The following is a 144,179-nucleotide window of genomic DNA, read 5'->3' on the forward strand; positions in this document are numbered from 1 at the left end:
TGCCATGGGGAAGTGGTCAGCTATGTGCTGAGGCGGCAGGACAGGAAGTCCAGTCTAGGCAGAATTTAAGGCTCGAGCAAGACAGTCGATCGCACTGAGCTCCATGTCCTCACCTGCAAAATGGGGTGAATCTCATTTTCCCACTCTTCAGGGTGGATCCGTGAAAATGGTAAGCGTGGGCATGGCTTGGAAGCCCTCTACAAATGGAAGGGCTGATCACAAGTCCTTCGTGGACAGAAGGGATGTGGAGAGATGCTCAGGAACCAGCCTGGGAATCAGGACCCTTGGTGTCCAGTCTGGGCCCTGCCTCTTGCCTTGAGGTGTGACCTTGAGGCCCTGACCATGGAGCGGGGTGGGGGTCGGCACTGGAGGATCTCTGAGCTCTTGCTGCTCTCCCAGGCTGGATTCCCACACCGTAAAGCTCACAAATCCCTCTTCTAGCAGGAGTGGAGAGCTCTGAGACATGACCTCTCACATGTCTGGGGGTGGGAGGTGGGGATCCGTCATTGGGCTAAAAGAAAGACAAAGCGGGGTGGGGGGGATTTTCCCTCCCTATCAGCAAATACACAGAACTCAGGGAGCCCCTTGGTATGCTGCACCTGTGGGACTCCTCCACCCCTGCACTACGATGGGAGCCACTTCTTTATTCTCTCTTCATCACGTTCTTACACTTCAAGGTTGGCTCCCCCTCTGCTTCCTCCTTTCCCCCAGGCTTCTAGCACTATATCTTCTTTCTTACACACCCCTTAGTGTTCTCCTCCTCCTCCTCTTTGTCTTCCTCTTCATCCTCCCTCATCATTATTAGCAAATGCCAGAGCTGATGGTGAAACTGGCACCCAGAGAGGGCAGGAGACTTGTCCAAGGGCACACAGCAGCAACTTTTATTGAGCTCCTATTGTGTGCCAAGCATCCTGCTCCTTGGAAATGTCACACCACCTCTTGCTGGGACATTGCCTGTTTCCACCCCAAACATCCTGCAGACAGAATTGTGTGGATGCGGGATGAAGGGAGATTTCTGAAGGCCACCAGGGATGTGGGGAGCATATCCTCCTAGAGAATTTCCAATTGCTACCTTCTAAACTAGAGACGTTAAGGCCTTAGCGATAAGAAGATGAAGGACAAGGGGGAAGATGGTTGATGTGAAAAAAAGTCATGAGACGTATGGCTGGATTGGGTGGGCATGAATTTGTCCACCAGCAGAACCTGAAAAGGAAAGGAGAGAAAATAAAAGGCTCTTTTTCATGATGGAGAATAAAATTGTGGAGCCCATTATGCTGTATGGTCAACCAGGCTCAAACACTGAATGCTCACAGAAAGTGAGTATTGGCTGTCTGTGAAAAGAAAGGAGGAATGGCACCTTTCGCTTGAGGTCCTCAAGTTGTTTTGACAATCATCCCTTGGTATCATTCCAGAAAAAGGTCCAGGCCAGGCTTGCAGTTTTAATCTGTAGCCTGGGTCCCATGGAATTGTAGTGCAGCCCCAGACCTGAAAAAGGGTACCTGGCAAAGAATATGTGAATGGCAGGAGGGTGGGGAGGGCTGGTCGATGACGTCCATGGCTCCTCTGGCTCATGCAACGATCACAGCAGCGTGCTAACTCTCCCCGAATCTCAGTCACACAGAACTCCACGTGAGGAACAGACCCCAGCATCACTCGCTTCTCTGAGGGTGTAGGGGGTTTGTTCTGAAAAGCGCATGGTCTCCCTCTGATGTGAATGTTCCACAGGGTTAACCATTCCAACTGAAGTGTTGTGCAAAAGTATGTGGTTGATCACCAAAGCAGCTAATCAAGCTCTAGATCATTCTTAGCTTGAAATAAGAAATCTGTGTAGAAAACAGGCTTCCTCTGGCCTGACAGCTGTTGTGCTGGGTGAGTGAGCTCAGGACACATGCGGCTTCTCTTTGAGCAGAACTTTTATTAGCACAGCTGGGAGGCTTATTAAGTAGAAGAACACGGATGCTGTTTGAATCACGAAGCTCTTCCTCATTAGATGTGTGGCCCTGGGTCAAAGTCCAGCCTGATCTGCCAACCTGCCCAAGAACTCTGGCACAAGATGAGGGGTAGGGAATTCAAAATTTATGAATTTGCATAAACCTCCTAGGCTGGGAACTCTTGGGAAGGAGTCTTTGAAGCAAAAATTAAACCCTCCAATGCCAGGATGAAGGACCCCTCCCACCCCCAACAAAGTCAGCCCTTTAACTTGTGGAGAAGGAGTACTCCAGAGAAGACAGGATCTCATCACGAGGGTCTGAGGGGGGAGGGGAAGACTTATGCCTCACCCTGTTCAAGGTAGTAATTCCCAACTATCAAGGAAGAACTGGGTAAATTCTCACGTAGCAAGAGACTTGATCTTGAGTAGAAGAATATTGAAACCATCCAGGCAGATGGTTGGCTTGGCTCCATACCGAAATGGTGTGACTTTTTGTGGGGTTGTGGAGGCTCTGTGGAGACCAGATGATTATTTGCTGGAGAGAAAACCTTCCCCTTGGAGCAGAAGGAGCTGGCAATGTCAAGGCCAAAGTCAGAAAGGAGGAGCCTGGCAGCTGACCATCTCCTGAAGGAGGAAACTGCAGGGCCTTGACTTGACCTTAGGGTCAGCACCCTGGTCCCAAGGGACTGGCAGCGTTGAAGTTCTCAAAGCAGATGCTGCGGATGGGATCTGAGTCCTTCAGTAGCCCATGTCTGGGTTGTGATTCCACGTCAGTAATGAAACAGCCTCTTGGCCCAAAGAAGGAGACCCCGTTTTCATCAGCCAACTCCTCTACTGACCACCAGCTCCTGTCTGTGACTATTCAGGGAAGCCCACAAAGCGGGACTCCCACCACCTCCCAAAGACACAAAGCCGTCAGCTGGGTGTGCTTGAGGAGACACCTTCTCATGTGCTCCAACTCTGCCCCCACTACCTTCCCCACTGCCACCCCCTGCCCCACTCTGCGCCCTGCTTGCCGATGCCCCTCCCCATATCTGCACACGAGGCTCAAACTCACCTGCTGTCCTCCTAGGAGCACCCCCCCACCCCAGCTCCTTTCTTATGGCTTGTAGCACTCGAAGCAATTTGTATGTTTCCTCTCCCCTGATGGACTGCAATGCCTTTTTGAAAAGGACTCTTGGCCTGCACCTTATCCCCTGCAGAGCTGGGTACCATGCTCTGCCTACAAGAGGAGTTTGTTGAATGAGAGATCTGAAAACAGACTCGGAATAAGAGCACTTGCTAGTGGGGCTTGTCCCTTAGCAGGTGCTGACTCTCCCTTGGCCTATGGATACGACCACCGAGCATAAATAGTGTCCCCCCGTGTCCATCAAACCTTTCACCTGGTCCTCACAACAACCCTTCTCATCTAAATGTGAACCAAACGCAGGGGTTCAAGGGGCCCCTGCCGGAGAGCTGACGTGATGGGAGAACGTGTGGGGCCCAGGGGCTGCACATGGGTGGGAGAGACCACACGGCCAGGCCTGTAAGCAAAGAGGCAGACAAAGCCGCCTCTTCTCCAGGGCTCTCCGCTTCCCCACGGGGAGCTCCTAAATGCTCAGCTTCAAACTTTCGAGGCCTCGCAGACCCACATCTGGAGGCCATGTCACATCCAGCTCACCTGTGCCGTCCAAGCAGCCCATGTTTGACTGCGCCCCCCCATCCTCCCCGGGCTGCTCTGGCCCACACTCTCTGCTCCTTGGGGTCCCAGTGAGAAATGGGCCTAGGGGCTTCGCGAACTCCTGTGCTCTCCCACCTGCTCCCTCCCAAGCCATGAAGCCAGCCGTTTCCACAGCAAACAGTCGTAAACAGGCGGAAGGGGACCAGGACTTCAGGTGCCAGGGGAGGTGTGGGCTCTGCCAGGGCCCATTTTCATACAGATGTTTTTAGCCATAAACTAGGGGGGGAATGCAAAGCAAGAAGCAGGCCAGGTTACTAAGGACGAGGCCTGCAGAGCGCATTAGGCCACAGCTCAGAGGGTGACTCAGAGCTTCCTCAGGTGCTGCTTTCCATGCACAACCCGCTGGGCTGGGGCTGAGGGCCGGAGCCCAGGGAAGCGGGTGGCCAGCCCAGGAAGCTATCTGAGGATGCAGACCTGGTTTGACACACGGAATCACCCCCAGTTCCACAATGCACATGGGGTGGGTCCACTTCCTTCAATTCTAATTAGCACACAGTTCCTGAAATATCTCTGGAGTGCCTACTATGTGCAGGTTCTGTGAATCAGACAGTCTCTGCACCTAAGGGTCTCCGATCATGCAAGGACGGTGGAGGTTCACACAAGTGGTGACACAGGTCAGAATGTGTCTTGTACCAGGACAGAGGGACTACGTCGTAGGTGGGTGGGATTTGGAGGGGTGTCGAAAGGAAAGCACAGGGCCATGTGGGACCAGTGTCTGTGTGTGACAGGTGAGGCGTGTCCTGGGAATGGCAAATAGCCGAGTCTCAGAGCGTGGTACAGCTTTGGCCACAAGCAGGGTGAACAGCTGCTGTGGGAGAAGGTGCTGGATGCATAGGTAGGATCCAGGCCAAGGAAGATCTGCAATGCAGGAATGAGGAAATTGTTCAGTGTTTCAAATGTGGGTTAGTTACCAAATTTTTCATTCATTAGTTTATTTTTGGCTGTGTTGGGTCTTCATTGCTGTGTGTGGGCTTTCTCTAGTTGAGGTGCGCGGGTTTCTCATTGCGGTGGCTTCTCTTGTTGCGGAGCACGGGCTCTAGGCACATGGGCTCAGTAGTTGTGGCTCACAGGCTCTAGAGCGCAGGCTCAGTAGTTGTGGCGCACGGGCTTAGTTGCTCCACGGCATGTGCAATCCTCCCGGACCAGGTCTAGAACCCGTGTCCCCTGCATTGGCAGGCGGATTCTTAACCACTGCGCCACCAGGGGAGCCCCAACTTTTATAAATTAAAGAGGTTTCATAAGCAAATCAGGGTTCTCATGAAAGCCTGGAAGGTCTTGCATTTTGGCGCCTTAGGCTACACTTAGCTGTGGCTGGGTGGTGGCCACCCCTGAGCAGGACAAGCATTCTCCAATCTGCCTTCGACCTCAGCCCTCCATTTTGTGGCCTGCTTCCCTCTTTTCTGTCACCTGCTTGCCCTCCACGGGCCTATGAGTGGCCTTTGCTGTAGACCCTGAGGACATGCCATTGGAGGGTGGGGAATTGCTACCCAGATGTGTTTAGGAATATATGTTGAGGGTGGTGATGAGAAGTCTGCAGCCCAGAGACAGCGAGGCCGGTGAGGGGTGTCCCGAAAGGGTTCTTGTGGAGGAAAGGGCACAAAAGGAGGAAGAAGCAGGAGGATGGGAGGAAGGGGGCAGACCGGGCTGGGTTAGGTGCTGGGAGTGATGGGAAAGGAGGAGCTGAAGTGAACTCCAGGATTTCAAGACCAGGATTCAGGGCGAAGGTGGAGTCATTCAAGGAGGCAGATGTGCGAGGCAGAGGTGGGCTTCGGGAGGTGACGGGGAGCTCTGCCTGGGTGCTTGGGGCAGGGCAGCCCTGTGCAAATGCGTGGATACGCCAGCCTGGGCTTGGCACGCCACAGGATGAGAGACCCCAATTTGGGACTCCCTGCAGAAAGGCGTGCTCAGGCAGTGGCCCACAGAGGTAGGAGGTGGAATTGGGCCATGCTTCCTCACTTCTCCCTGGAAAGCTCAGCTTCTGTGCTGGGAAATTAATCATGACTTGTGCTCTGAGGACCCCTGCCAGGAGGGGACCGTCCCTCCGTCAGCACATGCCTGAAAAGATGTGTCACTCAGAGGCCAGAGCCTTGCCCACCTCTATTTTTCAGGCAGGAAGGGAGCAGTGGGCGTGAACAGGCCAGGCTGTGTCTCTCTCTGCCTGAGTCACATGGAATAATTTTGTCTCCCGTCCCTCTGAAGCACTCCTGGGGGACAGGCAAGGGCGGGAGTCATGAGTCATGTGAGCCCCGGGCAGCAGATGGTGGAGGGCAGTGAGTCACAGCTCTGGGTCTTCATCGGAAGCATATTAGTGACTCAAAGAGAATGTACCCATGGCTAGGGATAGGGTGCCAGCTTGCTGGTGACTGTCCCTCAAACCTTGACAGAGGGGCTGTCACCTGCGGGACTTCTCAGTTCATTCACACCTATTTCCTCCCTGAATCTGTTTCTAAAAATACTTCATTTGTGTGGTTTTTTGGTGACTGTCTGCACCCACCACTGGACTCTGAGAGCAGGGACTGGGTCCTTAGCCTTGAGCCCATTTAAAATGAACTACTGAATGAACAAATGAATGAGTGGCTCTGACTGCTGTTAAAATTTAGTATAGGGCTTCCCTGGTGGCGCAGTGGTTGAGAGTCCGCCTGCCGATGCGGGGGACGCAGGTTCGTGCCGCGGTCCGGGAGGATCCCACGTGCCGCGGAGCAGCTGGGCCCGTGAGCCATGGCCGCTGAGCCTGCGTGTCCGGAGCCTGTGCTCTGCAACGGGAGAGGCCACAACAGTAAGAGGCCCGCGTACCGCAAACAAACAAACAAACAAACAAAACACCAAAATTTAGTATAATATTCAAGTGTGTCTGCATAGCCTGTTATATATATATGCTACTTTTCGTATAGAATATCTTTGGAAGAATACGAACTCACAAGACAGTAATAATAGAGCTTGCTTCCTGGACACAGAGGCTGGGCATAGGAGTCTGAGGTGATAGGAAATTTTATTTTCTTTTATATTTTTATTTCCTCTCTCTCTCCATTCTGCTCTTATAGTGAGCCCCCCAAAAAAAGTTTACAAAGGGGCTCATACTAATCACATTGCTCCACACCTCTCTCTTCCACTGTGTGACAGGTGGAGGACATCTTTCGTGTGTGTCTGCATGGATTTTGCACCCCTGTGGGGCTGCCATCCCACATCCTGGCCCTCTTGGTGGACTCCATACTTGGGTTTGGGGATGCTGGTGTGACCCCTTGCCTCTTGGGTGTTGTGTCAGGTTCTTGAGGAGACAAAGGCCTGCATGTGGCTGGCTGGGATCTAGCCCTTGGATGTGGAAGCATGGGGGAAGTAGTGGAAGAAGAATGGGGGAAGTAGTGGAAGCATGGGGGAAGTAGCAGAAGCCAGTGTTATGCCTTACTGAGGACCCCAGACAGAAGGAGGATGCAGTCAGGGCTGAGTGACAGGGGAGGTTTCATGCCTATTGACACCAGGGTAAGGTCTTCTGCCTTCTCCCAATCTTTCTTGAAAGCACTTGGTGGAGGGTCACGGTAAAGAGCATGTGAGTCCTTCAAGACTTAGCACCAGAACTATCCAAAATTAAATAGGTGAGAATAAAGATGCTACTTTTCAACAGTGCTGGAACGACTAAATATCCATATGCAGAAAACAAACAGACAAACAAACAAAATTCAATCCATACCTTGCACCATATCCACAAATTAACTCAAAACACATCACAGACCTAAATGTAAAACCTAAAACTATAAAATTTCCAGAAGAAAACTGAGGAGAAAATCTTCGTAAATTTGGGTTAGGCAAAGATTGCTAAACATACAAGACTGAACGCACAACCCATGAAAAGAGAATTGATAAACTCGACTTTATCAAAATTAAAAACCTCTGCTCTTCAAAAGATTCTGTGAAGAGACTAGAGACAAACCACGGACTGGAAGAAAATCTTTGCAAAACATAGATCTGATAAAAGACTTGTATACAGATTATACAAAGAGGTCTGAAAGCCAATAAGAAGAAATCAAAAGACCTAATTTAAAAATAGGCCAAAGTCTTGAACAGACACTTCACCAAGGAAGATACATGGATGGCAAATAAGCACATGAAAAGGCGTTCAGCATCATAAATCATTAGGTAAATGCAAATTGAAACAACTACACTGAGATACCACAATACATCTAATAGAATGGCTAAAATTAAAAAGACTGACAGTGTCAAGTTTTGGTGAAAATATGGAAAACATACATTACTAATGGGAATATAAAATAGCACAACCACTTTGGAAAACAGTTTGACAATTCCTTAAAATGTTAAACATACATCCACTATGTGATTCAACCGTTTCACTCCTAGGTGTTTACCAAGAGACGTGAAAATATACATCCATAATGAAGACTTGCACACAAATGTGCATAGCATCTTTATTTGTAACAAATATCCATCAAGAGGTAAATGGATAAACAAATGAAAGTATATCCATGCAATGGAATACTACTCAGCAACAAAAAATAAACATGGATGAATCCCAAAATAATTATGTTGAATGAAGGAAACCAAACAAGGTAGAGTATATAATTTGTGATTATATTTACATAAAATTATAGAAAATGCAAACAAATCTATTGTATAGAAAACAGAGAAGTGAGGATTAGGGAGGGTAAGAAGGAGTAATTGCCAAGTGAAATGAGGAAACTTTGAGGGGCAGTGATGGATATATTCACTCTCTTGATTGTGGTGGTGGCCTCATGGGTGTATACATATGTAAAACTTATCCACTGCACTCTTATGCCTTAAATCTGTGCAGTTAATTGTATGTCAATTATATATCAATAAAACTTTAAAAAACAAAATTAAGTGAAATTAAAAAGCAATATATATATGTATTTCTGATGGAAATTAATCTGAATTTATCAATCATGTCACTAAATTGAAATGGATTAAACTTGCTGGTTTAAATAGAAATTGTTGGATTGACTGAAAGAAACAAACAATATTCTGTTACATCCTGTTGACAAGAAGTAGGTAAAAACATGAGGGCTCCAAAGAAACATATTAAGAAAAAATAAGTACTCCAAAGGATAAACGTGAGAGGATGGAAAAGTATATACCAGTGAAACACTAGTAAAGAGAAATCTTACATTGCTATAGTACTACCAGAAAAACTAGACTTAGCTGAAGAGCATGTAAAAGGGGAGTTGACAAATCTGTAGTCATAGTGAGTTATTTTAGCACATTTCTCTCATAACTGTTAGATCATAAAGATAAACAACCAATAAGGATATAGAGGATTTGAATAGCACCAGTAATAAAACTGATTTAAATGGATATATGTAGAATTCTGCACTAAACAAGTAGAGAATACATATTCTTCTCAGATACACTCAGAACAAATTACTGTCCTCAATTTATTCCTTCCTTCCATCTACCCACTCATTCATCCATCTATCTACATAGAACATTTCCAAAAATTGATTATGTGTGAGCCAATCAAGTCTCAACTACTTTCAAAGGATCAGTATCATACTCACCATACTACCTGACCACAACATAGTTTAGAAATCAGGGATGAAAAGATAACATAAAAATTCTCATGTTCCTGGAAATTAAAATACACACACACACACACACTTCACAATAAGTCATGGGTAAATGAATCATAATGAAAATTAGAAAACTCTATGACTGAACTATAGTAAAAATACATCCAAAATTTGTGGAATGCAGCTAAGGTAGAAATTAGAGGGGAACCTAATATATATATACATATTAGAAAATTAGGAAGACTGAAAATTAATGAGCTAATATCCAGCTTAAGAAAAAGAACAATAGAATAGGTCCTCCCATAGAGAGGAGAGGGAAAGAAACAATAGAATTAAGAGCAGAAATTAATACAATAGAGCACAAAAGTGCAGTAGAGAGAAGTAATCAAGCCCACGTCTGATTCCTTGAAGAGATGAATAAAAAATCTCTAAGCAAGATTTATCAAGGGAAGAAAAAGAGGCAGGCACAAATAAACAAAATTTAAGAACACAAAAATACGAGTAAAAAACAATCAGTATTATGAATAATTTTATGTGAATTTAAATTTTTGTACAAAATAGAGGGGACTTCCCTGGTGGTCCAGCGGTTAAGACTCTGCGCTCCGAATGCAGGGGGCCTGGGTTCGATCCCTGGTCAGGGAACTAGATCCCACACGCATGCTGCAACCAAGAGCCTGCATGCTGCAACTAAAAGATCCCGCATGCCTCAATAGAGATCCCGCGTGCCGCAACTAAGACCCGGCACAGCCAAGTAAACATTAACAACAACAACAACAAAATAATCTCCTAGTGAAAATGTAAATTAACTGTTGTTTAATGAGAAATACAAAACCTGAGTGTACATTCAAATAAATTAAATTGGTGACTAAGTAATGATCTATAGAAAAGAAGAAACCCTCATCAGACGACTTAAAGGCAAGTCCTTCCCGACCTCACACACAGACAAAATCCCATGACTAGAATACCACTCTTTATTTATTTATTTATTGGCTGTGCTGTGTCTTCCTTGCTGTGCGCGGGTTTTCTCTAGTTGCAGCGAGCTGCGGCTACTCTTCGTTGCGGTGCGCAGGCTTCTCACTGCAGTGGCTTCTCTTTGTTGTGGAGCACGGGCCCTAGTTCGTGGGCTGCAGTAGTTGTGGCACGCGGGCTCAGTAGTTGTGGCTCACGGGCTTAGCTGCTCCGCAGCATGTGGGATCTTCCTGGACCAAGGCTCGAGCCCGTGTCCCCTGCATTGGCAGGCGGATTCTTAACCACTACGCCACCAGGGAAGTTCCAATATACATCTCTTTAAAATACAAACTACACTAGAGTTGAGATGAGTTCCTTCACTCTTTAATGAAGCTGGTAAAACTTGCCATCAAGGCAAGGAAAGAGGAAAAGAGAATGGAAGATTATAGTTCAACATCACTTATGAATGAGTGCAAAAATCTTGAAAAAATTAGAGAAATTTATGAACGTATAAAAGAAATTATACTTCATGGCCAAGTTTAGCCTAGAATTTAAAACATGAGTCAATATTAGATAACCAATGTAATTCACTACAGGAACATATGAAAGAGGGAAAGTATTTTATTATCTAAATAGATGCAGAAAATGTACTTGCTGTGATTCAACACCCCTTCATAGTAAAAATTATTGGCTACCTTGGAGCAAAGGAAATTTCCTTAACTCAACAAACAGTATCTATACCTAACCTTAAGCCAACTTCACACTTAATGGAGAAACCTAAGAATGATTCTTGTTAGAATCACAGGTGAGATAAAAGTGCCAGGTCCTGCCCAGGGAAGTGAGATGAGAAAAAGAAATAAAAGTATAAAGAGTGGACAGGGAGAAACAAAGATGTCATTTTTACAGATAACATGACTCTGTACTGTATATAGAACATGACTCTGTACTGTATATAGAATTGGAGAACAGAAATTATTAGAAACTTCAGCATGGTTTCTTAATATGAAACCAACATATAAATGGAGCACAATATTATCTATGTTTACATTCATCAGCAACAGTGAGGAGAAAAGATTATCTTAAAAAAGAGCTAAACCTTACCCAAATAGAGTATTACTGAGGGTAAAGCCAACTCCTCTAATGAACTTCTAATTGTCAGTGACATAACACAATAGAAGTTTCTGTCTTGTTCATGTATTAGTTCAAAGCAGTGGTTGGTGATTCAGAGACTTAAGCTCCTCTCCTTCTGCCTTGTGGGTCCACCCTCCCATAGCATCTCGAAGTCCCCTGCATCCAGCTGGCAGCCAGGGGAGGGGACAGTGGGAGGACACATTCACTTTTCTCATCACATCCCACCAGGAACACCAGTCTCATGGCCACACTTGGATACCAGGAGGGCTGAGATTTTGAGCCTCCGGCTGTGCAGCTGCCTCCAGCAAAAACTCCACATGAAGGAAGGGGGTTACAGACTTGTGCAGGACAACTATCCATTGTCTGTCACAGATTAAAAAATAAGGTACCTAGAAATAAACCTAACCAAAGTTGTGCAAGACTTTTATTTTTTAAAAATGATATTGAAAGGCACCAAAGAGGATACAAGTGGAGAGAAACACCATGCTCACAGGTGCAAGAAGCCAATAGCCTAACAGTGTTAATTATCTCCGAATTAATCTATGTTTTCAATACAATCATAATAAAAATCCACCCCCAATGTTTTTTGTGGAACCTGATAACGAATTGTAGACTCTAACTGAATGAACAAAAGACCCAACATCGCAAAGGTACTTGAAAGAGGAAGGAGTGAATTCTTCTGGCCAGATAGCAAGACATAAAGTTACAGTAATTACAGCAACGTGGTATTAGCACATGGGTGGATCCACAGCCAGTGGGAACCTAAGATACTGCAGAAGTGTCATCACAGATACATGGCGAAAGGATGAAAACATTTGGTTATCTGGATGGAAAAAAATAATATGTTCTGCTACACCAAATATTTCTGCCACACCAAAAGATAATTTCCAGATGGATTAAAGAACTGAATGTGAAAAGCAGAAATTAAAAAGAGGGTTGGAAATTTATATCAAATTAAACAAGACACAGCACAAACTTTAGAGGAAAGTTGAGAATCTTGACTACATTAAAATCAAACATTTCTGTTGCTCAAAAAACACCAAAACCGAAGCAAATAGGTCACATATCGGAAGAGGATAACTACCACCCATAAAACTAAGAAAGAATTAATGTCCAGAATATATAAAGAACGTCCACAAAGCAATAAGAAAAACATAACACCCCCCTCAGTCAGCAAAAGAGGAAACCCAAACTGCCATAAGCATATAAAAAATACACAGCCTCTATGTGCTTAGACAAAGGCAAATTAGAACCAGGAGACATTCTTTTGCATCATCAGATTAGCAAAATTTTAAAATTCTGCCAATACCGAGCACGGGAGAGGCTGTGAAGGAAAGACAACTCAAAAACACCAATGGTGGACGTGTAAAACGATACAAACTTTTTAGAGAGCAATTTGGCACTATTTTATAAAATTGAAGCAGCAAATATGTCCTGACCCAGCAACTCTGTTTCTGAGAGTAGATCCCAAAGAAACTTTGCATGTGGACACAGGAGACATGAGCAAGAACATTCCCAGCAGCAGTATAGCAAAAACCTAGAAGCAACCTAAATGCTCATTACCAAGAGAATGGATAAACTAACCATGATGGTTAGTTTACAGCAGTGAAAATGAACCACTATGCCACTCTCTAACATGGATGAGTCTTAAAACCACAATGTTGAGTGAAAGAAGCAAATGACAGAGGATTAATATAGAATTTAAAATAGGAAAGTTGTACTTTTTTAATAGCTGTACCCCTCCCCAATTAGGTTACAAATAGGGTCAGCAAACTTTTTCTGCAAAAGGCAGATAGAAATTTTTTTTTTTTTTTTTTGCAGTACGCGGGCCTCTCACTGTTGTGGCCTCTCCCGTTGCGGAGCACAGGCCCCGGACGTGCAGGCTCCGCAGCCATGGCTCACGGGCCCAGCCGCTCCGCGGTATATGGGATCCTCCCGGACCGGGGCACGAACCCGTGTCCCCTGCATCGGCAGGTGGACTCTCAACCACTGCGCCACCAGGGAAGCCCAGATAGAAATATTTTAAGTGGTGCAGACCACATACAGTCTCTCTTCTTCCCCTCTCCCCTTCTCCCCCCAACCCTTTGTGGAAAGGTGGGGGGAGGAATAAATTGGGAGATTGGGATTGGCATATACACAATACTATATACAAAATAGATAACTAATAAGGACCTGCTGTACAACGCAGGGAACTCTACTCAATACTCTGTAATGACCTATATGGGAAAAGAATCTTAAAAAGAGTGGATATATGTATAACTGATTCACTTTGCTGTACACCTGAAACTAACACAACATTGTAAATCAACTATACCCCAATAAAAATTTTTTTAAAAAAGCAAATCAAAAGAAAAATCAGAACCATCCTTAACCTGAGGGCTGTAGTTTGCCGACCCCTGGGCTACATCAACCCCCCTTTCCCGTTGGGTAGCTGGTGTCTCTCAGTGATAACTTGGCCAGATGTCATTTCTTTCTGGCATCTTTGATGACCGAGCAGTCTCATTTCAGTATTTTAGACTCAAATGGATTTATTTTAAAACTCCAAATCAGGCTTAACTCAGAACTCAACTCCCCACCGCTGTGCAGGGGGACGGTGTCTGCAGCCTAGCTGGCTGGAAAAATAGGGAAGGGTCTGCTCGTCACACACTCTGCCTTTTGTTCTCTCTTTGAACTCCCTCTCCGCATCCCCTTCGGGCTCTAAACCCCCCAAGACATACTCTCTGGCTCTCCTGGATAGAGCTCCCTGGGAGGGCAAGGAGATTCTGGATACATAACTGGCCCATCCTCCTAGGTTGGGAGGGGTTGTCCATGGCTTCATTTGGGTTCTGGGTGCTTCTGGCCAATGCTGGTGGTGATGAAGAGGTGATGGTCTCTGCAGAGATGATGCTCAAGGCTTTCTGGGGCTCCCGGTCGGCACCCACCGTGCCTTCTATAGCTAGGTCCCAAAACCCTCCTGAGGGCAGTGGTGTCTACCTCCAGCCCTGCCAACAATGCACACCCACAAACCCGGCTCTGGCCGGGCATCCATCACTCCCAGTTGCCTCCACTGCTCCTACTCTCTGCTAACCCCAGTGCTCTGGAGTCTGTATAGATCCTGGGGACCTCCAGCTTGCCCTTCTGGACTCTGGGGGCAAGAGAATCAGTGTGGGGTAGGCCACCCCACCTTCCTCTCAGACACCCTCAGCCTCTGTCGCCTGGAGCCCTCCTGGCAAGGCCTCTGCCTTTGGAAACTTCTAGAGCAGAGGTAGGCACTGTTCTCGGGGGTCAGAGGAACCTGGCAGGCACCCTCTTCTTCCCATGGTCGGGGAGGACCTGCATCAGACATTTGTTCCCAGGCTGCCCCCGAGCTGGCTTCGGGTCTGCAGCTCAGTGAATATCTGTCCAGCCTGGGACCAGGCCACCAGCCTCCCTTTGTTGCAGACACTCCAGTAGTCCGGAGTCCCGGACGCTCCCCTCCTCAGGATGCAGGGGAGGAGCCTTTCGGCATGAGCTCCGACCTCCGTGCACCCTGTCCTGCCTTCCCTCCCCGAGGTCTCTGGCACCTTCTGGCACCGCCGGTGGGTAGGATGGGCAGAACTCCAGGTGTCTGGTGGAAGGCAGTCTCTTCTTGAGTCCACAGGGAGGGACTGGCCCCCCGGCAGGTGGATTTCTGAACCCAGAATATGGGATCCTCAGAACCCCGTAGCCCCAGCTTTGGTGCCTTGGCTGCAACTGAGGAAAAATCGTACTTGGCCTCTTGTTTCCATCTGCTGGTGCGTGCTCACTCCAGTGTGCCTGACCCGGCTTCTTGAGCTGTTCTCCCCATGGGTGGTGGGGGGGTGTGGTCAGCATATGCAGAGGATAGGGCACCCCAGGCCCCCAAGCCTGGCTCTGCCACGTATTAACTGACGGATAATAATACCCCCTCAGAGATCCGATTTGAGGATGAAATGAATTAATACTTGTGAAGAGTTTAAAACGCTGCCCGGCCCAAAGTGAGTGAATTCTAAAAGTTTGCTGGTAATCTCGTCACATTGAATAAGCCACCTCCCCTCTCTGAGCCTCAGCTCCTGGCCTGTAGAAAGAGGCTCTAACACGCCACGCTGGGATTCTAGGATTAGCTGAGAGCCAGCGCCCGAGCCCAGTAAACGCTAGTTCCCTTCTACCTGCCTCGGCTTCTGCTATTGTCAGTTTAGCAAGCCAGGCCTCAGAGCAATAGGGTTTGTTTGGATGAGTGGGAACTGCTGTCCCTGGAAGGCACTGTGCCAGGCAGGCCAAAGCAACATATGCAGCAAAAGGACCAAGATCCATCTTTGCTTGACTGGAAGCCACAGGAGAAAAGCATTAGGGCGCCTTAGTGCCTTCCGTCCACTGGGATGAATCCCGGGCGGGGAGGCACAAGGCTTGGGTTCCGTGAACTGTTGTACAATTTTTGGCAGGAGCCTGAGGCCTCTCTTGGCCACTCTGTGTATTGAGAGAGGCAGGTGATGTGCACCTCCATCTGATTCTAGCCAGTCACTCCCCCTCGACCCCATCCAGTGCCCATTCGGGGGTTTTTTGGGGTTTTTTTTTTTTGCTCATGGCACCAGATTTTGTTATTCTCTGGCCCAGCATATTCATTCCTCCCAGAGGCACTTCTCTGCTCTGCCTGGAGAATGATGATGAAGTGACATCTCCATGGAAACAGATGTTGATCCCACAGTTGCTTAGCGGATGTGCTGCAGGATGATGTAAGCCACGCTCTGGTTTCCCGAGGGGCTTGGTATCCTTTGATGTGTCTGTACTAATGGGGCTGGGGTTTCTTCCCTTGTTTCTACCCTTTTTATGTAAAAGTAAAAAGCAAAAAGAATGGGAAATGTACCTTCTTTGGGAGGAATGCTTTTGTAAGGAGAGCAAAGTGTTGGGAGTCAGAACTGGGTGTGAATCAGAGGTAAGATGATGAAGGTGACAGGCTTCCATGGAGAAACAGGCTGGGGGAACCTTGGAAACTGTCCAGAAGGGGATGCTGCTGGCTAAGGAATACTCAACTTTTCCACTCCACTGTAAGGTGCTATAGACCTTTCACCTTGGACAGCCACTGCTCCCACCAGAGCAGCCCTGCTATTTGCCTGGGGCAAGAGCACAAATAGAGGCCACACACCATGCTTCTAAATACTTAAAATTATAAACCAAGTCAACAGATTGTTAAATAAAATATATTCTATCCTCTGACGTTGGCAAATGTACTAGCAGAATAATGCCCACCCCAAAGATGTCCATATCCTTGTGCCCCAAACCTGTAAATATGTAATGTGGCGTTAAGTTTGTAGACAGAATTAAAGTTGCCAATCACCTGACTTTATGATTATACATTATAGCCTGGCTTATCTGTGTGGGTCTAATGTAATCCCCAGGGTCCTTAAAAATGAAAGAGGGGGCGGAAGAGAAGGTCAGAGTGATGAGGTGTGAGAATACTCTACCAGCCGTTATTGGCTTTGGAGACAGAATAGGCCACAGGCCAAGGAATGCTGGTGGCCTCTAGAAGCTGGAAAAGGCAAGGAAGCAGATTCTCCCTTAGAGCTTCCAGAAAAGAATGCAGTCCTGTTGACACTCAGTGAGACTTCTGACCGACGCACGAACTCTAAGATAATAGATCTGTGTGGATTTAAACCAATAAGGTTGTGGTAACTTGCTATAGCAGCAATAGGAAACTAATATAATAGTCGTGCCATGATGGCCGTGGGGAGGGGCACAGACAGAGGAGGGTCATGGGGGTCCTGCTAACTGGTATGGCCGGGAGAGGGGCCTTCTCGCCTGCCTCTAAGTGCAGAACTGGTACTATCCTAGGAGAAAAAAGAAAATCTTTTCCTCCCATTTCCCTTCCTCAGTAGCCCTTTCAAACCAAGACAAAACCAAGAAAAAGCCCAAACAAACCAAACTAGCCAAAACCTTCACCATAAAGCCAAAGCCAGCTCTCCACTTGGCAGGAGGGAGGAGAGCAGCTCCTCTGTGTTAGAAAAGATGGTGAGGCCTCAGGCCCTGTTGGACGCCCTTGCTTATCGGACTTTACCATGAACTAGCCCCAACCTGGTTGTGCCTCAGGGTTTTCCCCTGTGAGATGGGACTCAGAAAGCACACCAAGTCAGGATGACTTCGCTTTCTTTCCCCTCACCTCTCTTGCAGTTTAGTAAATTGCCTTGCTTAGCTCTGAGGGGTGTGTTCTGAGCAGTCAAGAATCGCAAAGGAATTGGTGGTAAACGTTCCCTCCTCTCTCTGCGGCTATCCCATGTCCTGCAGGTCCAGGGTGCATCCCACCTCCTCCAGGAAGCCCTCCCTGACCTCTGCCATCCATGCTCATTTGCAGCACTTTCTGGCTGCAGCCCTTTCACATCCTTGTTTTCTTCTCTGTGAATAGTGACACATTCTGCATATTTAGTATAAACACATCTGTTCGATGACTGTTTCACGCCTCTAATCCCAAACAGGTGAAGCACAACGCTAGGCACATTGCAGACCTCGCCAAATCCTTGTCAGTCAGTTGATTATCAGTTAAAGTATTCAAGGCCCAGAACACCTGGTTACAAATTCAAATCAAAGCCTGAAATAATAGCACAGGGAGATCAGCTCGGTGCTTTGTGGCCACCTAGAGTGGTGGGATGGGGAGGGTGGGTGGGAGGGAGGGAGACGCAACAGGGAAGGGATATGGGAACAAATGTATATGTATAACTGATTCACTTTGTTATAAGGCAGAAACTAACACACCACTGTAAAGCAATTATACTCCAATAAAGATGTAAAAAAAAAAAAAAACCTGAAATAATTTGTAACTCGTAGGTTTACCTCCTCTGCTGAGAGCCATGGCTTATTTAACTTCTTGCTTTTATAGCCTCCCGGACTCCTTCCCCGGGTCTACTTGAATATCTCCACGTAGACTCATCCTTGCTGCAGTCTCTGGGTGGACGCTTTCCTAAGATGGGGAGAAGTTGAAGGTCAGTGGCTCGGGGGATTTGTCCTGGAGCCAGCCTGGCTAGTCCTTCTCTGGCCTTGATCTCAGGTCTACTAACAGGCTTTATTCTGAAGGCCACATCCTGCCTCCGGCTCCTGTTCTAGTTGCCTCTGGACACCCGGGGCCTCAACCCCTGCCTGGCCCACATTCTGCTTCCTCTACGACTCACCCTGGATGGAGTCTGGGGTCCTGCTCCTGAGGCCCTGTGCCCCCTGTGTGACCTTCACGTGTCTCCTGCTGTCAGAAGACCTACTGACCTGCCTGTCAGGACGCCCACGCCGCACCTCTAGCCAGCTGCCCTGTCATAGCCACCTGCCTGTCCCATCTCCTCTGTAGACACTGTGGCTTCCCAACAGGACTGACCACCCTCCTGCCTGCTCTAGGTCTGCCCCCCTAAACCCGGTGCCGGTATAGCCTTCAGGTGCAGACTCTTCCTTGCTTGGCTCTGGCTTACATCTTTTTTTTTTTTTTTTTTTTTGCGGTACGCGGGCCTCTCACGGTTGTGGCCTCTCCCGTTGCGGAGCACAGGCTCCGGACACGCAGGCTCAGCGGCCATAGCTCACAGGCCCAGCCGCTCCGCGGCATGTGGGATCTTCCCGGACCAGGGCACGAACCCATGTGCCCTGCATTGGCAGGCGGACTCTCAACCACTGCGCCACCAGGGAAGCTCATGGCTTACATCTTTATTCACTTATTCATCCACGTAGCCACTCACTCATCCAGCAAATATGTGCTGAAAGCCCGTTCCGTGGCGGGCAGTGTGCTGGAGGTCGGGCTCTGTGCTCCAAAAACTCACCAGCCTCTGAGCCTGAGGCTTCACACAATGCCCCTCCCTGAGGCTCCACGTGGGGAAAGTACCTTGAATGATGAGTCTGATTGTGGCCACCTGTAGTGCCGTTTATAACAATTAAATTGATAACACAAGGCAGAACAAGAGAGATTAGATTATACTTCTAATCCTGATAGAACTGTCTGGTATAGTAAGAACTCATAGTAATAAACAAATTAAGCCATACGAGCTACAGTTAATTTTTAGTTCTTTAATTTAACATGTGCCACAAGTCTTTCAAGAAGTCCTGGTTGAGACTTCTTTACATCCAGGAGTCCAAGAGGAATTGTCTTTAGTCAGTTCAAGACAGCCTGGTGATCCGTGTGAGTGACAGTGAGACAGCTAGGCCCATTTCATAGTGGACACCGTGCTACGACATTTTTGTTCCTCCCCCAAGAAGTCAAACTAGAAATCTGAGCATTAAACATTTTCATAATAAAAGTGTGGTGCTAATTACACACTTAAAATTTTATATTTCTTTTTGCATCCTGAAGGATATCTATAAGGGCAACACTGGGCTTCAGCTCAATGTTTAACACTTGGCCATTCTACCTCTGGCCAAGATGAGTATTCACCACAGCTCTAAAAGGATTCCATTGAAGCTTTTATATTTCTTTCCTCCAGATATTTTATCCCAGTTAAAAATAGCAGCTCACACCAGAGCTGAAAACAGGTTTCTCCTCTTTTCCCTTCCTCACTCACTCTGGTTCTCAGTCTCCTCCTGAATCATGGTTGTGGAGCTAGTTCACTGAGATGTCCTGGAGATGCAAGGCAAGAAATCCCACATTTCCTCTGGGGAAACAGTGTCAGCCGGTGCCTGTCCCACTGGTGTCGAACCAGCCCAAGTCAGGTGCTTTTAAACCAGATGGTGCTGCCTCTTCCCCCCTCCCAGTCTTCTTCCAGCGAAGAGGAAGGGCCCCAGCTTTTGTCCTGGTTGCAGGAAGCCTGGAGTCGCTCTCCGGTCGCTATTTAGCCACGCCTGTTAATACCCAGAGCAGATCCGGAGCCCCGCACCCCACTGCACGCTCTGGGTGGAGTCTGAATGGTCGTGGAACGGTCCATATCGTGTCTGAAAGGAGGCAGAGGAGTGGGCAGCAACAACACCCCACGCTGATGGCAAACACCTGCAGCTGGAAGAGCTCAGCATCACCACAGAATCACAGTGAACAGGTGGTCCATATTTTCAAGTCAGCCTGGATTTCAAACGTCGGATCACTTGCCTGATGAGTTCACAGCATCCCTGTGAGCCAGACCCCTTTTTCATCTGGGGACCAGAAAAAGTCGCAACAGCCAGCAGAGTCACCTTCCTGGCTGAGTAGGGACACAGGTCCCTGAGCTAGCTGGAACTGTAATGCCATCAATGACATTCTCTCCACCCTGAGAACCTCCTACAGGAATCTGTACATTACCCCTGTGGCCACAGGCATATTCCCTGCCTTCACTGTAACTTCCATCTTGTCCCATTTTTGAGAGCAGTTTGCTGTGTTTGTCTGCCCAGTGGGCTGCCTTGGTTATAGGTTATAAGCAGTTTCTTTCCAGAGTTTCAAAGCTTCCTTTCTCCCTTAGGATTACCTTTTATATTTTCCATGCAATTTGCCTTTCTGGGGGAATGTTCTTGAGGTTTGCCCAGATGGACTTCCTTTCAACCACTTTCCATATTTTAAGGATCCCTTATTCTTACATTTTTTTTTCAAAGTGGTGTGTTTGATTTGAGATTTTAGGCTGAGACACTGCTTTTTACCACAAATTCCTGCCCATATGCTACTGTTTCATCCTTTGAGGCGACTAGGTGAAATCTGCCGTTAGCTGAGATCATTAGGGCACCGTTTCTCAAAGTAAGGTCTGTGTCCACCGTCAGTGTGCTCCCTAAAAATGCAGACTGCTGGGTCTGGTTGCAAACACATTGACTAAAAATGTGGGTGGGGCAGGAGGAGGCCCTGGAATCTGCATTTTCCCACAATTGCAGCAGGTGATACTTGTACACTGTGGAGTGTGAGAACAACTGTTCCAGCTGAAGGAGTGAGATTCCTAGATGTCCTTGGAGGATGCTTTTCACTACACATCTCCTCAATCCATGGGACCCATGCTGTAAGAAGGACCCCTGTGTTGGGTTTTCTTGCCTGCCCTTGTGGCTTTCAGTAACTTTCATATTGTGCAGAAGAATCCTGATGGCCATTCTGAAGGCAAGCTGCACTATCTTAGTTGGACTCCATGGAGATGAATCTGGCCACAGTGCCTAGGATGGGGCTGAGTGAGCAGAAGAAAGGTGGGTGCTTCCCCACATTTCCCACATGGAAGCAACATAAAAAAATGATGACATTTGAACTGCACACTGAGATTAACAGACGAGACTTCCTGAGCCTGCAAGATGCTGGTCTAGAGGCTGCAGCCTCCACAAGCCTGGTCTGGCCGCCCCGAGGGCTGAGGAGATGGAACTCTCAGCACACCTGTTGCCTATTTGTCTGGAGCCCTGCATAGATGTCTGTTGCTCTCATCCAGATAAGAAATGGATGATGGCCGGTAGGAATAGAGAGGCAGGGATGAAGCAGCAGATGTTAAGGGTGGGAATTTTAGACTTAACAACCAATTAGGGACTTCCCTGGTGGCGCAGTGGTTAAGAATCCACCTGCCAATGCAGGGGACACAGGCTCGATCCCTGTGGAAGATCCCACGTGCCGCAGAGCAACTAAGCCCATGCTCCACAACTACTGAGCTTGCGCTCTAGAGCCCGCAAGCCACGACTACTGAGCCCTCGTGCCACAACTACTGAAGCCCACGTTCCTAGAGCCTGTGCTCTGCAACAAGAGAAGCCACCGCAATGAGAAGCCTGCGCACTGCAAGGAAGAGTAGCCCTTGCTCGCTGCAACTAGAGAAAGCCCGCACACAGCAACGAAGACCCAACTCAGCCAAAAATAAATAAATAAAATAAAATAAATTTTTAAAGCCCAACCAATTAAATGGGGGGAAGATAGAAGGGAAGGCATCAGAAGGCTGTGAGTTCTGAGCCCAGAGGGAAGTGAGGACCTGGACAGAGTAAAGACAGAGCCTGGTCTTATTGCTGCGGGAGCTGTTCCTTTACTTCTCACCTCTCTCCTCCGTGTCCTGGCTGAAACCACATGCTTTTCCCTGGTCATCTGTTCCACGGGCTCCTAAGATAAACTGGAAGACAGCGATGCTCTAGGTGTTGGAGTGGCTTTCTCCTCCCCAGCCCCTTCTCTCCTACTGATGATGGGTGAGGGGAGTAGCTTGCATCTCCCATTTTATTTCTTGGTCGAGTAAGGCACACACAAGCTATGTACCTTGTTCCATGACTTGCCAGGGCTGAGGCAGGGAGTTTCTCTCTGGCCTTTTTCATTCCTAAATCAATGTTTTGTGTGTTTTTGCAATCACCACTGACACCGCCATCTCAGCACACTGACTGATGACCCATTTGTTCTTTATATTCAGGCTCAGAGGCTCCTGGGCTGCACCCAAGGCTCCCGGTGTGAACGGAGCACTCTGACTCTCTGAAGACCCACGTCCCGGGGCCTTTGTGCTCCAACACATCAGCAAATTCTTTAGTTCACAGTGCAACACCCTCTATGACTTGCACCCCCAAATCCGCTTGCTGGTCCTTAATGGCAATGATATGTGGGGTTAGTTTCCAGACAGGGCAGACCCAAGAGACAACCTGGCTTTAAACCCAGGGGTGGATTATGTTTTACGGAGCCTGAAGTCTATATAATTTTGGAGAGTGTCTTTAGGAAAAAAAAAAAAAGAAACATATCCTACTTATGCATAATTCACAGAAAACGCGGGACTGTGCAATTGAGGGGCCCTGAAGATTACGCTCCCTTAGCCCCCCAGTCACCTGCCTCTGCTCAGGGCTGCTGATGGCAGGCACAACCTTGGGTCACTTTTCCTTTCTGATCTCATCTTGCCTTGCTCAAGTGCAAAATCACAGTATCCTTGCATCTGAAAAAGGCAGTGTCATCCCAAAGCCCCAGAGGCCCCTTTATAAATGTCAAGCTAATTATTGGATGATGAGATAATAGCTACAGTGTGTGCCGTCTGGGTCAGCTGCTGCTGCTGCTACCAAAATACCCTGTGGATGCCAAGTGACATGTTTGCAAAGATGGGAAGGACTAAGTGTTTCAGGCCTGGATGGTGAAAACAAGCTCCCAGGTCGCCTCTGGCAGGGAGACACCTCCGAGGCAGAGGATGGGGAGGGGGTGGCTGGAAGAAGCTGTGGCAGATGAAAATCTCTTCCCTGGGGAGAGGGTAGCAGCAGAATTTCCTGAGCCTGCGAAGCTCTTTACATGCATTATTTCTTTTCATCCCACAACCAGCCTTTTAAGGTGGGAGCTATTGTTATCACTAACTGCTAATTAAAAGAAGAACTGAGGCCACACCACACAGCTAGGAGGTGGAGGAACCAGTATTTGAACCCAGAACTCAAGGGGAAGAGCAGCCTGGGCTACGATCCCCTCTCTCTCCGTTTTTGTTTTTTTTTTCCCCAGATACACGGGAGGCTTGTGTTTATAAATGACACAAGGCCTGCCCACAGTCAGGACTTCCCATGGGCAGGACGGTATGAGCAGTTCTGTGGCCAGCAAAGTGAGGCCGTAGCACTGCCCGTCAGGTCCCCAGTGAGCACCTACATTGGGTTGATGATTTGCAGGTGCGCTCTGTGGAAACGTAGGCACTCCACGGAGGTTGCCAGGGAGCAGGGGGTGGGAGGGGAGGGAAGGAGGGCATCTGATGGGGAGTGGTGGGTGGAGCGGTCAGGCAGCTGCAAGAGATGCCCACTTCCAAATCCAGCCAGAGCAGCGCCACCTTCACCTCATGGGCTGGGCTGGGCTTCCTGATAAACTTTGTGTTTGAGCGAAGGTATCTTCACCCCCAAAATGTTACAGGACCACATGAGTCCTCCCAGCCCTGCACCCACCACACTGGTTGTTTGGGTGGGAGGATCACACCAGGTTCTACAGGGAAAGCAGATCCTGATCGGCTCTGTTCGGGCAATCTAGTGAGGCTATGAACCCTCCCCTGAGCGACATTTTCAAATGCATTAGATAGAAAACATAAGATTACAAAGGAAACCAACTACACTGAAATACAGTTATCAAAATATTTTTTTTTGCGGTACGTGGGCCTCTCACTGTTGTGGCCTCTCCCGTTGCGGAGCACAGGCTCCGGACGCGCAGGCTCAGCGGCCATGGCTCACGGGCCCAGCCGCTCCGCGGCATGTGGGATCTTCCCGGACCGGGGCACGAACCCATGTCCCCTGCATCCGCAGGTGGACTCTCAACTACTGCGCCACCAGGGAAGCCCTATCAAAATATTTTTTAAAACACCAAATTTGCGATCTAGTACCACATGGGCTTCTTTAACACATTCAGCAAGATCTAGTGACGGGCCTATCAACCACCAGAATTCCCAAGCCGTGATGAGCGTAAACAATAATCGAAGATATCTGCAACCAGTACGCTGTGGTAGGAAGATGGGATTTCTACTGGGGGCAAATCACAGACGCAGCTGCAACATCTGAGGTCCTCTGCCTACACTCATAACAGCAGGAAATGCTAAATTCTGGCCGAAGGTTAGCGAAAACAAAGGTGTAAAATTTTTTCCCATCCAAGTGTCCAGACCCTTTGAATTCTGTCTGTGGGCCCCCCAGCCCCTCATGGAAATCCATCAGCACAGCGCATGTCAGACACCTAAGTTTGTAGCCCTAATTATCAGTGTTGATGTGCTTTTATGGAGCAGCTGGCATAATGGCCTGGCTCGGTGGAGCTCTTTGGTGCTCGTTCTCTGATCTAAATCCTGGTGACCATCAGGGTGGGGGGTGGAGGAGGGGAGGGGCGGCATTTCTCCACATCTCTGCTCACTGGATTGTGATCAGGTTCCTCTGGCCCTGAGACTGTCCTTTAACTGTCCCTCCACCAAGGAAAGCTGCAAAAGGAGGCCCGCAGCGTTCCATCCTGGGTCCAAGGGCTTTATCCATTGCCCCATGACCAGAACACTCACTCCTGACCCAGCCTGTCCACATGCTCACACACTGCAAGCTCACTTCCAAGAGGGAGACTCCAGAAGGATCCATCGGGTAGCTCGCTCTGCTGTGTCAAAATAACAGACCATCTCGGCTGCAAAGACATGGGATTAGGCAGCCTTCAGAGAGCTATTTTGGGACGAGTGGTTTCTTTTCTCTCCCTCTGATGCTTTGTTTTCAGGCTCATTCACAGAATGCCACGGAGGTCACGGGAGCCGAGGAGAGGGTGGTGCTTTCTCCCCGGCACCTATGGTGGAGCGGGGTGGGTGTAGGGCACAGGGCTCGGCATGCCTCCCCTACTTCTCGGGAAGGAGTTCCATCCTAGTTGTTTGCAACGTCTCAGAAACCCCAGAGCAGTGTCCACTCACCTCTCAGGTGGCCCCGTGTTTTGGGGGGCTCAGGCTGGAAGATGGAAAAGGGCAGGGCGGGGCCTGGACGAGCCTGGACTGAGCCAAGAATGTCAGAGCTGGAAGGGACCCCACAGAGCATGCAGCCCACCCTCCTCATTGCCCAGATAAGGAACCTAAAGCCAGGTCCCAGGGGTCAGGGGCAGAGCCAACACTGGCAGCCCTCAGGCCTCACCTGGCCTGAGCCTCAGGCGGATCTCGCCCTTGAGGGCTCGGTGAACCCCCTGGCCTGTGCAGTAGCTCCTGCCACCAAGTCTCTACACAAGAGTACACAGATCTCCTGCCTGCAGACTTTCCCTGTCTCATCTGCCCCTGCCGAGCTGGAGCGGTGCATCTTCCGGCCTTGGTGCTGGAGGTGTGCTCCATCCCTGCCCCAGCACCACCCAGACCTGGTGCCACTCCCAAGGGTGGCTTTGCCTGAACTGGGCTTGGGGATGAGGGTGGGATCACATCTTGTTCTTTGAGCCCCCAGTGCCGGCCACAAACCTGAGGGTCAAAGAACGTGTTCAGAAAATATTTACTGACCGACTTTATTAGGCACCAGCTGTGTACCCTGCACTCTGCACCGTCCAAAGCATAAATGCTCTTAGCCTTTGGCAACTTTATAAGCCAGGAGGAGAGACAAGATACCAACCCTACCTGGCGGGAGAGGAGCTCAGTGAATTGGACACACGAATAAGCAAGATTTGAGGAACCAGAAGAGCAACAAAATGCAAGTAGAGTTTCTACTACCTGCAAAGTGAAGCCTGCCCACTGAGTCATTCATTCGAATGCACAGTCACAGTGTTGGTCTTCTATTTATATTTATTTTTAGCTTTTTCCTTTGCTGTGTTTATATTTTTTGAAAGTTTTAATGTGCATAATGTATTTGTGCATTATTATACAAATAAATTAATTCATGCCATATAATTTAGAAATAAATACACATTTATTGGAGGGCGTGCTGAAAGATGTTTGACTGATAAGAGTATTGGATTTAAATGGGTTTAAACTGTGCTGGGTGAGAGCCTTCTGGTGAAGGGAGAATCAGGAGGGCTCCCTGGGGGTCTGCACCCCTTCCCCTGACCCCGCTCAGTACTCTCACTTCTTCCCAGAAGATGAGGCCTGCCATCTGAGCTCTGGACTAGCCATCTGCTGCTCCAGCCCCTGTCGCCCGGAGCCATCACCCCCCAGGCCTGGGCAGTGAGCAGGGACGGGGCTCTCGGCCTGCCCTACCTCCCTCACCGAGGGTCTCAGCCCTGCATCCCGGGAGAGGTGCTCCATTGCTGGAATGGGTCTCAGCCCCAGCCGACCTGGGAGAGCAGTTCGGACGTGGGGAATGTGGATGGAATGACTTTCTGTTCCGCTTTCCCAACAAAAACCACTTGGAATTTATGTCCCTGCACATACCGTTCCACGTTTCTGCTCACATTCTTCCCCTGCTGCCTAGAAGCCTTTAAATTTGCAAACAGCCCTGCTTCGGCATTTGGGAGGTCAGAGCCATCCATCACCCCCCTGTTTTATTTCCACAGGGATTCTTGAAGTCCCCATGGAGAGCCAGGCTTGGGGACGGGTACCTGCGATTCTAGAGAAAGACGACCGGAATGGGAAGAGGGCAGAGACCCTTTTTTTAGGACCTCATTTTAAACCTTGTGCCAGGTACCAGGCTGGGTACTTCGTAATGTAATTGGTCCTCCCGGCAGACTTGGGAGGTACAGATTATCATCTGTAAAATGAGGAAATTGAGGTGTGGTAGTCTAACATTCCCTGCCTCTGCCTGGGATGTCCATGCTCTAAACCACAAAACCTGGGACTAGGTTCCCATATATGGCAAAGGGGCTTTGCATATGTGATTAAGGATTTGGGGATGGGGAGACGGTCCTGGATTATCCAGAGGCACACCATGTCATCACAAGTATCCTTATAAGAGGGAGGCAGGAGGGCCAGAGTCAGAAAGATGCAGTGATGGAAGCAGTGGTCCAAGTGATGCAGGGCTCAAGCCAAGGGATGCAGGAAGCCTCTAGATGCTGGAAAAGGCAAGGAACTGGATTCTCCCTCGGAGCCAGAAGGAGCACAGCCCTGCAGACACCTTGATTTTAACCCAGTGAGACTGATTTGGGCACCTTTCCTTAGAACTGTAAGGTGAAAAGTTTGGGCTGTTTAAGGAGCTAAGTCTGTGGTCATTTGTTTCGGCAGCAATAAGAAACTAATACACAAGGCATTACTTTTCCCAAGGCCACAGAGCTGGGGAGTGGCAGAGGTGGGAATTGAACCTAGGTTGATTTGACTCCATGGGTCCAAAAGACGTTAAGAAACTTTTCAACGGAGCTCAGAGCTGATAAGCTGAAGGTGCTTTGCTTGGCCAGGTAAGAGAGGTGTCCCAGACCTGTGGCAGAGCTGGAGGGACAGATGCACTGGACGGAGGGGTCCAGGCTGAGTCAGGAGGTGAGGGGAGAATTAGCTACCGAGAAGCTCACAAGTGCAAAATGGCTCCATCCTTCCTGCTCGAAGACCCACGATGATCTGACAGCCCTCTGTTCCCGCAGGGCTTAGGACGCAGGCTCCGCCCCTTCAGTGACTGCAGCTGGCCGAGGCTTCTGCCAACAGACAGGGCAGGGCAGGGCTGGGCTGGGCTGGGCTGGGGACGGGGCGGCAGGGCTTCTACCCTCCTATATGTGGAGGCAGGTGGTCTCCCATGACACTCTCAGAAGAGGCCATGCCCAGCTCTGCCATGACCAACCATGGGACCCTGGATTAATCACTGAATCACTCCCGTCCTCAGTCTCCCCATCTGAAAAATAGGATGACGAGACCTACCTCATAGGGCTGCTGGAAGGATTGATTGCACATGGGTCTAAGGGGAACTGAGTCTCAGCTGGCATGCAGAGCTGTGGTGGTGACCGCACCGCCCCTTTGTCAAGGGCTGGTAGGTGCCTCTGCTGTACTGGTGGCCAGATGATTTTAATGGCACCCTTGTGTCCAAGTCATGGGTCCTTAGCTCCAATTACCCGCTTCAGCCACCACAGCTGGTGGATATGAGCCCGTGGGGCTGCCCTCCTGTTCTGAGCTCTCACTCCCCTGTAACAGAGAGAAGTGATCTCTCAAGCTCTTCCCTGTGGGGGACATCTGGCGACCTAGCGCCTCTGGCCAGCAGCCCTTGAAGGGCACCATTGCTCCTGCCACCCCTCCCCTTGTCCAGAATGCTGGGGGAGGCTGGGCACAGACCTCCCTCCTCGCTCTCCGTCCTGATCGTTGTGGGGTGCACCGGGGGGGTGGGGAGGGGGGACAGAGAGCCAGCAGGACAGAGCCAGCAGCGGCAGAGCCTCGTCAAGTGATTCTTCCCGGATTTGTTTTGAAAGTTTCATTCGGTGACACATCTACCCATGTCGCTATATTTATCTGTGAGAGAGGCAGGATATTTTTGAACGGATGTAATTTCTGGCTCTTTCCCTCCAAGAAAAAAAAAAGTTTCTCATTCCTATTCATGTCTTCCTGCCTCTTCCACACTTCTGTATAAACACACCCATGCACACACACACGCACGCAGCAAGGCAGACCTTTGGTTCAACAACTGCTATTCTGAGACTCTGTAGCTGACTCAGGCCTAGGTAACGTGATGGATAAACAGACAGAAAGGCGGATAGACTGAGAGAATTGAGAGGAATTGCATAAATGACCAAACCCACAGCGAAGAAATTGTGGGTTTGGGTGCTTATTGTTTTTCTCTTCCAACTTCACTGAACACATGCTTAATAGGAGGAAAACTGACTGAGGGCAAGAGAGAAGGCCCCAAGGGGCACCAGCCAGGGCGAGGGGCTGGAATGAGCAGTTTGCTCTCTGACTTTGATGGAGTTGCCAAGAAGACAGACCAGGCTCACAGCTGACCCAAAGCTGAGTGCGGGCGTGAGAAACCCGAAGCCAAGTTCAGGATGGTAGGGCAAGCTTGAGAAGCAATAAGATGAACTATTACAAGGATGAACACCTTCAGCTCTGCATTCACATGAAAATAACCAGCAACCTGCAAATGTCTCCAGGAAGTAAATCAGGGAGGTAGGAGATGGGGAAACAGGACTCAGGCCTCTGTAGCTGTGTCATGCACAGATTCTGGGTGTGAGTGCCAGGCAGCCAAAGTCACGGAGATTTCCTTCTATGTTCCTTCTAGAAGCTTTACAATTTTAGGTATTACATTTAGGTACATTTAGAGTCACCCTGAGGTAATTTTTGTATAGGGCGGGACCTATGGCTTAAGGTTTGTTTTTTACTTTTTTTGCATATGGATATTCAATTGTTTTAGCATCATTTATTAAAAAGAGCATCCTTTCTCCATTGAATTGCCTTTGTACTTTTGTGAAAAATCAGTTGACTAAATATGTGGATCTTGGGACTTCCCTGGTGGTTCAGTGGTTAAGACTCCGCACTTCCACTGCAGGTGGCATGGGTTCAATCCCTGGTCGGGGAACTAATATCCCACATGCTGCACGGCGTGGCCCAAAAAAATAAAAATAAAAATGTGGATCTATTTCTGGATTCTTTCTTCTGTACCACTGATTGATATATATATATATATATATATTACACATATAAAATATATTTTATATTGTATAAATATATATTACATAAGATACATTTTTTCCAGAAGTATACATACATATACAATATATATCGTATATTTATTTGTATATATTTTATATATTTATACTTATGAACATTAATATAAATATATTTTATTACACAGTAGTATTATTAATATTTATTTATTTATATTTTCCTCCAAAACCACACCAACCTCATTACCATAGCTTCATAGAAAGTCTAGTAAGTCTTGAAATCAGATAAGTCAGTTCCTCCAACTTTCCTCCTCTTTTTTTTTTTTTTTTTTCTTTTTTTCAGTACGCGGGCCTCTCACCATTGCGGCCTCTCCCGTCGTGGCCTCTCCCGTCGTGGAGCACAGGCTCCGGACCCGCAGGCTCAGTGGCCATGGCTCACGGGCCCAGCCGCTCCGCGGCATGTGGGATCTTCCCGGACCAGGGCACGAACCCGTGTCCCCTGCATTGGCAGGCGGACTCCCAACCACTAGCGCCACCAGGGAAGCCCCTCCTCCTCTTTTTTGAAATTGGTTTGTCTATTCAAGTTCCTTTGCCTTCCCATATAAATGTTGGCAGTAGCCTGTCAATTAACAATTTTTGCAGGGAGTTTTATTGGACTGCAGCACACAGATCATCTTGGGGTGCACTGACACAATAACAAGCCCTCACTTTAGGGCTTCTCTTTGCACCTTTGTTCCCTCCTAGGGAACGTTTCTCTTCCTGCTCTCGATCATCCCCCAGCGATGGACTGCTGTTAGCTGTTACTCAACACTTGTTAGCCTGTGGTTTGGATGGAGTGGGGGTCAGGAGGCAGTCTCTGCTGTTCTGCTTCAGTTTCAGTCTTAGGCAGGTGCTGTGTCTTGGATGGGGGATAGTTCAGTGATTCTGTTCCTCCCCCATCAGTAGGGGACTTACTGGTCTGCATGTAGTTTTGTCCCTCACCCCCAGGGTAGAGGGTTTTACTCTTCTCCCAGCTGCCATGGATCCTGTGCCCTAAGGACAACATGGTTGGCTGCCCTTTCCCCAATGGTTATATATTTTTTCCGTAAGGGATACGGGGAGAAGGATCTGGGTGGAACTTCATGCTCCTGTAGAAGCACTGTTCCCCCTCCCCAGACCTGAACCAAGAGAGAGGTCTTCCCAGGTCTCTTACTCTTCCCCCCTCTTTCTTGTGAGCATCCAGTGTGTTCCATGGAGAAGAACCTGCAAGTGGGTGTGGATTTCCCTGAAGTCTGCAGCTCCCAAGGGGGCTATACATTCACACAGGCCCCACATGTGGCCTTTGGTAGTCCATTAAAAAGTTTGGTTGGATCCTTCTTTCCTTCTTGTATGGCATCCAACATCTACAACAGGTAAGCAAGGACCTGTGTCCCATCTCTCCTTGGAGGTATCTGTTTATGCCTTAGCTTAGGTTTTTGCCTTCCATCTCAGTTCTCTGATGAGTTCAAGAAAAGGGGTCCTTTTGTAAATGATTTGGCATTTTTTTGGGTAAGGGTGAGAGCAATGCTTTTTGCAGAGTTCTACACCCTAAGTGGGAACCAAAACTCCAACAGTCTTTTGCATTTAAAAGTCTAAAAGCTGGGACTTCCCTGGTGGTGCAGTGGTTAAGAATCCGCTTGCTGATGCAGGGGACACAGGTTCGAGCCCCGGTCCGGGAAGATCCCACATGCCACGGAGCAACTAAGCCCACACGCCACAACTACTGAGCCTGAGCTCTAGAGCCCGTGAGCCACAACTACTGAGCCCATGTGCCGCAACTATTGAAGCCCACGCGCCTACAGCCTGTGCTCCGCAACAAGAGAAGCCACCGCAATGAGAAGCCTGCACAACGCAACAAAGAGTAGCCCCCGCTCGCGGCAGCTAGAGAAAGCCCATGCACGGCAACAAAGACCCAACGCAGCCAAAAATAAAAAATAAATAAATAAAAATTAAAAAGTCTAGAGGCTTACTTTATTGAGCAATGTTAGAAAATCTTTAAAAATAGAATTTGTATCTTGACTTTGGATTCTTAGAGAGTACAAATCACTCTATGCATAGTTAAAGCAGGAGACTAATAAAGGTCTTCATTTTTGTCTCACGTGACTGGTTTTCTTTTTGTTCATACATATATATTTTTTTAAATTTAAGTGTTGGATAGGATATACTATCACATGGTTCAAAATTGAAAAGGCTATACATAAAAATCTCCCTCCTATTCCTATTCCCCCACCACCTAGTTCTCTCTACAGGAAGCTGGCGTTACAGGTTTCTTGTTACCCTTTCAGAACTATTTTATGCAACTATAAGAAAATACCTGTATTCTTTCCCCACTGATTTTTATACAGATGGTAGCATACTCTACACACTGTTCTATTGCCTTGTTATTTCACCTAGCAATGTATGTTTTGGAGATCTTTTTCTGCTCTTTTCTCATTTTGGTGGCTACGGAGGGCCCCACTGTATGGGCTACCATTTCTTTAGCCATTCCCCATTGATGGACACTTAGTTATTTACTGCCTTTTACATTGTTTACAAACACTGTTGTAAGGTCTTTTACCTTCTTTGCAGAGATGAGCTGTAGCATAAATTCCTGCTCATGGAATTTCTGGGTCTCAGGATATGTGTATTTATATTATAGATATTGCCAAATCTATATCACATTAAGCTTCTTATCTGCAATGCATAAGAGTGGCTGTTTCTTACACCTTTGCCAAAACAGAGAGCCGTCCCATCTTTTTGGATCTTTGCCAATATGATCGAGCAAAAACAGTATCTTAGTGCAGTTTTATTTTTATTTTTTAATTAATTTTTAAATTTTTACTTATTTTTTTATACAGCAGGTTCTTATTAGTTATCTGTTTTATACGTATTAGTGTATACATGTCAATCCCAATCTCCCAATTCATCCCACCACCATCACCACCACCACCCCCACTTTCCCCCCTTGGTGTCCATACGTTTGTTTGTTCTTTACACCTGTGTCTCTATTTCTGCCCTGCAAACCGGTTCATCTGTACCATTTTTCTAGGTTCCACATATATTCGTTAATATATGATACTTGTTTTTCTCTTTCTGACTGACTTCATTCTGTATGACAGTCTCTAGATCCACCCACGTCTCTGCAAATGTCCCAATTTCATTCCTTTTTATGGCTGAGTAATATTCCATTGTATATACGTACCACATCTTCTTTGTCCATTTGTCTGTCGATGGACACTTAGGTTGCTTCCATGACCTGGCTATTGTAAGTAGAGCTGCAATGAACATCGGGGTGCATGTGTTTCTTATAATCATATAATCTCTTCAAATATTTTCTCAGGCCATTTCTCTCTTTCTTCTCCTTCTGGGACCCCTCTAATGTGAATGTGGTTGCGTTTAATGTTGTCCTAGAGGTCTCTTAGGCTGTCTTCATTTCTTTTCATTCTTTTTTCTTTATTCTGTTCCGTGGCAGTGAATTCCACCATTCTGTCTTCCAGGTCACTTATCCATTCTTCTGCCTCAGTTATTCTGCTATCGATTCCTTCTAGTGTATTTTTCATTTCAGTTATTGTATCATTCATCTCTATTTGTTTGTTCTTTAATTCTTCTAGGTCTTTGTTAAACATTTCTTGCATCTTCTCCATCTTTGCCTCCATTCTTTTTCCGAGGTCCTGGATCATCTTCACTATCATTATTCTGAATTCTTTTTATGGAATGTTGCCTATCTCCACTTTATTTAGTTGTTTTTCTGGGGTTTTGTCTTGTTCCTTCATCTGGTACAAAGTCCTCTGCCTTTTCATCTTGTTTATCTTTCTGTGAATGTGGTTTTCCTTCCACAGGCTGTAGAATTGTAGTTCTTCTTGCTTCTCCTGTCTGCCCTCTTTCTGGAGACAAAATCAATGACGTCATCTGCCTTCCAGTGGAATGAGTACTTCGTGATGTACCGGTGTGGCCTATGTGCAAAGTACCTGGGATGAGACTATATCAGAGCTTTTGGACGTGCTTACTGTATCACTTCTTTCTGCGTGGTACTGGCTGACTAGCAGTCTCAGAGCCTAGGCGTGGCTCCTGAAGAGAAGTTGGGGCTCAGAGAAGGTCTGGAGCAGCTGTCTGATATGACAGGTCATACCCTCAGTGCAGTTTTAACTTGCATCTGTCTTAGGAAGAGTTAAGCTGGATGACCTTACACTGGTGACAGAGACATTTTAATTTCCCTTTCTGTCCTCCTGTGAGGGTGGGGGGAGGGGTGAGATTGAGCCCTCATGTCTCCTCCAGATTCAGCCAAGCCGTCTGTCTTCACTATTTTACATGTACTGGGGTCCTGCATGAGGTTTGATTATGAGCAAAGTGTTTCTGTTATGTTAAAAAAGTTAGAAAAGTATTGATTGAATGCCATGTATTTTAATTGTAGGAATAAAGACCCCGTATTTTATTCCTTGCCTCTTTATATGCCAGGCTCCTTGGAGGAACTCCAGTGAACAGAGGGGTGAGGACTTCTAGGCTGAGAGAGGAGCTAGATTTCAGACACCTTCAGTAAGACACACTCCTCAGAACACAAGCCACGGCCTCTATTCTAACACACAGGCTGCCAGCACATGGCGGCTCTGGCTCCAGCCTCTGGGCCACAGTGGAAGCTAACAACGCAAAAGTAGCTGGACTAGGGTGGGCAGGGGTCTCCCCGGCAGGAGGCAGCTCCCTTCTGGCCAAGGGCGAGCTTTTGTGCTTTGGGTTAAACAGGCAGGACCCCAGGAAAAGTCTGGAGCCCTCTATCCTGAAGAGTGTGAGGGAGTTTAGTTTTTACTTTTTTTTTCAGTATTGCACAGACAGAGGGAAAGGCAACAGGAATCCATAAAGAGGCCCACACCTGGGAGGAGATAAGGGCACAGCTGTGAGCCCAGAGTGGAGGTGGAAAGTGCAGAGGCGGGGGGTCAGGACGGGGGCTCACATCTCCAGGAGGGAGCTGAACCTCCACAAGGGAGTTTGAGCCAACCCTTCTTAGGGGCAGGGCCCCCTGCTGACTTGTGGGTTATAAAAATACTGTGCCTCAAAGATCCAGTCGTTTATCCCGGCTCATGGAGCTGCCCCCTGTAGCATCTCTCTGTAAACTCTGCCTGCCTGGGCAGCGCCTGGGACCACCCTGTCTGTCCAGCTGGGCTGGTCCATCCCTGCCAGGGATGTGGGGCTGCCCCACCCCAGCCTGCCTGCCTCCCTGGCCCTGCGCTCCTTCATCTCTCAAGAGCTTGAGCCCCACACCTGACCGTGGCCACACTGGGCATCTCTCCTGCATTGGGTACACCTTCTCGGAGCTGCAGGTCCTCGGCCTCTCCCCAGCACCAGAACCGCGACCCTACTGGCAGCCCCCAGACCCTGCACAGCCCAGAGTGGCTCTCCTGCCATTGCACCACGCAGCCTGTGTGAAGAGCTACTGTGCAGGGGTCTGCGCCTCCAGAGGTGGGAGGGCTGAGGTCGTCACCTCAGGATGAGCTGGCAGGGAGACACTCTAGGTTAACCACAGCTGCCCAGCTCTGATGGCTGGTTAGGTTCCAGCCTCTGCCTTAGGCTCGTTAAATATGTTACCTTCGTAAATCCTCATAAGCATCCCTAAAGACTATTTTTATCCCCATTTTTGAGACGAAGAAACTGAGGCCCTAACTTCAAACAAGAGCATCCCTCTGGGAATCATGCGGTGTAGAGGGTGGCGGCCCCAGCTTCTCAGCTGTCGGCCAGCTGCCCTGTCCAGGCACCGCCAGGCACAGACCCAGGCTTCTCCCCGACCTGCTGCCAGTGAGACTCGCAGGAGGGAGAAAAGGAGGTTGACTCTGAGGGACAAGCTGGAGGTCCCCGGTGTGCCCAGCTCAGACCCACTGGGCACCAGGCCCCAGCATGCCACAGGTCTGCACATGTGCTTTCCCAGGAATACTTGGGGCCGGAGGGATTAGAGGTCACCGGCCGCAAATGCAATCACTGCAGGGTTCAGCCAAAGGAGGATTAGCCGGGGATTTGGAGGAAGTTTTCCACAAATCACCGTGGGTCCCGGAGGTGAAGATTACTTGGGGATCGGAAGAGGTCCTGTTGGATGAGCGGGATCAGACAGGAGGACATTGTGTGCTTGCTTTCCTGGCACCCAGGTGCTGCTTCCCCAGAACCCCCCAGAGAGCCCCAGGCTGAGCCTCACGGCAGAGGGGGCCTTGGCCGATGGGATCCTCCCTGGAGACCGGGCCCTGCAGGAAAGCGTACCTGCTTGGGGTCAGAGCCCTGGCTTCTGGTCCCTTCTCCCCTCCTTGGGCCCCACTGTCCTCATCCCCCTGGTGAGGCTCCTGCAACCCACCAGGCTGCCAAGTGCAGCGGGCAGGTGCCCGGGCTGCGTGCAGGGGAGCCTGTGATTATAGGCTCTGTTCCCTTACGGATCCTCCTGCCTGAGCCCGTCATTGCTCCCCTGCACGAGGCAGGTGACTGAACCTCCCCCCGTATGTTTATGAGGCGCCCTCATGCACCCAGCATGGTAAGAGCTCAATAAACAGTCTGTGGTTATTGTCACTCAAGGGTCCCTGACAGCACTCACATTATGAGAGGGCTCTGTTCCATGGCCCCATGCTGCCACCTGGCAGTCACAGGGAGGAAAATGAAACTGACTGAAGAGGGTGAGGGAAATAGCGTGTGGAGTTCTTACCAAGGCGCTGTCCTAATGCTTTACGTGGCTTCTCTCATGTGAGGACAAGATACCTAATAGCTCATGTTAAATAAAGTGGTACTGCTATTTATGCGACCAGAAACATTACCTGTGTCATTTTGCTTAATCTTACAACACTCGTTCAGGTAGAAATTTACTTCCTCCACCAAATAGATAGAGGACAACAAGGTTCAGAGATGTTAAGTAACTCCCCAAGGTCACACAGCAAGTAAACGTTGGAGCTAGAATTGGAACCCTGTTTAGAGCCGATCTCATGCTTGTTTGAGCATCACGTGCTTCACCCCAGAGAAGCTCTAGATCCTCTCATAGGGGAGGGGGATTGACAGGGAGGACAGGTGTGACCATGGAGGGGGACTCAAAGAGAATCAAGCTCTTTGGTCAGGAGGCAACCACTTTTATCCTGGATCAGATACCAAGGGCAAAGTCACAGCCCTGCAATCTCTGAAGTTATCTAAGCACTTTGCAAACAAGTGTTCCATTCCCACAAAGGTGGGCACAGAAATGGGGATTCAAAAGGCAGAGCCTGGAGGGAAATGCACATCTTTGGGAACCATGATTAAGGAGACTTCTTCATTTTCATCTTTACACTTTGTGTGTGTTTTATATGTCTCCCAGTGCATTTGAACTACACTGAATAAGACATAATATCACAACAGGAAGGACCTTAGAGATTGTCATGCTCATAGTGGGCACTCAGTAGTGTATTCAGTGAAAGAAGGAAGGAAAGAATCCAGTCTGGGGAAACTGAGGCACGGAGAGGAGGAGAGGTGTTCCCAAGGTCACACAGCTACCACACAGTCGGGTCTAAAATTTGGGTCTCTGGACACCCACCTGTTCTCTTTTCTATTCCACTGAATGGTACCCAGAGTGGCCATAGAGCAGAGGAAGTGGAGAGAAGGCCTGTGTGCCAGGTGAGGGTACTGGGGAGCAAGTACGGGCTTCAGAGCAGGGGAATGGCCCGCCAGATTTAGGCTTTTTCCAAATAGCCAGTCCCCTCTGGTTCCTTCTTCTGGCTATGAGGTTTATCTGGAGAGAGGAAGAGAGGCAGGGACTGATCTTACAAATCCTAGACCTGGGCCTGTTATCATATCCAGCCATGGGCCATATGTCTTCTGATCTATTAACACTTGGCTTAGTCTGGTCCTTAATTCTTAAAACTGTCCCCACGCCCCCAGAGGGCTCCCTGAGGGGGACGAGGTGGCAGAGATGAGCACTGCTCTTCTTCCACTGTCAGGGTCCTCCTGGGTCTTCACTGAGCTTATGGGGTGATACCTCCCCTCATTCAGTATGCCAGGGACCCTGATGCCTGCCAAATCCTGGGCTAGGCCCTTTTATAACTTATTTAACAATCTCACAACCACATTAAAAGGCAGTAATTTGGAGGACTTCCCTGTGGTCCAGTGGCTAAGACTCTATGCTTCCAGTGCAGGGGCCCTGGTTCAATCCCTGGTCAGGGAAATAGATCCCACATGCCGCAACTAAAGATCCCACATGCTGCAACTAAAGATCCCACATGCCACAACTAAAGATCCCGCATGTCGCAACTAAAGATCCCGCATGCCGCAACGAAGGCCCGGAGCAGCCAAATAAATAAATAAATAGGCAGTTTTTTTTCTCTTTTAAATAGACTAGTTTGTAGAGCGATTCTAGGTCCACAGAAAGACTGAGGGGAAAATATAGGGAGTTCCCATATACCCCGTGCCCACCCACCCCTACCCCCTGCCCCCTGGTGGGAGGCATCCCCCCACCAGAGTAGTACATATGCTACGATCAAAGAACCTACACTGACATGTGGTTATCACCCCAAGCCCACAGTTTATGTTAGGGTTCATTCTTGGTGTTATAGTTCTGTGGGTTTATGTCACTGAGCAGGACCCTGTGAGGCCTTTCTGGGACAGACCCCTCACCAGGACAGACCCCTCGCCTGTATCCTCTGCTTCAGCTCCTCTCTGAAGGACCTAGATAATAGCATCTGATATACGCTTCCTGAGTTGGTTTATAGATGTTAAAACCCCCACCAATGGGAAGATGTTAACTACTTGACCATGAGCACGTGGGCCCCAGGCCTTCTGGAGCCTGGCTCTCCCCCAGCAGGGGCTCTGAACCAGGAGCTGGTCCCCCTCCCAAGGCCATGAACACAGCTTTGGAGTAAGACCCACACGTGCCTGAATTTCAGCTCCACCCCTGTATCTTTGTGGCCTTAGGCAGACCCCCAGTTTCCTGTCTCCTAGTTGTGGTATTAACCCTTGCAGGCGGGTTTAAGGATTGGAGCATAGTTCCTGGCACGTGGTAGGTGCTCAAAAGCTGGTGGCTCTTATTCCTGCGCCAGATGGGATTGCCTGGCAAGCTCTAGCTCAGAAATACCTCCTGTCCAGAAAATATGCCTAAAGGACTGCCAGGCCAGGGGGCCAGGAGTCCTGGAGCCCATCTTCCAATTTTCCAGCTGACAGATAGGAATCAATTCAGCCTCTGTAAGAGCCATTACAACTTCATCACCCATGAAGCAGATCCATGTGTCCTATTTGATTTTCATTTCAGAAGCCAGGTATCAATATTGACCTTTCCGCGGGGCGCTGGGGCTGAGAGGAGCTTGTTAGCATGAAGTTCCCTTCCCCCCAGCGAAGGCCAGGCAGCTTCTCACGTGCTACTTCCAGCCCAGTGGAGAGGTTGATGCTCCTTTCTTGGAGCATCGGGACTTCTGGGGAGTTTGTTAAATGCAGATTTCAGCTCCCCCTGCCAATCTATTAAATTGGTACCTACAGAGAAGACCCAGGAGCCTCTATTCTCACCAAGCTCTTCCAGTGATTCTGGTTTGGGAATCACTGCCTCAGAGCACCCCCAGGGCATCTGCCACACTGTCGGTCTCTCTCAGGAGGAGAGCCCAAGAAGCAATGCTGGGAAGGTTTATGTGAGCTCATGGAGGAGGAGGGTTGAAGGGAGGAGAGCAGGATCTCACTGTCCTTCACCCTTTACGGAGAGAGGCGCTGTTAGCTTGCGGCAGGAGACTGGACTCTAGAATCACACAGCAGTCAAAACACCAGCCCAGCCACGTATATCAGCTGCATGTCCTTCTCAGGTTACTTCTAGCTTTCAGTACCCTCTTAACATTAAAATGGGAATTCTATTACCTATTTCAAGGAATTATGCTTGAGATTATACTAGATTCTTTTTTTTTTTTTTTTTTTTTTTGTGGTACGCAGGCCTCCCACTGCTGTGGCCTCTCCCGTTGCGGAGCACAGGCTCCGGACGCGCAGGCCCAGCGGCCATGGCTCACGGGCCCAGCTGCTCTGCGGCATGTGGGATCTTCCTGGACCGGGGCACGAACCCGCGTCCCCTGCATCGGCAGGTGGACTCTGAACCACTGCGCCACCAGGGAAGCCCTATCCTAGATTCTTGATGGAAATGCAAGCACAGGGCCTGCCATGGAGTAGGTGCTCCTGTTATCAATTTGTTGCTTTCAACTCCAAATTCACCCTTCCTTGCCCTGCTTTGTCATACTGCAGTTGGACCTTGTCAACACCTGTCCTTTACCAGAGAGACAGTAGAGGGTGCTCGGGGGACACTGCAAGGCACACAGAGGAAGAGCCCCCCTTCCTGGCTCCACTGTGCCTTTTTTCTTCCTGCAATGTGACTGCCAGCAGCATCTAGGCTCTCTCACCCAGGGGTGCTCTCTCAGGGAGTTTTTCTGGCTCCCAGCAGGGGTACCTCCTGTGCTTCAGCTCCAGTTGGCTGGAGCCGCAGTGAACTTCTCCACCATCCAGTGGGCTGCAGCCACACTGTCTCCAAAGTGGTCTGAATCTCATCCAAGTTCTTCCTTCCATCACTGGGGAATCTCCCTTATCTCTGGAGGTAGCAGCTCCTTCCTGCATTTCCTATTCCTGTGCTCCTTAGAGTCCTCTATTGCCCCTTTTAGTCGTTCATTACCCTTCACTAGTTAATCATTCTTTGTATTAAATTTTCCCTATTCGAACAGCTGGTATGATTTTTGTCTCCTGACTGGACCCTGATTAATATAGAGTAGGTGTTTTAAAATGATAGTTCATGTGCTCCCCATCTCCAAAAAAGCATTTTTACATACGCTGTTTAATAGCCAGGGAAAAATTGCCACATACCACCAGAAGCTGTGGCAACTCTAGAAATTGCATCCCCAACCTGAATGAATGACTTCCCTCTTCAAGGGGTTCCTGGGTGTTACCACTGTACACTTCTTGGGGACAGTCTAGGGAAGCCATAGGGAGGGATGTTGACATGAACACAGCCATATTGGAAAGCATCACGGTCTTCTGCGGACATCATGCAGCACTCAGAGATTACACTTGGAGAAGGACTAGTAAATACAGACCGGAAACTAGTGATAAGGGACGTGGCTCAAGAGGCAGGAAGCCCAGTTCTTCTAGGGTAAGAATAATGTGATACTCAGGAAAGACCCAAAAAGCTCAGCCTCTGTGTCTTCAGCCATGCCCAAATATCACGAGTGCCTTGGGGGAGGTTCAGAATCTTCACACACAACCCTCTTTCTCCTCTTTGCAGCTTGTGTGGGTATCAGGATAGGGAGGAAAGTGTATGAAAAAGAACCCATCTACATTGTTCTCTGGAGATACATGAACCCTATGGGTCCCACCAATAGGGCAAGATTCTGGTACCCAAAATGGGCTAGAGCAGGTGAAGTCCTCCCCACACCCAACAGAAAGCTGGCTCAATGAGGTTTCCTTCTGGCTGGTTCTGTTACTTTTTTCCACCTTAGCAACTGGCAGCCGGGATGGAGGCAGGCCTTGGATGGAACATCTGCGGTCAATGGTCTGGCTGTCTCAAGGAGGTGGGTGTGTGGTAGGACCGTGCATGATCAAGGGGTGGGTGGGACCCCAGGGTCCTAGTGGTGAACTCGGGGCCACGCCTTCCCAGTAGGGACATCCTGCACACTGCATGGACCTAGGATCCCTGACTACACACCGTAAGTCATGGAAGTCCAGAGAACAAGGCAGTTGGAAGGGAAAGGCTTAAGGACCAAACTCCCGTTTGAAGAAACTGAGGACGGTCAGACAGAGAGGCAGCGGCAAGACTGAGATGACAACCCAGGGCCCTGCATCACTCCCGCTCACCGAGGGTTAATGCTGCCCCAGGAAGGACGGGGCTTTCGCGAATGCCGAGAAGCAGGGCTGGGCTGTGATTAGCGGAGATAGCCACTAGGTGTCACTGTCTCACCACCATCCGTGGCTGCACTGTGGTCTGGATTCCACCTTTCCAGGGCAGTGTCAAAGCTAATGACCAACTCTGGGTGAGTGAAGGGGCACTGTTTTTTCATTCCATGCATATGTTTTTTTTTTAAAAAAAAAGTTTTAGGGCTTCCTGGGTGGTGCAGTGGTTGAGAGTCCGCCTGCCGATGCAGGGGACACGGGTTGGTGTCCCTGTCTGGGAAGATCCCACATGCCACTGAGCGACTAAGCCTGTGCGCCATGGCCGCTGAGCCTGCACATCTGGAGCCTGTGCTCCACAACGGGAGAGGCCACAACAGTGAGAGGCCCGCGTACCGCAACAAAAAAAAAAAAAAAAAAAAAAAAGTTTTAATTGAAATATGGTTGATGTCCCATATTATGTTAATCTTCAGGTAAACTACAAAATGATTTGACATTTGCATACATTATGCAGTGATCACCACAGTAAGTCTAGCAACCATCCATCCCTGCAGAAAGTTATTACAATATCATTGACCATATTCCTTATGCTGTAATATACAGTGAAGGGGCTTCTGAAATTTCCATCACTGAAAAATCATAAAAGGAGTAGCACCTCCCAGGCTGAGGGAAAAGAGCACTGTTTATTTCCCTAGAGAGGGGGTCCCCTTAAGAGCTCTTGCTGCTGCATTGTTAGGGGCTCTTTTTCCTGCCTAACTGCTGTCTCTTCATGATGATCGTGGCTTAGAATCCTCAGGCTCTGGCTCCCCAAGCGTGTGCCATGGAAGGGACCTTAGAGATCTCCAGCTTCAGGCCCTTCATTTGAAGGGAAGCCCAGAAAGAGAAGGCCATTCCCAAAGCACACATAGCTGGATGGAGGCAGAACCAGGACTTGAACCCGAGACCCCAGAGGCCTTGCCCAGTGCTCCGTCCACTCCACCACGCTCCCTGCCTCTACACTACACACGCTCAGCCATTCATTCTCTTAACACTATGGAACACTGACTCTCGACTCTTTTCCTTTTCTTTGTGACTGAACAGATTTGGAAACTCTTCAAGACATAAGATGACATGGCATGTCAGTGATCCCATCAGAATGGCACAGCTGGGGGTCAGTTTCCTTCCCTTGGTCAAGAGTATTTACCAACTCAGAATTCTCCTCCATACAAGGAGTACTCCTATTTGAGTGAGCTTTACATGAATAAGATCAAATTCTACCTGGAAGTCGGGGGGTGGGGGGGAGGGGAAAGAGAGAGAGATGCAGTTTCTAAATGATAACAGAGTCTAGTAAGTACTGACATAGCTAATAGAGTAAAATAAGTGAAACCTGATTTAGTGACGGAAACAGTGCACCGTGGATATGGGTCTATTAGATTCATGACTACATGCTTAATTTTTATGTCTTCTCTCCTAAATCAAGCCCTTATATATTAACTGCCACGTTCTTCCTTGAATCAACTCTCTTGCTTCTTATCTATCCCACACATTTTACTAGATTAATCTACCATAAACTCTACTTTCATCATATCACTCCCTTGTTCAAACAATAAATTGTTATCTTCTAATATAACAAAACAAAACAAGAGTATTTACCAATGTCATCCATTCTTTATGACAAAAAAGGGCAGAAATGAGATGAGAATTCAAAGTCAGACAGAGGATGGGGCAATTCTGCAGAGATGGCAGCTCAGATGGCAAGGTCCAGCCAGGCTGGCTGGAGGCTCCTTGCTGAGCCCACGCTGGGTACTTGTGTGGGAAGCAACCTTTGGAAGGCAGATGCTTTGAAGCTGCATTAACTGTGACCATCAGGGGGCAGTGTTTTACCACGTCCTGCTCGGTCCAAGAGACTGTTTTCTGAGCACTGAAGACAGTAAATCTTTTAAGGGAACAGAGGGGTGTTTAAAACCAGAGTCTAAGTGTGGAAAAAAAGAAAGATGTATCAGTCTGGACTTGAAATTGATCCCTGAATGCAGTCATTCTATTGTTTTGCCTGTGTCTTCTCTTACTCGGCAGTTAAACAGTTGCCACAGCTATGAAGTTGGAGAATTATGTCTCCGTGTGGAGCCGCTTTCACATGGCCCTTCTCCCATGGTCCAGAGTTGTTCATAACCTTAGAAACCCTCTGGGGGCATTCGGTGGACTCAGAAAGAATGGTCTAGAATCTGGCTAGGGATGCCGCAGCCTGTGCAGCCTCAAGCCCATCCATCTTCCTCTCCACTGTCCTCCACCTGGCTGCAAAGTTGGCCTGCCTGCCCTTTCTGCATCTAACTGCTGATATTCAGGCATCACCTGCTCTGCTGCAGCCCAGTGCCGCTGCTCTACTCATTACTGACCACTCCGCTGGGATACTAAGCGCTTTTGGCTTGGCTGGGGGATGGTTAATCAACAACATTGTCAGAGTGATGGATTCTTCCAGGATTACAGCTAATTAGCTTGTTTAGAGGTAAAAATCAACTAGGACATCAGTTCTCCGGGAGCTGGAAGGAGGGGAGCAGTGAGCTGGGAGGTGGTGGGGAGGGATCTCAGCCATCCAGGGCAGCAAGCGTGGGGCTGGGGGGGGTGGGTGGGGGAGGGGTGGCGGGAGGCCTCTGACCAGAGCAGACCTTAAGCTTGAATTCATCGGGCATTTCATAGCCATCCTGGTTGCTGCAGCCCAGAGCATTTCTACCATTCAGCGGAGCTGCAAAAGCAGTGAGTCCTGAAAAGTCACCGAGGACCACAGGCATCGTTTGAGAGCTTTAAAAGAAAAAAGCAGATTTCTAGGTCTAGCACCAGACTTTCCGGATCAGAATTTCTGAAGTTTTTTAGAAAAGCTATTCCTAATTTTTATGCACAATGAAGTTTGAGAGCTACCACTCTGATTGGTGTCCAGCAAGCCAGCATTTCCACTGGCAACAGATTTCAGATGATTGGGTCTATGGCCACCACCCCCGTCAACGTCCATAGACCCCAGTCTTCCTCCTTCTGTTTTTTTTTTAACTTTTTATTTTATGTTGGAGTATAGTTGATTAACAATGTTGTGTTACTTTCAGGTGTACAGCAAAGTGATTCAGTTATACATATGCATGTATCAATTCATTTTTTTAAAATTAATTAATTAATTTATTTATTTTTGGCTGCAATGGGTCTTTGTTGCTGCGCACGGGCTTTCTCTAATTGTGGCGAGCCGGGGCTACTCTTTGTTGCGGTGTGTGGGCTTCTCATTGCGGTGGCTTCTCTTGTTGCCAAGCATGGGCTCCAGGCACACGGGCTTCAGTAGTTGTGGCACGCGGGCTCAGTAGTTGTGGCTCACGGGCTCTAGAGTGCAGGCTCAGTAGTTGTGGCTTGTGGGCTTAGTTGCTCCGCGGCATGTGGGATCGTCCCGGACCAGGGATCAAACCCGTGTTCCCTGTGTTGACAGGTGGATTCTTAACCACTGCACCACTAGGGAAGCCCATATACGTACCTATTCTTTCTCAAATTCTTTTCCCATTTAGGTTGTTACATAATCTCCTGATTTCTGTCTCGTCCTCACTCCCCTATCTTATTTGTCTGTATTGCTCCCTGCCACGCTTCCTTTGTTTGCCCCTGTCTGTCTGAATCATCCTCCCCGCCAGCTCTCCATCTCCATCTGCTTGTCGTTCCCTCTCCCCCCATTTTTCTCTTTCCCCTGTGCTATTGTCTGTTGGCCCCTGACACTCTTTATACCCCCTTTCTATACCCTCTCCCATTTGGCAGGGGCTGGAAGCCTGAGAACTACCTTTGGAAGAGTCCCGGGTATATTTTAAGTCCCACCAGTGAGATGCACGTATGGTTTGAAAGGCAGCAGAGAGGCAGAGCCTTATTACTCTGCCTCTGGCAGGGGGGGGCAGACACGTGGGCTTCAGCAGATGTGAGGTTTTGTCCTGCAAGTCTCCTGCTTAGGCCTGCAGGCAGCTGTGACCGTTTCTGGCCGCTCCCTGTCGTATCTGGTGAGGGTGGCGGCGGCGGCAGCAGCTTCTTGGTTCTCTGAAAGCTAGTGGTGAACCTGGGAGTTGGTGGTGATTGTGTCTGGCCTGTGCTGCTCCAGCAAATCCAACAGCTTTGTGAGCAACTCACTCCCTGTGTTAAATACGTCCTTTTTGATATACCTTGACTGGTTCCTAGTTTCCTGCCTGATGCTGCCTGATATACTCTCCGTTCCTCCCTTCCATTTAACCTTTTCTTCTATTCCACACTCTCTGCCCTTTCCCTATTCCCAGCCCCTCCTCCTGACTGGCTATTTCGTGAAACTGAAAGTTTTAAATGTTTAGATTTGGATAAGTTATATTATCTCCATTCTTTTTTTTTTCCCATTCTTAATTTAAAACATAGGTGAGTTGAACATTTTTTGAGGTTGGAAAACCCCTCATTGAACTGAGTTGGCTATATCTGAGGTCCTCCTGGATTCTGTCCTAGTGGATCAGGGCCCTTGATGGAGCACAGGGGATGGGGGAGGGAAGAGGGAAAGCACAGGCGTGACATGTGCTGCACTGCTCCACTGTAATCCTGCCTCTGTCCCCGTTGGGCCTGGAGGTGGTAAGAATCAAGGAACCGATTTCTGTTCTAGGGAGAAGCAAGACTGATGTCACCCCAATCCACTGGGTTTGCACGTAGAGCTTCCCTCTGGGCCTGGGTTTCCCCGGTGTGTGTGTTTGTGTACACATGTGCCCTTTCAGATGTCCACTCTCAGCAAGGCTACCTCCCGTCTGGGGAAGCAGGCCTGTCCTTTGTGTTCCTCCACTTGGGGGCTGCTTAGGCCCAGCTGCTGCAGAGGGCACAGTCACTGAGTCAGGGGACTTGGGTTTCAATGCATGTGGCTGGAGCAGCAAAGTGTGCAGGTGTGTTGGACTTTCTACCTGGAGGTACAGGTGAAGGTCATCTCTGAGTCCTGCCAAAGCAGCCCGTTCATTTTTTTGAGCTGTCTATTTTTTAAAGCAGAGTCTGTGTTGACCAGTCGGGACCAGTGTTTTGCATGCAGAAAATCTTACGTAAGAGGGCAGTCTGATAGCCCAGGACTTGGGGTCTTCAGGCATTAGCTCTGTCTACCTCTGAAGTCCATGCTGATAACCATGGCCATCTATCCTGGTTAGCCAAGCACAGGGCCAGGAGGCCCAATGACGTGGCCCAAGCTATGCTGTGTGTCTAACCCTGCTATGCTACTAAAATGATTGCAAACACTTTGCAGCAGTTCCTGTGAGAGGGAGGTTAGTTGGCTGTGTGTTTGTTCCTTATACCAGGATGCATCCACCTCCAAACGCTAACTTAGTACCTGAGTATGGGCGTTTGCATGATGGCACACCCCTGCCCATGCCATCAACCTTCTGATGGTTTCTTCTCAGAAAGGTCACACTCTGGCAGTTTCTTGCCCTCCTATTCTCTTGACACACTCATTTGCTAGGATTCCCTCACTGGAGAGATGCTTCTAGGAATGAGTTCTCAAATGTCAGTTCTCCTAAGTGGGGTCTGGCCTGGTCACTCTCTGGAAGCTCTTCTATACTCTGGTGGGGCAGGATCTTTTAGAGCTATCTGATGACCATTTTATGGATTAGGAGCGAGGGAGGCGTCCACCTTGCTGGCTGGATTTCCCCTTCCCCAAAGGTATTTTTCATCCAGAACTAAGATCCTATTTGTCACGGAGTTGAAGACCTTTATTTTACCACCTGGCTGTGAAACAGGATTCAGATATCGGAGAGTATGACTAATTCTGCAAACACCCAACGGACCGTCCTGATGTCACGCACAGCACTCTGTGGGTGGGCAGACTGAGAAATGACTGGGTCGATGGGAGGGGAACCGAGGTGCAGCTCCTCCCCTGCTTTCCCACGAGGGATCATCTTCTGCTTCCTTCTCCTGGGATTCCAGGCTGGGGTTATGAAGTATTCAGATGACCTGTTCTATGATCTTGGGCTCACCAGAGCTTCACCCAGCTGAGGACCTGGCCCAGGATCCTCGAAGGCAGCTTTGACTATGTTCCCAGCAGGGCAGGCTTTGATGTATCACACCTATGGGGGCAGCACAGCCCAATGGAACAAGAGCCAGATTCTTTAGTGATCACTGGAAATTTGTCTTAGAGAAAGACACAGATGCTCAAATGCAAAAGGTCCAGGGTGAGTAAAGAAGCTTTTCCTTCGAGTGACTACAGAGGCCAGGCCCCATTCCCACAGATGCTGTTCAGGTCCACCAGACAATAGAGGGAGCACGTGTACCACCTACTGGCAAGGCTGGACCAGCTCCATCACACCCATGGCTCCAATGGATGGCAATGTCCCTACTTTATTCTTCAAAATTCCCCAGAGGCACCCTACCCACCTACTCTGCCGTGTCTGAGCACAAACCATAGTCCATTTAGCACCTGAGTGCCTGCAGCAAAGTGGAGGGGAAGTCACTTCCTCTGACCCCCTGGACAGGATGGAAGGGCTGAGAAGAGGGGCAGCTAGAATAACTACAACTCTGTCCTCTGGTCTAGCTGAGCTCTGGTGTGCTGGCTGTGGACCCCTGGGGAATAGTGGCTGTTCTCGAGGGCTTGTCTCTTGGATTCAAGTGATATCCCTGCATAGACATTTTTTTCTACAACTATAACAAACATCTTTCCTGCCTACCTGGTAAGGAAGCCACCTCAACTGTTCTTCTCTGTCTCCCTCCTCTTCTCCTGAGTCTTAAACTCTTGTCTCTGACATTATTTGCTAGATTGCTTATTTATTTTTCATAAAGTTTCAGCCCAAGGTACATAATTTAAAAATTCAAGACATTCATACAAAGCATGAAGAAAAAACAGCAGTTCCCTGCCCCATTCCTATCCAAAATTCCTCTCTCCAAACTCTTTCTTCTGAACTCTTTACTTCTAAATAATATTTTATATGGTTACCCCTTGACTTACCAATTTTAAATGGCTACTGACTCCTCATGATGGAAGATGGGGCTGGGGTGCTCTTAACCTCACTTTCATGCCTGTATCTTCTCTCCCTCCATTCTCTAATATATTATGCCACATTTTTTTTTGTTAAATCAATACTCAATTTTTATTTTATTCTGCTGAGTGAAGAAAAACTCTAGGTTCATATTTCCTTTCTTTGAAGAAGTCTTTGTTCTTCCAGGAGTTAGCAATTACCTCATTTACAAAATCTGCTTGGGGCTTCCCTGGTGGCGCAGTGGTTGAGAATCTGCCTGCCAATGCAGGGGACACGGGTTTGAGCTCTGGTCTGGGAAGATCCCACATGCCGCGGAGCAACTAGGCCCGTGAGCTACAACTACTGAGCCTGCGAGTCTGGAGCCTCTGCTCTGCAACAAGAGAGGCTGCGATAGTGAGAGGCCTGCACAGCACGATGAAGAGTGGCCCCCGCTTGCCGCAACTAGAGAAAAGCCCTCGCACAGAAATGAAGACCCAACACAGCCAAAAATAAATAAATTAAATTAAAAAAATCTGCTTGGTCTATGTCATTATCCTAATAATTCTTCCAACCCTCCAGCAGAAATTCAAAATCCTTCGGAACACTATTTTTCCCATGATTAAATGATTAGATAAAACTACTGGTTCCGTTTTTCCCATAGGTCGCTTTTCCTGGTCCCTGCTGGGCTTCTGGCTCTCTCGTTCAGCTCTGCAGCTCTGGCCTTTGGACTTCCATAGTGAGTGAAGGATACAGTGCTGGACCTCCTGTTTCCTGGATTCCAACTCTTTCTCCATCTTCATTTATGTCCTTGGAGTTTTCATGTTATTGTCCTAGTTGGATACATTTCTCTTTAAAAGCTAGCTCTGGAAAGCTGCACACCCTAGGGGTGAAAGGTGCCTGGTAATCACCAGGTGTATGTTTGCCAAAGGAGGTGGGGAGTTTTCCTAACACCAGAGGTAAATCCAGACTCTCAGCTCTCAGAAAGAATTTCTTTGGTCTGAAGGCTGGAGAGACGGATTTATTAGGATAGAAGCAGACCCACTCTTGTGAAAACTGCTGTTGGTAAATCAGCAGGATCAGGGCCACCACTGCCCATATTTCACCCTCATGCAGAGTAGGAGGAGGTGGCCCCTTCCTTCAGACACTTTATTTATGTGTAGTGGGAAACTGTTCTAAATGCTAACTTTGTTAGAATAAGGCACTTTACTGCCATATTGACAGTAGATCAACGTGAATGTAGATGACATCAGCTAGACAAACTCTCAGCAGGGTGTGACTTGCAGTGTAGGAAACCTCTAGACTCTGAAATCAGTTAAGATAAACACAGCCTCAAATGTCCAAGGACCGCACACAAAAGCACAGAGTATTAGCATTCTTTAAAGTAAGAATTCAATACTTTTAAACAATTTTAACATAAACATTGCCCCCAGTGTGACAACTGAAGTGTGTGCTTTGTTCAAAAGAAACAGATATGATGAGAGGGGAGGAAGAGGAGTTGTCTGGTCGGTTTTAATATCGTAGTTTACTAAGTCAGAGGAGAGCAGATGGGATGAAGATGAGAGAGAGGAACAAAAATGTTCTCACAATGGGAATACACCCCAGCTTTCCTGGTGAGTCCAAGGGCAGGTAGAAGCTTCTTGTACACAGTTTGTAGGAAGCAGCCCAGAACGGGTAGACTGGAGAGGGGCTTCAGCAACCCCAAGTCTCTGGGGAGAAGCTCACATAGCTCATCTGACAAGGCCTTCACTAGTTCCTGTGACTGCTTCCTGGCAGTGAACCTGGGAGTGATGGGAATCCTGGAAGAAAGTAACTTTGACTTTGTAATAGCAGAGTAAGGGAATGTTGGCCAGAGTTGAAATGTTCCTGAGACTTAGGGAAGCAGATTTCAAAAGAGTGAGAGGATCAATGGGTTAGACAATAGCCTTTATAAAAGAATATAGGTCATGATGTATTGGAGATTATAACAAGATAATCGTAACTATCTGCTCTCCAGTAATCCCAATGGGCAAGAAAATAGAAATAGCTGAAATAGCAGGAAGATGTGGGTTTAAGACAATATTTACAATTTTAACAACGTTTCCATCCCATTTACAAAAGTTGGGATGAGAACAAAACAGAGGAAGACACAAACCTGAAAGGACAATTTCTTTCAGTCATTTTGGAAATCGTTACTGAGTGCTTTCTCCACATGCTAAGGAGATAGCAACAAATAAGACATACCTAGGCTTACAGTGTAGCAGGGAATACAGACATCAAGACAGTAATTAAAAGTGTGCTGATTTAGCAAACTACAAATACAGGGGAACTTCCTCAACTTGACAAATGGTATCTACAAAAACCCCAGAGCGGGACTTCCCTGGTGGTCCAGTGGTTAAGACTCTGCACTTTGACTGCAGGAGGTGCAGGTTCCATCCGTGGTCAGGGAACTAAGATCCCACATGCTGTGTGGTGCAGCCAAAACAAACAAACAAAAAACAAAACCCACAGCTAACATCATACTTATTGGTGAAAGACTTGGGAGTTCTCTCCCAAGATCAGGAACACAAGAATGTCTGCTTTCTCCACATCTACTCAGCATTGTATTAGAAGTTCTAGCCAGGATAGTTAGACAAGAAAAGTAAATAAAAGTCATCCAGATTGGAATGGAGAAAATAAAACTATCTCCATTTGCAGATGACATGATTTTATATATATATAAAACCTAAGGAATCCCCTAAAAAACTATTAGTACTAATAAATAAGTTCAGAAAGGTGGCAGAATATACAAAAATCAATTTTACTTCTATACATTAGCAATGAATAAGCTAAGAGGGAAATTATGTATAATAGCATCAAATTGAATAAAATGCTTAGGAGTAAATTTAACAAAGGAAGTGCAGGACTTCTACACTGAAAACCACAAAATGTTGTTGAAAGAAACTAAATAAGATCTAAAAATAATGGAGAGACATCTCATGTTCATGGATCAGAAAATGTTATGTTGTGAAGATGGCAATACTCCCCAAATTGATCTACAGATTTATGTGATTGCCATAAAAATCCCAGCTGCCTTTATTTTCTGCAGAGTTTGTCAAGCTGACCCTAAAATTCATATGTAAATGCAAGGAACTCAGTCACCAAAACAATCTTGAGAAAGAAAACCAAGTTGGAAGACTCACACTTCTTGATTTCAAAACATACTACAAAACTATAGTGATCAACAGAGTGTGGTACTGTCAAAAGGATAGATATTAAGATAATGGGATAGAATTTAAAGTTCAGGAATAAATCCTTACATTATGATAAACTGTTTTTTGGAAAGGGTGCCAAAACAATAAAATGGGGCAAATAATAGTCTCTTTAATAAATGGTGCTGGGACAACTGGATATACAGGAAAAGAATGAAGTTGGACCCCCTACATCACACCATATACAAGAATTACCTCAGAATGGATCAAAGACCTAAATGTAAGAGCTAAACTATAAAACTCTTAGGAGAAAAACATAGGAGTAAATATTCATGATCTTGGGTTAGACAATGATTTCTAGATACAATACCAAGAGTGTAAGTGACAAAAGAAAAAACAGATAAGTTGGACTTCATCAAAATTAAAAACTCTGAAAATGATATCATCAAGAAACTTAAAAGACAACCTGCAGAATGGGAGAAAATGTTTGCAAATCACATAGATGATAAGGGACTGGTAACTAGAATAGATATATAAAGACCTCTTACAACTCAGCAACAAAATGATAAATAACCCAGTTTTAAAAACAGACAAAGGATTTGAACAGACATTTCTCCAAAGAAGATATACAAATGGCCAATAAACAACAAAAAGGTACTCAACATCATGAGCTATCAGGGAACTGCAAATCAAAATCACAATGGGATATAACGTCATACCCTCTAGGATGGCTATAATAAAAAAGACAATGAAAAGTGTTGGCGAGATGAAGGAAATTGAAGATGATTTAAAGAAATGGAAAGATATCCCATGCTCTTGTATTAGAAGAATATTATTTAAATGACCACACTACCCAAAGCAATCTACAGATTTAATGCAATCCCTATCAAACTACCCAGAACATTTTTTACAGAAGTAGAACAAATAATCCTAAAATTTATATGGAACCACAAAAGACCCCAAATTGCTAAAGCAATCCTGAGAAAAAAGAATAAAACTGGAGGTATAACCCTTCCAGACTTTAGACAGTACTACAAAGCTACGATAATCAAAACAGCATGTTACTGGCACAAAAACAGATACATAGATCAATGGAACAGAAGAGAGAGCACAGAAATAAACCCACATACCTATGGCCAATTAACCTATGACAAAGGAGGCAAGAATATACAATGGAGAAAAGACAGGCTCTTCAACAACTAGCACTGGAAAACTGGACAGCCACATGTAAAACAATGAGATTAGAACATTCGCTCACATAAAACTCTGAGAAGAGAACATAGCCAGAATACTCTTTGACATAAATCATAGGAATATTTTCTTGGATCAGTCTCCTAAGGTAAAAGAAATAAAAGCAAATAAATGCTTTTGCACAGCAAAGGAAATGAAAAGATAACCTATGGAATGGAAAAAATATTTGCAAATGATGCGAATGACAAGCGGTTAATATCCAAAATATACAAACAGCTCATACAACTCAATATAAAAAATAGGCAGAAGACTTCAATAGACATTTTTCTAAACAAGACATATAGATGACAAATAGGCACATGAAAAGACACTCAACATTGCTAATTATTAGAGAAATGCAAATCAAAACCACAATGAGGTATCACCTCACACCTGTCATAATGGCTATCATCAAAAAGTCTACAAATAACAAATGTTGGAGAGGATGTGGAGAAAAGGGAACCTTTATACACTGTTGGTGGGAATGTAAATTGGTACAGCCACTATGGAGAACAGTATGGAGGTTCCTCAAAAAACTGAAGATAGAACTATCATATGCTCTAGAAATTCCACTCCTGGGTATATATTTGGAAAAAATGAAAACTCTAACTCAAAAAGATTCATGCACTACAAAGTTCATAGCAGCACTATTTACAATAGCTGAGACATGGAAGCAATCTAAGTGCCCATCAACAGACGACTGGCTTAAGAAGGTGGGGTATAGATACAATGGAATATTACTCAGCCATAAAAAAGAAGGAAATTCTGCCATTTTCAGCCATGTGGATGGACCTAAAGAACATTATGCTTAGTGAAATAAGTCAGACAGAGAAAGACAAACACTATATGATATTGCTTATATGTGAAATCTAAAAAATAATATAAATGTATGTATATGCAAAACAGAAACAGACTCACAGACATAGCGTCTGTGGTTACAAACTTGTGGTTACCAAAGGGAAGCGGGAAGTGGGGAGGGACAAATTAGGGGTATGGAATTAACAGGTAAAAACTACTATATACAAAATAGATAAGCAACAAGGATACACTGTATAGTACAAGGAATTATACCCATTATCTTGTAATAACCTATAATGGAATATAATCTGCAAAAATACTGAATCACTATGCTGTACACCTGAAACTAACACAGTATTGTAAATCAAGTATACTTTAATAAAAAAAGTGTTGCCGATAATGTGGAGACATTGGAACTCTCATTTAATGCTGGTAGGAATGTAAAGTGGTGTAGCTGCTTTGGAAAACAGTTTGGCAGTTGCTCAAAATGTCATACATCAAGTTACCATATGATCCAGCAATTCCATTTCTAAGTATACAAATGAAATGAAAACATACATCCATGCAAAAACTTGTACACAAACATTCATAGCAGGATTATCTACAAGAGTCAAAAAGTAGAATCTACCTAAGTGCCCATCAACTGATGAATGGATGAATAAAATATGGTATACCTGCAAGGTGAAATATTATTTGGCACTAAAAAGGAATGAAGTACTAATACATGCTACCACCTGGATGAACCTTGAAAATATTATGTTAAGTGAAAGAAGTCAGTCACAAAAGACCACATATTGCATGAATCCAATGATATAAAATGTCCAGAATAGGCAAATCTATAGATTCAGAAGTAGATTACTGGTCACCTAGGACTAAAGGGATGAGGCAAAAATAGGACTTGACTGCGAATGAGCACGGAGTTTCTTCTTGTGGTGATGAAAAATGTTCTAAGCTTACATGGTAGTGATGGTTGCCAAGCTCTGTGACTATGCTGAAAACCACTGAGCTGTATACCTTAAATGGGTAAACTGTATGCTATGTGAATTATATTTCAATAAGGCTCTACAAAAAAAAAAAAGGAAGGAGTGAGCAACAGCAACAAAAGAGTGTTTTGATTGTTATGATTGGGGAAGTGGTTTACATGAATAAATAATATGGAAACCCAATGAGGCCAAGACATGAAGGATCAAGAATGAGGTAACTAACCCAGGGCTGGGCAGACAGTAAGGGCAAAGGGCAAGGTTGGGAAAAGAATGAAACACTGAAGGAAATAAAAATACCTGATAAGGGGTTAATATCCAAAATATATAAAGAACTCATATGACTCAATAGAAAATAAACCCAATCTGATTTAAAAATGGGCAGAGGATCTGAATAGACATTTTTCCAAAGATGACATACAGGTGGCCAACAGGTACATGAAAAGGTGCTCAACATCACTAATCATCAGTGAGATGCAAATCAAACCCACAATGATGTATCACCTCACACCTTGTAGAATGAGTACCATCAAAAAGACAAGGGTTGGTGAGGAGATGGAGAAAGGGAACCTCTGTGCACTGTTGGTGGGAATGTAAATTGGTGCAGCCACTATGGCAAACTGTATGGAGTTTCCTTAAAAAATCTGTAATAGGCTCTGGGTGTCTGCTCTCCAGAGGACACCGAACCAACCCCTAGTACCATTGGACACACCCACCACTGGAGTGGGCACAGCATGCCACCTTTTACTTGTGTCAAGGAAGATTGTGAGCTGTGGGTCTTGCCCTCAGAGGAGGGCCTCCCATGACCAGCTGCCTGCACACTGTCCGCTGACTGCCCAGCTGGTGATGTCCTTCTGCCTTGAAGTCTCGCTCAGTCCATCCAAAGTACTCCATGGGAACGATGACCTCATCAAGAGCCCACAACATTGGACAACAACTCCTAACCATTCAAGACTCAGTTCCTAGGCTGTCTCCTAGAGAGACATCACACCTTCCAGGCCAACTTAGTTGTACCATCATCTTTGCGCGAACTTCTGTGTTAGCTTTCACTACAGAGTATTGCAATTGATCTATTATATTCAGTATTTACATTTCTGTCTCTTTCACTCCATAGCAAGACCCTCCAGGGCAATGACCAAGTTTGATTTCCCTAAAGACCTGTATGTTCAGCTGTCTATAGGAGATCTCCATATGGGTGTCCCACAAGCACATCACCATATCCAAAGCTGAACACATCTGAAGAACCCCCCTTAGTGTCCATACAGCACCCAAGCCTCTTTCATTGCATCTTGTATATTAGAGTGTAGTTTCCTATTATAGAACTATCTCTCCCACTAGACAGAGAGGAACTGAGGGCAGAAACCATGCAGATTTCATTTATCTCTGTATCCCTGGAGCCCAGCACAGTGCCTCTCACATAGGTGTTATTCAATAAATGGTCACTTAATTGAAAAAAATTAATAATAGAACTATCATATGATCCAACAATTCTACTTCTGGGTATTTATCCAAACAAAATAAAAACACTAACTCGGAAAGATACAGACACCTTCCTGTTCATTGCCACATTATTTACAGTAGCTAAGACATAGAAACAACCTACTGATACATGTCCATCAATAGATGAACGGATAAAGAAAATGTGGTATACATATATACATACAACAGAATATTATTCAGCCATAAAAAAGAAGAAAGCCCTGCCATTAGTGACAACATGGAAGAACCTTGAGGGTATTATGTTAAGTGAAATAAGCCAGAGAGAGTCAAATACTGTATGATTTCACTTACATGTGGAATCTAATAAAAAACCACAAGTGAATTCATAGATACACAGAACAAAGTGGTTGCCACTGGTGGGAGGTAAGGGGGTTGGTCAAAATGGGTGAAGGTGGTCCAAAGGTGCAAACTTTCAGTTATAAGATACAGAGGTTTGGGGGCTGTTAACATACAGCATGGTGACTATACTGTGTTGTAGATTTGAAAGATGCTAAGAGAGTAGATTGTAAAAGTTCTCATTACAAGAAAAAAAATTGTAACTATGTGAGGTGATAACCAAACTTATCATGGTAATCGTTTCACAATACATACATACATCAAACCATTATGTTGTATGTCTAAAATGAACACAGTGTTAAATATCAATTATATCTCAATAAAAAGAAATTTTAAAAAGAATTCTAAATCCTTCCCTCATAACCTCCAGGCCACACTCTTTCATTGATGCCCCCTGTTCTACATGACTTGGATGAAATCTGCAGCATTGGCCTTGAAACTCATGGGCCAAGCAGCTGAGCCTTGGCTCACATAGAGAAGGGCTCTGTAATCTCTGGGGAGGCTGCCCCCAGGGAGAGAGTTTTGTGTGCAGTTCCTGGAGGGGAAGATGCATTGTGCCCCCGGGAGGAAATGAGTCTAAAGCTGCGTCGTCTTATCTGGGCTCTGGGGTCTGCTCTCCTCCTGGCTTCAGTTGTACATCACCAGGTTCATCCAGTGAGAAATAAGCATCCTCATTACAACACAACTTTAAACTAGTTAGCTTAACACAGAGCAGGGCAAATGGTACCCTCTTCCCTTGAAATATCTCAGTCTAGACTCATCAACCTTTTCCAGCTAATTCCAACCCAAGCAGGAGGTCTCGGCCCTCTATTACAGCATATCTTCCGCTGCTCCCTGAATAGCTGGGCACTGAGAGGGACAGCTGAGGCCAACCAGCTGGCTGGGCCAGGATGCTCTTTCTAAAAACTCACCAGGAGTAAGTTTAATGTACAGTGAGCTCATGGGGCTTCCCTGGTGGCACAGTGGTTAGGAATCCACCTGCCAATGCAGGGGACACGGGTTCAAGCCCTGATCCAGGAAGATCCCACATGCTGCGGAGCAACTAAGCCCCTGCACCACAACTACTGAGCCTGCACTCTAAAACCCGCAAGCCACAACTACTGATCCTGCACGCCTAGAGCCCGTGCTCTGCAGCAAGAGAAGCCACCGCAATGAGAAGCCAACGCACCACAAAGAAGACCCAACACAGCCAAAAATAAATAAATAAAATAAATTAATTAAAAAAAACAGTGAGCTCCGCAGATGTTCCTTAGTTCCCTCCTGGATTTATGGCTCCCACACAATCCTCTGCTTTATTAAGCTATTGGAAAAAATAAAATCTGTCTGCCAGGATCCTAAAGCAGCCTTGGCAGCCAGCAATATATAAAGGCAGTAATTGGAGGCGGGGGGCCGGCAGCTTGGCTGGCCTTTGACAGACTGTTCAATAACCTCAGGGAGAGAAATGCCCCCTGAAATCAGGTGAGGAGAGGTAGCCTGGGGTTGTGCCCTGTCTCTGTGAGGGGAAGGTACCTCATGTCCACTTCTGTCAGGTAGAGTCCTTTTCCGTCCTTGGAGAGGTTCTGGAACGCTTCTAGGGTAAAGAGGAGGAGAAGAATCAGGACAGGCCTGGGCCCACGTGCGATGAAAGCCAACGTGGTGATTCTGTGGGAAGCCCTAGAGTGTGCTCGGCCTCCCCTCCATTTCTCTTTCCAGCCAAACTCTACACCCGTGGGAAAGCTCAGGCTCAGCCCTCAAAAGAGCCCCCTGACTGCTCTGCCCGACACGCCCCTGCCCCCTGCAGCTTCCTTACACTTTGTACTCTCCACACTTGGCTGTGGGGATGCGGGGGCTTGTTTTAGCAGGTATCTCAGGGCACCTCCCTTGTCCAGCTGCGAATTCTCTGGAGCAAGACTGTGCCTCTGGCTTCTGCTTTACCCTCCCAGCGTTCTGCTCTCTCCACCTTATTAATTGCCTGCCTCAGAGCTGCGGGGTTAGTGCCACATGGCAGGGGTGGTGCAAGAATGTGAGCGGAGGCCAGATCCCACTTCGACCTCAACCACAACAGCTCCATTTGGAGCTCTATTGTGGCTTGGGGTTTCACACGAAATGTCATTTAAAACAAAGGGGTGTGCTGCTAAAAAGTGTCACAACCTCTGGCCTACACAGCTGGCTTTCTGAGGCCTTGTGGGGGGACCTACTGCTCCCACTTACTCGCTGTGTGTGTGCAATCCTTCAGCAGGGATCAAACCATTCGCTGCATGACTAAAGAGTAGGTTTAAACCATAAACACAATCTGGAGAGGGGCCACAGCGATTTAACCTGGTTCCTAAGAGAGGTGCTAGTAGGGTGATGAGGAAATGAGCGATCTGGGGTGGGGGGATGTCCTGGGGAGAAAAGGGTGCAGAAGGGAGGTTGGGGACTCCAGGCAACTACGCCATCACACAGGCTAACGGTGGCTCTGTCCCCTGGGACGAGCCCAGGCCTGGGGCTGGAGCGCATTCCTGGTCCCCTCCTGTGTTCTTTGGTCACTGTGAAGGTCTCCAGGATGGCCCCAGGATGACACTTACTTGTCATGGCTTCAAGCCGCATCAGGATGCAGACCAGGCTGGCGAAGCTGACCCTGCCTGTGCTGTCGCTATAGCGGAGTCTCAGGAGATCCAGCCGCTCATTGGTGACGGAGATCCCTGCAAGGAAGTCAGGGACACAGGGGGAGCCAGTGAGCAGGGAGGAGGCCGGGAGTTGGGGTGGTCCTGTCCTCAGAGCGGAGAGCTCAGGTGGTGGCCTCAGGTGGACGGGAGAGAGCTGCCTCTCCCTCTTCGAGTCCTGTGATCGTGCGTGTCTAGTTGTGAGCTCCAGGGGGGCACTGACCACAGAACCAACAACGGCAGACTGAAAATCAGGGGGGCCTGTGCACCCCGGTGAGCCAGCAGAACACTGTAAACCAAACCATCCATCAAGGGGACAAGCCTGGTGGCCTGTGGGCCCCATACAGCCAGAGACATGTTCGGTTTCTCCTGCAGAGCTAATAAAATGTGAATTTGAAAGCCTTTAGATAGGGCATGCCTCTGCAGCTTGCATGTTCTCAAACTGCCCCCTCAAGTCACATCAGCTCTGTTGCCCCTTTCAGTTACCGGACTGGCCCCTGACAGCTTTTCAGCCAAATTCCAACTATTCTCTTTCTCCCTTTTATTATTCTGGAGTCGTTAGTGAGGTTCTCCTATAAAGGTTCCCTCTTTCACTGGCCATTCAGTGGTTCTCAGAGTGTGATTCCCCAGACCAGGAGCTTTGGCCTCACTAGGGAACTTGTCAGAAGTACAAATTCTTGAGCCCCACCCCAGTCCTCCTGAAGCAGAAACTTTGGGCAGGTGGTGAGGCTCACCAATCTGCACTTTCACAAGCCCCCGGGGGTCCTGACTCAGGCTCAAGTGTGAGAACCACAGCCCTCGGCTGTGAAAACAAGCAGCCGCATAGCACAGGGAGATCAGCTCCATGCTTTGTGACCGCCTGGAGGGGTGGGATAGGGTGGGAGGGAGGGAGGGAGACTCAAGAGGGAAGGGATATGGGAACTGATATATATGTATAACTGATTCACTTTGTTATAAAGCAGAAATTAATACACCATTGTGAAGCAATTATACTCCAATAAAGTTGTAAAAAAAAAAAAAACCAACCCATAAGGCGAGGATAAAGGCTGAAGCGGGGGTGCGGGCAGCAGCGCAGGTTTCTACCCGCTCAACTGAGAGCCCCTGGGAGGGAGACCCGTGGAAGCTGTCCTTCCAGCAGGGGGCCTGCTGGAGCCTGATTTTACATTTTATTCAGGAAGGTGGCAATTTGCTGACTTAACCTTTTTGTGAGCCATTTCCCCCATGGGTACAGTGAGGATAATGATTCCTGTCCTTCCCAAGTTCCAGAGCTGTTGAGACAATCAAATGAGGTGACGTGAGTGCAAGTTCTTGCTGAAATAGGAAGCATCTGCGCCCTGCAGTGTTATTATCATTCTCCCAGGACTGAAAGCTCTTGCCTCCTTGAAGCAGACAGAGGTCATTTGATTTCACTTAGCCCCAGACCCTCTGTAAAGAGAGCGCATCAGCCCACCTGTGGGTATTTAACCCTGAGGGCCCGGATGCTGAGATGGAAGCATCTTCAAGGCAAGCTAGATTTCTGGTAGGGTACCAACCATGCGGGGTCATTTTTACACAATTAGAGCTGTGCTGGGGAGAGAAGGCAACCAGGAGAATTGACTGGCAGGCGAGAACTCAGGTGGGGGAGGGTGGAGTCTGAGTCTGGAGCCAGGAGGCTCACGGACCCAGTGTAAACCAGGGGAGGGCACAAACACTGTGCTCTGCTTTCTCCCCGCCATGCCCAGCACCTCTCTACCAGCCTTGCCTAACACACAGACACACAGACACACAGACACACACACACACACACACACACACACTCTCTCTCTCTCTCTCTCTCTCTCTCTCTCTCTCTCTCTCGCCTGCTTTACCTGTGTCCTTTACGGCCTTCCATAAATCCAAGCTCGGGAAAACTCCAGAGTTCTTCCGGGAGTATTGGAAAACATTCTGATATGGGAGAAAAAGCAAGAAGCCCGTGTGAGCCCCAGTGTCCACCTGGGAGAGGATGTCCTGGGTACCTGGGTAGAGGGAGGTCCCGATAAATCTCGTTCCCAGCCCTGGAGGCTGCTTCACTAAAACACGAGTGGGTCCAGCTCAGAGGTCGGCCCGGTGCATAGTTGACGCCGGGGGTGGGGTGGGGGTGGGGAATGGGCTCTGGCTGATAAAGCTGACTGCCTGGCCGTCAACTGCGGGGCAGCGGGTCCCTCTCCCAGGCCCGCACCTTCCCCCCGCTCCCCAAACCTGCCCTTCCTCCTCTTCCTCACCCCCTAGACTGGGCTCCTGCTGCCCCGGGAGGCTTCCTGCTTTCCAGGGAGGTAGAGAGCTCCCTAGAGTTTGCCTAGGGTGGGGTTAATAGCACAGACGTTACAACCAAATCGCTGAGTATAAATCCCAGCTTGACTATTTACCAGCCTTGTAACCTGGGTCAAGTGACCTAACCCTTCTAGGCCTCAGTTTCCCTCTCTGTAGCACAGGGCCAATTACAGTACCTACCTCATAGGTTCGCTGCAAGGAGTAAATGAGCACATCTTTATGAAGCGTTTAGGGGCGTGCCTTGCACGGTAGTGAGTGCTGTGTAGGCAGCACTGAAGGCACGTGAGAACCGCGCCTGCGACCAAGCACGGCCGTGGTGTGGGGTCACCTGAACACACCAATTTTGTACAGGGCGGCTCTCCGTTTGCCCAAGACTTCTCTCCCTCCCCCTAATTCTCACTCGAATCTTCAGGCTCCTCCTGCTTCCCAGGTGAGGACACTGGTGGGTGAGTAGCTTGCCTTGAATGAAGCAGGCAAGCAGCGCAGGACTGAACCCGGGACTCCTAATGTTGGCCTATGCTCAGCTGCTGCCCAGGAGCTGTTTTAAAGCAAAATACCCCCAAGCAGGTGTGCAGCTGAGGCAGATCATGGGAGCCGATTACTGTGAAATAGCGGCTTGACAACTTTTTTCTGGCCTTAGTTGGCTTTTGTGAGTTCAGAGACTTAGCGTGTTCTCAATTAGGTATGGACTCATTCATTCAGTCACGCATTCGTTGGGTCATTTGTTCAGCACTCTTGAGTGCCTTCTGTGTGCTGGACACTGTGGAAGGCGCTGGGGAAAAGGATGAATATGAGGGATCCCTGCCCTGGAGGACCCTGCAATCTAATGCGAGAACTGTCAGCCATTGCAGTGCCTGGTGAGAAACCAAATGACTCCAATCAGGGAGTAGGTGATATAAATAAATAATATGTAAATAGAAAGTGTTTTTATTGTATTGTTGTGGGTTCAAGTGTTAGGAGCTGAAGGGGGGCTCACTGGGCCTTAGGGGGGGCGGGCAAGGCCCCCAGGGGAGGCCCCTCAGGGAAGGGGTTTTGGGGCTGGACCCGCAGGCTGGGTGGGCATCAGGCAGGCTCTGAGTGCAGGGACGGGAGAACAAGGAGTCTCATAGCTGGGGTCCGATGGGGTGAGCGGGATGAGGGAAAGGGCTTCTCCTGGACCCCAAAGTGGGTCCCGACTCACAGGATCTTACGTATAGCTGATGAGTTTCGACTTTGTCCTGAGAACAACGGTGAGGCCACACTGAGGCCACAGACCACAACGGCGATTCTGATGTATGTTCTGGCAGATGGAGGGGAAGGCGATGAGGTGAACTAGCAGCCGAGGGGATGCTGCAGTGGGCCCGGGGAGAAATGAGGAGGGCAGTGCTAGCTGGCAGTTTTAGCTACAGTCACTGTGACCCGTTTCTCCTCCAGCCTCCTAGAGCGGTCCTCAGCCTGCCACCTGCCCGGGCATTGCCTCGTACCTTCTAGTGGTGCATGTACAGATCCCTAAGCAAAACAGGGGCCCTCCTTGAGGGTGGGGGTGAGTTTCCTCTCCTTTCATAGCCCTCAACCCTGGTGTAGGATCGGGCTACCCTGTAAACATATGCTAAACCAGACAGAGTAAGAGTGCTAGTCAAAAGGGAACACGCAGGTACCTGGCAGTGGACAAGACGGCTCCACAGCCTTGAAAACTCCTCTTGGTCAAGCCGCCCACTCACCTTCAGCTGGTGGGGAGTTAAGAGTCAAGCAGTCCTTTGTGCAGTGAGCAGAGCAGCCCCACCCACCAACGAGTAACACCGTCCAGTGTCACCTGGATGTGGCCCTACACCAGCTGGCTCTTGCTGTATCTGAAAGGGACCTGGCTTAGATGTATTTCACAGGGAAAACAATCAATTGGAAGGAGAAGGCAGCCCTGAGAAAGGAGAGCCAACAATACTTGCGCCCAGGGGAAGAGAGCGAGCCCCAAACACAGCTTCCACCCGCTGGGGTGGGGCCCCTGGCAGGGGGGAGCGGGGGGCAGCTGGGGGGAGGAGAGCGCCTTGCAACTCCGGAGGCAGCACGAGACGTGAGTGCACCCGCTAAGTGTGCGCCAGTGGATGGACTGCGTTCTGTGTATTCAAGTCAGCCCTGGTCACTCCATACGATGGGTTTAATGAAAACAATGGATCTCTGAGGAGCTGGAGGGGAGCTGGTGGGTGAGCAAGAGGAAGGGTAGAAAAGACCTGTCTGCTTTGCAGGGGTCCTGCAGACATGACCTCCCCTAGGGTTGCCTGCCCCAGGATGTGGGGCTGCCGAGGGCCATTGGACTCATCTGCAGGGATGAGCAGTGTCTCTGGGTGATTCCAAGCCACAGCCAGCAGAGACAGGGCCTGACTGATAATTTCATCAGGAAGGCTTCTTGTTTGACAATGGCTGGCTTCACATCCCCAGTTGAGCCTTGTTAAGAGTGAAAGTGCCGGGGGATCCATGTCACTCCAGGGAGACCGTGCACACCTGAGGGAAGAGCTGCAAGGCAGCAGCTGGGGGATACACCCACGAGGAGCCAGAGGGGAGGTGGGGAGGGCAGGGGAGAAATGGCTCAGGGGAGAGTGGAAGTCAGGATGGGAGGCAGGAGACCTGGGGTTGGGTCCCAGCCCTGCCACTTGTGGCCATGGAACGTGGGCAGGTCACTGCACTGTCCCAGCCCAGTCTCATCTGCAAGTGCAGCACAATAGTAATAATGGGGTGTAACTGCCGTGCAGACTGAAGAGTTTTCTGCAAGTGTTGGTGGTTGTTATCTTTATTGAACTGGGGGCTTGCTGGGCAAGGAATTTAAATAGTGAGGACTCCTCCAGTGGTAAGGAGAGCTGTGTAAGGACGACAGTTCCCACAGGTGCTACAAGGAGGCAGTGAAGGATAATGTTAGAACATAGACATTGGAGGCTGAAAACTCCAACTTCAAATCCAGACACAAACTCTGACTAGCTGTGTGATCTGGGCTGAACCCTTGTTTCTTCCATTGGATCATGGGACAATACTTCTTATATCACAGGGGTTATTGCAAGAATTATGAGGGAAAAAAATATATATCAGTACAGTTCTTGGCACACAGTAGACGCCTGATAGGTGGTAAGTTTTGTTATTGTTGCCATGGAGGTTCTGGAGAGCGAGTTGGTGCAGAATCCCCAGGAGCCCAGGCTCTTTGCTGAGCCCTCAGAACAGAGAACGAAAACAATGAGGGTGAGAAAAGTGTTCCTCAGTGTCCTAAATAGACCCCTGGGGAAGCCCACGGAGCAGACAGGCTCTTAGAGCTGGGGGAGGGGGGATGACTGCAAAGGATACATCCGTCAGAGCCACAACGCTCCGGCACTCATCCAAAGAGAATGTGTCCCCTGGAGGTCCTGAGGGGGAGAACAGGAAGGACTGAAATGTCAGAGAGGGTGGCATAGGACTGGCGTGGCCACGGGGATGGGGTTGGGGCCAGCAGGTCCCTCCTTACCTTTTAGGAATTCCTGGTTGAGAAGGCTCTGGACCTGGGTAGCATCAATGTCTGGCCCCTGATCCAAATGAGGAAGGGATGCAGGAATCACATCGGTGCCCAGAAGCAGAGGGGCACACCTGCCTGACTGTAAAAGCACTGGGATTTCTGAGCACTTAGTTCCCATCTCATCTTTGTCATGAAGCCTTCCTTCCCTCCCTCCCTCCCTCCCTCCCTTCCTTTTTTTTTGGCTGCGTGGCATGACTTGCCAGATCTTAGTTCCCTGACCAGGGATTGAACCCGTGCCCTCGGCAGTGAAAGCGTGGAGTCCTAACCACTGGACCACCAGGGGATTCCCATGAAGCATTTCCTGATTGCTCCAGGCCCTGGTGATAACTCCCTTCCTGAACATCTGTAGTGCTGATTACTCCTGACATTTGATACCTGGTGTGGGTCACCTTGCATTTCTCTCTCTATTCATTACTGGGCTGAAAGCTGTGTTTGCTTCCTCCCCACCATACTTGGCACTTGGGAGCCCCTCAGGAGAAGTACTGTTGAATGAATCAGTTCAGCCCTACAGGTGTGTTCCCCCATCTGCTTCCAGAAAGTAAGTGACAAGTTGCTCTAATTGAGCACATAACTTAGCATTAGTCTTCTCAGCCACAGAAGCAGAAAGGGAGACATCATGGTTTTCCTCGGATAAAAAACGGGAAGCAGCTGAGGTTGAGGGGAGAGAAACTTTTCCTGGCCTGAACTTCTGAAGGTGTTAACTGCCTTCACTTTTCTGTTGGGGACACTGGCCAGTTTTATGGGCAGCAGATTCCGTGACGATTTGATAGAGAAGCAGAGTTGTTCTCCACGCAGCTGTTTCTTTCACCCAGCCTGGTAAAAAGCCGAGGGCATGATGGGACATCACCACCCTGGGGAAGCTTTTCCACGGGAGGAGTTGGAGTGAGGGCTCCCAGCAGGTGGCTAGTGGCCTGGCACTAGGTCAGAAGGAAGGAGGTGCCTCCTTGGGGTCTTCTGAGAACCAGCACCACACAGACAACAGATAAGCAGTCCCCAGGGTGGCCTCACCACCCAGAACAGAAAGCAAAAGCAGCCCTACAGTTTGTCCTTACTGGAGTCCTTTAGCTGGAAAAATTACCCCCAGTGATGTCACCAGTGCAACACATCCTGCCAGCATCTGAAATTGGCCCTTAGGTCATCGCTCCAACGTCTCACTGGTTGGTCATGCCAGGGAAGTTAGTGTTGTGTGCCCGCCATCAACTGAGGTTTTTCCTCGAAAGAATCATGGCACCTCACTATAAAGAGCAGTTGCCATGGTGAGGAATGCCAACTTACATGGAGTCGCGTGAGAATGTAAGCAGCTGTGGGGCATGGATCATATCCCCCACCCTGGGACAGCCCCTGACCTGGTCCCTACACCCAGTAAACAACAAATGTTGGAAGAGATGGGGCTAGGAATGGAGATAAAGGTGGCCTGAACAAAACGCCCAAAGAATCGCATGTTGGCCTCTACCACCTCAATGGAAGATGCCTAAGGACTGATGCTTTGCTTTCCTTGGAACATCCTAGGGTATTTGTACATGTTTGCTGATTGAATAAATGATAGATGATGGATGTGGCCTGTCCCAAAGGCTGAGTGTGTCCTTCCTTTTCCCACAGGCGGACCCTGGGTTATGGTACCACCACCACTACTATGGCTGATAAAGGGGTACAAGAGATTGGGAGACAGGACAGAGTACATGGACGAATATTTGGCTCTCAACTTTCTTTTGAGGACACAACCTCTGAGGATAGTTTGCAGGTTGTGCAGAATGATGCCAGGTTGGCCCTGCTCAAGGGTGTCCACCAAGGGGTGAAAAGAAGTTGGAGTCCAGTCTGGGTTCTACTCTCAAGCCATGCACCTTGGCACAAAGCTCCATCTCTCTTCTATTCTAATTCCTACAAAGGCCTCATATGGGCTGCCAGTTACCCTCTATGAGAAGACATTTGGTTGTTGTTTGGAAAAGTCCTGATTAGGGAATCTGTACCACTTATCATATGACAAATTATATTTTTTATTTCAGAGGTGCAGGTTCATGGACCACGTTGAGGACTTTGCCGCCTGCCCCTGAAGGAAGCTTGGTCTTGCATATCCTAATCTGGTCCTGCTGATCACCTAGGGGAAGGGACCTTAGCTAGAGCATCTGCTCTGGGGAAGTGGATCTGTCTTAACTCAGTGCAGATTGATTGAGCACCTTCTCTGTGCCAAGGACAGTGATAGTTATTGGGGACAAGGAATGCGTACGATGCCATCCCTGCCTTCAGAAGCTCACAGACTGGGGACATTCACCATAGTAGATCCTGTTTTGCATCAAGTGAAGTGCTTTCTGAGTCAGCCCAGATGTGGGCCTGAACCCTGGGCTAGTGTTGATTTCAAGGACGTTCATACTGAGCTGTTCCCTATAACATGTACTCTCATGCCAGCCACATTCTTCATCTCTCCTTATTTTTATCTCTGGGCCCAGGCTACCTGAATAACTTCCCTTTGGCTGCCTCCTGGTTACCAATGCCCTGTTAGCCTTCTCAATGCCTAGCATCTTCCTGTCCTTGGCCCCTGCCTGCCCGAGGCCGGCATGGTACACACGATCATCTATATGGCTTTCCACTTCCCACACCGACATGACGACTAATGGTAAAAGGCCCAGCGTGCAGAGCCCTTGGCAGCTGTTTTTTTCTCCTGACAAGTCAAGGAGTTCTTTATAACGGCTTATTAAACCATTAGGAAAATCCCTGGTGCACGTAGGTGGCTTGGCAGGAAGCAGGCTGTTGGTGCTTTCTGAAGCTGGCCAGCTCCCGAGAAGATGGATGCCAACGTTGGTGGGAGGTGGCAGAAAGGGGGAAGACTTCACGGGGTATTGCCAATTGCTTGTTTGAAGATTTAAAAAGCTCACTCCCCTATAATCAGGCCCTTCCTTTCCAAACTACACTTCACCCCAGATGTCACCCAGGTGGGGCGCCCCATCTCTCCAGATCAGCTCTGGACATCCAGGGAGAGAGGCTTACACGACCACCCATCAAGTCATCTTCCTCTCTCTATCCTGATAAGGACCTGGGAGAGGTTTCCTTCCCTCTGGCCCCTCCATCACCTGTCCTATGTAGGGCCTCTCACCGTCATGCTAAGTACTGTACCTGCTGAGCGTATTTGTAGAAAATGCTTCATTGGGAGGCATTTCTGGATGACTTGCCTGGATCTAAGGAAGAAGAGCCAACATCAAATTTCTGGGGAAGGAGGTTGCCTGTCTGATACGGTGAGGGCCCCAGAACCTTCCACCTGGATCTGAGACAGAGGCTTCATCCAGCAATTGGATCAAACCTTTCTGGGGAATGGGAATTTGTGGAAGGAAGATGGTTGGGTCCAGCCTGGCCTTCAAGGCCTGGTCTTCTCACCTCATCCCTGCCCCTCTGAGTCATCACCAGCCCATTGTGGTATCTGTGCTTTCATTGGTCAGTGGCGAGGCAAGAAGGAAGGAGATAGAAGCTCTTGGGGAGGGGACGTGACCCAGTGAAGTTTGCCAACCAAGCCTTGCTGCACACTTACCTGCAGTGGTCTGAGGTTGAGATTATCGCCCAAGTTCCTAGAAAATCAGGGGGACAGTGTGACAAGGATGACCAGCTCACTATTCAAAGGAGGCTCACGCCTACATGTGGCAGGCACCCCTGCAGGCATTGGGCATCTATGCCAAGGACACACGTGGAGAGCCCTCAGCACAGCAAGCTGTGAAGTGGGCAGCCATGGCAGTCAGCAGACAGATGAGCATCGTGACCTCGTGTCCAGTCTTTCGGGTGGCCCTCCCCTGGTCTTCAAACCATTTTGTAAACTGTTCCTTTCACAACCAGATACACGTGTATCATAACCCCCATTGCCAGGATGGCAAATAAGATTTGTCTTAGGTTCCAACTCTGAATGGTGGCACAGTGACCATCTGGCATGCTGGACTGAGAAGGCCTCGTCCATGCTCAACTGTAAAGACTGCCATGATTGTAGTGATGTCTGCCTTGGGGCCAAGAAGGCATGAGGTGCCCAGCAGGGTGTGTGCTTGTTGATCCCAGTCTTCACTGCAGTGAAGACCCTCCACCATCAGACTCTATCACTCAGGCCCATGTCTCGCTGTCTCCCTGATGTACCCCACATTCTGTCTGCATTTCAGACAATTGCCATGCGTGCCACGTACCACCTTCCTGTGTGTATGGACAACATCGCTCATTCTTCAACGAGCCCCATGCTCACCCACTTCCCTGCTTCTGCTCATGCCTTTTTCCTCCACCTGCACTGCCTTCCCCTGGGAAACACCGTTAGGTTTTCCATCGAAGACTAGCTCACATTCCAAGTCCCCCAAGAAGCCTTCCTCTGTCCCTCTTGCCGGGAGGGAATCCCTCCACTCTGTCCTCCCACACGCCCCTGCACTTCCGTCAAGCAATGGCTGCATCCTGTTTGTGGTCTACTTATTGGTTCACAGACTCTCTCGTCCCCACTTTGTGCTGAGCATCTTGAGAGCGGGGGCCGTGCTGTGTCCCCTGCTAACAGAGTGTGTTGCTGCACAGAATGATGCAATGCGTTTTTATAAAATTAAGTAGAATAAAACGTTTAGAATCCCAGAAGTTCTGTACCTGTCACTGTCTGGCATCTTTAGGAAGATTCGGAGCAAGAACTCAACTGCTTCTCTGCCTGCGGAGACGACCACCACATAGGTCCCAGGGCTCAGGCTGAAACACTCTGTAAGGTTGCATGTGGTTTCAGAAACGATGCCTTCTCAGCAATTCTGAACTTGGAAAAAAATTGTGGACGGCAATCCCTCTCGGAAATGCTGGAACTGGAAGAGACGTGATGATGGTAAGAAACCCCTCTGTGCATGGGCCCCCGCTACCAGGAGAGACCCCTACCTCCCAGACCCCTCTCCATCCACCAAAACAGCACTACAGGCCCTGAAAAGGGAGACACTGCTTACCTGAAGTCTCGAAATGCAATAGAGTTCAGACTGTTATTTAATATAGATGCTAACACTACAATGTATGGGGGGAAATATGATACATGGTTTTACCTCATTAAATCTTACAGCATCCTGGGCTTCTGGGTTTATCTGCCTGCTTATATACAAAGACGAATCATGAAAACTAGTGAGATTGTTCCAATACTGAATTAATTCAGTGATTCAAAACGTAATTCAGTATTGGAATTTGGAGTCCTTTCTCTCTGGACCCTTTTGCAAAGCACTCCTTGGACCCCTGCAGCACTGCAGGGCTGGAGCCCTTTCACTCCCTCCATTTCTTCCTTCCAGTAAAGCCCTGAAATGCCTTCTCAATGGAGAATAATAGGCCCTGATCATTTTCCTTTTATTTCAATATTTTCTTAGAGATAAAACAATAAATATCATGCAGTTCCTATTACCGGACGTCACATACATATTACATGATAAAAACCCTTTACTAAATAAATTTTCCCCAACACAATTGAGATGGGGATTCCATTTAGAATGGTCACGCAGCACGAAATGATTGCTTGTGAGCTCTGCCTTGGGGGGAAACAAGGAGACGGGGAGAGGGTCTTTTCAAGGGGTGGGGACCAGGCTGGGCTGCACGCTGAGGCTACTGTTGCTGGTGTGCATCGGGGCGCTAGGCAGAGTCTCCAAACTGATGCTGCTGACATGATCAGCAGCGCCAGTGTCTCTGGAGCCTGACTTGCTTGGGCCTTTCTGGCAAAAGAAATGATGAGATCAGTTCTTCTCCAGACAGCCAGCACTGTTCTGCGTGTGTGTGTGTGTGTGTGCGTGCACACGTATGCACATGGGGAGGCACTGTGTACAGATGTGTGTGGGCTTTGAGCCTCCTACAATCACAAGACCTGACCCTCTATTTCTAGGGATGCGGCTCATGCCTTTTATTCGATCAAGTCCTCACCTCGTTCTCCAGGCCTGGGAACTAGAACCCTGACTCGTTCCTTGCACCTGACTGCTTCCCTTGAAGCCCTTCCAGAAATTCTCATTCCATGACTGTTGTGCTGAGAACCAGAGTTGGATCCTAAACCCAGCTCTATGGCTGGGCCGCCGCTATGACAGGCAGACCTCCTTGCTGTCTGCTTTCTGCCTGGGGTTCTGTGTATCCCCTGCTCAAGGACCCAGCCTCTGTCTCCCTGTTGGGGGACGTCTGGAAGGGCCGGAGGAGCTTCCCTGGACCTGCCAGCAGGCTGCAGTCACCACCCGTTGGCTGTGGCTACATCCTGCTCCCTCCCTTTTCCCTTCCATCCTCCTGGCACATGTACCTACCCTTGGGCAACAGACGCATCACAGAGTTCACATCTAAAGGGGTTTGAGTGCCTGTGAGGTTGGGTTTCCCAAACTCCATCTTTCTGTCTCCATCCTTACCCATATTTTGGTCACCTTTCACCCATGCCAAGCCAGAATATTTACTGGCTGGGGGTGGGTAGGGGCAGGTGGTAGTGGGTGGTTGGGAGGGTGGGGAGGGAGGGTGGTGGTGGTGATGTGGTTGTAAGAAGAGTTGGAGGATGTGCCTTGAACTTGCATTTGCATTGCATGCATCTTGGTTGTGGTGGGTTTGGGGGCTGACAAAGAATACAGGAAGCTAAAGATCCACCCCCGCCCCACCAGGGACCCATGAGCCCTGTCTCTCATCTTAAAAGGAACGGGCAGCATCAATCTTATCTATCATGGGCCAAATGCTTGAGGATGGTTTCATGGTTGCATTCCCTCTGGAATGTCAAACCAGAGAACAGCCTGAGGGATCCAGCTTTAGACAAGGACAGCTGAAATATTCCCTGCATTGTTGACCTGTTTGGAAGTTCTAAGCTTGTATCTATTACAGGACATAGCAAGACTGAATTGGCAGCCACGGAACAGTGAGAGACACGTTGAGGTCAAGGGTGTTGGAAGAGGCGTAACAATACGGACAGACGGCAGCAGGGGCGGTGGCCATACCTGATAGTCGATCTGAGGGAAGAGAAGAAAGGCAGGTTCAGGAACTCAAACTAAAACCCAAAGGCGTGGGCTTCCCTGGTGGCGCAGTGGTTGAGAATCTGCCTGCCAATGCAGGGGACACTGGTTCGAGCCCTGGTCTGGGAAGATCCCACATGCCGCGGAGCAACCAGGCCCGTGAGCCACAACTACTGAGCCTGCGCGTCTGGAGCCTGTGCTCCGCAACAAGAGAGGCCGCGATAGTGAGAGGCCTGCGCACCGCGATGAAGAGTGGCCCCCACTCACCGCAACTAGAGAAAGCCCTCGCACAGAAACGAAGACCCAACACAGCCAAAAATAAATTAAAAAAAAAAAAAAAAAAACCCAAAGGCGAGCAGATCTGAGAAGCCTGGCTCAGGGCCCCGCGTTCCTTTTTTGTTGCACTTCCAGCCTGTTCCCTGGAACACCTGGGAGTGAACAGGGACCATCACTCATTCTCTGTGCAGAGCTGTGACAAAGGAAACCCAACTGCTGTAGGGAGCATGAAGGGGACAGGAAATCGAAGGGGAGGACGGTGTCTGAGAAGAGGAGACTTTCCCTTTCTCATCGCAGCTTGGTTACTCTTCACAGCAGTGATGACAAAATTGGAAGGAAAAGAGACAGTGATGGGAACTGGAGGGAAGACAGAACCTGGATCAAATGCAGATTCCCCAGAGTTGGAGCTCCAAGGAGAAGGAAACCGTTACTCCATCAGACCACTGTAAAGCATGATGGGAATTTGTTCTAGCATTCCCCTCCTCCCAATCACTGTACCTCAGTGTCTGTAGGGATGTATGTGTGTGTCTGAATGTGGAAATACCTATGTTTCCGTCTGTCCATGTTGCATAAGGAGGCACTGAAGATGCAGTCCCATTTTTAAGCCACTTCATGGTTTGCAAAGTATTTGCATGTAATGTGTTGAGTTGTCACAGTAATCCTAAGCATATGCTAGGCTCCTTATTTTATGGGTGTGGAAACTGAGGCTTTGCAGTCTCAGTAGCAGAGGTGAGAATGGAGCAAGCTGTTTTGCTTTTTTTGTAATTAATACCCACCACCTCCATGCACTGTCTTCCACAGTTGGCATGCGTTTCAGTTCTATCCTACTGCTGATCCTGGGCTCCGCTTAGGTGTACAGGCCATTTGATTTGCCTGGGCAGACTTATCTGGAGATCAGGAATGAGCTGGAAGGGAGGTGGAAAGTTCCAGCCTGGGGGAGGATGGAGCTTATCCATCCTTGCTCTTTTTCTCTGACCTGTCTTCTCCCTGCCTATTTGTACATCAACTGTGCTTGGTTTGATGCAAGGCAGAGCAGTGCTCCCATAGAAGTTGGAGAGACACAGGCCCATGCCAAGGTTGCAGAAATATATGCAGCTGTCATCTGGGCAGCGCTGTACCCATGAACACCAGTAGAGCCCTGGAGTCTCAGAGAGCCTAGTCGCTGGCACCAACATAGCCTGTTTCTCAGCAGAACTGTGAAAGGAACCCAAGTGTCTCTTGAGTTGTAAAGGTCTGGACTGTTCTTTGGTGTTTAACTCGATCAGGATCCTGCAAGATCCAAAGGGATCTCCAGGGAGCCTAAGGAGGTCACAGGTCTGCATGCCCCTTCAGCAAAAGGGCAGCTGAGAAATAAGGTATCTCTGGCCGAAAAGTAGACAAATGGGCTTGGCAACATTTAAAAAAACAGATATGATTACAATATTGCCAGGGCTCCTGAACTGTAAAGACTTTGGGCAAATCAGTAAACACAAGGCTGCTGTGTTGCTCGGCTCTGGGGCACTAGAATCAGAGGAAAATATGAACAGCACCCCCAGTTTTTGTGCATGGGGGGCAGACCTCATACCCTCTCTGGACTTCTGTCTCTCCTTAGGAAAGGGAAGAGCTAGCTGAGATATTCTTAAGAGTCCTGTCTGGTTCAGGACTTGAATTGAATTGTTCAATCCCTGCTGGTAGACCAGATGTCTCAGTCCCTTCCTAGCCCTTCCCAATTCCTTTCATTTTGTTCTTCTCAGAGGTGAGATTAGGGGACTCTGAGGTGACATTAGAAGGTACCTGAATCAGTTGGGATCCTTGGCAGAAAACAATGGAAACTAATCCAGGGTGGGGTGAACAGGAGGTCATTTATGGGAAAGATAAATCAGAGTCAATGGGAAATCTAGAGAATGCAACTCGGAAGGTGGGCAGGAATGAGAAGAGGTGGCTACACAGCTGGATACCACCACAGGATCTGCCTGCATTGCTGCCCCAAAGATTTGCTGCAAAGAATTCCTCAGCTGGTCCTAGCTTCTTTAGTTACTTCCTCAAGACTCAAGGCCTAGAGTAACCAAGAACATCTAATTGGACAAGCCTGGGCCACAAGTCTACCCCTTTGCATCCAACGGCTGGGGAGAGGGAATATTTGGCCTCTTCGACTGCTGCAGTGGGAGACCAGGCCCTGCCTTTCACCAAGGTTCCCCCCTCATGGAAAGGGTGTTCATGTGCCTAGTGGTGATGAAAATGACAACTGTCCACTACTGCATCCTTAGGAGATGTTCTTTGATAGTCTCAGCTGGTTTGCGGAACCTCGAAAGTATGGTGCTAAACCCCAACAATTTCTTTTCCATTGATTTCATGCAACTATGATGTGGAAATATGCTCAGAGAGAGCAGAACCCAAAGGGTTCTCCTCCTTCTAGAGCCAGAAACATATTTTTGTTTGAGCTGTGAGCACCACCAGAAAGGCAAGTGCCTATGTCCTGCTGAGAGCCCTGGTCCTGGGACCACAAGTTCTGGTATTGGGCACTCCCCTGTCACCACCCAGCTGCACCTTGGGCAGGTCATTCACGCTGACTTTTGGTTTCCACATCTATAAAAGCAGGAGTACTGGGGTTTTGGAGACCATGAATGGGAACGTGTTTGGAACTCTGAAGTTCTCTATCAGTGAGGCCTTCGTATTAGAGTGAACCACAGCCAGCGCACAGGACTGTTTCAGGACCCAGGAGCCCTGCCTGTCCATGATGGGGCTAAGGCCCTAGTTGTGAATGTTGCCTTAGTCTCAGTGAACATTCCTGGGATCCTTCGTAGAGAGGCTGTAATCAGAGCTCCAGCCACACAAGTGATGGGTGTGTTTGACTGAAGGCTCAAGGGACATCTGGCACCCGGTCCCCAGCTCTGCCATTAACTCTGACTGTGTCACTTCACGTCACTGGGCCTCAGTTTCTTCACCTCTAATAGGGGGACAGGGGATCCCAGCATTTGATGGTTGCACGATCTTAGTTATCCATGCTCGTGCAGAGAGGCTGTGGGGTGTATGATTTGAGAACCCTTCACTTTATCTGTGGGATGCATTAAACTATTTGGGAAAGGAGGAGGGAGCACAGGTATCAGATTTTCTTTTTAACTCCTTTCTTTTGAATGGTATTAAAAAAAAAAAAAAAAGGAATTCCCTGATCACCTTACTCACAGTTAGTGTGTGTGCAGGTGAGTGTGTGTGTTGGGGGGTGTGCAGCGGGATGGCCCCTTAGGAGCTGAAGGGCTGGCTGAAGAGCCATCAGAGGGGAGGGGAGGCTAGGTGGAGAGGAAGACCTGGCCTTGGATGAGTGGCCAAGCAGATGCTCGTAAGCCAACCATGGAGCTTTGACCGATTTTGGTGTAAGCATAAGAGAAAAACGTACCTCCCGGCTGTATACCCAGGATTGTTTTTTTCCTTAAACTCCTCCCAGAGTTTAGCCAATGATTCTCAAACATTTCTGTGTATAAGCAGTCCCTGGGGAGCTCATTACAATACAGATTTTCAGGCTCCGTCCATGGAGATTGGGACTCAGAATGTTTGGGGGTGATCCCAGGAATCTGCACTGTTGCAACAGCTGGTCTTGGACCAGCCTACTTTTTAAGGAACAAGCATTAGAGCCTGCACCAGGAAATGCTGACAAGTGACAAGGGCAGGAGGTGTGTCCCACTGTAATCTCCTTTGTCTCCGGTTTTCCTGCAAATTTACAGAGTTGGACCAACTGAACTCTATCACCCTTTGGGTTTTATTTCTGAGTCTGCAGCTGGGTGAAATCTCCCAGCCTAGCTGGTTGCTTTCTCCAAGGTGTACAGAAATGTCCTCAAAGGGCAAGCCCGGAAGCATGCTGCCTTACCTTGAACACCTCGCACTTCAGTGGAAATGTCCTGTCTTTTGCCTTTAAATTTTGTGGCATGACAAAATTGAAGGACACGATGACATTGTTGTTTTCCATGCTTTCTGGCGCAGAGAAGATGTACTGCATGTCCCTCTGGGGTCCTGCATGAAAAAGGGCAGTGATTGGACTTCAGCTCATCTCTGGCATTCCAGGATGGGACCGTGACCACTTCAGAGAGCCAGTTCAATGGGTTGTGATGGAAACTCTGGATTTGGGCTAATAGACCTAAGGCCTGGTCCCATTCCCACAGTTACTAGTTGTGACACAAGCTTCTTTATTTTGTGAGCCTCAGTCTCCTCCTCTTAAAAATAAGGAGGGAGGGCTTCCCTGGTGGCGCAGTGGTTGAGAGTCCGCCTGCCGATGCAGGGGATGCGGGTTCGTGCCCCGGTCCAGGAGGATTCCACGCACCGCGGAGTGGCTGGGCCCGTGGGCCATGGCCGCTGGGCCTGCGTGTCCGGAGCCTGTGCTCCGCGACGGGAGAGGCCATGGCGGTGAGAGGCCCGCGTACCACAAAAAAAAAATAAATTAAAAAAAAAAATAAGGAGGGAAAGTATAGTTCCTACTTGGTGAAAATGTTTCTTACACTGTAAAGTTGAGGGCTATTTTTATAATAATAAGTGGAATTCCAGAGGCCTCAAGTATGCATTGGTGACAACCATGGAGCCATGAAATGATGTCAATCCCCCAAGCATCAATGGAGACGGAGGAAGAGAGGCAGAGAGATGGCAATTCATAGAACTCTGCTACCCAAGAGTCCTCACCAAAGCCAGAGGGAGACAACTAACGTGAAAACCATTAGATTCAAATGCATGAGAGATCAGGACTTCCCTGGTGGTCCAGTGGTTAAAAATCCGTCTTCCAACACAGGGGAGGCGAGTTCAATCCCTGATCGGGGAACTAAGATCCCAAACGTCGCCGGGCAACTAAGCCCGTGAGCCATAACTGCTAAGCCCGCGTGCCTCAACTACCGAGCCCACACACCACAACTAGAGAGCCCACATGCCACAACTACTGAGACTGTGCACCACAGCTAGAGAGAAGCCTGCACACTGTAACAAAGGGCTTGCGTGCTGCGACAAAAGACCCGACACAGCCCAAAAAAACAAAACAAAACAACACAACCAAATGCATGAGAGGTAATGTATGAAAAATAAATGAAGATGAGACAAGCTAGAAATGAATTAATAGACATCAGAAGGTTGGGGTACGATTGGGAAGCTCTGAAAGGGGAATAGGGAGACATAGAGACCATCTCGTTCATCGGCTTCTTGTGAGGATCAAACAAGATGACACACTCAAGTGCACTTAGCAGCACAGAGCAGGTGCTCGCCGGCTGCCTGCCTTCCCTCTCTCCCTTGTAAGGAATTACTAAAGATGGCACCAATGTATAATTTTGGTCAGTTCATCGATCTGCACTAATATCTGGGGGTGCTGGCCCACAGTCAGACAGGTGCAGCTCAGGAAGATGAATCAGTAAACTTGCTGCCCGAACGACTCAGTGGTTTCTTAGAATCTGTCCATGGTCTCCTGGTGACTAGGTTCTCTGACCAGCAGAGTGAAGAGCCTGGAGGCGTGGGGTCATTCAAGCACACCATTCTCGACAGGCTGGTGCCAAGGAGAGGGAATGCACATGTCGAGGTGCAAACACACACACACACACACACAACTATGTTGTTTGCATAGCTTTTCCTATCCAGGATGTGTGAGCACACTCAGGTTCATCTTCAGAGGGTGATATTTCACTCAACCATGTCACAGACGGGGAGCCGGAGGTGCAGTGAGAGTATGTCACTCACTCTCTTAAAATCACATCAATAAGATTCATCTCCCGGGAGCCCAAAGACAGGTTCTGAGGTGCCCACCTCTGGGATCTCAGTATGGTGCTGCAGGATACATCAAGCAACATGGGCAGGAATATGCTCCCTGATGCCTGGATGCTGCTTTGTGGCTTCAAGGGGAAGACAGAGATGACTAAATTCCACTATGTACAGTTGGGGAGACTGAGGACAGAGAGACCAGAGTCACAAAGCCCAAATGTGGCAAAAACAATGGTTTAACCCAGGCCCTGACTTCTGTCCAGTGTTCTTTTCATAGCTCCTCCAATGCCCTGGATAATTACTGAAGAGCAGTGGGTCCGTTCTACGCTTGGGAGGTGGGTGGAGCTTAGTAGAAGGACAGTGGGAAAGCAAGAAAGCAGGGGATTCACACTGGAGATTCTCCGGCCCACCCCCACCAGCAATCATTTCCCCTGGAGAAGTACAGCTGTCCCTTTGGGCTGGCAAAGTACTCTTCTTCTTCAGGCCTATAGTCTAGAATCGAGGGCCACTGAGAGCTGAAGCTGGGATAGGGCAAAGGCTGGCAGCTTCCCATCTGGCAGAATAATTACCAATGTCATAACTACCTTCCGCATTTCCTGGAATTAAGTGGTTCTTAAACATCAGTTAGGACCATCTTTCATGGAGTGTGTTTCCATGGTCCAGGCTGACTGGAACTTGGTTACATATAAATAGGCAGAAGAAGTTATCTCGGAAATCTTGACATGACATCCTGTTATAAAGAGAGACACATCACTTAATGACTACGGGTTTGTCCCATAACTTCACTGTACCTCTGCCTGCCAACTATAGTATCCACTGATTTACCACTGTCCTACCCAAAGGCCGGAGCCCCATTCTGGTTCATTCGTGGTCAGATACACTTCTGATGTCTCCAGTGGTTGGAAGGACAAGGACAGAGTCAAATTATGAGTTCTTCAGGCCCCTCCCATGGCCAGCAAGACAACTGCCAGTCTCCTTCTGTTCTGGGTCCTACACACTGCTAGGAAAATCACCTTTCCCTAGGGCCCTTTGCCAAAGGCACTGTTGGGGTCTTATCAGAATACAATGGATTCAACACCTAAAATCATACCTGTGATTAAAGTTGCGATACTGGAAATATTCTTCCTCCTAATTTATATTTCTCCCTCTGATTCTTAATTACTTAGACCCAGTCTCTTTTTCACACATGCTAAATTTTATTTAAGTATGTCATTGAATAAGCCAGACAACCCTTCAGAGAAATGTCCATCTTATTCTTTAAGATGTGAGCATAGGGTTGGGGATGTGTTGTAAAACATCTAGTCCTACATAGCTGCTGGGTGATGACACCGATGTCTCACCCAGAACTCTAGAGTCAGGGCTGGGAGATTAACCCCTAAGTTCCTCTCTTTTTTTTTTTCTTTTACATCTTTATTGGAGTATAATTGCTTTACAATGGTGTGTTAGTTTCTGTTTTATAACAAAGTGAATCAGTTATACATATACATATGTTCCCATATCTCTTCCCTCTTGCGTCTCCCTCCCTCCCACCCGCCTTATCCCACCCCTCTAGGTGGTCACAAAGCACCGAGCTGATCTCCCTGTGCTACGCGGCTGCTTCCCACTAGCTATCTACCTTACATTTGGTAGTGTATATATGTCCGTGCCACTCTCTCGCTTTGTCACAGCTTACCGTTCCCCCTCCCCATATCCTCAAGTCCATTCTCTAGTAGGTCTGTGTCTTTATTCCTGTCTTACCCCTAGGTTCTTCATGACATTTTTTTTCCTTAAATTCCATATATATGTGTTAGCATACGGTATTTGTCTTTCTCTTTCTGACTTACTTCACTCTGTATGACAGACTCTAGGTCTATCCACCTCATTACAAATAGCTCAATTTCATTTCTTTTTATGGCTGAGATTCATGCCAGGAAAGACTGTGGCACTCCAGGGCTCCAAAAAATATGGCAAAAGAAGTTACAGGCATGATAACCATGCATCCTGGTTTCCAGGAAACTGCTGGTTTCAAAGCTTTGGTGCCAATATTCCCTTCTACCATTAACATTTCCTGCGAGTTCTAACATTTCAGAGAGGAAATACCTTTCATGCAAAGAGAGAACACACAATTTCCTTTTCAAAGCTTTTGTGTCTTGGTGGAGAAAACAGCCTATTTCTACCTAGGTCTCTGAAAAGCGAATCTTTATTCTCACAAAAGTCTAGGGAAAAGGGTGGGGATTGAGGGTTTGACCAATAGCTAAAGATTTAAAATCTAATTTTGAAAAAAGAGTAAGTACCAAAACTCGCCATCAGCCTTATTTTCATACAACTGGCTTTTCCGTTGGTCGTGGGTTTCCTGCCACTCCGGAGACCTGGGCATGGAGAGACAGACCATAGGATGAGACTTCCTAGGATGTTTCATCTCAACCACACGTGGCCCGACAGGGGCCCTTTGCCCAGGCCTCCAGTAGTTTCTGGGTGCGAGTGGACAGTGTCGCTCTACCTGGTGATTCTATGCTGATGGCTTCCAAGCTGTCCCCCAGCCCCATCCTCTTTCCTGAGCTTTAGATGGATACACGCTATGGTCCATTCCTTGTCTCCACCAGAGCCCCACCGTGACCTTGAAATCAACGTATCCCAAAATGTACTCATCCTCTGCCTCCTTCTATTGCCCAAGTGAGAACATGAAGGGTTATTCTCTCTCATACCCTCCACGTCCAAGCCATCACCAAATATTAACGATTTACTGATTCTACCTCCTAAACCCCTCTCAAAGCCATCTAATTATTTCCATCCTTGTTGCTGTTTTTAAGTTCAAGAACCCTCATCTCCCTCTTGGACGGCTCACTGGTCTCCCGGAACTCAGTCCGGCCCGCTTCCCTATTCATACTCTACACCTCCAATCAAAACAATCTTTCTAAAACAGAAGTCTGGTCAGGGCACTTCCCTGCTTAAAACACATCAGTGCTGCCCTTTTACTCTCAGGATGAACTTCAAACTCTGAAACAGAACTTGGCCTCTGCCTACCTCTCCAGGTTTACCCGAGCAGCTCCCTGTCCCCCTGCCCCTGAACTGTACACTCCAGCAATAATGAACATCTTCATTTCCTTAGAAATACCTGTCTGTCTGGTGGCAGCGGCAGCACCCAACCCAGACCCGCCTTGGCCTTCACCTTGATGCTCCCTCTGCCTGGAATACACTTCCTCCTTTCAGTCCTATAACCCAATAACTTTTACTCATCTTTCCTCCTAAAAGGCACTTCCGCTGGGAAACCTTCCTTGTCCCCCTGTGGCACCCTTCCTCTGAGCCCGCGTGGCACACCGTACCACTCCCATCTCAGCACTTAGCGCCCTGTGTTACTAGTGCTTGTTTATTTCTTGCTGTCCCCTGTTAGACTCCAAGTGCCATGAGATCAGTGACCTTGCTCACCATTATATTATCCGTCATAGGGCTTTAACACAATGCCTTGGCACATAGTAGGATGCCATAAGTTTTTGCTGGCTTAATTAATTAATAATTAAAGCTGTCTACTTCATTGGGATAATGTGTTCCAGAAGCTAGTCCTAGAGTCTGAGGTGAAGGAGGGAGACCTCACAGGCAGAAGGGAGCATCTGTCACTTCCCAGCCCACTCCTGAAAGTGGAGGCACATCCATAGGTGACGGGCCCCCGAGGCACAAAAGTGTAATGAGATCCTTCTCTGGGACTGACTTGCATGGAGGGCCTGGGTCACCTCTGTGCCGGGAGAGCAAGGCAGGGACCATTCAGGCTTCTGGCTGCCGGCTGAGCCAGTCAGATGTGTTATTGTAAAATGGCAATTTTATAATTAAGTGATAATTACATTTTCTGCAGTGTGTTAGGGAAAATAAATGTAGTGTAAATCAATACACTATTGATTCATGCAAGTTTGTCTTTAAGTGTGTGTGATTGAAATTTCCATTATGGTTGAGATTAGACCACCCGCCCTCCCCATCTGTCTCCACTCCTTAAAACGTAGGGAAGGGGCTTCCCTGGTGACGCAGTGGTTAAGAATCCTCCTGCCGGTGCAGGGGACACAGTTCGAGCCCTGGTCCGGGAAGATCCCACATGCCGTGGAGCAATGAAGCCCGTGTGCCACAACTACTGAGCCTGCGCTCTAGAGCCTGTGAGCCACAACTGCTGAAGCCCCCGTGCCTAGAGCCCGTGCTCCGCAACAAGAGAAGCCACCACAACGAGAAGCCCGCACACTGCAACGAAGAGTAGCCCCCGCTCACCGCAACTAGAGAAAGCACGCGCGCAGCAATAAAGACCCAACACAGCCAAAAATAAATAAATAAATAAACAAGTTAATCAATTAATTAATTATTTTAAATGTAGGGAAGAAATCGACCAGTGCACAGAGACAGTGATGATGCGGCCATATCGCTTCCTTCCTTCCTGGTTGCTGGTGGGGAATGGTGAAACCTCAGCCCTTAGCCGGGGTACATGATCCTCCAAGTAGGTGTGGCAGGGTCCATCCCCTGTCCCTGCTCTGCACACTTCTCCTCCCTGCTCAAAGGCCTTTGTGAACCCCCATGCCTGTAGGTACAAATCCAAACCTCTCAGCTGGCACCAGGCTCTCTGGCTCCAGCCCCCGACACGTCTCCCCCAGGTTCCTCTGCCTCAGGCCAGCTTCTTGGCCCTGAACACACTACAGATGTTCCTGGCTCAGCGCAGCAGCCAACACTTCCCGCCTACCTAGGGATGGCTTCCAAAGTGAGTCATACTTTGTTTTTGGTTGAACTCCAGTTCAACCCCATTCATGAAGCTTTCCCTGAAGAGGCCCGCCCATGGGAAGCTTCTCTTCCCTGACCTCTGGGGTCCCTTATTGCCTTCACTGGTCAATTGATCGTTAGCCCGGGGATCATGGACAGAACGTCAGCTCACGTGAATTTCTTGCCTCTTCCACTCAAGGGGACTCTGTGCCTCTGACATCTGTGCTTCCTCCGCTCCTACTGCAACAGCCAACCCCGAATCAGGGATTCAGGCTAATCGGATCCCCTCCCCGGGCCATATTGGGCAGCTTGGGGTGATGCTTAGGAAGGAGGGCTGGAAAGGGCCATGGATATCCCCAGGGAGGAAGAAAGGACAGAGGCAAGATAAAAGGAGAGAGCGCGGCGGGGAGTAAAATATCGTCCAGTGGTTCATTCCCCTTCTGTGCGGGAGGAGGGGATTCAGCTGCCCTGTTCTCCAGCGGGCATCTGAGGGAGGTCACACCCAGGTTTATTCTAAGAATTCATGTCTCTCCCTCTCCCTCTCTCTCATATTCCTACCCTCCAGCCCCACCTGTGCAGGCACCTCGGCTGTTGGGCACGGCCCAGCCTGGGGCATCAGGCTCAGGGCAGGGACAGGAGAACTCTGCATTCGCCTCCAGAACACACTTCGCCTTGTACTGATTTTCACCACTGGCTGGGGCCTGTTCTCCTGCTTGAACGCAATGTATTTCCTTTCAGATCATGTTCTCCCTCGTGCTAAGCTGCCACGGCTGGTCAACGTGTCTCGACTCTTTCCGTGGATCTAACACAGGCCCTCAGAGACCTGCGGGCAGGCTGGGCCTTGCTGGCTGCTGAGAGGAACCAGTCCCCTGTGGCTGGCCTGCCAGCCCTCTCAGGACTGTCATCTCATTCTTAGTCAGCAAAGGGGTGGGGACCAGGGATCAGTCCTCCTGGCAGCTGGGAAACACCAGCCCAGCTCCCCAGAAACTACAGACCACACAGCAGGGGCCCCATAGGTCAGCTGGGTCAGCAAGCAACTGCCTGGGACACGGCCAGCAGAGGCATCTGAGACCCACGTAGCTTTGTTCACTCCTACCACCAGCAAGGCACCAGCTGCTCGTGGGAGTCTGGACCAAGAGGGCAGGATGGACGACGCAGGTGGACTGAGTCAAAAAATCAGCCAGGTCTTTGCCTCAGCTCCCCAGCTCCCCCAGAATGAAGTCTTGTCCATCCTGATGACATGGCATCATCTGGATCAGAATCCCATGGGATCCTTTTATGGAAGGAGACTCCTTCTCTCCATCTCTGTCTGCCAAGTAGAACTTGACTCCTGCCCTACCCTACCCCTTTTAATTTTGTACTTATTCTAGGTATATGGGTTCATCGCTCAAGACTGTTTCCTTCTGGAGGACAGACACCGTCTCTTGTCATCTGTATGCATCCCACAGCACCCACCCAGCACAGTGTACTTACTCCAGAGTACACAGCAGGTGTTTAAATGATGCTTGGTGAATGGCATCACGGGAGTGTGAGTTCAACTGAAAGTCACACACAGGTGTGAACTGGACAGACCTGCAGTGAGATCCACCTGCTGCCCTCATGGGCCAGAATGCTCTCCAAACACCGGGTCTCCATGAAGGAGAGAGAGAGGTTTCCAAAAGCCATACCTGTCGGGCTTCCCTGGTGGCGCAGTGGTTGAGAGTCCGCCTGCCGGTGCAGGGGACATGGGTTTGTGCCCCGGTCTGGGAGGATCCCGTGTGCCGCGGAGTGGCTGGGCCCGTGAGCCATGGCCGCTGGGCCTGCGCATCCGGAGCCTGTGCTCCGCAATGGGAGAGGCCGCAACAGTGAGAGGCCCGCGTACCGCAAAAAAAAAAAAAAAAGCCATACCTGTCACTCCAGTGCCCTCTCCATTCACTCTTGCCCCAGGGGTTTCACAGGCGGATAAGATATTCCCAGCCGCTCCTGTACTGAATCTGCAAAGAACAGAAAAGGAAAACTGTCAGTGTTCTCCAGCAAAAGTCAGCAGAAGGGATATGAATGTAGCTGCTTTTCACCTCCAAGGACTAATTTAACTTCTGACCTCATTTGGCTGCAGCAAGAAAAAAAAATGGAAAGGAAAAAACATCAATCAATGTCTCTGCCCGTGTGGAGTTGGAATGAGACCGAGGAGAAAAAGGTCCTTCTTTCTGTGCAGCACCTTGCAGGGCAGGTGCAGCCTCCTCAGTCTGTACGACTGCATCCTAAAACCTGCGCCAGCTGAGACAACAGCAGATAAATAGCGCGGATGGTGCCATGGGCTGCAGAGGGGTGATCTTTATGGGTCTCCAGCCTCCTCCATGCCCTGTCACAGCCGGCATATCTATTCCACTCAAATAGCTGTTTCTTTGCTGGCGGCCCCTTGGGAGCTGTGCTGGGGTCTCCACAGCACTGTCCTGAGCAAGGCCAGCAGGAGGCTGATTTGAGCAAGACCAGGAGTTTTGAGGCCTGGGAGTGGAGCCCTCCTAGCCTGCGGCCCCGGGGCTGCACCCAGCCCCCCAGCAGCCTGCCTCTGTCAGCGAGCAGGGCATCCCTGTGGCCTGAACGTTCCTTCCTTCCCCAGGGGATCGCATCATCATCTGTCCCAGATACAGAGGCCGGCACACTTGCTCCTTCAGACCACTGAGGCCAGAGGGCAGGACTGTTTGTTGAAAAGTTACAACAAAACAATCACAACCCTTTGAACTTATGTTCCTGGATCCAGGAGGCCTCTGCGTGGTGAGAGGAATTAAGGCATGATTGAGTTGTAGCGGCAGTATTGATCTGTGCTAATGTAGTCTGAGGAGACAGAGGCCTGGAGGGGTGAGGAAGGGGCGGACTTGTTCACTGATTCCAGGTCACAGGAGAAAGTCCCGAGTGGAATATCCCCACGTGAAAAAGAAACCCGTGTGTGGAGGCAGGGCTTGGAGACAGGCCTGGCTGAGTGTGTGACGTGCACTACGACCTTCAATCCTCTGAGGTAGACATTCATATAATCCTCGTCTTGCAGAGGAGACTGAGCATCAGAGAGGTTAAGCAACTTTCCCAAGGCCACAGAGTAAGTGGCAGAGGAGGAATTCTGATCCCAGCCACTGTCAGTATCCAAAGCCCAGGCTCTTAATTTTGGAATTGGGAGTAGAGAAAGGATACAGCTGCTCCAGGGCCCAGCTCATTCTCACATGTGGACGAGACCCTGACCTTGCACGTAAACCCTGGGCCAGCACGTGATCACCAGTAGGGCAGTGCCATGAAGGAGCGATGTGGTCAGACAAGGGCCCAAGAACCCAGCTTGGGTATGGTTCTTTCCTTGTCTACTTCTGTCTAGCTGACACTGCAGTGGAAGGTACTCTTTTAATGCCACATGGGATGGGGGTGCCCCTCTCTGCCCCCGACCAGGCACCCCAGGCTTTGCACACAGTGTATTATTAACTGCCAGTAGGTGACGGAGCCCATGGAACAGGGACATGAGAAATGGTCACCTGGTGGCCCAAAGAGCTAATGAGCCACCCTCAGTGCCTAAGGGACAGTCAGGGGCTCAGGCAGGCACAGGGGAGAAGAGTGGCCAGTGACTGGAAGGGGCTGAGAGCAGGGCTAAATGAGGCATGCAGAGAAACACGTACCCCCCGGCCCCGGGGAGTCACTGACCCAGCTAGGTGCATAGTAAAAAATGCCAATTTCATTTATCTTCCTGTCTGTATCCTGCCCAGAGGGTGGATGAGCAGATTAAAAAGCACACTGCATTTATGGGCTGGTTTAATCTTAGCTCTTGTGGTCAGAGTTATAACCTCCTCTTTCTGCAGGAAGAACCTTTAATCCAGTTCTTGGGCTCTTGTCTGACCGTGTCACTTCTTTTGGACAGTGCTCTGTTGGTGATCACGTGGGCCTTGGCCAAGTGCCTCAGGGGTAACCTTCGAGGCTAAGGTCACAGCTGCATCTGAGAATGGGTGGGCTTTCTTGCTTCACTCTCCTGGCTGCTGACTGTACCCTGACCCTGGTCAGATCTCTCAGAAAGGGTGCCACTGGGAAGAGGTGATCCAGGTTATCTATCCTAGGATAATTAATTCCTTGAAAGTATTCTCTTGAATGCAAGTTCCAGAGGCAGTTAATTGTTACTCCTAGAAAAAAAAATGGTTTCATGGCTAATGGTAGATTAAAACCAAGCTGTACTTATATTGTTAATACAGGCCTTCTCAGAGCCTTTAACATGTTAACATCCAAATACTGCTTTCATAGAGCGTCTCACCAGGCTGGTGCTCCTTTGAGCACAGGCTGGGAAGTGTCAGCAGCCACAGAGGGGCAAGAATGGCGGGAATGGATCATGCAGGACACACGGTCTTCATCACCTACTGTCGCAGGAGTGTCCTGTTCAGACTGCTGTGTTATAAGAACCACTCAAAGTGTGTGCTGTGGGGGAGGAAACATCCGGGCTGTGGGCAGAATCATCACGAGCCCAAACTCCAGCCAAGCCCGCACTTCCACTCCCCAGTCCACCTCCGTGACCTTGGCCCTAGGTGTTTACTTGGCTGCTCTATAAGCCAGCAGTCACTGCCATCCCCATGCCCAGCCTCTGCGGGACTCACATTCCATGGCCATCTGGACCTCTGGATACACAAGTCCCTTCTCCCCTGCATTCAGAGGAGAAAGAAAGGCCGTCTCAGTGTATAAAAAGGGCCTTGCCAGGAATGGCCAGCACATCACACAGGTACCGTGGCTCCTTTCTTCCATGCCCAGCACAGATATCATTCACTGATCACAGTTCTCTTTTTCCAAATCTGGAAACAGAGCCAAAGTCTTGTCAACACAGTAAACCAGGCAGCATTGCCTGGATCAAGGCTGGCACACAAGAAAGCTGACTTTCTCTCCCTAACCTAGACTTGTCCACATCTGGGATGGGGAGCTACGGTGAGCAGAATGTCCATCCGTGGCCAGATGTGATGATGGTATCGTCTGTCTCCACTGAGAATTCAGAGAAGGGCATGGGAGATCCCAGAGGAAGAGCATCTGGAACCACTGGGACTGGGATCTCTTATGGCTTTGGTTTATCAGGGCCTCTTCCTTGTTTGTGGGAAATGTCATTTGAGCTCCTCACATATTCTATGATGGAGAATCCGTGATGTCATCCTCATAGGCCAAAGACAAATGCATTCATTCACTCATGCAAGCACATTCATCCACTGATCCAGCAGGCGTTTATTAGGTGCCTACTCTCCTCCAGTTGCTGTGCAGAGGAAGCATTTTGGTACTGATTTCCTTAGGGAGGAAGGTGGGAGACAGAAAATATTGCCTCTGTTTTCTTGTTTGTTTGTTTCCTTTGTTTTGTTTTGTTTTTTAACACCTTTATTGGAGTATCATTGCTTTACAATGGTGTGTTAGTTTCTGCTTTATAACAAAGTGAATCAGCTATACATATTCATATATCCCCACATCTCTTCCCTCTTGCATCTCCCTCCCACCTTGCCTCTGTTTTGCAGATTGGAACATTCACCCAAACACAAAACAATGGAGTAACTGGCCTTAGGTCAATGGACAGGAGAGACAGATTGACACGCAGAGAGGGAAGGCAGATATGAGAAACAGGCCATAAATAGAAGCTGATACTCTGCATTCCTTGGCCCATAAATACCTGTGAAAAATGGACCCTGGGGTTTGCGACACTGTCTCTTATGACCTAGAAGACATGATCAGACCTCAAGAGTTGTGAGAACTACAGAGATGGGGGAACATTTGTGGGAAATCATCACAAGGCCAGGAAGTGCTGTCCCTGCACGGCTGTGTGATAAGCATAGATGGGAATTCAGGAGTCGTGGTGTCTGGGCCCAGCCATTTCAAGCAGCTGTGTCACCCTGACCTTCCCCTCTCAAGTGTCAGCTTCTCATTTACGAATCAAGGAGTCTGGACTTTAGTAGTGTTTTCCAGACCAAAAGCTACTGCACACACTGATGATATGCATTATTGTCCACCCAAAGTCGGTTGTTGCATCAAGGAGAAAGACTGTCCCCCAGTAGCCATCCTCCCCTCATTCATGGGAATAAAGTTCTAGCTGGGCATATGGCAGCCCAGCTAGATGGTATGTTTCCCAGACAACCTTGGGCCTCAGGGTGGCACATGACTAGTTCCAGACTCATGGGATCTGAGAGGAAATGGTGTGTGCCTTTACTGATACGTGCCTTCCTTAGGGATGTATAAGTGTCCCCAGCCTCTTTCTCCTCTCCTGGCTGGGAAATGAGGGGACCTGAGGCAGCTGTCCTGGGCTCACAGATAGAAGCCCCATGTTGCAGATGGCAGAGCCAGCTACCAGCTCTGGAATCACCTGCCTAGCTGAGAAGTGAACTTGATCTTGTTTGAGCCCCTGCATTTTCGAGTGTCTTTGTCAGAGCAGTTCAGTTGGTACGTAACAAATAAAACCCTTTCGGGGCAAAATTTCCTCCAAAGTCAATTGGGTAGTTAATTCTGCTTTCTTTTTGGGCTAATCCCCCAGCCCAGTTAGACACTCTGCCTGTCTGAGGCCATTCAAGGATAGTAAGATTTTTGGTGGGTCCCTGGGGGATGAGTATACTGGGCACCAGAACTTCTGGATGAAGAGAGGGAATGAGGTTGTCCGTGATGGGCCTGGCCATGGTGGAGGCAGGGGTGATCACTACTTGTTTCAGCTTGTTGGGCTCCCCGAGGCAAGTGATTCTGACTCTTGTGTAGGGGAGCAAGAACCCTGGGGCACCGTGTTCACGGGGAGCCCTACCTGCTCAGCGCCAGTCACTGTGTAGGCATGCCGACTCACCAGCCCGTTTGCCATCCTCGTGGACTCATGTGTCAGCTTCAAAGGAGGAAAGCAGACCAAGTGTTAAACATTCACACATTCTTCAAAAAGATAGAAAAGCACTATTCAATCAGCAGCTGGGCTGTGGCCAGATGAAAAGCATCCCACTGACTCACGTTGGAATGGCATGTGTTCCTGGATTTCTTTTCTAGAGAGGCAGAGTCTGAAGGCTGTAGGGTGCTTGAGGCCCCAGCATTTCACACCTCAGGAGACCACCCATGACAGACAGAAGGCCACCAAGTCCTGAGGACGTGGGCTGCTGGCTTCTTCAATTATTTGCTATCAATGAGACACAACACAAGACATAACTTCTGGGCATTCTGTGGGAGTTGGGAAGACCTACCACCTCCAAGCTATGAGGAATTGGGGTTTAAAGTGCATTCTGGTTTCATGTGGCATTTCAGACTAGGGGTGTGTGACTCAAAGCCCACATGGTTAAAGAGTGAAGGAAGTGTCCTCAGGGATACGGTGTTGGCTGTCTCAGAACAGACCCAAATAATTTGGAGGGTCATTCAGGCTTCTCAGAATGGGGCACTCTGCCTTTGGGATGCTGCCTTTAAAGCCAGTGAGAATCAAAGGGCCCCCCGATCACTCTGGACCCCGCTGCTTCCGGTCATAGGGAAGCACTAGGCAAAGGCTTCAGTATCAGACAACAGCATTTGAACCCCTGCTCAGCCACTCACTGGCTGTGTGGTGGTAAGCATTTTACTTAGTCTCTCTGAGCCCATTTCTTCTTCTGTAAGTGAATTCTGCAATCCCTATTTCAGATGGAGGGCTATTGTGAGGATTAAATGAAGTGGTGTCGGTAAAGCACAGTATCAGTGCTCCATGAGGGTCACTAGCTGAACACTCCTGGGTGAGGAAAGGCTCAAACCAGTGCAGCGAGATTCCTGGTCTACTCACCCTGGCCAGGGTGCTGCAGGTCATCAGGGAGCCTGCCTCAGCTACCATCTTCACCATTGTCATCAGGTCAGACGAGGAGGAATGCAGGCTGATGTGGGTGACCACCCCTCCTGTGAGGTCCACCAGGGCATCAGGGAGGTAGCCATAGTGCAGGTTGACACAGGACCCATGAAACCTGGGAGGGATAAAGGCAGATCAACCCCTGTGGTGCCTTTGGTGCCCCCAGAAAGGGAGGTTGTACCCGGACCTCTGTATATTTCCCAGGACTTCCCAATCACCCCTGGGCTATGGCAACCTGCCCACCTTCTGTTCTCCTGGTTAAAGAATCTAGCGATGTGTCACCATTACTGCTTCCTTCTCCTGGTCTCCTGGGCCTGGGGAGCCCCACAGGTGGCAGTATTGTATAGAGCTTAGGAATGCAGGTGCTGGAGCCACAGGCCAAGGGTTGAATCCCAGTCTCACCAGATATTTAGCTGCTTCACCTAGACAAGTTACTTAACCTCCTAGGGCTGGGCTTAACGTAGTGCCTGGCACATGGGAAGCCTTTAATAACGATTGGCTATTATTATGATAAGGATCCACTGTTTCAGTGTGGAGGTTCCTTAAAAAACTACAAATAGAACTACCATATGACCTAGCAACCCCACTAGTGGGCATATACCCTGAGAAAACCATAATTCAAAAAGGGTCATGTACCAAAATGTTCATTGCAGCTCTATTTATAATAGCCAGGACAGGGAACCAACCTAAGTGTCCATCAACAGTTGAATGGATAAAGAAGATATGGCGCATATATACAATGGAATATTACTCAGCCATAAAAAGAAACGAAATTGAGTTATTTGTAGTGAGGTGGATGGACCTAGAGTCTGTCATACAGAGTGAAGTAAGTCAGAAAGAGAAAAATAAATACCGTAGGCTAACATATATATATGGAATCTAAAAAAAAAAAATTGGTCATGAAGAACCTAGGGGCAAGATGGGAATAAAGACGCAGACCTACTAGAGAATGGACTTGAGGATATGGGGAGGGGGAAGGGTAAGCTGGGACAAAGTGAGAGAGTGGCATGGACATATATACACTACCAAATGTAAAATAGATAGCTAGGGGGAAGCAGCCGCATAGCACAGGGAGATCAGCTCGGTGGTTTGTGACCACCTAGAGGGGTGGGATAGGGAGGGTGGGAGGGAGGGAGACGCAAGAGGGAAGAGATATGGGGACATATGTATATGTGTAACTGATTCACTTTGTTATAAAGCAGAAACTAACACACCATTATAAAGCAATTATACTCCAATAAAGATGTTAAAAAAAAAAAAAGGATCCACTGTTTCCTGTTTAACAACAGTGGTAAGTACTGGCTGTGTGCAGGGTACCTTGCTAGGCACTGAGCGTTCAAAGATGGATGAGACCCTGTTCCTGCCCTCCAAGAGCCCACAGTCAACAATTGTGATGCTCACTGTGGCCATAAGCAGCCTCTATTCTTACTCTGTGCGAAGCTTGACCCAGAATCCCCATTCCCATCCTCAGAACTAACCCACTCCCCCCAGAATCACCAGGGAGGTGATGTCACTGAAGGTAACACAGGTGAGCGTGAGGCTTACATAACACACCCCCAAAGCAAACCACCTAGAACTCTCAGACCTGTTCTCCAAATGCCTCTTCCGGGACTTCCCTGGTGGTCCAGTGGTTAAGACTCCATGCTCCCAATGCAGGGGGCCCGGCTTCGATCCCTGGTCAGGGAACTAGGTCCCGCATGCTCCAAGTAAGAGCCCGCATGCCACAACTAAAGATCCCATATGCCGCAACTAAGAGATCCCGTGTGCCACAATGAAGAGTCCGCATGCAGCAACTAAAGATCCTGAGTGCCACAACTAAGATCCGGCTCAGCCAAATAAATTTTAAAAATAATAAATATTTTTTAAAATGCCTCTTCCCATCCTCCCATGGGGTTTCTGCTTCTGGACCCACACCCTGAGAAATGCCCTGTCTTATTGCCCTATCTTGCCCCCCTCCCAATTCTCCCCCAGTCACCTACTAGAGAGGCAGATAGTCTCCAGATTCAAGAGCCAATCTGCTCAGCCCAACTGCTGGCCTCCCCTCTCATGAGCTCTCCTCTCAGGCGGGAGGCAAAGGCCCCCTTTGCTCCTCTGGAGAATGGGCTATTGTGGTCGTGCTGCCAGGTGAAGCACGCACAGCACGTGGAGAGGGTCTGGCTTGTGGAGGTGTGCTTGCTATGAGCACGATCAGGACAGCAAGTCCATGCTCACCTGCTTCTACCGTCAAACTCATCCACCCCTCCACAGCAGCACTCACCACCCACATGTTCTCCCCTTAGAAGGACACGTTGGGTTGCTTTGCCTTCCTTGGGTGTCTATTTGCTGTGAGAGCGCGTGGATCACCTTGGAACAGAGAGGAAGTAACTGCGGGTCCCGGGAAGGCTTCTGAGAGGGGGCACAACTCTGAACTGAGTTTTATCCAGGTCTGGACAGTGGGATGGTCATTCTGGGGAGGAAGAATCACATCAGGTAGGCTCCGGAGCCAGAAGAGCGTGGTGGAGTGGGGTTGATGGTGGACTGACTGGTATTCCCGGGAGAGAGGGCGGATTGATCACTCACAAGGAGAACCACTGAAGCAGGGGCCCGATGAGGTCAGATTTGTTCTGAGAACTCAAGTTCCTGTCGATGGGGTGAACTGGAAAGGTTCCCATGGGCTCCTAAAATATAGGCAGGGCAAACCCACAACAGCATGGAGCTGAGCCAGGCCAGGCAGGAGACCCCGCCTCTTGGTGTCAAAGCTGTCCAGTGGGCAGGTTCCCACACTGCCTGGTCACTCGGGCCTCCGGCTGGGACCTAAGCTTTCCTGTCCCTGACGGGGAAGCAGAGGCCAAGCCCCATACAGGTCGGTAGCCGCAGGAAAGCTCCAGCTGTGGCTTGCTTTCTGGTGATGCAAAACCACGTGGGGGTCAGGCGTGCATCCACCCTGCTGTGGCCTCTACTGGGGCCCGAGGCCTCGGACAAGACCCCTCCTGGTCCTCGGCCCTTCACCTGGATCGGCTCTGGGGCCCCTCAGACACCCCTCTCTCACCATACTTCCACCTCTGCAGTTCTCTCCTCCTGGGGTCCCCCAGAATTCACATAAACTCACTTCAGCAAATACAGATCAAGCAGCCACTCTCAGCAGGACACTGTCCCAGGCACAAACACCATGGATGGCTTAGAGAGTCTTATGTTAATGAAAGCAAAGGATCCACAGAACCCAAGGGCCATTCTACAGGAACCAGGTGGCAGATGGATCTCAACTTGTTATTAAGCTGATTGTAAATCTTATCTTTCTGTCTCTCCCTCTCTCTGACCAGGGTCGTCTGGTATTAGACTCTTATCTCTGCAGTGTTTTTAGTCAACTGCAAAGCTTCAATGGATCGATGGATCGTGCCTAGGTAGGTCTCAGCGTCTGACTCACTTGATTTTCCACATGTTTTCTGGCTCTGGGTCCTAGATTAAGAGGGCTTTGCTGAGGGTGCTGGAAGATCACCAAGACTAGGGGTCTGGAACCCATTCCAGAGCCCACCAGCATGACCTCCATGTTGCCACACCCCCTTCTGGCTTCCAATAGAGCTTCACTGGAGCCACACCAGGAAAGCAGCTGTTGGTTCTGCCCCGTTAAGTCAGGGCCGCTGCCTCAGTGTCCACGGGCCTCTTCTGATGGTCTGACATCATGCACCTCCCACTCTCTGCAGTCACCACAGAGACACCCAATGCAAGGGGAGGGACCCATGGCCAGTGCCCGCCTCGGTGTCTTCCACAGCCTTCTCTTGCTGTGTCTCCTCGATGCCCATGAAGCCTGTCCCAGCAGCAGCTGGGTGTTTAGACAACGAGCTCTCCTCTCCCTCTCTGCTTTACAAACACGAGCTCACAGATCCTGCTCATGCTTCAGGGACAAGTCAACTCTTCTTAGCTCCCTTTGCTGCCAGGAAATAGAAAGGGAGGGAAAGAGGGAGAGCACTGTGTTCGCCACACCTGTCACTACGCGTGTCACCTGAACCCAGGAATTCTGAGAAAGCCTTGTTCTCACCCCTCGGCTTCAGCCTCATTTTGGGGAAATGTCTACATGCCTGGCAATGATATGAGAGAGGGAAGAATTCAGATGTCAAATCGGGATCCAAAAAGGATGCTGAAAGGCTATAATTCTGAGCCACAGAGATTTCCGAAAGGATGCTAGGCAGCTTACAAGGTCTTGTCTCCCACTCTCCTATTTTATGACCTCTGGGGGAAAAACCCCTGCCAACAAAGATTTTTTTCCCCTCCACATCTGACTCACTTGACCAATTCATTTCTGACTCCCCAGCTGCAAGAATGGTTGAAAGTTTGGGATCCACGTGTTCACTCAGTATTGCCTACACCCCTGGAGGGAAAGAGGACCATCTCCACCTGGACAGGTGGGTTCTCTATGCTTGCGCCGTGGTCCCTCTGTGCCAGACACTGAGTTCCAAAGCAGCAAAAAGACAAATCATTTTCCTCTAGGACTGATAGTATCAAGAAGTGATGGAAAAGCACGTGACTGGGGAGGACAGACCTGATCCCAGCTTGGCCTCAAACACGGTGTGACCTTGGGCAAGTCATTTCACCGCCCCCACCCTGAACCTCAGTTTCCTCATCTTTCAAAGAAGGTAGGGTTTGATGCTGACAGAGGCTCCGTCTAGCTCTGATGTGCTATAATTCTATTTGATTTCCTCCTGCATTCTATAACCCTCTTCTTTGGATGGAGGGAAAAGCTTTTAAATAGCTTTGGAGTTTGAAACATCTTCTCCTGCACTAGATTTCTTCAGGCAGTGGAATGTGGATTCTGGGTCCAGTTTCCCATTTCTTTTCAAGCTGAATGATTGCTTTAGGTCAGCTGTTAACAAAATCGGGTCAAAGTCATCATTTCATCTGCGAGCTTTCTAATTCTCCAAGTGAACTGCCATGCTCCCCCCTTTCAATAAGGAAAAAAAAAGAGGCCCTGGAGCGGTGAGCACTGAATCCACCCCGGAAAGATAATGGCAGTGTTTGCGTAAGTAGCTTAGAAGTGAATTAACCTCCCCAAACATATGGATTGCTTCATCCACCTCGCCTGTTTTCTGGGCTTCATTCTCAAATGCTAACGACCAGCTCTTCCTGACACTGGAAACGAGCAACAGCTTTAGTTTTGCACAAGCTGGCTCAAAAGAAAGAACGCACAAAAAGAGCCCTTGAGATGTGCCTCCAGAAGGACAAGGGCTGGGGCAGTCTGTGGGGTCGTAACCACTCCTCAGGGCCTGGGATTGGATGCGGCAGGGTCTTCAGTCTTGCCAAATGATGTCACCTGATCAAACGACCAAAAACCTCAGTAGACTCAGGTTAATCGCTTACACCTGCCATCACATCATTATTCAGAGCCTTGGCTTCCCTATTTGTCATTATGAGGCATTGGTTAGGAAGATCTTTGGGGAACCTGATTCCAGGACACTCTCCACTATTCATTTTTCTCCTGAAATGTGTGGTCCCCTGACCTTTTGTCTCCTAGCATTGATTTCCAGCTCTGATGTGTCCCTCACTTGTGTGGGTCTTGATGACAGCGACCTCTTACACACACACATACTCTTGCACACCCCATCTAAGCCAGCGTGAGCGTCTCTTCCAGTGCCCGGCACAGTGCCTGGACTATGATTAAATGCACCATACACATCTGTTGAATACAAGCAACCCAAATTGTCTAAGTGAAACAGGTGACTTGGGGAGTTTATAAGTCCTCGAGCTTGTTAACACCAGAAGGTAGTCCCTGACTCCTGGTGTTTGGACCATATAATAATAAGCAGCTCCCGCCCTGCCCCCAGTCATAAATGCAATCTCACGGTAGCCACACCAGGTCCCCAAGTGTCCCGCCGGGTCACTGCTCAAATCACTCCCCCCTCGTATCTCCTCTCTCTCTTCTGAAATCCTACCCATCCTTCAAGGCCTCGCTCAACGCCACCTCCCCTGTGCAGTCCCAGCTGAGTCCCTGTGAGTCAGAACTGCTGTCTCTCTCCTCTGCCCCTCTCAGCGGACTTTGAACATGATACTACATTTCATTTGGGCCCAGACACCAGCCCTTACAATAATACCGTTGTCAGTGCCTATCTCTGTCCAGCTCTGCCCTGCCCACCCCTCGCCATGTGTCTCTGGGTCCCTCCTCTGGCTCCGACTGAGCCTTGTGCACAGTGATCATTTATAGAGGATGCCCAGAGAGGTGGCAAAGGCTCTGAAGCTCCCAGGGGCATCGCTCGCATTGAGCAGAGCTGCCAAAAGTCTTAGCGTTGGCTGGTGGGGAGCATCAGTCAGGGCAAGTGGCTGGGCAGGCAGGGCCAGCATCCAGGTCCTGGGCAGGGGGACGGGCCCGTCCTTACTTGGCGTAGGCTTTCTCCAGCAGGCTCGGCCAAAACTCTTGTTTGTTGCGAGGATTAACAAAGAAGTACTCATTGCTCAGGACCGGTAGGCGATCGTCAATCACCACTTCCACCCACTGGCCTCACTGCCAGAACTGGAGGAGAGAGAGAGGAATATATGCCTTAGTAGAGTTGGGGCAGGAGGGAGGTGCTGGCCCCCCAACCCAGGCCAAAAGATAACCACCATCGCCACTTAACCACCACGGTGCAACAAGGAAGTCTATCCAGACCAAAATCCCAGCCCAGGTTGGCGGACAGGGGACCGGACTGTCATCTCCACGGACAGGTGAGTCACAGATCAAGTTAATCAAGGAAAATACAGCAGGGACGAAGGAGTCTTGGGCTCCAGCTGGACTTTGTGGCTAACTCCTGCCTCACTTTGGCAAGTCCTTTGTGAGATTCAGGCACACTGAAGACTCTCCAGGTACATCTTGTATACAAAACGGCAGTAGGGGGAGCAGATGCTGAATAGCAAAGGAGAATGAGAGGCATAGAGTGTTGTGATGGGGAAGGAGAGCCTGTAGGGAGCTGAAGGCTTGAGAGAGGAGGCAGGATTCCAGCAGGTGGCGAGGTGCAGGGAAGGCATCCCAGAGGCGGCGGCGACAGTGTGGGCGGAAGCCTGGGGGCCGAACGGTGAGGTTGCTGGGGAGGACTGAGCGGTCACAGCCTCACCCTGGCCCTCCTCTCCTCACGTCCAGCTGTCCCTGGCAGCAGAGCAGCGGCCATGAAGCGGGCTGGCACTGTTGCTGCTAAGCGCGCAAATGAACCAGATGCTCCTCTCCAAAACAGAGTGGCTTAATCTTCAGCATCCAACTCTTAATGGTTCACCCGGGGGCATTGCCAAATGAGGATAATTCATAACAAAGTCAGCTTTTTGGATTGGTTTGCTGGTCTCTGGATCAGCAACAGGGCTTCTGGCTTCAGGCCTGAGTCTTGACAAGACTCAGGCAAGCCTCCGATAGTTGGGCTTGGAGTAAAGCTGGGGGGATGCAATCCATCATCTGCTCGGTGGTGACAGGGAGCCTTGCCCACAGCTGGATGTCCCAGATGTTGGGCTTTTGCATACAGATGAGGATGCACTTTCGAAGCAGGGAGGGAGACCAAGACAGAGATGTCAGTGGAGACAAGACAAAGAAGATGTCCTCGCAGTCTTTACTGAACCAGTGCACCGGAGCTGGTGTTGCCCCAGCTGTGGATCTGCATCCCTACTGCAGTAAGATGCACAGGAGGGTGAGGCTGGGAGCCAACAGGGATGCTATTACAGTGAGATCGTGAAAGCTGTCTGAAGCATCAAGGAAGCTAACTCTAGCTCCTTGAAGGAGGACACTAGAAGGACAGACCCATCTGGATTTGGGGTTTAATTGGATAGCAAAGTGTAGTAAGTGGTATCCAGTCAGTGGAACCGTGCTCCAGTCCTGGTTTTGTTTTTTTGTCCTGAGCAATAGATATTGGATAAGACACTTAATTCTCTGTGATTCAGTTTCCTTATCTGTCACATGGTGGTAAGAGTAAGAGCTACCTCCTACTGTGATGGGATCAGATGAGTGTGTGTAGGTGAGATCACAGTTTTGAAAGTAAGAACTGTTTTTCGATAGGCTTTTCATTCAGCACTTAGAGTAGTGCCTGGCACACAGTAGGCCATAAAGAACGAGTGAGTCCTGGCTTGAACGAGATCCCCTTGTTGCTCATCCTTTGTCTATTTGATTTGTCATATTCTAAAAGAAGTGAGTTAAAGTTCTTCCCACACCAGTAATGCTGACCAGACTTGTTCTCCCTATACAAAGGGAACCTCAGATAAGATCATCGTTCCCAAAAAGGATGAAAATGGCCTGACTGGTGATCAAGAATGAGGCCACCCATCAGTGTTTCCGGGTTCACTGCTCTGGGTGAGGAGGGCTGGCACCTGGATAATGTCTGCACCCTTCAAGAAGCTGGCTGGTGCCATTTAGCCAGTACCCAAGTGTCTGAGGGAAACCAGAAGTGTTTTGGGCAAAGCATGCAAGTTGCCCAGGCACTGGGCCCTTTCCAGAGAAGAGTGCCCAAGCTCAGAATGATGAGATGTACAGAGTTCAGCACTTGTAGCTATTTCTGGGGAACTGTGGGACTATCCTCACCACCCAGAAGGGCAAAGCATGTCCAGCCTGGGCCTCAGTTTGTCCTAACTGCCTGTCACCCCACCAACACTTGCACCCCTGAGGTGAGCCCAGACACAGCTAAACATTGCACCCTCTGGCTAACTCCTCAGTGTGACCCTTGGACCAGCAACATCAGCATCATCTGGGAGCTTGTTAGAAGACCTAGCATGCTAATTGGACTTCAGGAAGAGAGAACAGGATAAAGGAGGACACCCAGAAAAAAATGGAGGGAAACAGCTGAGCAGAAAAGGGAGGCAGGTCTTCAGAACGAAAGTGCTCACTGAATTCCAGGCAAGATGAATCTTGCCTGGAATTCACGCATCTGGACATTTCTAGAGAAATTTCTGAACCAAGGAGAGAAATCGCCTCATATAAACTTGCAATTTGAGAGAATATGTTGCATACAAGGTCAAGAGAATAGATTAGCATTGGATTTTTCTTCTGCAACACTGGGGAAGGTACAAGACAATGGAGAAATGTTTACAGATTCTTGAGGAAAAGGAATGTAATCCAAAAATCCTAAACCCAACCGAAATATTGTTCTTAAGTAAGAGCAAATGAGAAATACTCATGTAATCTGAGGAAACTATTCAAGGAACTACTTCTACCAAATGTGGATGAAATTAGAACAAAAATCTTAAGAGGAAATGAAGGCTGAAAGAAACAGTGGTGAGTAATGAGTTTTGAATATGCTTTGGACAAGAAATACACTGGTAAGGTAGTGAAAATGAAATTGATAGTGAAAGGATGAGCAACGATATAATAGGGAAATGTAAGTAACAGGAAGCTGGAGTAGCAATGTGAATATCAGATAAAGAGGAATTCAAGTTCAGAAGAATTAAATATAGCAAAGAGGGATACTGTGTAAGCTTTATTGCAACAACCGGAGAGCAAGAACATAAATATTTGGTCACCAAAGAATATAGCAGGAAAAGTATAAAGCCAGAACATGAGGGACCCTCCAAACTATAACTTTGGGGAAGAACTTTAACTCACTTCTTTTAGAATATGACAAATCAAATAGACAAAAAATAAGCCAAGATAGAAGAGAGAATTGCAGATTATACAATCTGCAAATCAGACAGCTTGATTCCATGTATCATGGATATATTATCATCAATAATATATACTCTTCTCATATGTCCATGAAGCATCTATAAAAACTGTTGTGGACCTGGCCATGAATAAAACTTTAATAATTTCCCCAAATGTGAGAGTTTATGAATTATATTCTCTGATCATAATCTAATAAGTCTAAAACTCTACAACCAAGAGATGATCCCCTATTAAAATTTAATCAAAACTAAAAACATCATAAAAAAACCTAAAAACATATTAACTTAAAATTAATAAAAGACATTTGATATTAAAACCGATGGATACAGATAAGATCTGAGAAGGAAAATTTTAGTCTTAAATCTTTTATCATGAAGAAAAAAAGAAAGAATATTAAGTGTATAGTTTCAGAAAACAAAAAACCAATAAAATTGACCTAGAGAAAGTAAATGGGAATTAATAAAAATAAATTGAAATTAATTATATGGAAATCAAAATCCTAAAAGAAAAAGAATAGAAAGAACAATGAAAATTGAAAGTTGAGTCATTCAAAAACCAATACAGTAGATTGGTTGGATTAAGAAGAGCTGGATTAAGAAAAAAGGAAAAATAAAAATATAGTTTAGGGATTAATAAAGTTGACTTAATCACACATTAGAAGAAATAAAATAAATTTTCAGAGAATTATATAAGCAACTTTGAGGCAATAAATTTGGAACTACAGAAGAAACAGTTGGTTCTCTTGGCAGAATATAAATTTCAAGAATTAACTCTAGAAGAAATAAGAGGCCCAAGCAGATCAACAGCTATTGAACATGTCAGAAGAGTTTAAGAAATCATATTTAAAAAGGAGATAGGTCCAGATGATTTAACTTTTGCCTATTTTACTTTTAAAGAACAGATAATCAATGATTAACAGCCATTACACAAATTATTTCAGAACAAAGTAAATCTCAATAGGTTCATATTAAAAGGCAAGCATAACTCCATAGTAAAAACAACAAACAATGGGAAGCCAATTCTAAATGTGATATAGATGTAAAAATTCTAATAAAATTTTTAGCAAATTTAATCTAACAGTGGATTAAAAGAATGACAAACCAGGAAAGTATGTCACTAAAACCAAGAGACAGCAGGATTTTACTCGTCACTCTTATTCAAAATTGCAACCTTCTAGTTAATGCAACAAGGCAAAAGAGCAAAATAAGCTCTATAAATATTAAAAGAAGAGACAAAATTATCTTTGTGGATAATATTAGATAACTAAAAAAAAAATCCTGACACTACTAAAGAAAAAAATTAGAACTAATAAAAGAATTGGGTAAGGTGGCTAGATACAACTTAATGTAAAACAAGGAATAGCTTTCCTCTTTTTAGCAACGTCTAGTTAGAAAAATCATTCATATTAGCTACAAACTCATAAAATATCTGAGAATACATTTACCAAGAAGGGTATAGCATGAATATCAAAACATAACTATAACATTTTACTGAAGGGCATAAAACTAGTTCCAAATAAATGGAAAGATATACTGTCTTTTTGGAAAGGAATAACTACAATAATAAAAGTTTGATTTTTCCAAATTAATACATAAATTTAATGCTGCTCTATTCTGCATCACAGTGGCTTTTCTTTTTAAGTAGACACAATGATTTAAAAGTTCTCATAGAAGAATAAATGTGCAAGAATCACCAAGATAAAATATTTTTGAGGCAAGCATAATGAATAATGAAGGAGAACCTATGCCACCAGATATTACAACTCATTCTAAAACTACTGTAATCAAAATAACAAGACATGGCACAGGAATAGACAGACAAAATCTCAATGACGTACAGGGTTCTTGATGACTGACTCTTTTTTGCTGATTGTTTCTGCCATTCTTTATATTTACATGAAAACACTTAAACTCTCATCCTCCCTATGTGTCGTCAGATCACGAGCCAACACAGAGTAACTAACACATAAGTGTCTTTTCCACATCTCGGGCTGCCAGACCAACAGAACTTTCACGACGGTCACCTTTCTGTGCTCACAGAGAATCCCATTTAAGGAGCATCCCAGCAGCACACTTACCGGAAAATGGAAAATCCCTGCATATTGGTATGAAAAGCTTTGGTCCATTAGGATCTTCTGCAGATGCTGTGGGTTCTGTGTCAAGGAGCCCAGTGCTGCCAGGAACCAGCAATCTCCTGGGAGGGGACATAAGCCATGAGAGCTGACTGAACACAACTGGAAGCCCCATCCCAAGTACTGCACAGAGTCAGCATACCTCCTTCTGAATAATGCATTTTTTTCTGTCTGAGAGAGGAGAACTGGAAGAAAGATTCACTGGGTTCAGTTCCAAACAAAATAGAGAAGGTGGTGGTAGTGGTTATGGAGATAGTGGTAGTGGTGAAAGGGGTGATGGGGGTAGAGGTGGTGATGGGGTAGAGGTGGTGATGGTGGTGATGGGAGTGATGGGGTGGAGGTGGTGATGGGGTGGAGTAGTTATGGGGTGGTGGTGGTGGTGATGGGAGTGATGGGGGTGGGGGTGGTGATGGGGTAGAGGTGGTGATGGAAGTGATGGGGGTGGAGGTGGTGATGGGGTGGTGGTGGTGATGGGAGTGATGGGGTGGGGGTGGTGATGGGGTGGTGGTGGTGGTGATGGGAGTGATGGGGGTAGAGGTGGTGATGGGGTGGAGTAGTGACGGGGTGGTGGTGATGGGAGTGATGGGGGTAGAGGTGGTGATGGGGTGGAGTAGTGACGGGGTGGTGGTGATGGGAGTGATGGGGGTAGAGGTGGTGGTGGTGGTGGTGATGGGAGTGACAGGGGTAGAGGTGGTGATGGGAGTGATGGGGGTGGGGGTGGTGATGGGAGTGATGGGGGTAGAGGTGGTGATGGGGTAGAGGTGGTGATGCGAGTAATGGTTTTACCGAAATAGCACATACAAAGTATCTAGCACAGCCTTGCAGAAGTTCAATTAACGTTTGCTTCCCTGATGCTTCTCTCTACTCAGTGCTCAGATTAAACTCTGTGTCTATTTGCTCCTTTTCTTTGATAACTGCTCTCCCCAAAGGGCTCTGCACACCCGCTGCTGAGCCGACTTCCAGGCTGAGGGTCTGGGCGTGAATAGCCCATCCACAGCAACACCGAGGGTGCCAGCCTTGCCTCCTCAGAAGATGTGGCAGCATTCTGTGGGTCTGGGTGGGCACTGCTCTTGACCCCCCCTACTCTGAGGCTGACTTTGGGCAGCCTGCGTCAACCCAGGGCTGGAAAGGAAGAGGCTGAGTTCTTACCTGCCTCCCCCTGTTGGATGTCGAAACTGCTCACGCCTTCCAGGATGAAGTGAGGCTTTGAATTACCCTTCAGTAAATCCTTAGAAAAGAGGGAGAAAAGCCATGAGCATCCTTCATTCCTCTGTCTCCCAGTGTGCTACCCGAGACATCACTCCCCTTGTCTTTGAGGGGTAGAGGTTACTTCTTAGACAGCTGTTTAAAATCTGAGCTAGGAAACTGCCCTCATTCTTCAGGTTTTATTGCCAACAGCAAGGCAGATGTCAAAAGGGTGTGTATGTAACTGACCAAATAGGCAATAAAGGCATAAGCAATCTGTGCCAAGAGATAAGGACTCAGGATCCTTACATCATGGTACCAGCCATCCTGAAACCAACAGCACTGTTTCATTAGGAGTTTATAAACAACCAAAAAAGAATAGGATGCCTTTATTAGAGGAAACTTTTATAAGCATAACCACGCTTTCCTTGTGAAATGTCATCTCTCAGAAGTCAGTGTAGACATTCTGAGCTCCAGGTTCAAGTGCAGCCATGTGCTGTACAGGACAGAGGATGTGCATTATTCAGGTCTTTGTCCTCTCCCTGGCTAACACACAGACTGATTCTGGAAGGCCCCAAGCAGCCTCTAGGTTTTCCTGCTACCAGGAGCCCACAGGATTATCCTGAGCATCCTCCCTGTGCATCTCTTCCTGGATTTCCACTGTGTGGATCTGTATAATTTGGTAACTGTTCCTGTATCATTTCTTTTCACATTGACAAATAAGTCCCCAGAGAGCAGGGCGGCAAAGTAGAGTCATCTACTCAACAGCCATGAACGTGTGGAGTCCTGTATCTTGTGAGACCTGTCAGCCCTTCGTATACTGCCCGCCGGTTTCCTGGTGGAGCCGCCAAGGGGCAAACAAAGGTGTGCGTGTCTGCAAACAGTCAGCCAGCCCACCTCACCAGGCCTCCTCCCACCATCTTCTCTGCACATAACCAGCCCTCTCTGATGGCCAGGGCAGGGCGCTCAGGCCCAGGCCCTTGCGATGGAGGCATCCAGCTGACCCTGTGCCCTACCCTTGGCTGCTCAGAACCTGGGGTCTCTCCCAACACCAGCAGGAAGGACAGCTCTCCGCAGGGCCCTGGAGGGAGCAACTCTCCCAGTGTCACAGCAACTTGGGGCACTTCAGTGGCTTTAGCTGTCCCCTCACCTTCTACTGGAAAAGGGAACTCAAGGTCTCAGTGGAGGCTAGCTGGAGATCCTCCACTCAGGAATTAAAGAAGAGGGTGGAGGCCATCAGGGTTTTGGTTGGGGTAAAAAAGACAGTGTGGCTCAGCTTTCTAGACCCAGCACATCTGCAGCTTTTTCGTCGTTTACCCCTGGTTTACCCCCATGATGGGCAGAGGAGGGGTAGGTGTGCTGAGAGTGATTGAACCGAGCCTGGTGTGGAATCCTGCCTGCTTTGTTCCCTGGGTGACCTTGAGCAACCTTCTTTCCTTTGCTGAACCTCAGTTTCTTCATATGTAAAATGGGAGTCAAATGAGAAAGCCATTGGTGCCCTGGCTGCTGTTACCAAACCCTCGCCGAGGACTAGATGCTTCATTCACAGTGGTCTCCCGACAGAGTTGCAAAGCAGGAGTCTTCACATTTTACAAATGAAGAAGGATGTGAAATACTTAGTGTAGCATCAGACAAGGGACCTGTTCAATAAGTATTGATTCCCTGTTTCTGTAATATTTGCAAAATTAAAAAGACCACACTCATGGATAAACCCAGCATCTCAAAGGCATTCATTATAAAACGAGAGAGAATAAAAACGTGGATTACACAGTCAACTTTTAGATATTAGAAAGAAAAAAAGAGCCTCACAAACATAGGCGGAAGGAAATGATAAACAGAACAACTGGTGAATTACAAAATAGAAACACAGCAAGATCAATAAAGCAAATATTGAATACATTGTATTTGGGGAGAAGGTTTACTTAGACCCAACCTTTGGCTAATATGCTAGAGAAACTCAAATAAAATTAGAAATAGAAAGGAGGTTTTAGCAGTATAAAAACATGATGTAAAATTCTATACTAATCAGTTTAAGCATTCTGATGATTTTCTGACAAGAATTAACATGGCCAAAATGATCCAAGTTGATAAATAACCTGAAAATCAATAACCTTGAAACAGTATTTTTAAATGATCAAAGAATATATCCCTATTATCTCTGTCAAGGCTTCTAAGTACTCAAAATTTTCTTGCTGAGTTCTCTCAAACTTTCAGGAAATAATTCCTGTGTCGCTTACAGTTTCAGTGTTTAAAAAAAGAAAGAATCCTGCCACCATTTATTTTAAGAAGTCAGCACAGCCTGGATGCGCAACCTGAGAGAAAGAAACACACACACACACACACACACACACACACACATCACATCACAGACTGATTTCATTTATGGAAATATACTGAAATAAATACCCGGCAAATGAATCAACAATAAATTATACGACTAACCCACTACCATTAAGTAGGGTTTGCCATAGAAATGCAGGATGCCAGGATGGTTTCCTATCAGGATATCTAATAGTATAAAATACCATTTACATGGGCCAAAGGAGAAACAATTGCTATCTTTCCAATAAATGCCTTGAAGGCATTTGATAAATGCACAACTTTCTCTGATTTACCAAAATAACAAAATCGAAAATGAAAAAAACCAAAATTTTAGTTAATTAGGAATAGAAAGATACTTTAATTTATGAAAATTAAGGATAATTATTTCAAATAAAAAATCAATTGTCAACATCAAATTTATGGGCAAACACTAGAATCGTGTACATAAAAGTTAGGCATCAAACTAGCATTTTTTATCTCCTGTCCTGAGCTGCCTGTTCCTTCCTCACTCTGGGCTTTAGAGGGGTGCTGGGTGATCCAAAAAGAGCAAAGGTAGGAGGAGACAGAAATTAAACCCAGAAGCATTTCAGTCTGCCGGGCCGACTTTCTGAGACCAGGCCCACAGAGAAAATAGATCAAGATGGTTGGAAGATAAAAATCCCCTGGCTCTGGGCAGGTCCCCTGTCACTAGGTGGGCTGGGCACACCAGGGCAGTGAGAGAATGTGGTAAGACTGGTGATGGGCAGTCTCTACCCCGAGTGTGACTCAGAATCACGCAGGAGCTTCGCAGACATGGAGACTGCTGGAGGCCGCCCCCCATGACCTGGATTTAGTAGGTCAGATAGAGGTAGAGTTCAGGATCCACACAGCTCCTCAGGTGATTCTGAGGCCCAGCCAGGGCAAGGAGCAGGTTCAGAGAGGTTGAGTGATTTATCCTAGGTCCCATAGGAAACAGGCTGTGCATCAGGCACTCCGCTCCCATAATGCCTTCCCCATGGACCACACTGGCAGGCAGGATCTTCAGTGTTTTCTGACTCTGTGAGATGGATTGGCCCTTTGAGGTCTCTGCAACATCATATGTACATAAGGAAGCTGGGATAGTTCATTTTATGTGCCAATTTGACTGGCTCATGGGGTACCCAGATTTTTGGCTACACATTATTTCTAAGGAGTGTTAGCATTTGAATCAGTGGACTCAGGAGGCAAGATTGCCCTCCCCAACATGGATGGACATCATCCAATGTATTGAGGGCTTGAATAGAATAAAAGGTAGAGGAAAGGAGAATTCATCCCTTCTTGGCCTGACTGCTGAGCTGGGACATTGGTCTTCTCCTGTCCTGGGACTGAGAATTACATCATCAGCCCCCCTGTTCCTCAGGCCTTCCCACTTGGACTAAACCACACCATCAGCTTTCCTGGGTCTCCAGCTTGCAGATAGCTGATCTTGGGACACCTCAGCCTCCATAATTATGTGTGCCAATTCCTCATAATAAATAAATCAATAGGATATATCTATATAGTTCCTGTTGGTTATGTCCTATAGGAGATCTCAACCTCTCCCCTCTCCTCCTCCCTCTTCCCCTCTGCATCCACACCCATAACCCATACCAAACAAGGCACTCCCCTGCAGTTGTCTCTGGAGGTGTCCCTTCTAACACGGCATCACTTCCTATGTTTTGGACAGTGATTCCTGTGTTCTTGTCAAAGGCACCTCATGCCCTCCCCCAGATGGTGTGCTGCTCTTGGATGAGGAAATACCCAGTTTAGCGTGGGTACACAGGCCCTTTCAGCCGGCGGCCAGAATTCAGGCTGCGCCAGGTGGCAGCGTCACTCCCTTTTCTATTTTTGCTAGAGAACTTTGCTTTATTGGAATCAGAGTTCTTTGGCTCAGGGGCAATTGGCTGTTGGCGTGCTCTCTTTTTGTTGCCTTCTGCTACCTGTTGCCTTCACAGCCTACATTCAGAGCTCCACTTTGTTAACCCCTTCCTTTCTGGAATAACTCATGCTGAAACCAAGGTGAATCATTTATAGTAAATGATCCTTTCGGAAACTCTGCTCTGGCTATTTGGAAGATGAACATCGGTGTCTGGGTAGGCAACACTTCATTCTGGGATGGCCACAGGCCAAAATCCAGAGTGGAGCTGGGTGGTAAGTCCTGAACATGTTTTGGGCCCCCAGCCCATTCTTCAGTTGAGAAATGAACATTTTTTTCACTAAAGAATGGGGACAAAGATGAAATTTCAATCCCTCAGTCTGACACAGTGGCAACTCTGCTGTGAAGATCTACGTCTACAATTCTGTGTCTTCCAATATGGTAGTCACAAGCCATACTAGTGACTTACATTTAAATTAAATTAAATTAAATTAAATCAAATCTTCAATACCTCAGTCACACTAGCCCATTTCAACTGCTCAATACCAACATGTGACTAGTGGCTACTGTATTGGCAGAAAGGACATTTCCATCATTGCAGAAAGTTCTATTGGACAGTGCTGACCTACTGAATAAGGATAATAATATTATCTACCTCATAGGACTGTTATGGTAATTAAATGAAATGTTGTATGTAAAGTGCTTAGATTAATACCTAGCATAGGTAAATGCTTGATAAATGGAATTTGTTATTATTCATGAAATAAAATTTTTAGAAGAAAGTGACTCTAAGTGCCAAATTCAGTTCAGGGAAATATCACATAGAGTCTCCAGGTATAAGTGTAACTCTCAGCATTGTCTCTTGCTGAGGCTGGTGTTGCAGAAAGCATTGAGGAGGATGAGGAGTTGGATCCTTTCAGTGTGCCATTTGCTCCAGGCACAGTCACAGGCATTTACAGAACCTGACTGCCTGCTGGTGGGGGGAGGGGAGGGTGTGGGGAGTGGGTTACCAATTCCTCAAACCCAGGAAAGCTGAAGGAAGCAATAGAAGGAGCTTCTACAGCAGCAAAATGGATTAGGGTTAATTGTTAGAGAGAGGGAAGATAAGAAGAAGGAAGAGGTAGGCAAAAGGAGAGAGAGAGAGAACATGAACTATGGGATGTGAAACAACTTTTCTTCTTCATGAGGTGTAGAACGCTGAGCCTAGTTTCATGCCCCTGACTCTTGCACTGTTGTTCAACCTACCTAGCCTAGATGAGTGCGAGAGGTAGAATGATATCCATGATGGTTTAACAGTTGCCTAGAGTATGAAGCTTTCCCATTATCTAGAAAAGCCTAGAATGCAGAAATGGCCTAAGGAGCCTTGGTGCCACCTCAGCCATTATATAATTGAAGTTTAGGGGATGCCAGTCAGGTCTCTGGTTAGGCACTGAGCAAGCTTTAGATTGGGAGGCAAGCTTCTAATAGTGATAGGCAACAGAATGTGAGAAGAAAAGCACTATGCACACTCCCTGACAGGCTACCCTGGCCTCCCCAAATGGTTTCCTCTGACCCACATTTCTCCTTAAAAGTGTTTGCTGAAATTGGCTGAAGACTGAAGCTGAGATGACTGGACAGTGAAAGCCCAAGAAATCCCAGAGGATGGCCCCTGTGGCTGCTACTCTATGCCATCCCTCCCAAATTAGTCATAGTAACAATAGCTAGTGTTTAGTAAGTGCTTACAATGTGCTAGACAATGTTCTAAGTATTGTCTTCATTTATTCCTTAAAATAATCTTGTTAGGTACTGGTACCATTTTTATCCTCATTCTTTTCACCTATAAAAATGGAAGGGGATAGACAGGGATTGATTCTGTTACCCAGACAAAGTAGGAGATTCTATTGGTGCATAAGATATTATTAGCAGCAAACAGGAGCCTAAAATACATCACGAGCTTATGATGAAGCCTTACAGGAGGCGATACAGTTGTGGTGTTAGGAATATGTCTCAGAGCCAGACTCTAGGATTCAAATCCCAGCTCTAACACTTTAGGCAGGTCACTTAATTCTCTGTTTCTGTTTCTCAACTGTAAAATGGGGCTAATAATAGTACCTCCTCAGAGAGTTATTATGAGGATTCAGTGAGTCAAAGCACCTAAAGCCAGGCCTGCCATGTGGTCAGCACTATCTAAGTGTTGGCCATTACAGGTAGGATTGCTCCATGCTGGCTGGAGCTTCTCTTTCAAGGATCTTTTCAGTCGCAGCTATGAGCTGTGGCAGTTGAGGACGTCACCATGTTTAAGGGGTGAGTACATCAGCTTTCTCCTCCACCATCTTACTTGGAAAACAGGCCAACTCAAGAATTCTCTATTATACATGTAGAGCTTGAAACCCACTTCAGGTGCCTGTGGACAGAGTCATTCATTCACTCATGTATTCATTCACCCAAATCCTAACAGAATCCTGTGGGGCACACAATCCTATGTGAGGAATAGTACAATATGTGGAGTCAGAAATTTTAGTTTAAATCCCGGCTGTTTCCCTCACTAACTGTGTCACATTGCGCAAGTCACATCACCTGTCTGAACCTATTCTCTCATAAAACTGGGAAAGAACATGAGACAAAGTAAGAGAAGACACATGGAAAGCTCTGGAAAATACTATACAAGCGTAAGTGCTGCCAGTTGTGATAAGGGATACAAAGAGATATGACATATCCACATATACATTTTATAAGAAATGTTGGAATGAAAAATGATACCCTGGTAGAGCTTTTGGATGGGTAAGCTTTTGGATGAAAAGAAGAACGGGAGTAAAACGTATCTGGCCCCTGGCTGCCTCTATTTTGGGTTCCTGGAATGATTCTGTGTGAGTCATTTCATTTCTGTTTGCCTCAGTTTCTCCTGGACCTCAAAAGACATCACAATTTGAGATGTTGCTGGAATTAGATAATAAAAAACTCTCAACCCTTTCTAAATAAAAATGTTATAAATTCTTTAACACTATAAATATGGTCTCACATCTATTGCTCAGTACCTTGTGGAAAAAAAACATTCTAAAAGAACCTCATCTGAAAATAACAAAGGGAGAAAAATATAATCCTTCCAAGCTTTAAATAGAGTTCTCTGCTCAGCTCTCCTTAGGAGTGAAGTCCAGAAGTAGGGAGTCATTGTTGGGGACTTATTGCCTCTGGATGGTAAGATGGATTCTAGAAGCTTGAAGCGCCCCCATCTTAACTAAGTAGCATCCTAAGCCCCACCTGATCCCCACTCACCATCCCCTTCCCCAAAGCTACAAATTGGTCCTGAGTTAGGACAAGAGTTGTTACCTCTAGAGTTTCCGTCTTGTTCTATGTCATCAGAAAATACCTATTCTGTATAACCTAACCTGGCTTTATTGAGTGTGTCGCACAGAGCGCTTGGCATTTCATTCACATTCAGTAATGCTTGCTGAAATTATATCATTAGCTTACTAGACATTATATTCTTTCCTCTTATTCTAGGTTCTGCTGGCTGCTTTTGGAAGCATGAACAGGTTTGAGCATCAGGGCCCTCAAAGTGGCCCTTAGCCAGGTCCTTTGCATCAATGAAAATGATATTATAAGAATGTTTAGTGGGCTGAGAAATTTCCCTTGGAGCTTCATGCCCTGAAACTGAGATAGTTCTAGAAAAACCAACAGGGCTCACCTGGCTTCAAGGTGGAGTTAGTGGTCGTCTACTGGGGTGGGGGAGTCAGGGGGTATGAACATTGCCATGAAATACCTCCCTAATTTTACAGCTGATGTTTACAACTATTTTACAGGTGATCAGCCTTTACAAGATTGAAAATACAAATATACATGACAGAGTCAAGGCAATTGTTGAAATTCATCCTATTGTATAAGTGACTGACATGTTATCTTCCCTTTGAGTGAAGTCTAATAAGGAAGGAAAAAAGATAAAGACAGTGATACCTGACAGAATAAAGAATGATGAAGACTGACAGAGGGGCTCATTTACGGAGATTGAAGAGACCCCACAGCTACTACTACAATCCTCCTACACATGCGTTCCCATTTTTTTATGTGGGAATCCTGAGGCATGTAATCTAGTGACATGCTGTCTTAGAATGGGGGCTCTGCTTCCCGGTACAGGGTCATTCCATCCCACTGTGGATACAACACTGTAGCTGAGGGACCAGATGAACTTCAGTCTCCTTGCAGTTTGGTTTGGGCCAGCCGTGAAAACCAGGTCTCAGGCCCTTCATTTCAGGGGGAGGCACCATGGGAGGCACCATGTCAGAGGGTCCAGGAGCTGGGTGCATCCCTAGAGAGGAGGCTCACTTACCTTTGGCCACATCCAGCTTAGGCTGGAGAGGTTTTTTCCCTTGAGCAGCTGTAGACCTATGGAATAAGTCTCAGCAGGGAATGTCTCATCCTCAAACAGCAGGCCTCTGTTTAGGCAATAATCCCGCAAGGAGTAAAAGTCCTGTTGCTTGAACTTGATGATGGGGGTCTTGGCTAGAAGCTCCTGGTTGTGCGCCATGACTCTTCTTGGAAGAGGTATAAGGTCTTTCCCTTTCAGTGAGAAAAAAAGATATTTTTAGGGGTAAGCCGTCAAGTCCTTTGCATCATTAGATGTGAACCTTTGAAAGGCACTCAGATGTCCCCCACTTTTACAAATGAGGAGACTGAGACCCAGGTCAGTGCTATCCCTGGTGACACAGCCAGTTGGTAGGTGAGCCCAGACTACAATGCAAGCATCCTTCCTTCTAGTTCAGTTTTCAGTCTGCTGTACTGAACAGCTTCTCAGGATGCTCTTACGTGTGTGAGAGACTATTCATACATGAATGAACATTTATTGAGTGCTGACTTTATACCAAGCACTTTTCTGAATGCCGGCAATCCAAAGATAAATATGACATGATCTTTATCCCCTGGGGGCTCATTAGCAAGTGGGAAAAATAGATTAGACATTTCAACAACCAGCTCTCATTCAACAGAAACGGTCTAATTAAAAATGTGTACAGAGTCCTGTGGATGGATATAAAGAGGAGGAGCTAGGAACTGCCAAGGAGAGTCTGGGGTGGTTCTCCCACAAGCACTGACATTGGAATTGGCCTTGAGGGAAGAAGAATTTGCCAGGTGGAGAACTGGCAGGTAGGTTAAGGAAAAAAAAAAAGTCCCTCTAGGTGCCCTGAGTAGCAACTACATGGAGGACCAAGAACTGGATTGGAGAAGTCATGGGTGTTAGAGGGGGTGGGAGGGGCTGGAGAGTCAGTGGAGTGAGGGTTGGGAGTAGAGAGTTTTGGCAGACAAGGCCAGGAAGGTAGGCTGGAAAGCTGGACTGTTTTCGTTTTATGCCCTGCAAGCACTGCAGGGCCACTGAAGAGGTGGATTATGATCAGATCTGTGTATGGGATTGCAGAGCAAGTTGGAGGCCATACGGCAGGATGGGGAGGGTCTGAGACAGGGCAGAGGCTTGGAGGCTGATGCATATCTGTCCATGGGAGAGACAGTGTTAGAGCAGTGGTAGTGAAGATGGTGGAGAGACAGGTTCCAGAGTCATTTTTTAGGGAGAACCCATAGGATTCGAGGATGAATACAGGGGCGGGAGGTTGAGGATGTGGGGGAGGAAGAAGAGGAGGCAGTGCAGTGAACAGTCAAACGAGCTTTGAAGTTTGCTCTCTGCTCTCACCACCTACCTACCAGTTCTGCAATAGTGCGTTAGTATTCAAGCCTGTGAACCTATCTCTCCACCTGTATGGATTAATGATACCAACCTCAGAGGGTTTATTGCTGTATTAAATGAGGTTGGACCTAACAGACTGAACAGAGTGACTGGCAAACAGTAGCCACTCAGTAAATGTTGGCGTCCTAATTTCTCTAAAGAGCAGTCAAGGTAGCCTGGGTTTTCTTGTTCAGGAAGCCACCAGGGGTGTAACTGACGCCATTTACCAAAATATGCATCACATCCTCCATCTGCAAGGCAAGCTGGCTTGGATCTGAATCCTAATCCACACTTACTAGCTGTGGGACTTGAAAAACCTCCTTAGCCCATAAAGTCATGCTTTTCAATCTTCTTTGACCAGGGTCTATAATGGTGACACAAAAGACCGGAAGGTTCATATGTCCTACCCATAACCACTTCACAGAGAAAAAGGAATCAGGTAATGATAAAGAACTGGAGAGGAACATGAAAGAACAACTCATAAAGAAAGAATGTGAGCTTACAATCAGGATCTTGGATCAAAGAAAAAATATGCAAACTTAAAAAATAACATAATTTTCTTACGATTAACATATAATAGTAGTATGTTGCAAATTATTTAGATAACACAAATTCATCGGCAAAATAGCACCAATAAGTATCATTGTACACACATATTTGGAGGGAATGATGCATACAATTATCTAGCAAAAGAGATGAGAATAATTTATATTTGAACTATTAGGTTGGACCATATGAAACTGCCATTTTTATAGGTCAAAAATGGTTGAATATAGTCAGTATTATATGGTTTAACCTAAGGTAAAAATGACTGAATACGAGCAATTTCCTTTGGTTCAGCCCAGCATGATATACATTTCTGCAATCTAGTTCTTGGAAAATAACAGGTGAAAATACGTCAGTGTACCTCACCACTCCCTATAGGGTTAAGAGGAGAAGCTACAACAAACTACATAAATAGTGATAGAGCTGAAATAACAGTAAGGTATCGTTCAAGGACAAGAAAATGTTAATAGAAATTGGCTGCCAATTGAAGACAATGGCAATGACACCTGATAAGGGAGAGTTGTGAAAACTGTGGATTCACCATCTGTACACATACTTAGGGATAGTGGAGCCAATACAGCACTGCCAAGCCACCCACCTACAATTATGAGACTGTTATTAAGCAGCTCTTAACTGCAAGTAAAAATGAGTCTGAACAGTTTGGCTTGACTTCTCTATCAGAATCTTGCAGAAGGGCCTTATATTTGGGGATCAGTTCCCAGGCTCATCTGCAGGGCCCTCACTGCCCACCACTGGGCAGTGCACCAGCTGACTTTAGGAATCCCCCTTCTAAGACTCACTTCCCTCATTTGTGAAATGGAGATGCCATTAATATGCATGTTATAGAGTTGTTGGAAGACTCAGACAAAACCATGCTTGTCGAATACTTAGCACTGTGACTGGTAAGCAGAAAGCAGTCAATCAACAGTGGTTATTAGTATAATTAACATTCTTATCATTTTGGCCATGAAAGGACGGTACAGAAGTCCCACACCCTCTAAGAGGAGGACGTGCTCTTATGAATGACAAGCCAGGCTCAGAGGGGCCTGCAGGGGTGAGGGCCAGGGGTGGAACAACAGACCTGTGCCCGCAGCTCAGCTACTGCTCTGAGAGCCCAGAAAGGAAGGAGAAAGCTCTGGGGGACAGGTGGAAGGTCTGGGTGTCTGCTGCTGGAGGAGGTGGTCTGCTGCTTTGCGAAGAAGGAGAATCTTGATGTGGAGAAGAGAAGACAGGCTGGAAAGGCAGCCTCCACCTGCACAGACCTCACACCTACTGGGCTCACCTTCTTGCTCTCCAAATTGCTAATGGCTTTACCAGGGAACAGCCTGTAGACTCACTTTCTCAGGCAGGAAGGGTTTACGGAATTTGACAACATCTTGCTTGTGTGTGCAGCAGAAAAGGCCACACAATCTTCCCACCTGTCACTTCGGGGAGGGCTCTTTGGCTCATTTCTTTTCTTCTATGTCCTACTTGCCTCACTTTGCAAAACAAAACAAAACAAAAACAAAGGCAGGAGAAGACTCTGCTCTCTTGATAAAGAAAGAAAGATGGAAGGTCTACCTGATATTCAGGATAAAAACCAGTCTTGCTGCTGGGGTATCTCTTGGGTCTAGTGAGAAAAATGGCACAGGAAGAGCTAGAAAAATGGCAAGAAGAGTTGATATCAAGTTATTTTTTTAAATTGAAGTATAGTTGATTTACAATATTGTGTTAGATTCAGGTGTAAAGCAAAGTGATCCAGTTATATATATTTATATATATATTAGATTCTTTTCCATTATAGGTTATTATAAGACATTGAATACAGTTCCCTGTGCTCGACAGTAAATCCTTGTTGCTTATCTGTTTTACATATTATAGTTTGTACCTGTTAATCTCATACTCCTAAATTTATCCCTCCCCCCTCCCTTTCCCCTTTGGTAACCAGCTTGTTTTCCATGTCTGTGAGTCTGTTTCTGTTTTGTATATAGATTCATTTGTATTAATTTGTAGATTCTATGTATAAGTGATATCCTATCACTTAACATTTGTCTTCCTCTTTCTGACTTACTTCACTTAGGATGATATTCTCTAGGTCCATCCATATTGCTGCAAATGGCAATATTTCACCCCTTTTTTATGGCTGAGCAATATTCCATTGTATATGTATATATCTTCTTGAACCATCTGTTGATGGGCACTTGGGTTGCTTCCATTTCTTGGCTAATATAAACAGCAGTGCTATAACAGTGGGGTACATATATCTTTTCGAATTAGAATTTTCATCTTTTCCAGATATATGCATATATATGGTACAGCATAATGACTTGACACACATATACTGCAAAATGATTACCACAAGAGGTTTGGTTAATACTCATCGCCTCATATAGTTATAAAAAATGTTTTTCCTTGTAAGAACTTTTACTATTTGCTCTCTTAGCAACTATCAAGTTACGACACAGCAATGTTAACTATAGTCATCATGTTTTATATTACATCCCCAGTACTTACTTATTTTATAACTGTAAGTGTATACCTTTTTACCACCTTCATCCAGTTCCCCCAATCCCATCCCCTGCCTCAGGTAACCACAAATCTGATCTTTTTTCTATGAATTTGGTTTTATTTATTTTTAGCTTCCACATATAAGTGAGATTATTTCTCTGACTTATTTCACTTAGCACAATGCCCTCAAGATTCATCCATATTGTCACAAGTGGCAGGGTTTCCTTCTTTTTTATGGCTGCAAGGTATTTCATTGCAGATATGTACCACATTTTTTTTATCCATTCGTCACACTTAGGTTGCTTCCATGTCTTAGCAATTGTAAATAATGCTGCTACGGGTGTAGCCATCTTTTCAATTTACTGTTTTTTGTTTTCTTTTTTCATCTTTATTTGCGTTACAATGTTGTGTTAGTTTCTGCTGTATTAACAAAGTGAATCAGCTATACGTATACATATGTTCCCATATCCCCTCCCTCTTGCATCTCCCTCCCACCCTCCCTATCCCACCTCTCTAGGTGGTCACAAAGCACCGAGCTGATCTGCCTGTGTTATGCAGCTGCTTCCCACTAGCTATCTTCCCACTAGCTATCTTCCCACTAGCTAGCTATACATTTGGTAGTGTGTATATGTCAGTGCTACTCTCTCACTTCGTCCCAGCTTCCCCCTCCCACCCCGTGTCCCCAAGTCCATTCTCTATGTCTACATCTTTATTCCTGCCATTCAACTAGGTTCATCGGTACCATTTTTTTTTTAGATTCCATATATATGCATTAGCATACGGTATTTGTTTTTCCCTTTCTGACTTACTTCACTCTGTATGACAGACTCTAGGTCCATCCACCTCACTACAAATAACTCAATTTCGTTTCTTTTTATGGCTGAGCAATATTCCATTGTATATACTGTATACATATATATAAAGAAGATATATATAAAGAAGATTGTGTCACATCTTCTTTATCCATTCATCCATCGATGGACACTTAGGCTGCTTCCATGTCCTGGCTATTGTAAATAGTGTTGCAATGAACATTTTGGTACATGACTCTTTTTGAATTATGGTTTTCTCAGGGTATATGCCCAGTAGTGGGATTGCTGGGTCATATGGTAGTTCTATTTGTAGTTTTTTAAGGAATCTCCATACTGTTCTCCATAGTGGCTGTATCAATTTACATTCCCACCAACAGTGCAAGAGGGTTCCCTTTTCTCCACACCCTCTCCAGCATTTATTGTTTGTAGATTTTTTGATAATGGCCATTCTGACCGGTGTGAGTTGATACCTCATTGTAGTTTTGATTTGCATTTCTCTAATGATTAGTAATGTTGAGCAGCTTTCCAGGGACTTCCCTGGTGGCGCAGTGGTTAAGAATCCGCCTGCCAATGCAGGGGACATGGGTTCAAGCCCTGGTCCGGGAAGATCTCACATGCCGTGGAGCAACTAAGCCTGTGCACCACAACTACTGAGCCTGTGCTCTAGACCCCATGAGCCACAACTACTGAGTCCATGTGCCACAACTACTGAAGCCCGCACACCTAGAGCCCGTGCTCCACAACAAGAGAAGCCACCACAATGAGAAGTCCGCGCACCAAAACGAAGAGTAGCCCCCACTTGCTGCAACTAGAGAAAGCCTGTGCGCAACAATGAAGACCCAACGCAGCCAAAAAAAAAAAAACTAAAAAAAAAAAAAAAAAAAAAAAAAAGCTTTCCAAAAAGAAACCCCCAGACTCAGGTGGTTTTACTAGTGAATTCTATTATACCTTCAATGGAAAAATAGCACTAATCTTACACACACTTCTTCAGAAATTAGAGGAGAAGGGAAACACTGCTGAATGTATTTTATCAGGTCAGCATAACACTAACAACAAAGCCTTATAAAGGAATCCACGCCCACTCCGCCCCGAAAAAAATTATGAATCAGAGTCCCATGTGAGCAGAGATGGCAAAGGTCCTTAACAAAATTTTAGGAAACCAAATGTAAAAAAGAAAAAAAAGAAGGATAATATGTCAAGACTAAGCTGGTTTTATTTCAGGAATGTAAGTTTGGTTTAATCCTACAAAAAAAAATCAGTGTAATTAGCCATATTAAAAGGCTAAAAAGAAAACCAATAATTAAATTTGGATTATTTGACAAAATTCAACACATACTTATGATAGAAACTTTTGGAGGAGAGTTACCTGAAAGAGTAGGTGATATTCTCAAACTGATGAAGGACATCTATGAAAAATCTACAGCTAAAATCATACTTAATGATGGAAGAGTGTATTTTTTTTCCACTTATGATCATAATTAAGGCAAGAATGCCTGCTGCCCCCACTTCTATTTCACATTGTACTAGAGGTCCTTGCCAGTTCAGTAAGAAAATAAAGAGTAAAAAGATGTGAAAGAAGAAAAAAATGGTCCCTATTTGATATTTGGATTGTAGAAATGAACTACTAGAATTAATAATTGAATGTAGCAAGGTCACAAGATATAAGCAGCAAACAATAGGAAAATAGTAGTATTTTATTAAAAATGCTTGGGGAAAAATCTAACTAAAGACATCCAAGCTCTCTATATCAAAAACTACAAAACATTGCTGTGAGAAATTAAAGACCTAAATAAATGGAGAGATAGATCAAGTTCATTGCTCAGTACTGCAATTCTCTCCAAATTAATCTATGGATTCAATACAATCCCAACCAAAATTCTAGCTTGCTTGCCTTTAGAAATTGACAAGCTGATTCTAAAATTTAAATCTAAATTCAAAAGACCTAGAATATGCAAATAATTTTAAAAAAAGAAAAGAAAAAATTGGAGAACTTAGCCAACCTGACTTCAATACTTGTTATAAAGCTATAGTATTGGCAAAAAGATGGATGAATAGATCAATGGAGCAGAGAATCCAGAAATAGACCCAAACATATATGGTAAATTAATTTTTGACAAGGTTCCAAGGCAATTCAATGGGGACAGAAAGGTCTTTCAAAAACTGATGCTGAGGCTTCCCTGGTGGCGCAGTGGTTGAGAGTCCGCCTGCCGATGCAGGGGTCACGGGTTTGTGCCCCGGTCTGGGAGGATCCCACATGCCGCGGAGCGGCTGGGCCCATGAGCCATGGCCGCCGAGCCTGCGCCTCTGGAGCCTGTGCTCCGCAACGGGAGAGGCCGCAGCAGTGAGAGGCCCGCGTACCACCAAAAAAAAAAACTGATGCTGGAGCAGCAGGATATCCATGTGGAAAAAAGATAAACATGAACCCTTACTTCACACCATACACAAAAATCCAGTCAAAATGATCACAAACATAAAGATAAAACTTAAAATTATAGCACTTTTAGAAGAAAACATAGAAAATATTTGCAATCTTGGGGTAGGTAAATGTGTCTTTGATAGAACACAAAAATGAGCCTTAAAAGAAAAAAAATGGATAAATTAAACTTCATGAAAAGTGTGAAAGACACCATTAACAAAAAAGCAAACCATGGACCGGGAGAAAATATTCATACGTAGCACATGTATTAGGCAAAGGACTTGTACCCAGAATACATAAAGAACTCCTATAAATCAATAATAAGAGGAAGACCACTGATTCAAAATGGTCAAGAGATTTGAGTATTTTACCAAGAAATATAAAAAAATAGGCAATAACCAACATGAAAAAATGTTTCACTTCTTAAGTCGTCAGTGAAATGGAAATTAACATCACAATGAGATACCACCACACAGGCCGTAAAAAGACTAAAATTAAAAATACTGACTACACTAAGTATTGGTGAGGCAGTGGAACAGCTAGAACTTTCATTTACTACTGGTGCATATGGGAAATGGCACGACCACAGAGTACCAGTGGCTTAGCTTTTGCATATATTCAACTTCACTAAATATGCCACAGTATTTTCCAAGATTGTATCAATTTATAATCTCGCCAGCAATGTAAAAGAGTTCCCACTGCTCTATCTCCTCGCTAACACTTGGTATTGGCAGGATTCTTATTTGTATGCATCTGGTAGGTGTAAAGTGGTAACTCCTTGCAGTCTTAATTTATGTCTCCTTGAAATTACTGGTAAGACTTAGCATCTTTCAATATGTATATTCTTCATTCACATTCCCTCTTGTATGAAATGAATATTCATATCTTATGCCCATTTGTCTATAAGTTATCTTTTCCTTATGGACTTGTAGGAATTCTTTATTTACTCTGGATATTCATATTTTGTTGGTCATATGTGTTCTAAGCCTCTTCTCCCAGTCTGTGGCTTATCTTTTTACTTCCTTTACAATGTCTTTGGATGAACAGAGATATTCTTCACTTTATACAAATATAAATGTGCTATGAATCTTTTCTTAGAAGTTTCATTTTTATAAATTGAGCCAAATGTTAATTTTTATGGGAACTTAATGTAAGAAACTTTGTGATTCTCTTTTTATAAACAGAAGGCTTATTTGTAATTTACACATTCATTCCCCCAAGGCATTGGTTAAAATTTTTTATAGCTCTATAATATTTTTAAGAAGTATAATATTCATAGCAAAATTCTGAAATGGACTTGCAAAGAAACACTGACTACTTAGGAAATGATGTGTGTATTTCTAGAAGCAAATATAGCCTTACCAAAATCAGTTACTTAACTTTCCCACTCTTTTTTTTTCTGATTCTAAAAATAGAGTTCCAACTCCAGAGGAACAGGAGAATGCCATATATATGGTCATATGTATTGATTTATATAAATACAGACAGATAAAATATCTTAATTTTTAAAAAGTGTTTGATAAAATCACCCTTTATTCCTTACATATAAGATGGTAAAACCAAACAAGACCACTAGACTGGGTAGGTTATATCCTACAGTATTGTACATAAGTACAGTGTAGAGTAGCACAGTAAAGTAAAATACAGTCAATATAATTCACAGTTTGAACCAGAGATCATAGATGAATGATTCTGGATTACCTGGGAATCATCATACTGTAATAGTCACAGAACTCTGTCCTTTGCACTAACATTTTTAATCTTGGTCCTGGATGAAGATGTTGAAATGAAAATGAAGTTACTTTTCAACGCTTTCATCATTTTTAATGATAGAAAGAAAACAAGAACAATTAACCACGCAGATGGCAGAATCCAAATTCTAAAGGACCTCAAAACCAGGAAGATGGAATTTAACCAAAGGAACTGCAAATCTGTCTTCACATTTAAAAGTTAACTGTGCAAGTGAATAGTGAGTGGGTTCTGCCTTGGCTAAATTTCATTTCAGAAATATTTTGTGTGGCTTACTTGACTTCCTGTTTTAAATGAGGCAATGTGGTGAAAGACTTGACACAATCTGAACTGCTATCACAGTAGTAAGGGGTTGCTCTAGACAGGATAGCTCCAGGCCCCTGTACAAAGCTGCTCCTGACACCACATGGACGTCTAACCCACCCTGTTCCGTTCTGGGGGCCACATTTCAAGAAGTACATCAACAACCTCACTGGTGTCCAGAGAAGGTATTAGAGTAGCATAGGGCTGCTTGCAAGGATGGTTTCCTGGCATGAGGTTATAGCCACCGGGAAAACGTGATGACTTTTTCTAATTGGCACAAACATGCCATCAGCTAAGCATGCAAGGAACCTAGAGATTACTTCCTGGGAAATTGGAAATCTAGAAACGTTTATAGGGAGAAAGACAGACTGAAAGACTTACAATGACTGTCAGAGCCAGCCCTGTAGTCCTGATCCCCAGCCCTCTACAATAATCCCCGCCTGAGAGAGCATGGATTTAACCACCTCTGGTCCCACAGTTGGGCTCCTCCTTGCTGCTTCTCTAACCCCCAAGGTAATACTGCCTTTCGGAAAACTGGGCTTTGCCTTGTCTCTAAAAAAAAAAAAAAAAAAAAAAAGACATCATGGAATGGTGGTCAAGAGTATGTGGAATCAGGCTGGAACTTTGGTTCAAATCCAGATGTGGCTTAGTGACTGACTGACTGAGCAATGCCAAGCCCTTAATATCTCTGAGCCTCCTTTTCTTACGTATAAAATGCACTGGAGGTGGTGGTAATAAAACCAGCCTTTTAGCACTAGGTGGGTATTGAAGGAGAAGCTTCTTGTAAAGAGCTTGGCATGGAACATAATGAAGTCTAGGTAGGTAAGTCTCGTGGCCATCACCCTGTGAGGATCTTCCCAGGTGCCCACTGCCCTGTCCCTGTGACAGGTGGGGCACCCCAGGCACTGGTCAGTTACTCCTGGACTTCCAACAGGAGGTCTCCTCAGGTCCGCAAAGTTGAGTCCAACAGAGTAGCCACTAGCTACATGTGGCTTTTGAGCACTTAAAATATGGTAAATGCACCTAAGGAACTGAATTTTAAGTTTTATTTAATTTTAATTAATTTACAGTTAAATTTAAATACCCATACATGGCTAACGGCCACCTTCCTGGACAGAGCCGAGAGTAAGAGCTGCTAATGGCAGCAATGACCACAGAACCAGGAGGGCCCTGAGCACCCTTCAATGGAGATAGTCAAGCTGAGGTTGGATGATTATTAAAGCGGGGTGCAGAAGTATCCCTGAATTAGATCCTTTCTCTTTGACCTGCTGGGGTTCTCTGCACTCAACTGCTTTTCTTCAACGTGATATTTTTGCCACCAAACCACCCAGTTGCTTTCTGTCAGTGACACGATAGGACAGACCTCACAGTGACAGGCGCAAGGCTTGCCCTGGTGACCCGGCCTCCAGGCTGAGCTTAGAACATCCCAGCCAAAAAGAGGGATTCTCTTTGCATTTTGTTTTCCATCCGCTAAGAAACAGGAAGCAGCGTTCAATTGTTCCCTGCCAGGGAGTGATGCACACCGCACTCTCCTGGCTGGTGTTTTCCAGAACAATGGAAATAAATCTGATGTAATGTAGCAGAACACGACAAGGGACAGTTTTCCCCTTAACAAATACTCATTTGAAATGGTGCCCACACCCTGCACGAGGAGTGATCTATTTCCCACAACAGTGTTCCAGCAAAACCCATTACTAATTCCACAACTCAAATTAAAACTAACAGAGCTTGAAGGCTGGGGCTGATGTGCTCTCTGCCGACAAGGAGCGAGGAAGGGAGGGGGGAGGGGCCCGGCGCATTTCGTGCGTATGTGTTTAATTACACTGTTTAATGCATTGAGAATAATTCAGCCACCCGAGTGGAGAAAATAAGGCACTTAACTGCTCTCTGGAGGAAAAAAGCCCCGTGCAAACCACTCTCAGCTGTGTGATACCTCGCACACCTCAGGGCTTTGGGGGCAGAGAGAGAGAGGGAGAGAGAGAGGGAGGGAAGGTAAGGAGAGACAAAGAGAGGGGAGAGAGAGGGAGGGAGGGAATTTTGTGCATGTGCAAATCTCCTGTGAGTTGGGAGGACACATGACTATTTCTCAAGGAAAGCTGGTATGCGGTGGTGTAAAGGTGAGAATGAACATACATTTTAGGTTTTAAAATGGAACTTAACGGCCTTCCCTGGTGGCGCAGTGGTTGAGAGTCCGATGCAGGGGACACGGGTTCTTTCCCGGGTCTGGGAAGATCCCACATGCCGCGGAGCGCCTAGTCCCGTGAGCCATGGCCGCTGAGCCTGCGCGTTCGGAGCCTGTGCTCCACAACGGGAGAGGCCACAGCAGTGAGAGGCCCGCGTACCAAAAAAAAAAAAATGGAACTTAACACCTAGACCAGTGCTTTCCCTGGATCACTCTCCCACTTCAGAATCATCTCGGTGAGGTTCCCTGACTTGGTGGCCTGAAAGCCACGAGTGGGGTTTGTGGACCCCAAAAAGGCAGTCGTCAGAGGAAGACTACCCAGGGCTCTCTTTGCAGAAGGGGAAACTGAGGCTTAAGATCAAACAAGAGGCGTTTGGACAGTGCTGGGAGTAGACGGCTGTCCAGCCCCCAGCTTCAAGGCTGATGCCCTGGCCTGGACGCAAAGCTTGTCCTAGTCCCTGCCAAGGGGCACCTTACTTTCTGTTTCATTAGGGCTGAGAGGGGTCTGAGATAATCTCTGATCCAAGGGCCACGGGAGAGGGAGTCATGAGAGAAGCCTCTCACGTGGCTTCAGATACAGAGTGCCGCAGCGCCCCCGATGGGGAACAGGTGCCAGAGAAGTGTGAGTGCTCAGAATAGAACTATCCATGGCCTGCCAGTGACTCTGGGTTCAGGGCCAGACCGACTGCCAAGGAGATGAAGAGCCTGGCAAGAGAGAGGCAAAAAGCAGAAACCACTTTGCAATGGCCACAGACGATGCAACCCTACCCTGCTCTCTCTGCTGGCCTCGCCATGTGCACCCAGCCTCTTTGGCGACTCATGGCCTGAGGGAGCTCAGAGACCTCAGCTGATGGGTCCCTCCCAGGCACCCTATGGGGTAACAAAGAGAACGCCTGCCTGGCAGAAAGGAGTCTGCTGTGCTCCACTAAATTTGTGAGCCGCGCCTCTCCTCGGGCCTCAGGTTCCCGGTTTGGGACACTGAGCAAGTTAAATTTACTCTTCCAAGTGCTTTTCAGCTGTAATGTTCTGTGTTTCTGGAACTGAGAACGTGAGTTCTTACGCACCCTACGTGATATTGTTGAGCAGGCAGTGAAACAAGAATACAGTATTCCTTTCAGTTAGGTTTGCCACGTGCAAACACAAAAAATCAAAACGTTTTGGCATGAAATGATTCTCCTTACCATCCCCAAAGTGCTTTGGTATGTGTCATTCAATTACAGAAGAGGCCTAGAAAGTTCCTGAGTAGACTGTCAATGTATTCTGAGGACAAGGCAGAGTGTTCCTTCTGGGTTCTATAATTACATGAGTCCCAGAAACACCGTGTAATATTCGGTATGATCTTGGATTTCTGGGCATGTTTCTTTCCCCGCCCCCCCCATCAATAAAGAGAGGATGTACTTCCCATTTAGCTAATTCAAGCTCCCTCTTAAGCAAATTAGGGGGATTTAGGAAGTTGGGGCCTGTCATGTATCAAATGATGATCTGGTCTTAAGAGCTACTATTTCCAACCCATCCTCCCCAGATCACTCCAGATGGCTCGCTTCCCAGCGGCAGGAACCAGAGAGGGCTAGGCAAGCACTGTGCCCACCGAATTTAGGGCCTTTTAAATAATTTCTTTGGAAGGCGATACCACATTAAGACAATCAGTGTATTCTTAAACGATTTCCTCTTGGCCTATCTTCTTAGGCTTTCAATGAAATGAGACAAAGAGAAAGAAAATGGATAAAACAGAGACAGGGACAAAGAGACCCAGACAGATGGGGGCAGAGAGACAAAGACAAAGACAGCCAGCCAGTGGAGACGGAGAGGGTGATGAAGAGAGTGGGAGGAACAAGAGGGCCAAGGGCCAAGATATGGAGAAGGACAAGTCCACTAATAAAAAGCATCCATGTGCATCCGTGTGCAATGCCAGCATACGACTGTGCTGAAATCATATCCAAACATCACCATGCTTTCTCACCCCTCAGACGTGAGCACTTGAGGCACACCTGGAAAACAGATGTGCAACGGCTGAGACTCCCTGGTGGAGCTCTTTGAAGTTCCCTCCTGCTGTGACAGAGCCACATGTGGAGATCCAGGGGATCACCCAGGGGAGAGAAAAAGATGGACACCAGCAGTTGGACCTCTGGCCAGGTTACCTCAGGCATCCTGGTCTGTACCCGGCCACCTCTGGGCATCTCAGGCCTGTGGAGGCCACAGAGGTGAGTGGGCAGGACCTCGGCCTGGAGCCTGCTTCTGGCTCTGCCACTGTCCACGCCTCACTGTGGTGTGAGGATGCGGGTGGGGAGAGAGGTACACTCGCACCAGCACCCAAGCACTGTAAGGGAGAGACTCCCTTTTCTGACCAGCTCAGGGACATAAGATGATGGTATGTCCCCAAAAGGCCCAGGCCAAACTTCTTGGTCTGAGACTTTTCTGAAAGCAGGCTTCCATCCAAGTGGATGGAGTCATGCTTGTGGGGTTGGGGCCTGGGTACAGGTCAGCAAGAGGGGAGAAGTCTTTTTGAAAATAAGAGTTTTCTGAGGACTTTCCTGGTGGCGCAGTGGTTAAGAATCCGCCTGCCAATGCAGGGGACACGGGTTCGATCCCTGGTCCGGGAAGATCCCACATGCCGTGGAGCAACGAAGCCCGTGCGCCACAACTACTGAGCCTGCGCTCTAGAGCCACAACCACTGAGCCCGTGCGCCTAGAGCCTATGCTCCGCAGCAAGTGAAGCCACCATAATGAGAAGCCCGCGCACTGCAACGAAGAGCAGCCCCCGCTCGCCGCAGGTAGAGAAGGCCTGTGCACAGCAACGAAGACCCAAGGCAGCCAAATAAATAAATAAATATTTTAAAAATAAAAAGAAAAGCTTTCTGAATTAATTATGTTGAAGAGCATCACAAAGGAGAATGAACTTAGAACACGATTCTGTGTGTGAGCATGTGTATAAACGTGTGTGTAAGCGGGTGAGTGAAGCAGTTTTGAAAAGCAGGTTGAGGGGGGTTTTAAGCCTCTCAGGGCTCCCATGCTCTTTTCTTCATTCTTAAGAAGCAGAGACAGTAGGAAGAGAAAGGAGCAGAAATGGTCTAGGAGCCGCTGCTTGCAGGGGGGGCCGGAGGGGAGGTGGTGGGAACGACAGGCCAGGTGGGAGAGGTACCGCGCCTCCATCCTTCCAGCGGAAGACGGAATGCAGACGCTGCCACAGGATACCTCGGCCTCCCTTCCGCTACCTGGGCTGCAGGCCAGAACAGGTGAGGGGGGCAGGTGAGTCCTGTGCCCATCTGGAGGAAGTGACCGGGTTGAGGAGGTAGCCAGGGTCCTCCAACAGCATCAGAGGGAGACTGCGTCTGGATCAGGACAACTCCGAGGCATGTGCCTGCGTCCTAGCAGCTGGCCCATCCTGAACGCCTCTGACCTGAAGTTCTCCCCCAAGCAATGCCATCTGAAAGTTTCTTCACTTTGGTTCCTGAAGAGAAGCCGAAAATTTCAGACAGGGAGCGTTATGATGTAGCTCGGCTGGTTGGCAGACTCTTCTCGTTAAGGATTAGACTGGGGAGAAAACAGGACATTTGGCTAAGAGTCCCAGGGAACAATTCCTGTGACCTCTCCTGCCTCAGGCACTTGAGAACCAATTGGATCCAGATGTGAGTCATCAGCTGTGCCTCCAGAAGGCAGATGTGTGGTCTGTCCGGATGGAGACAAGCCCCCAGGGTCTCTAGTCCCCAGGCTGTGATGGGGTCTGGCTCCATTCTCTGAGCTGTGTGGGAATTCTTGGTCAGGCTGGATCCACAGGCATGGCAGGGCGGACCTAGCCAGTGATCAGAGGGCAGAGTACTGCCCCAGGGACCACTCTTTCGGAGAGAAGTCAAAGTTCTTGGCCACTTTCAGTTTTAAAGGCCCCTTGTGGCCGATGTGACACAGTGAGAATGTTAACCCCAGTGCTGCAGCTCTCTACCTGCCCAGGGACTCAGAGGCAGCCCATCACCAGGGTCATTACCCTTAGTACACAGTACTTCTCTCATCTTAGAAAAACTCTACCAGAGGGGGGCGGCAGTGGGGCAAGTCTTCACTTCCACATCATCGCTTCAAAATTTGCATTTGTTTATTAGCTAAATAGCTTCAAAATTTGCATTTGTTCATTAGCTAAATAGGTCATCTCGGAGGCAGCTCAGGAGCTGGATGAGATGACCTTCAGCTGCCTTTCAACATGATCCTCACAGATTACAATGGTTTGGAAGGTTCCTTAGGGATCACCTTATTCAACTACCTTAATAATTAAGATGAGGAAATTGTGTTTGGCCGAGATTTCCTGGTTTTTTATTGGGAGAACCAGCTTTGCAGACTAGTGAGCATGCATGGTAGAGAAGAGCTTCCTGAGAATTCAGGGATAGAGACAGAGAGAGATCGAACCCAGGGTCGCTAGGGTCCAAAGCAGTGCTCCTGACCGGTGTTGAGTATGGGAATTGCTGATGCACTCAGTTCAACCAGTTTCTTTATTTTGCCTTCTCAGAGCCTTTTATGGAAATCTGAGTCATGACTCTCCAAAGAGGGGAAGGTAGGAGGCAACATTCACCCACATGTTTGATCACAGAAACTTTATATCAAGGAGCTCCCAGCAACAGTTCCTAGAAGTAGTGTTCCATGTATCATGCTTGTCCAAGAGATAGAGTCCCCAAAGGTAGCAGAAAAAAAAAAAAAAATCAACATTCTGCTCTTGATTCCGCGCTGCTCTTTTGCACAGCTGTAGACTTTCTTACTGTCTATCGAAGGATGCTCTGCCTTATAAAGGTTTGGGAAAGTGAAGGATGTACTCAGTCTGACCTCTTCCAAACACTGAGGAGAGATGGGATAGACCTGAGGACTCTTTCATGGTTGTCTCATGGGAGAAAGGGGGAGGTGACTCGCTAAGATCCAGAAACATTAGTGCCTTGCACAGTGTCCTGCAAATAATAATGATAATTTGATCCGTATTGGACTAATCTTATGTGCTGTCTCAGCTCCTCTTGGTCTCACCTGTCTCTGGGTCTCTTACCCCTCTTTGGGGGGGTTTTCTTTGACCCCAGGAAAAGAAGTGGCTCTTCTCACCACTTCTGGACTCAGATGCGGTGCCAAGCCACAAGGAGTAGGATCTGGATTTCCCAGTGCCTGCCAAGGGGCCACATGGCACAAGCCAGAGGGTCCGAAGCATTAATTCCCCACAGGGCAAACTTTGAGCAATGAGAGATGGGAGGCAGGAGGGAACCCACATGTAAATTTCCTCTCCAACCTCTCTTGTGAGGACTATTCCAAGACAGCATTTCTGCAGAGCTGGTCCACAGGTGTCCTGCTTTAGCCAAGTAGCTGGCTATATCTCGATGTGAAGAGAGGTGGGTGACACATCATCTTATATTGCTTCCCATCCTTCTCTCCTCATTTCTCATTTCTCTCCCTCTCACTGCCCTGGCATTGCAACTCCCAGTGAGGCATGAGCATTTAAGCCTTGCCTCAAGCTTTGTTTTGTAGAGAACCCAGGCTCAAATAATGTCAATAGTAACTACTAAAATGTTTTGAACACTTACCATGTGCCAGGCACTGCTAAGAACTTGACATATATTATCTCATTTAATCTAATTTATTGTTACATTCTAGTGATGAGGAAACTGGGACTCAGAGAGGCTATGTAACATGCCCAGATGATAGTATCAGACAGCTCACACGGTAGCACCAAGCACAGGGCTAGACACAGAGTAAGCCCTCAGGGTCAGTAGGCGGGTCATTAATTTGTATATTTCTCACCAGCACCTTTTCTTCTAAGGCATTCTTTCCAGTGAAATCACTCACTAAACACTACCAGTGAAGAAATCAAAGAGGAAATCAGAAAATGTGTCCAGACAAAAGGAAAATGAAAGCACGACACTCCAAAAGTCTATGGGATGCAGCAAAAGCAGTTCTAAGAGCGAGGTTCATAGCAATACAGGCCTTCCTCAAGAAACAAGAATATCGCAAACAACCTATTGATAACGTACCACCTAAAAGAATTAGAAAAAGAACAAAGCCCAAAGTCAGCAGAAGGAAGGAAATAATAAAGATCAGAGAGGAAATAAATAAAACAGATCAAAAAGACAATAGAAAAGATGAATGAAACCAAGAGCTGTTTTTTTTAAAGATAAACAAAATTGATAAACCTCTAGCCAGGCTCACTAATTAGAAAAGACAGGACCCAAATAAACAAAATAAGAAATGAAAGAGGAGAATTAATAACTGATACTGGAGAAATACAAAAAGTCATAAGAAAATACTATGAACTATGAAATACTGTTCTATATGCCATCAAAGTGGACAACCTAGAAGAAATGGACAAGTTTCTAGAAACAAACAGCATGCCAGGAATAATATAACTCTTAGTCATTTGCGTCTTGCTTAGTAGCAAATGGCTCACCAGGTACCTTTCTTATTCCATCTACAAATTGGGAATAATAAGCTTATGTTACATATAACTCTTGCTTATTACACAATTGGTAGATTATTATATTCTCAACAACCAATGTGCTAACTAGAGTCCTCCTGCAGCTATCACCCACAAGAACAAAAATTAGGTCCAGTTGGGTACAAGTGGGCCAATTCAAGAGAATTGCTGACTGAATATTCAGGTAATGCCATCTGGGGGTCATCAAAGTTCTGTTTCTGTCCTAGGACAAACAGGGTAGTTGGCAGTTCATAACTTAACTGTAACTGCAGAGGAAAAATGTCTGCTCTCATTCTAATCTGGTCAGCTTGGGTTCAAGCAAAATAGCTGTGGCTCTGTCTCCCCAAGTACAGAATCACATCTCAGATTCCACAACATTTGTAGCCATGGAGGCACATGCATTGACCAGGAAGCAGCTCTAGGGGTATAGGAACCATCTGAATCTCTGCAGTGGTGTTGACCAGCCTTTGGGGATTAACACAGATTTTTCAACTTGGTATAATTATTAATCTAGATCATTAGAAAACAAAAGGCAAGCCCTGGGCCCCATTCCTCCAGCAAATATTAAACACCGACTACGTGTCAGAAACTATACAATGGTGAACAAAGACATGGTTCCTGCCCTCAGGGTATCCCTTATGACAATGTAGCCCTCCAGGTTGTAACTAAATGAGCAGAAAGCCAAGGTGACGCAGTGATTAAGAGATCCTCTCACTGTATGAAGTGTGCAAAGTTTAGGTTATCTTCTCTTAGGGAGTCAACTCACCCTTTGCCCTAGCTTTTCTTAAAACTTGGGCCCTTTGCATCAGAAACACCCACTTTTTAGAGCTACTGAATCCGTATCTCTGGGGGTGGAGATTTAGATCTACAGAATTAAGACTGTCCCTGAAAGCTCGCTAAAGTTTGGAGCACTGTCTTGGTCCGAAGCCCTGGGAGGTCACCACCCACATCCTACCTGTTTCAGAGGCAGGTGGTTTGATGGAGCCTAGTCAGCAGGATTCCTGTGGGGAGCTGAGTTGGGACTGGGCGGGTCCCACAGGCTCCGTGGCAGCAGCAGCTCTGCGGAGGGATGGAGGGTGGCATAGGAGACTGGTGGTGGAGGACAGCGGCAGTCCCCCTGGAGAAAAGGCAGGCTGAGAGCCCCACAGCGCAGGCGTCTGCTTGCTTCCTCCCCTCAGGCTCTTCCTCATACAGGCACAGCAGTTACCACCCCACCTTAGTTAAACAATGACTCCAGCCTGGGGCCTGGGGCCTCCCTCCCGGAGAGAGGATATTGGATTTAATTGCAAAACTTCCCCAAAGAGGGCTTCCCTGGTGGCGCAGTGGTTGAGAGTCCGCCCGCCGATGCAGGGGTTCATGCCCCGGTCTGGGAAGATCCCACATGCCGCGGAGCGGCTGGGCCCGTGAGCCATGGCCGCTGAGCCTGTGCGTCCGGAGCCTGTGCTCCGCTACGGGAGAGGCCGCAACAGTGAGAGGCCCGCGTACCGCAAAAAAAAACTTCCCCAAAGATGCTCCACCCTAAGCCTCTGTCCACCTGATCCCACCTCACTTCCTGGAGCCCCGAGCTTTCGACTTCTTGGCTGCCTGAGTTGTGGTCGTCCGTTGTTTGCAGATAATTCAGTTGCTTTGTTTTTTACTTCAGCAACTTCTCCTTCAGAGGAAGTGCTGAGACAGGGAAGTGTCCTTCCTTGGTGCCTCATTCCCACACCGGAAGTGCCCTCGCCAGGTGTTGCACATTAAGAGCAGATGCTCAAAGTAAATCACACCACCTGGGCTTTCTGCAGGAAGAACGTCTTTCCACAAATATAAATGGCAGACCCCATGAACCCTTGGGCATGGAGAGACCCGGGGAAGATCTCCGCATCATCCCTGCTTAATGGATCAAGGGGAAAGGGATGAGGCATGTAAAGCAGGCGCTTCCTGACTCCAGACTCCCGATAGCATGGCTCACCCTACGATAGCATGGCTCACCCTACGTAATAGGTGTTGACTGAAAAAAAATGCACACCCTAAAAGCTGAGAATTATTAGGACTTCAAGCCCAGGAGGCAGCCTCTCACATAGCTCTGAGGGACGGCTCTGAAGAGGTAACGGAGGAGCCAGGGTACACAGGAGTTTTTGCAACAAACACCAGGTAGTTGGAACATCAAAAGGTTACTGTTAATTAAAGAAAAGCAGACATCTCAAGTTAAGGAATTTAGCGCTTTTCTGTATATGGGAAGATGCAAGAGCCTGGACTCACTGAAATCATTCCTTTGACATGCACCTTAGCTATCTACAGCCAGTATCCTGTTCTTTCCCATCCTGAGTCCCCTGGGGGGTGGGCGTGCTGCAGTGCCTGAAGGCTTGGCAGTGGGCAGCCCTGTTTGTCTCCATCCGGAGTTCCCTCAGGGCTCACCAGCGGGGGCTGCTTTAGTGGCTGATGGTTGCAATATCCGTTGTCTGCTGATATGGCAGGCAACATTTTTCATTCACAGCCTAAAAGAGGGAAACCTCATCTCTACCGATGAGTCATGGGAGTGATGGAGGGTGGGGAGCCTGCCAAGAGAAGAGGTTGGTGATGTAGTCCAGGCAAGGGTGAGCATAGTGAGAAAGTACAAATGCCAAGTGGACAGCTTGAGGAATTTGCATGAAGTGAGACCCAAATCACCAGCATCCAGATAAAGAGACAACATTACCAGTACCCCAAAGCCCACTTGGGAACCCCCTTCCCATCACTATCCTCCAGGATAGCCCCAAGGCAAACTATCCCCAGCTCCCCCCCCCGTGCATTTAGATAAGCTCTATCCTCTTCCTCATTTTTAAGAAAACAGATTCAGTGTTTTTGTCCATTATACCCCAATAAAGCTGAGAAAACCAAAAAGAAAACCAAAAAGAAAAAACAAAAAAAAGGAAAAAAAAAAAGAAAACAAATTCAGTGTTGATTTAGGGGATTAAATCAAATGTCCCTGCAAAATATGACAAAGGAGGGCTTCCCTGGTGGCGCAGTGGTTGGGGGTCCGCCTGCCGATGCACGGGGCGCGGGTTCGTGCCCCGGTCCGGGAGGATCCCACATGCCGCGGAGTGGCTGGGCCCGTGAGCCATGGCCGCTGAGCCTGCGCGTCTGGAGCCTGTGCTCCGCAACGGGAGAGGCCACGGCAGTGAGAGGCCCACGTACAGCAAAAAAAAAAAAAAAAAAAAAAAATATGACAAAGGAGACAAGTGTGGTAGGGCAAACAGGTGTACAGAGTATTTGCCATGTAATCAAATGGCTCATCTAACAGATTTCACGTGTTTTGACATTCCTCTCTGGGTGGAAAAAGTCGTCAACAAAGTGAGATGATTTATTTTAGTGCCAAGCAGTGTGAAGTGCAGGCTCACGCAGCTTCGGTGCTGTGCTGTGGGCTGCATTCTGGACGAATTAGGCAAGTCATGTTCTTAGACTCAGAGCAGTAGGTGACAAATCTAACAGTATCTTCAAGAGAAGCATTAGAAACACTCAAGTTTTCAAACCAAAATGTCCTGGCGCTACCACTTACTTATTGTGGAATTTTGGACAAGCAACTTAACGCTAAGCCTGTTTCCTTAACTCCAAAATAGCGATGATAATTGAACCTAACTCAACAGCCATTATGAGAATAAAAAAAAAAAAAGCAAAGGCAGGTGAATTGCTTACTATTAAGTCTGACACATAGTAATTATGCAACAAAGGGCGGCTATTATTTAATAAAGCCAGACATAGTACTTGGCTGGTGGGAGTTTAGGAGAACTAGGTCAGAGAGGCTGGGACTTCTGAGGTGGAAACCATGGACTCTTTTGGGAAGGATAAAGGTGATGCCCCAGGCTAGGGAAGTAGAGACTTACACTGTTGGAGAGAAAGTCTGGAAAGGGAAATTAAACTTATCTTCATTCATTTCTTAAAATTCTGTTTCAGTAACAAGTAAATCTAACCTAATTGTCCATCAACAGAGGAATGGATAAAGAAGATGTGGTACATATATACAACATATGGCTTTCTTACAGCCATAAAAAAGAATGAAATAATGCCATTTGCAGCAACATGGATGGACCTAGAGATTGTCATACTGAGTGAAGTAAGTCAGACAGAGAAAGACAAATATCGTATGATATCCCTTATATATAGAATCTAAAAAAAGGGTACAAACGAACTTATTTACAAAACAGAAGTAGAGTCACTGATATAGAAAACAAACTTACGGTTACCAGGGGTAAGGGTGGGGTAGGGATAAATTGGGAGATTGGGATTGACATATACACACTACTATATATAAAATAGATAGCTAATAGGACCTACTGTATAGCACAGGGAACTCTACTCAGTACTCTGTAATGGTCTATATAGGAAAAGAATCTAAAAAAGAGTGGATACATGTATATGTAAAATTGATTCACCTTGCTGTACAGGAGAAACTAACTCAACATTGTAAATCAACTATATTCCAATAAAAATTTACAAACAAACAAACAAAAAATAAACAAACCAAAACCAAATAAATCCACATAACTATTGCCTGAAGAAACCAACAGAGACCGGCATGATGTATTTGTTTCTGGTGTTGCCACATGTTGCTGACCTGAGAAAGACAGAGGCATCGGGCCAAGTAGAAAGGAGCTCTGCTACCAAAGTGGAAACCTTCGTAATGAGGGGGCTGAAAGGAGATGGACCCCTTTCCCTGCCTTCTGATGTGGTGGCCATGGTGAAGGGAAACTGGGGAAACCCACATCTTGCTTGTGCTGAAGGAGCAGGAAGCCAGCACCCTGAGAGACGTGTGTCTGTGTCGGGGCAGGGTCCCTGGGCGCTGCTCTGGCCCTGTCAACGTTCCAGCATCCCTCAGGGTAAGCTCCGTTGTTGGACGCCCAGTTCCACAAAAGCACAGTCTAAGGGTGGTCACTGTCATTGCAGCCTGAGGAGGTCACATGGCCCAGAACTGTCCTGAGACTACCGTATGGGTGAGGGGACAGGATAGAGGACTGTTATTGCTGCTTCCTTCTTGGGTTACATCCCCAGTAAAGAAGTTCTCAGAAACTAGAGGCAAGAAGGCTTAGGTCAACCAACACACGTGGTGGATTAGGGAGGATTGGAGTCAGTTTACTCCCTGCTTTCACTCCTGAGCTACCCCAGGGGACTGCGGAAAACTCTCCCTTCTTCCTGAAAGGTGACAAATGGGGTGGAGTAGGAACGAGTACAGATAAAAAGGGTTCAAAGTTGGTGCAGAGTGGCTTGAGACGAAGGGGTATTTGGTAACCGGGCTGGGAAACACTGCACTTGTCCAGAAAGGTCAGTAACTGACCTTGGAGGTGAGCAGACCTCAGGGAGGAAGAGGCAGTGTGCCCAGGACAAAGGATGACGAGCAGGTTCTTGCAGGGACTGGGAATCCATCTACACTGGGGGCAGCATCAACCCAAACTCACGTGGGGCTACGGCGGGCTTGCTTAATTTTGAGTCATTTGCCTGAAAAGAGGCTCTCAGTCCTGATGGCAGAGAGCTCCAGGGAACCTCTAAGAAAACGATCCTGCAGAGCCTGGTTAAGTCAGTGCGGCTCTGCCTATGGATTTCTAGGCTTCCCCACCTGTCTCCCAATGTAATGGACAAGAAAACTAATTAAAAAGGATGCTTAGGGCTTCCCTGGTGGCACAGTGGTTGAGAGTCCGCCTGCTGATGCGGGGGACACATGTTCGTGCCCGTGAGCCATGGCCGCTGAGCCTGCACGTCCGGAGCCTGTGCTCCGCAACAGGAGAGGCCACAACAGTGAGAGGCCCACGTACCGCAAAAAGAAAAAAAAAAAAAAGGATGCTTATGCTCATTGGGGAGACAGAAAGAAAGGGATGAAGAGGCTGTCTCCATCTAAGCCAGTCTTGGGGTGACAAAAGGAACTACAACAGAGCAGATAAATGAATCCCCATGAAAAAAGAAGAGAGCAGGGGGGAGCCTTGGAGAAAAAAGAAAGGGAAAACCCTGGGTCTGAACCAGCAGAAAACCTGCACTGTGCTCTTTATGGGGCTGCAAACTGTCCACTGACACACTCTCTATGAAAGATAATCAAAATAATTCATTATTATGGATGTGGCGCCCTCACAATGTAACTAAATGAGGACGTTAAACCGCCCAGTACCGTGTATAAGGAATACACAGAAGTGCCTCATAAAGATGGGACTTCGGTCAAGCTCAGATATTCCAGTTTTGACTCCCGAAAGCCAAGATGGGAGGTCAAAGAAATAGTTGTGCCTCTTTTTTTTTTGTGGCACGCGGGCCTCTCACTGTTGTGGCCTCTCCCGTTGCGGAGCACAGGCTCCTGACGCGCAGGCTCAGTGGCCATGGCTCACAGGCCCAGCCGCTCCGCGGCATGTGGGATCCTCCCGGACCGGGGCCCGAACCCATGTCCCCTGCATCCACAGGTGGACTCTCAACCACTGCGCCACCAGGGAAGCCCAGTTGTGCCTCTTTGATGAGAAGATGCTCCTGGGGGGTGTGGTGCGTACAAGCCTATGAATATCTATTTTTATCCACCTCAGGGCCATACTTAATCTTGAGAGGGCACTCATTAGACAATGGGCTGAGCCTGAAGAGAAGTACAGGGTGCTCAGTGGCAAATCTGCCTCCGAACAATCAAGCTTTATTCATTTCTTGTTTGCTCATCATGTTAACCGTTTATTATGCAAAACTGTCGATTCAGTTGCAGAATGCCAAAAAAATATATTTGGGACAATTCACAAGCCATGTTTACCATAGTTGCTAAAAGGAAAAAAAAAAAACAAAACGAAAGAATTTGCTGAAGAGGATTCTCAGGCTCTGCTCAGATCCCCACTGGCAAGCTGATCTTGAACTCCAGGAACCTGACTGCCTACTCCAGTGTGCGTTAGAAAACCAGGAGCAGGACAGCTCCTTTGCTGCACAGAAAGCAAAGCTTTCATATCAGCAAACTGCTGCATAAGAGAAAGTTCCCTGGAAGTGAGCTCTCAGTAGCAGTTCTCAAACTTAGGTGCACAAGATTCGTTGGAGGGGGTAGGGGTGTGTTTAAAATGTGGATTTCCAGGCCTCACTCCAGAGATTCCTATTTAGTAGGTTTGGGGTAGGGCCAGAGAATCCACAGGTTTGACAAGCATCTCAGGGCTCGGATTAGGATCGGGCATTGAGAATAAATCCCTGTAGTAGCCTGGTTGGGGCTGGTCCCCTGCTTAGAAAAAGCAACCCCCTCATCACATGCACACATGGGCCCTGCTGAGACATCGGTGCTGTCAGAGGGGCCTTCCAGCCGTCACAGGGTCAGGAGATGGGGCTCCCCTCTGTGAGCTCAGCCTGGGGCCCAGGAAGTGGTGAGTCAGGGTTCGTTTAGCAGGGGGCAAAGTAAACTTGCAGAGTAGATTTTAGGGGACGTCATTAGCCTTCCCTGCCTGCCCACCTCTGTTAGCCAAATGATTCTCCATCCTGCCTATGCATTAGAATCACCTGGGAAGATTAAAGAAATGCTTAAGCCTGAGCCCTACCCCTGATCAGTCAAGTCACAATCTTGATGAGTAAGGGTGCTCCTGGCAATGATATGTTTGAGAAGATCCTCAGGTGAGTCTAGTGTGCAGCCAGGATTGAGAACCACGGGTTTAGTCTCTTTCTTACCTCCTGGGTCCCTTCTCTTCTGTCTCCCTTGTGGGTTGGGGCACTTCTGATAGTTCAGTGCTCAGACCACACCCTCTGGCTGCCTAAAGGCCCCTGTTCTGCCACCGCATCCAGGCCTGCTCTTTCTCAGAGCACCTGTGCATTCCCTAAACACACTCCTCTCTTCCCTCAGCATGGTGCTGGGGGAGTATGCCAGGCTTCAGGAGTCCTAGAGGGAAGATGTGCATTTCTATATCCCCTTTGTTCACAGTGTGTCAATGACTAACGGTTTAATGGTCTCAGGGCAAGTTCCAGAGAAACAGACTCTAAGAGATTTATGTATATAAGGTTTACAATAGCCAGGACATGGAAGCGACCTAAGCGTCCATCGACAGATGAATGGATAAAGAAGATGTGGCACATATACACAATGGAATATTACTCAGCCATAAAAAGAAATGAAATTGAGTTATTTGTAGTGAGGTGGATGGACCTAGAGTCTGTCATACAGAGTGAAGTAAGTCGGAAAGAGAAAAACAAATACCGTATGCTAATGCATATATATGGAATCTAAAAAAAAAAAATGGTACTGATGAACCTAGTTGAATGGCAGGAATAAAGATGTAGACATAGAGAATGGACTTGAGGACACGGGGTGGGAGGGGGAAGCTGGGGTGAAGTGAGAGTAGCATCAACATATATACACTACCAAATGTAAAATGGCTAGTGGGAAGCAGCAGCGTAGCACAGGGAGATCAGCTCGGCGCTTTGCGATGACCTAGAGGGATGGGATAGGGAGGACGGGAGGGAGGCTCAAGAGGGAGGGGATTTGGGGACATACATATGCATATGGCTGATTCACTTTTGTGTACAACAGAAATTAACACAGTATGGTGAAGCAATTATACTCCAATAAAGATCTATTAAAAAAAAGAGAAATGCAGGTGATAAATAAAATGCAAGAAATATCGTTCCTTTCCCATTATTAATCAAAGTTTTCCTTGAATCCCTTCAGTTCAGCACCTGAATTCTTTTTTTTCAGTAAGAAGTGAGGTGTAGGGACGCATGGCTGTCAGAGATGCTGTCTGGCCAGGAACAGTCTTGGAGACAAGGGGGTCAGACCAAGAGTGCTTTCCCTCCTTTCTTTCTTTACCTTGTACGTTGCATTGGAGCTCACAAAGCAGTGAGGGGCCCCTGGATTAGAAATTACCTTTTTCTCAGATACCTCTGTTTCTAGGAATGTGGCGTGAAATTCTAATCTGTCGACACCTTGTCAAGTACACTGATTTAGCTGGAAAAATGCCATACCATCATTATGGTGAAAGATTTATCTCTAATAATTAAAAAGAAACTTGGAACTTGAAGGTGTAACTGCCTGAGGATGCAACTGTGTATAAGGTAATGCAAAACTCTGAAAGAGCCCTGGCCTAGAAAATGGGAGATGAAAGAGATTAGCCATTTTGAAAGTATATTTTTCTTAAAAAAATCAGTGGAACCGTTTCTTCAAATAATTATCAAAGAATTACAAAGAGATAATATACCCATTCTTAAGAAATTCACTGTCTAAGGGGAAAAGTCTATCACAAGACTACTCTTACTAAGAAAACAGCTTAAGATTTGAAAGCAGACACACCCTAGGGACTTCACTGGTGGTCCAGGGGTTGAGACTTATCCTTCCAATGTAGGGGTATGTGTTTAGTCTCTGGTCGGGGAATTAAGATCCCACATGCCTCAGGGCCAAAAAACAAAACATAAAACAGAAGCAATATTGTAACAAATTCAATACTTTAAAAGTGGTCCACGTTAAAAAAAAAACTTAAGAAAAAAATAAACAAATAAAAATAAAGCAGACACACCCTGTTCCTGAGAAATGCTTATGTATTAATAGAGGTGTGTATATATTTTGAGTCTGGTTCACTATTTAGATAAATGTTCACTCCTGAGATAACCATATTGATCACAGCAGGACCTGCCAACAGTCTGATCTCACGTTCCTGGCTGAACCTGAGATACAATTGGCTGTGACATGGGACCAAGGGAATTTCTCTTAGTTTCAAATTTTTATGTGAGACTGTACATTCTAGAAGATTTCATATCAAGGATTTTTTAAAGAGCTGTGATCTAAACCCTCTGAAGGAAGCTTATTTTATTTTATTTTACCTTGTTATTTTATTTTATTTGAAAAGATTAAGTAAGATTTTGCTAGATTGAATTTAGATATGGCTTGGAATCCTGCCTGTTATGATAGAGATATAGTAGGCAGATTTCCCTATGGGCAATGTTTCATTTCTGAAACTTGTTTTAAAATGTGTTTTTAATCTAGTTGGTTCCTTGGGAGAATGATATGCAGACAGTAAGATATAGCATTGGTTGACATGCAGGCAATCTCCTTCTAAACGTCAGACTATCTGCTTTTGTGATGATTCCATGTGTTTGGGGTTTTCCACATGTATAACCCCTTACATGGACAATCAAAGAGCACTTTGTTTTGGAGAACACTAATTTGAGGGAGTTTGTAATTCAGGAAGGTAGACTCTGTATTATTTGTAAAATATATCTGGAAATTTATTTCTCTCTGTTTATCATTGGCTCTCAGTGTTTGTGTGTGTATTTAAATGCTAACTGGATCAGGAAGTATTTAGGTGGGTCATGTCAAGTGGGATCAGTCAGGGAAAGCTTCCACGAGGAGGCAAAACATGTGAGCAGTGATTTCAGGAGAAGAGTCACATGGTTCAACAGGGAAGAAAAGGGGAGGACTTTCTAGAAAAGAGGGAAGCCCATGGATGGTAGGTAGAAAGTTGATTTGTTTGAATCAAACAGGGTCTAAACGCAGTGGGAATAAAGGGCCTTGTCTAAAATCATGAACACAGGGAGGTCAACCAAGATGGTGACATAGAAGTTCTTGGACTCCCCTCCTCCTACCGACACACTGAATCTACAGCTACACACAGAATAATTACCTCCGAAAGAAATTCAGAAACTAGCTGAGCAACTTCTACACATAAGGTGTTTGACATAATACTCACATTGAAATGGATAGGAAAGGCTGAGACACACGCTCATCATAAACCCCATGCATGGTGTAACATCATACAACTGGGAGGGAACTCCTAACTCCCAGCTTTTCTGTGAGGTGTGAAGGGTTGGGACCCCACATTTTACTGCTCCAACTTTTAAAACTGCCACCTGAGCAATAGACCCCCAAAACATCTGACTCTGAAAGCCAAGGAGGCTTGTATCCAGGAGACCCACAAAACTATAACAAAGAAGCAGCTGTTAATGGGTATACAGGCACTCTCTAGGATCAGTACAGAGGCAGCAGAGAAAACCGCCCATGTCCCAGTCTCTCCTTGAAAGCGGTTCCTCTGAAAACTTTCAAAGCTGCTGCCTGAGGGTCAGGTTTCTAATTTAGAACACATCCAGGGGCTGCTATGATCTTCTCCAGGAGCTGGATAGCTGGCAGACACCTCCCCCATTGTATCCTTATAACTTGCTCCAAGTCACCAGTTTCTCCCAGAAAGAAGCTTGGGCACACATTTGCACCAAAGCTTTTGTAGCTGTTGCCCAAGGTACATGTCCCCAAATTGCCTGGGTCTCATTGCCAATGGGGCTTCCATTTATGAATTCCACAGGACTATACAAATCAAAGAAGGAGTTTTTAACTGACTCAACACAGAGGGGACAGACAAAATGCTCATCTCCCAGTCTTCTCCTGAAAAGACTTCATCTCATACATTAAGAGCTGCTGCCAAAGTGTCAGCCTTCTAATTTATCATATATCTAGGGGCTGGCTTGGATCCTCCCTAAGGACCAGGGAAACTGGTGGACACCGCCACTGCTATCTTCCTATACTCTGATCCAAATTGCCAGTATCTACCTGAAAAGAGCTTATACACACCTCCATGCTCTACTTTTTTGCAGCTGTCACACAGGGATGGGTTCCTGGATTCCATGACTCCAACAGCCAAAGAGACTTCCATTCATGAGTCCCATAGGGCTGTAGCAATCAAAGAAGCAGTTCTTAGTGGGTGCAGGAACACCTGCACCATAGCTATACACATGGGCTCAGTCCAGAGGGAGAAGACAAAACTACCTATCTTCCAGTTTATCCCTGGAAGGGGCTTAAGGACATACTTTCCCAGCTGCTGCCTGAGGATCTAACTTCTTATCAGCCTGCATACAATTTACATATTATAGAGGTCCCAGAAGGAGAAGAGAGAGAGAAAGGGGCAGAAAACTTATTCAAAGAAACAATGACTGAAAACTTCCTTAATCTGGGGAAAGAAAGAGACATCAAGACCCAGGAATACCATAAAGTATGAAAAAAGATGAACCCAAAGAGACCCGCACCAAGTTACATTATCACTATATAATCAAAAGTTAAAGATAAGGAGAGAATCTTAAGAGCAGCAAGACAAAAGTAACTTGTTACGTAGAAGGGAATCCCCATAAAACTGTCAGCAGATTTTTCAGCAGAAACTTTGTAGGACAGAAGGTAATGGTTTGATATATTCAAAGTGCTGATAGAACAAACAAATCCTGCTAACCAAGAATATTCTACCCGGCAAAGTTGTCCTTCAGAATTGAAGGCAAGATAAGAATTTTCCAGACAAACAAAAGCTGAGGCTGTGGATCACCACCAGACCACTCTTACAAGAAATGTTAAAGGGAGTTTTTCAAGCTGAAATAAAAGGGTACTAGTTAGTAACATGAAAACAGACGAAAGTATAAAACTCACTGGGGTAAAAGAAAATATATACTTAAATTTAGAATACTCTAATGTTGTAATGGTGGTGGGTTAATCACTTATAACTCTAGTATGAAGACTAAAATGCAAAAGTGTTAATATAACTACTACTACAATAATTTCTTAACGAATACACCAGATAAGATGTAAGATGTGACATCAAAAACATAGAATGGGGGAGGGTTAAAAACGTAGAGCTTTTATATGTGTTAGGAGTTAAGTTGTTATCAGCTTAAAATAGACTGTTATAAATACAAGATGTTTTATGTAAGACTCATTGTAACCACAAAGCAAAAACTCATGTAGGATACACAAAAATAGAGAGGAATCAAAGCATACTACAACAGAAAATCATCAATTCACAAAATAAGAGAAAGGAAGGAGGAAAAAAGGAACAAAGGAATTACAAAACACCAGAAAGCAATTAACAAAATGGCAATAGTAAGTCAATACCTATCAATAATTATTTTAAATGTAAACAGACTAAATTCTCCCATCAAAAGACATAGAGTGGTCAAAAGGAGAAAATAATAAGACCCAAATATATTCTGCTTACAAGAGACTCACTTTAGCTTAAAGGACACAATGGACTGAAAGTGAAAAAGATATTCCATGCAAATGGAAACCAAAAGACAGCAGAAGTAGCTACACTTATATTAGACAAAACAGACTTTAAGCCAAAGACAGTAATGAGAAATAAAGAAGTCCATTATATAATAATAAAGGGGTTAATTCACCAAGAAGATATAACATTAGTAAATATTTATGCATCCAACAGAGGAGCACTTACATACATATATAAAAGAAATATTAAAAGATTTAAAGGGAAATAGACAGAAATAAAATAATAGTAGGAAACTTCAATACCTCACTTTCATCAATGAGTAGATCGCCTAGACAGAAAATTAATAAGGAAATATTGGACTTAAACAACATGTTAGATCAGATGAACCTAATAAATATTTACAGGACATCCCATCCAACAGCAACAGAATGCACATTCTTCTTAGGCACACAAGGAACATTCTCCAGGATAGATCATATATTAGGCCACAAAACAAGGCTTAATAAATTTAAGAAGATTGAAATCATATCAAGCATGTGACCACAATGCTATGAGATTAGAAATGAATTACAGGGAAAAAAACCCATAAAAATCACAAACACATGGAGGCTAAACAATACGTTACTGAATAACCAAGAGATCACTGAAGAAATCAAAGAGGAAATCAAAAAATACCTAGAGACAAATGACAATGAAAACACGACGATCCAAAACTTATGGGATGCAGCAAAAGCAGTTCTAAGAGGGAAGTTTATAGCTATACAAGCCTACCTCAAGAAACAAGAAAAATCTCAAATAAACAATCTAACCTTACACCTAAAGGAACTACAGAAAGAAGAACAAACAAAACCCAAAGTTAGCAGAAGGAAAGAAATAAAGATCAGAGCAGAAATAAATGAAATAGAAACAAAGAAAACAGTAGCATAGATCAATAAAACTAAAAGCTGGTTCTTTGAGAAGATAAACAAAATTGATAAACCATTAG

At 47.0% G+C, this 144,179-nt stretch overlaps 1 protein-coding gene across 1 annotated transcript; it reads right to left on the reverse strand.

Annotated features, from left to right (window-relative positions):
• Window positions 1-471: 471 nt before the first annotated feature.
• Window positions 472-112,212, reverse strand: CAPN13 (calpain 13; the record flags this gene model as incomplete). The annotated part of the gene is given in 27 exon segments (XM_082642391.1): window positions 472-511; window positions 58,290-58,350; window positions 59,327-59,509; window positions 61,252-61,327; window positions 63,331-63,399; window positions 64,997-65,055; window positions 65,154-65,211; window positions 68,310-68,336; window positions 68,340-68,360; window positions 68,713-68,755; window positions 69,789-69,930; window positions 69,933-69,957; window positions 69,959-69,991; window positions 72,110-72,121; window positions 76,242-76,384; window positions 78,685-78,724; window positions 78,728-78,830; window positions 80,374-80,448; window positions 84,695-84,738; window positions 84,742-84,780; window positions 89,559-89,633; window positions 90,540-90,714; window positions 96,944-97,065; window positions 97,069-97,077; window positions 102,251-102,366; window positions 103,454-103,532; window positions 111,988-112,212. Coding segments are annotated over 27 exon segments (2,067 nt in total). The 5' UTR covers window positions 112,186-112,212.
• Window positions 112,213-144,179: the final 31,967 nt, after the last annotated feature.

The sequence above is a fragment of the Mesoplodon mirus genome, assembly GCF_964341445.2.
Source record: "Mesoplodon mirus genome assembly, chromosome: 14".
Taxonomy (NCBI): Eukaryota; Metazoa; Chordata; class Mammalia; order Artiodactyla; family Ziphiidae; genus Mesoplodon; species Mesoplodon mirus.